This window comes from Poecile atricapillus, chromosome 21 (genome assembly GCF_030490865.1).
Source record: "Poecile atricapillus isolate bPoeAtr1 chromosome 21, bPoeAtr1.hap1, whole genome shotgun sequence".
NCBI classification, from domain to species: domain Eukaryota; kingdom Metazoa; phylum Chordata; class Aves; order Passeriformes; family Paridae; genus Poecile; species Poecile atricapillus.
In genome coordinates this window covers 3,335,217-3,457,112 of record NC_081269.1, presented here as the reverse complement: position 1 = coordinate 3,457,112, position 121,896 = coordinate 3,335,217, and the positions used below count along the sequence as shown (strand labels likewise).

Genomic DNA, 121,896 nt, shown 5'->3' with positions numbered 1-121,896 from the left:
ATCCCAGGAGCCGCGAGTCCGGCCGGGGTCGGGACCCGAACCCGCGACCCCGCCGCCGCTCCGCTGCTCAGCGCAGCCGCTAGATGGCGCCGCCCCAACGAGCAAGGCGGGGGCTCCGCAGCGCCCCGGACGCCCCTGGCGGCCGCGCGCCGCCGCCGCACCCGCCTTCCCCCAGCGGCGCCGGCGGCCATGGCGGTGCGCGCCCACGTGACGGCGCGGCGGCCAATGGGAGCGCGGCAGGGGGGCCCCGACCGCCGTCCCTGTGGCCGCCATTAAAGAAAAAGGGTCTCGGAATTACCCGGGAGCCGGATCCGCTCCCGCTCCGGCCATGGGGGACCCGCGCTGAGGCTCCCGCCGCCACAGGATGCCGCGGCCGGGCAGCCGCCGACAGAGGCACCGCTGAGGGGAGGCGACGCGCCGGCGGGGGCTTCGCGGCACCGACTCCGCCAGCGGCAGCAGCGGCGGCGGCCGCCGCGTCCCTGTGTGTCGGCGGCGCCGGGAATTGCGGGGCTCCGACCCCTTCGGGCTGAGCAGAGCCCGGGGCTCGGCCGCCGCCTCCCCGCCCTGCTCAGGAGCCTCGGGGAGGGGGCCCTCCGCCCACCGCCCCCGCGGGGACCCGCACCTGAGGAGAGCGAGCGGTCTCGGGGCTCCCCCGCCCCCCAGGACAGACCGCTCCGGCCGAAGACGATCGTTTTTTATATTCCCTCCCCCCCCCCCCGCGCCTTTTTTTTTTTTTTTTTTCTCCCCGCTGGATTTTTTTTTTTGTTTGGTTTCTTTTTTTTTCCCCTTTATTTTTAAAGGACCGGCCTCGCAGCTGAGCTGGTCCCTCCCCGCCTCGCCGCCCCCCCGTGCCCAGGGGTCTGGCGGGGGTCGCTTCGCCCTCCCCGCGGTGACTCGGCGGGGTCCGGGCTCCCCTGAAGAGACTTTGCGGGGTCCCTCGGCCCCCGAGGACAGCTGGTGGGGACCAGGCTCCCCGAAGACACTCTGCGATTTACCGCGTCCTCCTCCCCCGAAAAGGCTGGGGATCGGCCTCCCGGAGACTCCTCCATCCTTCCCCGAAGAGACTTCGAGGGTCACCCGCAATTTCCTCCTTCCACCCCTCTCCCCCTCCCTCCTTTCCCCACGGAAGGAATTTTTACCCAACGGAGGATATTTTGGTTTCGCCCTCGCTGCGAAGAGTATTTCGTTTTGGGGAGGGGGGGTTTCCACACGGGAATTTAATCCCCCGCTGGGCTGCTAAGGAGACTTTTGCGGCCTTTCTCTCTCAAGGAATACCTTCCCCCCTCCCCTGCCCCCGCAGATGTTTTTTTGGGGTACACCCCCGGAAATTTTTCTTGCTCTGCATTTACGAATTCTTCAGACTGGCCTTGCTTCTGGCCCCTGAAGTTTGTTTTTATGATTTTAAATTTTAATTTATTTGGAATATTTTTGGAGCAGGGGAGAAGAATCTGACCCCCCCACACCCTGTTGCCCTCGGACTCCGAAGAGACGAGCCTGGATTTTTCTCTCTCCCACGGCCAATCCTTCCCAGTCATTCCACAATTTGCCCCTTTCTCATCTGATGACTAAAGGAACAGGAGGAAGAGGAGGGGGGGTTCTGGATTAATTGCCCCCGCTGGATTATTTATTTTTTCCTGCTTCTCTTGCTTGGCATCTGAGAAGAGAGGAAGGAGGGATGTCAACTGATTTTTACCCCTAGCCCCCTGGATTAATTACCCCATTTTTATTCTCTTGTTGGATCAATTACCCCTTCACCTTACCTCCTCTCCTCCCCTCCTTATGCGAACGAGAAGACAAGAGGAACAGGGAGGATTTTGATCTTAATCTCCCGTCGTTGGATTACTTACCACCTCCCTCTTTCTGTTCTCCCCTTCCACGGCGGCTTTACACCCCCGATTGAGCTCCAGAAGACGAGAAAACGTTCTGAGTTCCTCTTTATTATTTTTTTTTTAATTTTTATTTTTTTATTATATTTTTACCCCCTCTCCCATACCTCTCTGTCTCTCCTCGCGGGTTATTCCCCCTGCCACTATTTCTCGTGCGTGTGTCTGTAAATCCCTTATTTAATTGTATTATTATTTGTGCGTGTGCAGAGCCCCCCTCCCCCTTTCCCTCTCGCTGTCTGTCTCTCCCTCTCTCCCTCTCTCTCTCTCTCTCTCTCTCTGTCTGTCTCTTTCTTTCTTGTCGGAGGCTGTGGGATAATGGCGTGTGGGTTGTGGCTGTGAGGATGAGTTCCTGCTTCGTGCCGAACGGGGCCAGCCTGGAGGATTGCCATTCCAACCTCTTCTGCCTGGTGAGTGTCGGCCCCCGGCGCACACACGCCCGGGGCCACCGAGGGAAGGGCTCGGAGCTCTGGGGGAGGGGGAAGGGGCAGTGGAAGCAAAGCAGCCATTTTTAGCAGAGCTTCTGCTGGATGAGCCCTCGGAGTAGGCCCTGCCTGGAGCAGCCAACTCTCCCATGCCCCTCTGGTTCCCCTCCATCGCTGTCTGTCTCGCCTCGCCCCTCCCTCCGCTTTCTTCCTGGATAGTAGCCTCCCCGCAACTCGCCTTTTCCTTCCCTTTCCGTGCCTTCCAACTTTTCTTCCTTTCTCCCCTATCCTTGCCTCTGAGCGGGGTATTTCTCGCAGGGGAAGAGAGCTGCTGCTGCTCCCAGCCCCACATCTCGGGGAACTTTCTCTTCTTCCTCCCCACTCGTGGCATCCCAGACAAATCCGAGGCGAAACCTCCCTTCTTCTTCGCTTCTAAACGGATCCTTTTCCCTGCTTGTTTTTATTCTGGTGATGCCCTCCCTGTCTTGTGTTTTGATGTGCACCATTTTGTAGTCTTTTTTTTTTTTTTTTTTTTTTTTTTTTTTTTAACCCAAGTATCAAATCGTTCACACTGTTGAATTTTGGTAGCTCCAAAAGTAAATTCGATATAACTGGACTGTGATGCAATTTTTTGGTGTCTGTGCTGAGCTGTTTCATCAGCTTTTAATGCAAATGAGCTAATCTTAGCTGCCTGCCTGATATTTATGATTCTAGAGATTGTTACAGCAATCTTGTGCCAAACCGTGGCACTCATATTTTTGGATGGAGGGGAATCTGGACAGCCTGACTGTGTCTGCAGCCTGCATCAGGCCTGCAGCTCCAGATTAATAGTGCAATTTTAAATCTGAAAGTCTTTCTAAAGTAGCAACTGTTGCAGACAACCTTTCATCTAAATTGTTCTCCAGCTGAAGGTAGGGAGGCTGCCATGTTAGGTTTAAATGTTGCAGTAATCTTTTGTGTGTTGTCATATTGGGAAGACAAAAAATAGTAACTTCTTAGCAAATGCCAGCCTGCCTTGCTTTGCCTTCCCAAAGAGAACCCGGGGCAATGCCTCCTGTACCTGCCTTAAGGTGCCTGTGCTCGACGGAAAAAACTGTGTGCTAAAACTTGGTGTTGTGGTGTAGATAATCCAGGAATTGTCCACTTGCCATTACACAGAGTAGTAACTCTTTCCCTATGTAAAATCAAATTAATTTCAGCCTAGGAAGGGGTTTAGTGGATCATTATCAATGTGGTTACAGGTCTGACATATAATTGAATGATAAAGTGAGGGTTTAAATTCTTGAAATGTGGTGTGAGGAATGAAAAGTGTGATAGCTCTTGGTAAAATTAGTGAATACAAGAGGGAGAGAGAGAATTTTTTACAATGGAGAAACTTTCCCAAGTGGTAGATGGCTGGAAGAATGTGTGATTTACTGTATCACCTATTTCCATGGAGTAATCTTGGATGGAAAAGGCAGTGTATGCATAAGTAAGCAAAAAGAAAGATGTTCTTTACTAAGGCAAGTGTTCAGGAGACTGGACACTTGCAGTCTGTGAATAATAACATTACTCACTCCTCTTTCACTCTTTTCCTTTAAATCAAATCTGATTTTTCTCTGTGTAACGTTATAGCTGCAGTGGAAATGAGCAGCTCTTGCTTTACTGCAGTTATTTAATGAGCTATTAAACCAGGATGCCTGATTGTTCCCACTTTATCTCCTAAGGCACACAAAACTTACCGATGTGGTTCCCATTCAATTCTGAGGGCTCAATCCTCCCTTTCTCCCTGTGCCATCACCTTGTAGTGGGATGTGCTTGCTGGAGGTGCCTGCAACTTGACTGTTCTTTTCTTTCCCCCAGGCTGATCTAACTGGGATTAAATGGAAGCGCTACGTGTGGCAGGGCCCAACATCTGCCCCCATTCTGTTCCCGGTCACGGAGGAGGATCCCATCCTGAGCAGCTTCAGCCGCTGCCTCAAGGCCGACGTGCTCAGTGTCTGGCGCCGGGACCAGAGGCCTGGGCGCAGGGAGCTCTGGATATTCTGGTGGGGGGATGACCCCAACTTTGCTGACCTGATCCATCATGATCTCTCAGGTAGGAGCTTGGTCACACCTTCCTTTGGTCACTGAAAGGATTCTGCTACTTAGGGCTGGCTTCTGACACTTGTACCAGATGGAGTGTTGTCTCTAGAAAAGACAAATTCATTGCTGTAACCCTCAGCAAATTCTTACAGCAATGAGCAACCATCTACTCTGTGTTCAGCTCACCTTGGACTGCTGGATTTTCAAGAAAAAAGGGTTTTGCTCCCCACTTGTTCCCTTGAAAAAACCGAAACACAAGCCTATGAGTTTTGGCAGCTTCTTCATGAGAAAGCTGTGCTGAAAGCTGTGCCTGTGATTCACAAGTGATGCCTTAAACATGTTTTGATAAGATCCCTTTTGTTGGGCAATTAGAATTTTCAAATTCAAATAGTAAAGCTCATTTTATTATGTAATAAGTGTAGAGATCTGGACAGCTCTTGAACTGTTTGGAGTTGTTTTGGTTGGAATTTACACCATCAGTGAGAAGCCCTCAGAAGGAGGCACCTGGAACTGACCAGCTGTTTCCATGCAAAAATCTGTAAACCTTCAGTTTTTATGATTTCTCTCACACCCTTTTCCTGGTGCTCTGAACCTGCTTTCAAACACAGCCTTTTGAAAGACTGACAATATTTGTATTTCTCAATAATGTCGTACTTCAAATTTGGCACCTTCCTTTGGAAATGTTTGCTTATTGAGCTCAATTCCCCACGTAGATGGTTTCCAGCTGCTTATCAGCAAGGTGACGAAGTTAGATATTTAAATTGGGTGAGTCTAAAGGTGAGACTGAACTAATTCAAGGGGAAAAAAAACCCCAACAAACACATCACTCTAATTTCCTTTCAAATAATGTACAGTATTCAGATTACTGAAGTGTAAAATGAGACCAAGGTTTGGTGACCTGGTAACCAGAAGTTGTTAATGCTGCCTGTGTGTGTGTGTGTGGATAAGTTGGAGAACAAACAGGAGTTTAAATTGCCACTGAGGAAGTTGACTTGAAACAATCTAATAATGTGTGGAATTTTTATACAAAAATACTGTGATCAGAAAAACAATTGACGCACTGAAATGATGTTTATTTCTTTGAATTGTTGACTTCAAAGATTGGGTTGTTGCTTCTATTCCTGTGTGTGCTGGAACTACAAACTTTGCATTTTAAATGGCACTTACACTGAACTTTGCTTGATATTTTAGTGCATTTAAGGTTTCCTTATTATGACCTATAAATAACCTCAGTTTTGACCAGCAGGGAACATCCTTTGTGTGGCTGAGATGTAACTTAGACACAATGCTTGGTGGTTTTGGCCTGGGCCTGCCCTGAGCCAAGACCAACACTTGTGGAAGGACCTGTGTGAATTTGGTGTGCTCCTGGTTGTGGGATTATATCAAGACAAATTTTGGATGGGAAATGCAGTGAAATTTAGGACATTTGGAAAGTGTGATTTTTGTGCTACCAAACCACTAAAATTATTTGTTTGAGCAACTTTCTTTGCCTCCTCTTGAATCTGTCTGCTGGTGATTTTTCACAGAGGGATGTTTGAAAACAACAGTGGTTTGTAGCTGGAGTTTTAGATCAGCACCTTGTTTGTGCTTGTCCAGAATTACCCTTTTGCACAGGTAGATAAGCAGGTATCATCCCAGGGACTTACCAACTCTTAACCTCTCCTAGGGTATAAGGGAGAGATAGTGGAGGATTAGAGTCTCCCAGCCATGTCTTCAGGTATTTTCTTTGTTCAGGTCACCTGTGGGTGCCTGTGCTTCCCCAGAGCTGTTCCACACGTGTCCTGTGTAATGCTGGTACTCCTGAGCCTGTCACCTGTGTCTGTGTGGAGGTGTGTCTGACACCTTGGGCTCTGCAAACATGGTTTTGTCCTCTTTGAATGAAAAAGAGAATTTGTGAGTGTGTGTGAGGCTCTTGTGCCCACAAGTTGATACAGATCCTCCTCAGCTGGATTGCAGAGGAGGTGGCTGAGGGGTGCCCACACCTGCACTTCTTCTCTTTGCTGTTACACAAAATCTTAACGTGGATCTCATAGAAGAGAGAATTATGGCTGAACCCAAACAATGTTATCTGACCTTTGTCGTAGCCTAATGGATTTTTTCATCGGTGGACAATTTCTCCTGGTAATTCACACTGCCTTGTTCTCCCAATGACTGCGTGTTACATTTTCAATAGGAATGATAAATGACTTCTTAGCACAGCCTTGTTACCTGCAAAATTGATTGGAAATTGTTTGCTGCTGGAGGTTGAGGTGCTGCCTCATTTAGAAGTTTGCTGCTGGATAGGTGAAGGATTGTCCTGGAGGATGGGGAGAGGGAAGAATCTGGGAGCAGTTTGTCCCGTAGTGACTTTGGACCGATTTCCCATGGGGAAGTGCCCCTTGAGAGAGCCCTGGTGAGAAATCTGCCAGAGCCACGTTAATAACTCTTGATTCTGGCTCCCTTTGGTCTGAAACTCTGCCTGTTAAGGAGATATTGGTATTTTGACAGTTTCTGACTTTTTTGATGATGTGTAGTTTCAGTGAACAATGGGTGCTCAGTGACTGGAACACGTCTTGGTTATCAGCCCTGGGGGATTTGAAATATGTCAGCCTTCCAGAACCCTTTTGTCCCCCTCCCAAGATCCCTTCACCAGGGGATGTACAGTGTTGTGAATGTACATCTATGCATACCAGATTGAAGAAATAAATGCTATCTCTGTGTTCAGCTGGACATTCTGGAGGTTCACTCTCTGCCCTGGAGTCACGTTTGAATCCTGCTCATGGCTGTGTCGGAGTTCTCGTTCCAAGCCTTGGATAAGTGTCTTGTTGATGGTCAGGGATTGTTGTTGCCTGGAGGCATGTCAAAAGGAGACTTGTTCAGAGATGCTGATTGATCAGGAATATTGACTTCACTCAATCATTTATTTTTTTCCCTTCCCTAGGAACCTACTCACTGTACATACAGCCAAAAAAACAGAGGTCTATTTCTAACCCAACGTAGCTAGAGGCAGACAGAAGTTAGTGAAATGTTATTTTAGCCTCTAACAACCTCAAAGGTTATGTTTTTGTTCTGACAGTGAGGCTTGATTATAGTAATTCTTGCAACTCAAACCCTAAAGTAGGACATCTCTTCCAATTTCAGCAGGCAATGGTCTCTCATGGCTCTGATCAGCAGTCATTTTATTAGAAAGGTTCTTTCTTATTTTCATGTGGCTACTTCTACACTTGGATTATATTTTTTTAAATTGGCAGTAGATGATTTTAAACCTGAGAACAGTCGGGTATGAATTATGTACAAGACATAGTCCCAAGGAAATGGTTACAATTTGATTAATGCTGGGATAGGGGAATGCTGCTATATGGCTTTGACCTTCAAATTGCATCTTTTAAATGGTGAGCTGCAAGATGCATCTTTTTCATTTTGGTGTCTATTAAATTTGCTTAATTTACTTTAAAAATTAAAGAGTTGTCTGTCATATATCAAGATAATCAGTTTTTGTTTGCTGAACAATCTTGCTCATGCTTCTGTGAGGGGGAAATGTATAAAAATAATGCTGGTTGGAAGAGAGCTTGGAAGAATCCTGATGATCTTTGTGGTAAAAGCAGTGACGGCAGCAAAGACTAGTATGTGTTGTGTAGTTGTTGATGCATGTGCATTATAGATCAAATCCTTGTCCCCAAAAAATCAGTGAGATTGTGCTGATGTCAGCACTGAGTGTCTCATTACTCCAGGACAATGGAAACCAGAGCATGAGCCAGTTATCATTCCAAGGGGCTGCAAACCCTGCCAGTTGCAAGGAGTTGGCAAAGGCAGCTTGGAAAAGAGTTCAGCCAGTGATGCTTTTTAAAATAACAATTGTTCCCTAAGATCATTTAACTTCTACAAAAAAACACACCCCCCTCAAGAAAAAAAAAGAAAAAAAAAAAGGAAAGGATGCTTTTTAAAACATTTTGCACCTGATGTGAGCCCGGTGAGTTGCAGCCCCTTGTCTGGGAAGGATCTGTGTGTTCTGTGTCAGGCAGGAAGGCAGGAGAGGCATTCCAAGTGTTCTTGCTGCATTGATGCTTCAGCATTTCTTCAGTCCTCCATGTTAGAGATGTAACCACTTAAGCAAAACTGCTGATAAGCATTATGCAAAAATTACTGAAGCAGTTTTATCAAACTTCTGTGACTTGCTGTGAGCTCAAAGGTGACAAAGATTTAACTTTCCCCCTGCCTTTTTTCCTTGACCAACGTGCACGTGAAATATCTGTGGAGTCAGGTGAAAAATGCTTTGTCACAGCCAGTGAGGATTTGGCATTGTGTCATGTTGGTTGTGTGTACAATGTCACATGCATAATGACCTGGATAAATCAGAGCAATGAAATATTTTACTTACACTGTTACATCTACCTGCATATGGAATTACTTGGTGAAGGAGGAGGATATTGGATCATTTAGCTGGGAAGTTTTTCAGCTTTTCTTGCCGCTCTGTAGCCAAACTTATACCCAACAAATGGTGAAGGAGAGCAGTTACCTTGTTATCTTTATAAACTGCCATGGTTAAACTCTTACAGAAAGCTTCTCCTTTTAAATTGTCAGGATTTAGAAAATATTCTGCTGTGTAGAGAGCATAAAACCTCTGTGTGTGATACTGGTAAAGGCCAAGCAGCACAAAAACCTACCTGGAATGGTGCTGAATGTTTTCACTGTGGCATTTTGGACAGTTTGGGTATCCAGAGCCTTGGATTCAGATTCTGTTCAGTGAGTGTAGATAACAGATACCACTCCAATAGGAGCAAACTTCGGTTGTCTGACTCAGATTCTTATATTGGTGTTTTAAAATGGTATTATTTTCCTTTTTCCCTGCAAAATCTGTTGCTTCTCACTTGTTTCATAAGGGATGTAGGCCCTCAAAACGGTATTTCAGTAGCTTTGTTGGGTAATTCTCACTTTGAGAAGTTTAAAGTATTTTAATTCAAAAATCTTTGTTTTTAAATAGAAAACTTCTACTCAAAGTGTTTCTTTCATATTGTTACAATATTGTGTACAGCAGCAGTTTCACATTACTTTGCTTATTTACTTCCCTTGGAATCTGAGTTTTATATAGGAAGTTTAATTGTGTAAATCAGGTTTATGTCAGTGTTTTTATAACTGGCAGAGTCATATAATGGCAAGAAGGGGAACCTGTGAAGTAGGAAATGTTTCCAAAAGACAAGTCTCAATCCTGATATGAAAGAATGGATTTCTCCCCTCTGTAATTGAAGTAATTGGGGGGAATTGTAGTCCAGAGTGGAGGCTTTGTTCCTTTGCATAGTTTATTTTAGAGGTTCACTGAGCATTAGGAAGATATTTTTAATGGTGTAGTAAACACTCATCTTGTGCAAGAACTGGTGTTTACTGGTGTCCTGTGTGTTAAAAGGAGGGAAATCCATATTCTTAAGTCTTCTTAAAAATTACATTTTCAAGGCTGTATATTTATCTGTTGCAATATAGATTTGTATATATATGTATGTATATGTATATATAGTATATATTACTTCTTAGAAATCCTTGATCAATAATTTTGGCTAAAGATTTGTGAATAGCAATAGGCTTAAAAACCTGACATGAATTAAATTATAAGGTTTAAAGATACTCTTTTGTCAAAATTCACTAAAAATTGCAAGAGTTTTATATGCTGAGTTTGCTTCAATTTTTTTTTGCTTCTTTGAAAGCACCACACAGAAGGACATAATCAGTAAAAATGAACTTCAGTGGTTCAGATGAACTATAGGAAGAATGGAAAGGAGAACATAAAAGTTCTGAAGAAAAAGTGGCCTCAAATAAAATTGGTAATATTGAGAAGGTGCTGACTGAAAAAGTTTATTTATGTGTAGTGTGCAAATTGCTTTTTCTTGGCTGTTGTTTCCATGAGTTCTTCATTTCCTGATAATTTTTAGCTTCATTTGAGGAAAACTCTGTCTAATGTGTGATGTAAAGAGAGAGGGAGCAGTGGGATATGGGTATAAATTGTTTAATGGATTGACATAAAAATAAGTGTGCTGGGGAAGAGTTGAGTGCTTTGGACAGCTGAGAGAACTCATCAAAAATAAAGTACTTGTAACCTTCAGGTTGCCAGAGCACTTCTGTGGATAACACTTGTCCAAAGTGAAATTGTGGCTTAGCACCTTTTGAAAATGAGTCAGCAACTTCTTTTGGTTTGTTAGCATTATCAGATTGAATATTTGAATTTATTGTTTAAGAATGATTAGAGGACAAAAGTGCCTCTTCCTCTCCCCCTCTTTTAATGAATGGTTTGCTGTGTACAATTTTCTATTAAGTGGGAGGGGTTTTCTCATGTCGAGAAACAACAATTTGAATTAAGAAGAAAAATAGTTGGCAGATGTGAGCAGATGTCATGTTTGCTTCTCTCCACCACTAAAAATGGGGGGAGGGGAATGACTAAATAGACTTCAGAAAGTCAGAGAATACTTATTGCTGGCTTTTTTGCATGAATTTGAATAATGTTCTGAAATGAGGGTTTCTTGCACTGACAGCTTCTTTTACCTTCCCCTTCTGTGGCAAGGTGCACTTCACTCAGAGCAGGTGGTCTGGTGAGCAAAAATTGGAGTTTTAATTGTGATTTCCATCTCAAGCCTTATACTTTCTCCACATAACACACTCAGCTAAGAGTTCTCTGGTTCTGCAGTAATCTGAGGGAGGAGAGCTTTCCAGAATTACATCCTGTGGCAAGTTCTTGCATGGAAATTTACTCATAACTTGGTGGTCAGCACAGCTGATCCTGAATGAAGCTTCATCCGTCCTAAATGAACACCTGACTACAGAGAATGGAAACCTCTCCTTTGTGTCCACATTGAATTGATCATTGAAACACAAGATTGGTATCCCTTAAGTATCCCTGCAATTTCAGCATCTCCCATGGCATTGCTACACTGATATGCCAAAACAAAATTAGGCATAAAAACTGGAATTAGCTCCTTCCATTCCCTCTTCTAGAAGGTCCTGGATGCAGGGGATGTGCTTGGAATGATTCCTTGAAATGACAAGAGCCGTGTACAAACCAAGTCTGTAACCTTTGAAATGGTGAGGAGTTTATTGTGCAGCTAAAGTCCAATATGAGCGAGCTCTGGAGTTAATGTTTGCTCTGCTGAGCTGCTTTGTGGTCCCGCTCTGGAGCAGAGCTGCTGCCTGTGGGACAGGGCTGTGCCTGGGCATCCACCAGAGCTGCTGCTGGGGAGCAACCTCTGTGCTTGGCACGGGCACTTTACACCCTTTGACTTTGGACTTTTGTTGCTTTTTGTTACAAGAGCGGTGTATGATGTTTCTTTAGTGAGTTACTGTGTTATCTTGTAGCTTTACGGTTTTTAAAAAGTTTTTGCTCAACTCCAGCTCTGGAGTTGTTGGGTGGTGCGGTGGGAAACTCGTGGTGAAGTCTCTGCTTTGGGAAATGCTGCTCCTTGTTTTTCCTTGTCTTTCCCAGAAAATTATTTCATGGAATGATTCATCTATAATGATGCACACCTCTTTTATAAATGATGGGGCAGGTCTGTTTACTCTTATTCTGTCCCTCAGAGTTACTGGGAGTAACTTTCTCTTACTCACAATACTGGTCTTGTGTGGAAATGTACTTTTTCCTGTGTGGAATATAGCAAAATACAAAAGTGGTCACCATGTTCTGGTTCCAATAGCATTGAAATTCTCTTCTTTGTCATCTCTGTATTAAATGTTGTTTATTGAAATAATCTGTAAGGTTTTTTTCCCTAACTAAAACTCTTAGGTGTCTGGTTTTCTAGATGCTATCTAATTTAAGGATATCAGGACTTTAGTTAATAATATTGCAACCTTTTAAGCTTGTAAGTGGCTTCCAGAGAAAGGTGAAGGGGCTCATTTCCAAGGGGGATTTAAAATGTAAGGACTTGGCTGTGTTGCTGAGGTTTTCTGACCATGGTGCAAAGCAGTGGAACCAAAAACGTGAGGGCGAGGGGAGCAGGCAGGGCACTGCTGTCAGGCCTGTGGTGCTGAGACAGAGCTGGACTCCAGCCCCAGTCCCTGGAGGTGTGCAGGGACAGTGGATGTGACAGAGGAGAGACCTCTTCCTACGTGGGGCTCCGTCTGGAGCTTGGAGCAACGGCCTCCACAGGTCCCCTCTGACCTAAATTATTCCATGACTATCCAGAGACTGGAGTAAAAATGTCTCCTTATCTATGTCAGACAAGCTTCCCGTCTCTGCTGCTACCTGGAGTATAAAAGCAATGGCATTTGAAGAGTAACTCTGCTAGGTTACTCTTCAAGGAGACCAGGAGTAAATTCTGAGGGACACAAAACCACAAAATACAAGGAATTAGAGCCATAAAGGTAAGATCTGATTGCCAGTGATTTAAGGACAGTATCTCAAGCTTTATTATATTATTATCCTCTATTAGCGTTGCTGGGGATGAATGATATCAGATATATCCTGAGAGACACCCCCAGAACTTTCAGATGTCCCTTGCTTTACCTGCATGCCTTGGTTTGAAAAGACAGGTGTCTGCTAAGCAAGGCAGGAGCCTTCCTTGAAATGCAGAAATTTAAACCCCCTGTCTGAATAATTATTATTTTGAAGTTAATGTGCTCTCAGGCAAAGATATGGGAATAACAGTTCTTTACTAGTATTTATAAATAAAAAAGCCCCCAAAACAAACAAAAAAAAAACAACAAAAAAAACACAACGAAACAAAAGAAAGCTTCCTACAGCTTAATAGAAAAATTAAAATAAAGTGCAGTAGAACAAAAAGCACTGACAGAGTCAGAATTGAACGTGACCCCGTTGGTCCTGGGGTGCCAGATGTGGTTCTGTTGAAGCAGTGACCCTGTAGAAGGCTGTGGTTTTCCTCTGAAGGTTCAGTGGTGCTGCACATGGCTCCTGTTTTCCTCTGGGGATCCAGTGGGGAAAGGCTGCCCTGTGGTGTTCCAGGTCTCAGATATATCCAGGTAGGAATGCTTGGTTCCTCCCCTGGTGGAGCATCTCCCACTGGGATGATGGGATTTTATCAGTCGTGCAGGGACACTCAATGGCACATTGACAGAAGATTTCTCCCTGGAGTTATTCGGGATGGGTCATGGAAGGGATAAAGAATGCTGCCCCTCCTGGTTTTAACAGCTGATAATGGAATACAGACTTGGTTACATCTTGCACTGCAGCCTAAGACAGTGGGTAAGGGAATTGGAGTGCCAGTGCAGCTCTTTGGACCAGTGCTTGTGCTTTGAGGGCCTCCAGACCCTGTTCAAACACTGAGCAGGAGCCAGAGTAGTGGAAGAAGTTGCAGTTTCTTGTCATAAATCTTGCTTTTCCATTTGGCAAATCAACTTGGAACAAGTTGGATTCCATGCCTGTGTTTGATTTCTGGGGCACAGAAGATGTCAGTGTTTGACTTCAGAATCCCATTGGTAGGAACTGGGCATTGTCTTGCTGATTTTTCTCTTCTGTGTATACATCAGAAAGCAGGGCTAGGCTGCTGAAATATCTTCATTTTTAATGTTGATTTAAGAAGAAAAAGGACAGTTTTGAGTCTTCTGTGGAGAATCAGGTTGCTCTTGCCAATATTCTGAATCTGAGCATTTTTTGTCATATGTAGCAAATTGTTGATCGTTGAGGTTCAGTTGATTGCTGGCTTTTGTTCCTGGCTATCTTCAGTCAATGCTACTCAAAGATATCAGGATGTATTAAATCTGGCTTTGGTAAATTTATTTTTAATCTTAATTGGCACTATTTCTCCAGAGTGAGTAATCCAGACTCCCCAAAACATGAGCCACCTCACAGACGGATCACACAGTGCTCTTGCAGGCTGAAATATGTAACATGCCACTTCTGCTTGTTTCCTTCTGTGTACAAATAACTCTTGAATCTTCTTTCCTTGTGGGGGACGAGATATTTTTATAGCTGATCACTTTTAGCAGTTCTATCATAAAGTAAGTAGAGTTATCTGAGCATTACAGGCTGGTTTTGGTTGCATGTTATACTGTGAATATCTCTTAAAAGCTTGTGGGGGAGAAAAGGGTATTGTGCTATGTCTGAAATAACAGGATGGAATTGAAAGCTGGTTTCTGTTTCCCCTGTGCCTTGCAGAAGAGGAAGATGGGGTTTGGGAGAATGGGCTCTCCTACGAGTGCCGCACTCTGCTGTTCAAAGCTGTTCACAACCTGCTGGAGAGGTGTCTGATGAACAGGAACTTCGTGCGCATCGGGAAATGGTTCGTGAAGCCTTACGAGAAAGATGAGAAACCCATCAACAAAAGGTAGGAGGCTTTATTTTGCTTTATTGAGGAAGCTGGAGGGTTTAATTTTTGTGCTAGAAGAAAGGTTTAATTAAGAAACTCCTGTGTATGATTTATTCTGGAGCCTGAGTCGCTGCTCACTCTAATTTTTCTGCTTTTTTGGAGTTCTTAAAAACTTTCTTATGATGAAAGCAAGTAATGCTAAATATGGTAAACATGTGCAGACCATGGATAATGGGTGTTGGGAAAGAAGGTAGAGTCTTCCAGAAAGGAAGAAAAAGATACCTGAATGAAGAGATACCTGCCCTGGACCTGCAGGTGACTGGAACTAATTCTACTTGCAAACACCAAGAAAGGCTCATTCTAGAGAGCTCTTTGCAGGTCCTACCTGAGCTTTGGAGAAATTGCATCCCATGGGAGATGCTGAGAGTTTGGAATGTCAGCTCCTGGTCAGAAAAAGGATGGTGTCTGGGAATGCTGGTGTTAAAAGGATCCATGTGGCCTCCATGCTGGGGGGGAGGAGGGTGAGAAGAGAATTTTTGATCTGAATTGGAAGGACTTCTTCTCATGGTTCTAACGTGGTTTGACACGGTCTGTGTTGCCTAGCAATAAATAATGAAATGAATAAAAACTAGGTTAGCTGGAACAAGTTTAATCGCTGTTCCCAAATCAGCTTTTAAAATCCAAAGTAATTTAAAGCTTAGATGATGGGGGTTTTTGTGTAGCTTTTTTGTGTGTGTGTGTGTCTATGTATGTGTTAAATCTTGCATGCAGGAAATTTTGAGATCAGTGGCTTTGCTTTTTGGGTGTGGAGTTGGCCATTGTTGGCATCTTCTGCAATAAATTTAAACTTGAAAGAAATTTAGAAGCTGTTTTGGAGCAAAAGAAGCAGAAGCACATGTTTGTATGTGTTTCTATTAGTAGTTGTGAACTGCTGCTTTTAATTTTTGTAATAACTTGTCCTTTAGTTCCAGGCATTTCTTTCTCCACCCTGGTCCGGGCAAATGTTTCCTCTCTAGGGTGTCCTTGTCCATCCATTTTTTTTCTGCTATAAATCAAGAGTAAAGAGTTTACTTTTAACTATTTTGGCCAATATCACGTTGGCACAGTCTGAGCTTTCCTCCTTTGAGGAACTGGTTGACCAAATTGCCATTTTAAACTAGCATTAGTTATGTCCTGGATTCTCTTAGAGTAATTCTATAAAGCACTCTAGAGCAGCTGGAAAAGCTGATGAAAGCTTTTAAAATAAAATAGCAGTGTTTGTTTAATTTGGAGGCTCTGATTCTTTCTTGAAGAAGGTCAGAATGTCAGCATGTTTGATGAAAATAACTGGAGGAATTGTGTGCTTACTCACACAATTTCATCATATGTAGCTCAGAACTACTGGAAGAATATGTAAAAAGCTTTGACAGATCTGTGTAAGATATTTCATTGTTGAGAAATTTCAGTATTTCCTAGCAGATAGCTCGATACCATGTGATTTTCTGAGCACTGGCTTTTATGGAATGAAGTGGGGGAATGGTGAACAGATGTGTTCTCGTGGCAAATTTGGCTCATCCCTCCTAGGAATATCTAGAATTGGGATAATCTCTGCTCTCAGGAAAGTTGAGCTCTTCAGAGGGGTCAGTTCAGGCTTGTGGGAGAAAACCAAACACTGCAATGGGTGCTTTGTGATGGCACCTCTGTAGCTTCAAAGTCTGGAACACTCCTGTAGTAAAAGGAACATTTCTCTCATGGCAGGAGTTGAATGTGACACTGCAGCAAACCCCACATAAAGAGACTTGCAGCCAGCCTAGAAAAAGCACTGAATGTTGCACTTGGGGTGCTGATACATTTCCGACCAGACAGCTGCTCTAAAACTAACAAAAACTAAACCTTAATACAACTTCTGCATATTTTTCATTCCTTAGGATCCATTTAATCAGCCAAACCTATACAAAGTTATAATTTTTTGTAGATGTGGCTGACTTAATTAAAAAAAACAAACTAAACCCCCAACAGCCCCTCTTGTGTTTGTGAGTATTGCTGCAGATATCTTAAGAATCATTTTTGGAGCTGTATTTTTGTCTTTCATCCCATATTACTGTGCTGTCTTTGGGACTGTTCTGTGCATTAAGGTTCAGAAACCCTGGGAAGGAATTCCTGTGCCTGTGTAATTTGAGGTAATTTGGTATCCTGGGGATGTGAAGTTTGCTACCAGTGTGCTTTGGATCATAATTTATCTCACCCTGCACTTTGGGGCTTGGCCAGCCACTCTAGAGACTTGTTCCCTGTGTTTTACAGCTGCAGATTTCAATCAGGTTGGTTGTTCTTGCTGGAAATCTTTAGTTTCAAGGAATTTGGCTGGAAATGGAGCAGTCAGTGCCCTTGGTGTGGAGGCGACTCCTTCCCCTGGGCTTTCTGGGACTGTGGCTGAGCGAGCTGCAGGACCTCAGCCCCACTCTGTCTCTGTCTGTCCCTTTGAAGGATGTGCAAATAGAGCTGTTTCTTTCATTTGAAGCTGATCCCATCTGGATTTTTCCCAGTTCTGTTTGAAAGCATATGCTTCCAGAAGGGGAGATTTTCTGTGCTCTGCTCTCCCAACAATAGCTGGCGGTGGTGGCACAGCAGCCAGGAGGGAGGCTGTGATTTCTAATAGGTGTTGGGCTGTGATAACAGCTCCTCCAGCAGCCCTGCCTTCCTGTCTGTTGCTCTGGTGTTTTTTTTACTCCGTGTATAAGGTTATATTAAAATAAAAAGTCCGTGTCATTGTACATTTTAATTGTACTGAAAGGACAGTCCCGAATATTCATAATTGTTTATAATTGATGCCGGTGTGGCGTGTGAGCAGATGACCAGGGAAGTCAGAATGAGATAGTTTTGAGTGTTCACTCTTTAATGATGTGACTCCTAAACAAATAAACTTATTAAACTAATCTCTATTATATGAGATCTCTTAAAATTGTTGCTGTGGGAGCAGTAACCCCTCAGCTGTTTGTGCTGTGCAGTCATGTGCTGAGAGGTAACAATCATGACCTGCTCTTCCCTTCCTCCCTCCCCTGCTGCTCCCAGTTAAAACCAGTTAAAAGTGAGACACTGGTGGATGGGCTGAAATCTGATCTCTAAGAACAACTCACCATTACTCTGCCTGGGGAAACTCTCCGAGGTTTTCAATCCTGGTTATGGATAGGGCAGGGATGGAGCAGCTCCCTGAAGGGGGTATGTGTGTGCTGGGGTCTTGTTGCCCATTTTTAAGAAGGTGATTTCAGTTTTCTAGATGAATAAAAAACCACAGAGAGGATTTTGCTGAAGGTCTTTGCTGCAAAAAACAAAAAAATTGTCGTTGTATTTGTCACAACCTCTTTCAGTCACTTGGAGACTATAGAAGCTCAATAATGTGGTTTAAATGACTACACATTAAACTAAAATCTGACAAATAGGAATGTAATTCTCTTTTCTCCTTTCTAACAAGTTGTTTTGTTGCTGCTTTCAGGAATATGGTTGTGTATGTTTTATTCCAAAATCCCCTCATAAATGTGAGCTGGAGACTGTCATCTGCTCCATCCCACTGTGCTGCTTGGATTGCTTCAATAACTGCCTTTGGATGAGGCTGTTCCTCTTACTCATTACTGGGGTATACCTGGAGTAAATATGATTAGGAAACCTGTCAGATTAAATACTATTTTAGATACAATTTAAATAGATCAAATATGACACCCCTAATGAAGCACAAGTACCAAGTGTTTACATGAGGGGCATCTCTTGGAGTTTTTGGTAATAATTACAACTTGCTAAACTTTAACACAATTGAAATAGCAGTAAGCAAACAATTGAGTAATCCAGAATTGGTGGGTGGATCTGATAGACAACTGAAAGTCTAGAATGCTAAAAGCTGCTATATTACTTGTATGGTTGCTTTTTTTTTTTTCCCCTTGTAATTGGGAAATAATGCAGCCAATTGCAGTGGGTGGCAAAGCACAACTTGTGTCTGACGAGTTCACTTAAAAATGGTGGAAAACACCAGAGAAAAACACCACACACCCAAAACAAAAAACACAAAAAACCACCCCACAAACCACTTGGAAATTCATAAGTGATAAGGTTATCATAACTTGCTGCACAGGTTTCAGGGTAATTCTGTTTATGACAAGTCTGGGTTCAGGATTTTAGAATGCCAGGCCACCATTCTCTTCCTTTGTTTTTTTTTTTTGTTTCCCATGGAAATAGAAAATAATAAGTATATAACTTCATGGGAGTGACTGCTGAAAAATAATCTAGATACCAATTTTGCTTTATTTTAAACCTTTGTACATGCAGTTATATTGTTTTGAAAGTGTGCTTATCATGGTTCTGTAGAGGGGCTTTTTTTTCTCTACCTCATCTTGCCATGAGGAAGAGGCAGAACTGTGGGTGTGATTCCTGAGTTTGGTGCAAGGCTGGTGGCAGCCCTGGAGTCTGGAATTGGGATGGCCATGGCTGCAGTGTGTGTTTGGGGGGTATTTTTCTAGTTTGGGCCCTAGGAATGGTCCTGCTGTGCCATGAGAAATGTCTTTATTAGCACTGAACAGCATGGATGGGATCAGCTCCTGTCTGTCTGGTCTTCACTGCCCTTAAGACAAAGGGAATGCTGCTTTTGGTCTGTTTTAACCCACATTTCTGCCCTGTTTGCCTCCCTTTTCCCAGTTCCCATGGTTGTCTTTTCACAGGAACACACTTAATCCCCTGGGATGCTGTTGGGAAATATCATTATTAAGGAACAGAACAAGATTTCTGCGTGCTAAAGCTCAAAAATTCCTTCATACTTGAGAGAGTTAAATATGAAAACAAGGTTCATCCACAGGTTTTGGGTTTATTTCTGTCTATTTAGTCTGAAACCAAGTGGCTCTTCCCTGATAGTGCTGGAATATTTTCTATTAAGGCTGCTCAACTCTTTGCAGTGTAAATTTCCTCCCTATGTTAATCTTTAAATCAAACAATGTCAACATTTTTTTACAGCAGCTCTAATGAGGCTGTTCTGGCATCATGTCCCGGCAGGAGAGCAGGTGATGTTTTTCCTTTTGCTGTAGACAGCTGGAATTGAGAGCTGCTGTAAGTAGGACAGTGCAGGATAAACAGCAGGAGCTGAGAGCATTGATCACATGATTGTCTCTTTGGAATATTGGGTTGCTACAGAGACTACAAGCAGACAAATTTAGCACTTTACATCACAAAGCAGTTTTCTCTTATTTAGCTTAAATTACACTGGTAGTTGGTTCATCAGGAAAAAGGAAAAAATGATATGGCTCTTGGTTTTTAGCTTTCAAGTATAAATCTGCTGTTTTTGTTCAATGAACAATAAAATAATACAAAAACCATACAGATACTTCAGATTTTTTTAAATGACAATTTTATAATGCATTTCCATTTTGAACTTTGAAAAAATCTGGCTTAATAAAATGTTTGTAAATGTTTCAGGATGGGAAAGAGCAATACAGGAAAAGCTGTTTCCCCTGGCTTTGGAACACAGGGATGTTTAGAGCCATAATCCTTTTCCCAAATACGTTCTGGATCTTTATGCTTTATAGCACACGTTTATTTCCCTGTGAAAGCTCAGATAATTCAGATTTGCAGCCTCAAATTAAAGGATGCTAAAATACAAGGTGACAGGTTTATTAGTCTCATTTAATTTCTGAAATACAGGAACGTGAGCAAACTCTTTAGTTTTGTAGTATTGTTTATAATTGTATCTGGAAAAATATATACCTTTGTGTGCATATATAAACTTCTTGCTGCCTTCTGAAAAAAAAATCAATTTGCTTCCTTTAAAATACCATGCTGGAGTTTTAGTTTGTATAAAAGTAAAATTGGTGTTATTGGGATGAAGCTAAGCCCGTAAATAATGAAGTTCATTTAAAACGTGGCAGTCTAAAGCAACTGTGGTTTATTCTGGAATACAGATTGCTTGCTACATTTATGTTTGTTTTAGTGCACATAACTCAGTTATGGAATAAATAAATATTTTTAACTCTCAGGTCTAAGTCAAATCAAAACATCCTCAGCCAGGAAGAATGCTTTGGAGAGCCTTTTGACAGGAGTCATTAATGATGTGCTTTGAACTGGAAGGGTTTTTTCTACTTTGCTATTAGCTATGTTTTTCTGCTTTGTGTTATCATCAAAATCAGCTTTCTGCTGTATTTCCCTGCCTGGCCATGGGGAGTTACTCAGGGATGCTTGGAAGAACATCTCTGCTCTGTGGCTTTGTCCAGAGTGAGAGGAGCAGCTGGAATTCCAGCTCTGGATCCTTCATTTATGATACAGAAATTGCATCTCCCCAGAAAATGTAGCTGTGCATTTGCTGAGGTTATTTGCACTGGTTTTAGTGTTTTACTTATTCCCTATTCTGCTGATCACAGCACGAGCACACTGAATTTCCTGTTCCTTTGTAGTCAGAATTAAGTTTGGGGAATTTGGCAGTTCAGGATTGTGGATGGTGAGTGGGAATTGAGGATGCCACGTTTGAAATAGGATGGGCTTTTGGAGCAGCAAAGGTGAGAGGGAAAAAAAACACTATTCCAGCTGCACCTGAAAGTGTGAGTAGTCCCAAAGAACTGTTCTGTTGTATCCCAGCTTAGTTAAAGGGAAAAGAAAATAAAAGAACAGTCAGGAAGGGTTTAGGGCTTCATGGGGGGGCATGTGTCACCTTTAACCTTTTTTCCTTATAAATTTATATTTCCAGAAGAACCTATTTGGTTGTAAGACTGTGTTCTCCATTCTAGGAATTTATTATAGAAGGGAACTGTCACATTTTCAATAGGAGGTTCTCTGATGTTTTGGATTTATTTAAGTGGCACCCAGAACTTTTGTGTGGTGAAGGGCAGCTCTTGGGAGATGCTTCACTTTGGTGGCTGAGGGTTGGGAACTCTCAATTATTGTCAGCCACTCCTGGTATTGATTCTTGGGGAAAATGCCCCACACTGGCCAAGATATACCAATTTTTGGCAATCATTTTATAACAGACTGAAATAATGGTGCAAGTTAATGAATTAATGAGAGCCTTCCTCAGCTGATGTGTTTGTGCTCCTAAAGCGGGTGTGTTGTGCCCTGCTGGGAGGGACATGGTGGGATCAGAAGTGGGACAATCATCAGTCCTGGGACAGAAACTGCTGTGAGCGTGTTCCCTGGGCAGGGAGTGGCACTCAGAGTGTGCAGTTTATAAGGATTCAGTAAATATTTTGGTTGGGTTAGCAGCACTTTGGCAGAGTAAGGTGCTCCCACTTCAACTCAGAAGTAATTCACAAAGACAAGCTAGGAAAACAGGAGATAGTAATTACATAAAACAAACATTTTCTCTTTCAGCTGGAACATTTGGATTTTTTTTTTTTTATTTACTATTAAAATGTGCTTTCAGTTGGAGCCTTCCTTTTGCTGGTGCTGTCATGAGGAGGTGATTTGAGTGTGGATTAGGGATTTGAGTGGGGTCCTAATGCAGCCAATGTTTGGGAAGCACTTTGAAGATCTAAAACTCTACAGAAGTCCTAATGTGAAGACAAAACCAGACCTAATTACCTTTTTATCAAGAAGATATTTTCAGATTTGCTAATGGAAACCTCCTGTAGATGTGGACTATAGTGTGGTTTCCCCTCCTACCCTTCAGTTATTCTTAAAAAGGTACAAGTAGAAATTGTATTGGATTTATCCACAGCAGCTTCTGGTTTTTTTCCCCCCATAAAATCATAATCCTTTGTCTGTGAAACAAAAACATCTTTGTTTTTATGATTAGAGTGAAGAGGGAGCATGGGGGAATCGAATGGTTTTACACAAATGTATTTAATGGAGTGTAGATGAGGACTGAAAGTTGCTTGAAATAGCATTATTCCCAAGGAATCTCTTATTATTTTATTTTTTATTTGTTTTTAAAGTTGCTTTCAGAATTGTAGCTCAGTCTAACTGCTTTCTGGTGTGTTCAGATCAAAAGTCATAAAGAAACCTTGTTCTGATGGCCCTTCATTGATTTACTGATTCAGAGATCAGTTGGAAACTGCATTTTTGATACTTAAATTCTGTGACTGGGATTTTAATGAAATTAATTAGAAATATTAATGGAGCAACTTGATGTTCAGAGTCAGACAAGAAAAAAGTTGTTTTGAATTAGGATTTTGTTTTCAGAATTTTCTGAATAAAATATATGCAACAATGAATGATGGCAGTAGTAGAAGTACTAGAAAAGGAGGTTATCAGTGCTGACTTTAACATCAGCTATTTTTCTTTCTATATCTGACCTTAAGGATATCACTGATTCTCTCTTCATGCAGAATAAAATTTCAAACTGTTGAGGTGTAGGGATTTTTTTTTTATATTTCAGCGGTGAGATGCTCTGCACAAATTACCAGTGATCTTCTGAGCTACCTAAAATAGTCTGCAAATAAAAATAGGATGAACTCTCTGTTAGCAGGCAGGAAACCACCAGCCTGATTCTGTTACTGTGTCCTTGACTGAATTGTAAAGATAATTTGCCTATTTACCCCAAAGTGATACATGGTAGATCTTTTGCTTGATTAGGATTTTTGGTTGTGAGGTGACTTACTGAGAAGATTAGAGGTGGATTTGGAGAAATGGTGAAAAAATATATATATATATATATATGTATATATATATCCACCTTTTTTTTATTAGATTATATTAAAGTTTGGAATATTCCTCCTAAACTGAGGTTGTGCACTGACAGCCAGGCTCTAGAATCTTAAAGAATTGGAGGATATTCAAAAGTATTAATTTAAACAAAACAATAATAAAAAGTATGCATGTTTGTAGAGTTTCTTGCTAAGTCAATAAAATAATTAGTGTGGGACATCCAGTAGAGCTCTGGTTCTTCATGTTCCTTCCTCCTTTTCTTTACTCCCTCCAAAGAGCTTCCCTGTGGTTTTGATTTTTTTTTTTTTTAAATTAGGATTTTTTATTTGTATTTCTTGTGATTATTTCCACAGGCATTGATATTTCTTAAGTTCTGTAGGCTGAAATAATTTGAATGTGAGAAAGCTGTTTCTGAGCACGATTGTCTCAGAAGAAACAAACTGTATTCGAGTCCATGAAGTGTTAATTTTGACTTTCAGGTTAACCTTTGTTTTAAAGCAAACTGGTGCTTCCAGGGGATAATTTGTGTCCCAGGTGGGATCTGTTTCCCTTATCCCGAGTTTCCAGACTCCCTTTTTTACTGTGTATTTCTCCTGTGAAACATATTATCCTACTGGCCTGAAAGTGCCTCTGCTGCACCTCTAAAAGAAAACCCTCCGGTGCTGCACATCGTCCTGCTGTTTAACACATTTATAACCAGGATTAGTGGAAATTGGATGATTTTTGGTTTTTCCAGGATGAATTGTAGCAGCAGATCCTCTGTCCATGCCATGGAGGCAGAGCTGGGAACAATGGCAGTGGCAGTGCTGGGTGTTCACTCGCTGGATTATTTTGTTGGAAACCTCTCCCCTGCTGAGTTGGGGGAGGAAGGAGATCTGATTTGGGGTGGTTTTTTTGTATTTTTGGATTTGGCTTTTGCATGGTGACCTTGAGTTTTCCTTGCTCCTCCTTAGGACTGGTTTTGCAGTGTGATGAATTGAAATGCTTCTGTTATCATGCTGATGCCTCCCTTTGTCTTGGTTTATCTGAATTCCATCAGATTATGCTGTGATTGTTTGTCCTTTATCTGGCTAACAATGGGGTGTTTACAAGAGGTGAAGCTTAATTGCATTTAAAGCCTATATAGGGAATATATGCTTTTATTTTTAAATTATATCTTGCTGATGCTGAGCTTCTGAATTGTGTCTGTCACTGAGAACCAAGGCACTGCCACCTCCTTCGCCCTAAAACATCCAATATGGTTTGGAAAATAAAATTCAGTTTGAAAATCAGTCTTCCACCATTTGCATAAGGATTAAAGTTTAATCAGATTTCCATACTGGAATTTAGTGGTGTGTCCTGGCCACGTGACTTCTGTGTCACTTGAAGTCATCAACAAGATGCTTAGCTCCATCCTCACTGCATTTTGGAAACGTAACTTTCCTGGGATTCCTGAGCACTGTGGGGTTTCAGCTGTTATGAAGCAGTTTATAATTCATTCAGATCTTACCTTTTTTTGCTCCTAAAACACAATTAAAGCTGAAAGCTGGAGAACTGTTTTCTCTCAGAGCAGCTCCTCAGTGGGGTCACACCAACTCTTGCTTTAAGGTGCTGGAATAAACACCTGCTGTTCTTCCTGCTCCTCCATGAGCACCCTGAGGGTTCTCTCATCCTTTTTGGATGGTTCTGGTCCTCAGTTTTAAATCTGCTGTGTTTTTGTTGCTGTTCCACCTTCTCCCTGACTCTGAGGCTTTGGGGGTGAGAGTGAACCAACCCATATCCATTTCCAAGGATTGAATGGACTGTGCCAATTCCAGAAAGTTTTCTTTCCCCTTGCCACCCATCCCACCATCTCCCTCTGGGAAAAAAAACATCTTGGAAATGGCACTAAAAATGTTCCCAGTACCCTCAGCCGTGGAGGTTGTGTTTTAATGGGGTTGTTCCTGTTGGTTCTCCCTGCCCTGGAGCTGTTTGTGTCTTTCCCAGGAATGCCAAACTGGCTTTTAGACCAATGTCCCAGAGCCTTCATGCCATCCTGGCTGGTGGGATCAGGTTGTATTTTTGGGACACAGTGGTGTTGCATTAATTTTTAGACTGCAGCAGTTCATAGAGTGTCTTTTCCATTGGATCATGCAAAGTGACTAAAATCAGTGTTTCCTGTGACTTGATACCTTTATTCCCTGAGACTGAGCAGGATTTTGCTGTTCCCTCCTTACAAAGGAAGATTTATTTTCTCACCAGCACTTTATAAAGTTCTTCTCAGGTTCTCCTTGACCTTGGTCCTTCTCTGGCCATGATGTTGGACCTAATTTAAGGTCCAAATGGGCAGCATCTTCTGCTTTTAAACATCTGCTCTTTTCCTGCTGGAGTGCATCAGTCTGGCAGACACTTGGGATAACTTCTAGCCACTGTAACTGAGGAATGTTGTGCCTGTACAGCTTCTTTAAAAGGGGGAAGAAGTTTTTCAGGTGGGTGTGAGGATGTGCCACTTCTGACGGGGATCTGCTTGGTTTTGCCTTCCTTTCTTCCTGCCCTTTAATTAAAATTGGTGAAATATGTTTCACATAAATCATGGAGTTGATGTGGATGCAACATGAAATGTTTTCCTGGTTGTCCTTGCAGGGGTTAGCTGTATATGTAACAACAACAGGGAGCAGAGCCCCAAAAATTAGAAATTCTCTGCAGAGTGATCATGAGGAGTAAAAGGTTTCATGTAGCTGCTCACTAATAACTGCACAGGACACTGGGATACAGCATTTAAATCAGAGTTGTAGGAAGGAGAAATGTTCATTATTGGGGAGTTATTTGCTGTTCAAGTCTGTTGGTCTTTTTTTCCCCTAAAACTCTGGACCATGAGAGACACTGTCAGTGAAACATCTGCTATTAAACATTGACACTTGCCTTAATGACTTTAATTAAGAATGTCTCGAGCCTCGTTTTTTTTTTAATTGATTGTATCTTCCCTTTTGTGTGTAGGTATGGGATTTCATTTTTAGTTACTTGATTGGCTTCAAGAACACGAAGATAAGATTCAATTTAAATAACAAAACAAAACCACTTCTCAAAGCTGTTGCCATTCTTCTTGCTCTTAAATAAGTGACTTGTTGGCTGATATTAAATTCTGCTTAGTGGAGCTGTGACAGGACAACCTAGATATGACCTCATTAAAAATAAAATATGTTCAGAGGTATTTCTAGAGATTTTAAATAAATGCATAAGTATAAAAATATTAAATTACAGGTTTTTGTCTTGTTAAAAATGATACAAGTTTTAAATTTCCTCAAGACAGCAAAATATAAAGTGTCAGAAGAAGACATTGAAAACTTAGTGCCTGTTGTTTTTCAACTGATTTTCTTTGTAAAGGGAATATATATTTAGCATTTTATTGCTGTTTGCATAGAAGGGTGTTTTGGTTGGTTCCATTAATGAGTATATTGTCAGGGAATGCCTTCAAACTACAGAAAAAGAGACCAACTTACTGAAATTCTGTACTTCAGACTTATTTTCTGTTGTTGCCTTTGCAGTGAGCACTTGTCCTGCTCGTTCACCTTCTTCCTGCATGGGGACAGCAACGTGTGCACCAGCGTGGAGATCAGCCAGCACCAGCCCGTGTACCTGCTCAGTGAGGAGCACCTCACCCTGGCCCAGCAGTCCAACAGCCCCTTCCAAGGTGGGATTGCTGCCTGTGGCACCTGCACTCATCCTCTGGCTGCTCCCTGAGGGCGTGGGGCAGGCTGGCAGTGGGGGCAGAGCGGGTCCTGCTGTCCCCAGCTGTGCCCTGTCCTCACACAGTCAGGTGCTGTGTCCTGGCCCTTCTGCAGGTGGAGCGTTTGCATATTCATCTCTTGGCATGTAATTGAGTCATTTGTCCTCATGACACCGTTTCCAAGTGCTGTCCTATTGGTGATTTAAATATTTTGCTGTTTCAACCTTATAACCCCCACATACCTTCACCAACCCTCTATCAGAAATCCATTTCTGGCTCGGTGTATTTAACCTGTTCACAACCCCTCCCCTTTTCACTTGGCTCTTCCTTGCCTGTAAATCCCTGTGGTTCCCCCAGCAGATGCAGGTTGTGCTCTGGAAGACAGAGGAGTGCTGGGGCCTGAGTCTGGTCAGTGGGGCTGTGTGATCCCTCCCTGCAGAAATCACCTCTCCTGCATGGCCACACACCTTTAGTAATGCTCAGTGCCCAAACTTGCTTTTTTCCCTGAATGCAACTTAACAGTAGCTGTGCTTCCCCACTATGGACAAGACTAAACATGAAACAGATGATTCCCTATGTATTCCCTGTAGTTGTAACACCTGAATGAAAGGATGAGGAAACACCTAAACTCTGCCAGGATTTGGAAGTGTTTCTTTATCCCACCTGTACCTGAGACTCTGTGCAAGCCAAGATGAAAACTTGCCCATTGCTTGTTTGAATGGATTAATTGGTAGTAGTTGTTGTGGTTCCTCAATTCTTACAGCACCTATAAATTTAACCATGTGAACCTATTGCCAAAAACTCAGGTAATATAAATCATTATTGGGCTGCATTTTTACTTACCCATGGTAAGTTGTTTATTTGGTGTGGCTGAAATAAGAGTGCTGCTGTTGCAGAGGGGAAGAGGGAATTTGGGGTTGATATAATCTCCAATGGATTTTTATTTTTGTTCTAGTTATCCTGAGCCCCTTTGGGTTGAATGGCACACTCACAGGGCAGTCCTTCAAGCTTTCTGATTCATCCACAAAAAAGCTGATTGGGGAGTGGAAGCAATTCTACCCTGTCACATCCAACTTGAAGGAGGGATCTGAGGAAAAACAAGAAGAAATGGATTGGGAGGATGATTCTTTAGCTGCTGTTGAAGTCCTTGTTGGTGAGCCTGATTACCTTTAATTACTGAAATAAGCTAGATAATTAAACCTGCAAAATTCTGAATGCAGAAGTGACCCCATTTGATTCCTTTGCACCGGTGGTTGTTGGGTTTTGTTTCCCTGTTTGCTGCTCAGGACTATCTATGATGAGTTGCTGCTCAAAGTGAATTTTGCAGACCCATTAGTAGGAGGTCTTTTTCTTATGTGCAAGATTTAAAAAAAACCAAAAAAAATTAAAAGAGTAAAAAAAAACCCTGGATGCTCACTGTTGATGTGTGAGCTGCATAGAAATCAGGTTGTGCTGTTTCAGAGCCCGTGCAAATTCAAACAGAGCAGACTCATCTTTTAGGGATGTCTTCAAAACTACAGTCCTGGAGAACTGATGTACTCAGGCACTGCCTTTATCTGCTGTTTTTCCAAAATCCCAGCCCCTGGATGCAGTGGTTTGTTCTGCTGTGGGCTGGTGACCTCTGTTTTGCCAGCAAATGTGATCCCTTCTCTGTGAGGAGCCTGTAGTGCAGTGATGGCTGGAGACCCTCGTGCTGCTGGGGATGTTGGCAGTGTTACATGATACTAAAAAGGATTTTTGCAGCCTTTATAAAACAAAATGACAGAGGCAGGTAGCAGCATGTGGGTGTCTCTGCCTGTGTATTCAAAGCCCTTTCAATTCATTCACCCAAATTTTCTGTTTAAAGCAAATCAAGTAAAGGTGGAGGAGACAACAGAGGCTTTTTGTCCAAGAAGATGCTTCAGTAGGTAAAAAAGGGTCTGTCAGCTTAGGAGTGACTGCTGAAATGATGCATTTGATGGTTTTGAGTGTAACTAACTGAGCAATGCCCTCTCTTGGCAGCTGGTGTGAGGATGGTGTACCCGGCGTGCTTCGTGCTGGTCCCTCAGACAGACATCCCTGCTCCCAGCTCCGTGGGGGCTCCCCACTGCTCCACTGCCTGCCTGGGGGTCCACCAAGTGCCTGCTTCCACCAGAGACCCTGCCATGTCCTCTGTCACCCTGACTCCCCCCACGTCCCCGGAGGAAGTTCAGACAGGTGGGAAGGAATTGAATTCTGATGAGACAATTGTTTCCGTGGCTTCTCCTTCAAACACAGCAGTGTTTGTAGGGGATTCAGGTGCTCTGTGTGCAGCTGGCTTGGTAGGAAAAATCACATTTCTTTAGACCTGAGTTTGTTGTAGTAAAATCAGTGTCACCAGTCATGGGCAAAATGAACTCAAACTCTTCTGTTAGCTGCTGTTGTACTTGGTCTTGTTACCTGTACTTTAGATTGCTCTGGAAAAGATTTTGGGGTTTTTTCCCCTCATGCATGCCTGTGTTCTGACACAGGTCCATAACCCCCATTGTGCCCATGGTCATTAGTGAAAGGTGATGTTTTCTCCCAGTCCAGGAAGATTGGCTGTAGTTAAGTTTCCTGTGTGCCCTCTGCCCTGGGTGTGAGCAGTGGTTATAGGGAGCTTAGGTCACAGCAGGTGAGACTCACTGATTAATTCAGGTGACTTACATAAATTTTTTTGTGCAGAAGAGGCTTTGGTTTTTCCTTCCATGATCTCCTGTTACTCAACTTAGCCCTTTTTTTAAATCATAATGTTTGCTTTGCTCAAGTTGTTTTCTATTTCAGGTCACTCTCATCAAAGATAAAGAATATCCAGCTCACTTAGAACATAAACATATATGGTGCTTTTTTAAATCTCCTATAATAATCTGCTACTATTCCTGATTTTTCTGTATCTTTTTGTTTCCTAACACTGAGTCAAGAAGATGCTTTTCTTTTTATGGTGATTGAATTGGCGTGAGAGACCCTGCATTGTCTCACTGCCTGAATGTGTTTCCTCTGGTGCTGCTTTTCAGTTGATGCTCAGTCTGCCCAGAAATGGGTGAAGTTTTCCTCGGTTTCGGACGGATTTATCTCGGACAGTACCAGCCATCACGGTGGCAAGATCCCCAGAAAACTGGCCAACCAAGTGGTGGACAGAGTCTGGCAAGAGTGCAACATGAACAGGGCACAGAACAAGTATGTACTCATTCTCTGAAGCCAAAAATACCAATATTTTGTGTGTTCCTTGTAGCAATTAGTTCTCTTAAAGGTGCTGTGACTGCTGGTGGAATGTGCTTTACTCTTCTAATAAACCATTTCTAAAGAAGTTCATTTTTCTCCTAACTATTTAGGAATGATTTACTTAGTCCTCAGTTTAATATGTCAGGAAAAGGCTATTTATCCTTTCTTTGCTGAATCCCTTGTCACCAAACTGCTCTTGAGCTTTGCCAGAAGATAAGAGAAGAACATATGTTGCTCCCGAATAACTCTCCTGGTATTGAATCCTAGGAGGAAGTATTCTGCTACATCAAATGGCTTGTGTGAGGAGGAGACAGCTGACAAGGTGGCATCCTGGGATTTTGTTGAAGCCACGCAGAGGACAAATTGCAATTGTTCAAGGTACAGCACTTGGCAGAGGCGCAGCCCGGTGATGTTCGCGGGGCTGAAGTGCTCAGGAGAGGCTCCTGATCGCTCCTGCAGGAGTAATTAAGCAGTAGCTGCTTGGAGGAAAGCTGGAACAAAATTTGTATCTCCTCTCCTAAATGTCATTGGAGGTCTTGAAATTCTGCCCAAGAAGTTAATGCAGAGGTTGGAGTTGAGTTGAATTGGCTGAGGGGGCCTGCTGGCAGTGCAGGGACAATTCCTGAGTCCTGGGCTGGAATTCTGTATGGATATGGGCAGTAACAGCTCATGAGCAGCTTTCTCAGGGAATGGGAGGGGAATGCTATTTATTTAAGATTAAAGCACCTCTTCTAGAGGGCTGTGGCTTTAGCCTTGAAGGGAGAAAGCTGTTAATCATGAGCTTGGTGAATAGGAATAAAAGCTCCAAACCTGCTGTCTGGGAAGGGTGGCATTCCAGGGGTGGCTGTGTGGAAAACTGCTCCTCTGGGAGTGGATGCCAGTGTGTGTTTTTCATATTAGCTGGGGAAAAAAGGGATTGAAACAAAGGGCAAAATGTCTGTGATTAAATATCTATATCTATATGTATTTATAAGACAGCCTTTTTGAGGCTGCAATGCCACAGACTGTTAATACAGGTATTAAAAATAAATGGAAACATTAATTTCATTGAATTCTCAATTTCTGTACTTATGGCAGAATATTAATCTTTAGGTGACTGAAGTGTTACAATAGGTTTAAACACTTTCTCTGATTTAAATGTTACACTGATTACCTTGCTGTGAATATTGGTATCTTAGGAAAAAATTACTGTCTGGAGGATGTAGCATTTTGAGAGAATTTTTTTAACTCCCTTATTGAAATGGTTGGTTAAAGTTCTGTGGAAATACTTGTGTCCTGAGAAGAGCTGGGATGTGGAGGAGGATTAAAGGTTCTTTTCAAGGAGAATGTAGCTATGATAGCACTAGTTAAGAGCAAACCAATCAATTAACTATGTGAGGTGTGTATTAGAAATATGTAATGGCCTAAAGAGAAATTGCAAAGACCTAAACCCCCTTATTATTCCATGTGTTTTGAATTCTAAGCGGAGAAAAACATGTGGATGTGTGTGAGAGTTTAAAGTAAAAATAGATTTTGATACCTCTTACCTTTTATCCCTACCTAATCCTGTTTTTTCAATACAAGTGCTTCTTAACTTTGCTAATGGAAGAGTGGCAAAGAACTCCCAGGCACTGAGGATGTACGTGCACTTCAATGGCTTAATCATAAACATTTCATTCTACACTTCAGTATTTCATGTGCCTCATTCTGTCAGATGATCCTGAAAGTTGGCATCTTGAACTTGCAGATGAAATGTTTAAGCTCAAGTGCATTTACACAGAACAGACCCAACTGTATTAATGCAGTTGAGACACTGCATTTTTCTTTTTTCCCACACTTGCTAAATTTGTAAGTAAGCAGCTACAAAAGCCTTGTAATAGCTTGGAAATAGCTATTGTAGGAGTGAGCTTGGCTTCTTGGTTCTTGATGTTAATTTTCCAGTCCTTAACCCAGTGAGGCTTGGGCAGCTCTCTTGGCTGGTGTCAGTGTTTGAATTCCAGAAGCCATTCACTAATTCTTACGTTGTTCTACTGATTCATCAGTGCTGGCACGAGTTAAAAGTGATGAGGTATTCATGTGACAATCTATTTCTGCTAAAGCAGTTATAAAATACTGTCTTAATTCTGAGGATTCTTTGTGTGTTTGGCTCATAGGACAGATGTAACGATTTTAAAAATGGTGTTCTAAAATGGTACAGTGCTGCTCAAGTCACTCAAATTCTGGTCAGAAAGAAGAGGCAGGTTCACTTCGTAATGGTTTCAGTTTCAGACGTCTCTCATGGGCTGTTTAATGGCCTAGAAGCAGGTTCTTATCTAGTGAAAAAGAACACCATAGACATATTTGAAAGATTAATGTGGAGTCTTTTCCCCTGTATTAATTCTGCAGGCACAAAAATCTCAAACCAAGAAATTCAGGTCAACAGGGGCAGGCCCCACCTGTGGGCCCCCAGCAGCCGGCGGCTCCGAAGCACAAGACAAATGAGAAGCAAGACAAAGGGGATAAGCCACAGAAACGCCCTTTGACTCCTTTTCATCATCGTGTATCTATCAGTGATGATGTTGCCATGGAGGCAGATTCAGCGAGTCAGAGGCTTGTGATGACTGCACCAGACAGCCAAGTGAGGTTTGCCAATATCCGAACTGCGGACGGAGCGAAGCCCCCGCAGCTGCACGGGGCCGAGCTGGCAAACTCGCCGCAGCCGCCGCCGCTCAGCCCCCACCCCTGCGACGGCGCCGACGAGGGGGTGCCCAAAGCTCCCTCCACGCCCCAGAGTCAACATTTCTACCAGATGCCAACGCCAGACCCCTTGGTCCCCACAAAAGCAATGGAAGACAGGCTCGATGGCCTGTCCCAGCCTTTCCCAGCCGCGTTCCCCGAGGTTATAGAGCCCACCATGTACGTCGGCACTGCCGTCAATTTGGAGGAGGACGAAGCTGACGCGACTTGGAAGTATTATAAAGTTCCAAAGAAAAAGGATGTGGAGTTCTTACCACCCCAGCTTCCAAATGATAAGTTGAGAGAGGATCCAGTAATACCTGCTGGACAGGAAAATGTAACATCAGTTACAGAGTAAGTGGTACTTGATCCTGGAGTAACAACACGTGAAGTGAGGGAACGGGAAGGCCAAAGGCAGGAGTTTCTCAGTATAAGGAGCGGTAATGCTGAGGGTGTGAACACAACTCTAGGTACAAGAAGTTAGTCCTTGTGAAATGGGAGTACAGAGCACAGTCAGATCTGTAGCAAGACTTTCCAGCTTTTTCTCATTTCAGCTCTGATTTAGCTGACAGCAATGATATTCATTTTTATACTATAAAATTAATCTGCAGACAAATGATGCCTATTTCAGACTTAAGTCCCTTCCTTCCCCGCCCTCCCCCCCAAAAAAAGGAAGAATTTTTTCACTTTGCTTTCTTCATTATTTGAAGAAAATATGGGTGGTCTCAGCTGCAGAGATCCTGTTAAAGTTTCTTCTCCTATTTCTGCTCTTGTCTTCACTTAAAAGAGCTGATATTACAAGCCCCAGCTTGTAAAACATTCTGCTCTGCTGCTTGTTTCCATTGGGATAAAGGAGTTGGTTACTTTGGATACTGTTTTAAGTTTTAATAAATTCTGGAGCTTAGAGCCACCAGAGGAAATAAAACTGGTGGTTTCAGTGGTAAAATTTAGGTTTGAGCTCTGTCTTACTGCAGTATGAGCCAAGATGAATTTGCTTTACCAGTTAGAGGGAAAACAAACTCCCCAGGAAGGATCACCACCACCAAATCCCCAAACCATAAGAACAAAATCCCTGAAGCGGACCCCCCTGGCCCCGTGGGCTGTGTCCCTGTGCTGTTGGAGTGAGCAGGGAATTGTTCCTGTCATCCCTGTTTCACAGCACTTCCCTGTGAGGACACGCTGCCAGAAAAGGATGGCACTGGGAATCAACAGGTGCTGACAGGGCTGTTAATAGCAGGGAGAGCTTAACAGGATTGGGACGTGCATGAAGAGGTGACAAACTTGAGCTCAGGGCTGTGATCGAGGAATTAAGGGCTGCACCCAGAGCTGCCTCTGTCCATGCACTTCTATTGATTATTTTTGCTCCAAATTTTCTTATTCCTGTTCAGGTGAAAGGAGACTCTTACTGTGATCACTATCAAATTATTGAGAGCTTTGGGTTTTATTTTAGGAGCTGGGGTGCTGAATTTGGGGTGGAAGAGCAGCGACTCCCAAGACAGAAGCTTGGAGTTGGTTTTTGTCCTGTTGCTGGCAGTGGGAAGCCACTGGTGGCAGCACTGGAATGGCTGTGTAGGAAAGCTGGGAGAAGGAGTAAATGTGGTGTAGCTGTTGCTCTGCTCACACACAGTTTTAGGTGTTCTTTGTGGTCACTGTTTAAGAGACTTTCAACGTTGCATTTATAGGATGTTTCAGTACTTTTTTTTCCTCTGCCTTGAATTCACTTCAGCCAATTAGATAAGGAGAGATGTTTCCTTTTTTCTCTTCAAGACATGGTCTTTCCAAGTTTGTTTTGACAATTTACAAAAAAACCCTAGGATATCTGGCTGTTAACTTCTCTTCCTCTGTGCTGGTCAAAAATACATCAGAGGTGTTTAATTTAATTCCCCAGTCCTAGATAGTAGTCTCCATCTCTTTTTTTGCCTTTTTATTTTTCCTGATGACAATTTTTGCAGGATTTAGAACACTGGTTTATTGAGCATGGAAGAGCAGCATGGATGGATTTGCCATTGTTGTTGGCTGTGAGATATTTTTTGGGACAGTTTGTGTCTAGGGAGTGTCTTTGACAAAGTCAAACTGTTTCTGTAGTTGAGAGGAATGTGCAGGAACTTCTCACCTTGCTTGGGGGGAGCACCTTCCTCACCTGGTGCCTTTTGTATGCTGGGATACAGAAAATAAAGCTGGTTCAGGGGCACATCTACAGCTCATAATCAGAACAGTTTTTTCCTTGCCAATATTTTTCTTCTCCTGATGCAATATTAGATTTGTGAAACCAGTACTCCTGTGAGAAAACCCTAATTTCCGTGTACTTACCAGCTCCAGTTTTGGCTCAGAATGTTAACAAAAGAAAAATGCTGATAAAGGCAAATGTGGTTTGATTTTTCTCATTAGTAAATTAGGTACTGGTGTGCTGCAAGCTTCATTTGTATTGATCTGAGTGATATAAATGCCTCCTGAACACAGTGGCATTTGTGTGCTTTACTTGTGATTATTGCTTGGGCTTTTTTTTGGGAATGCAGTGAGTAATTCTTTAGCCTGGTGAGTTTCTTTCAGTGGATGTAGAGAGTTGAATCCATTTGTGCCTTATAATAAATGACAGCCATGACCTGGGATAAATTACTAATCTTTATGTGAATTGACAGTGCTTGAGGAGAGAGGGGCAGGATGAATCACAGAGCTGGATCTGATGTGTGGAAGGTGGAGATATTAAATGAGTAATGATTTAATCTTCATCCCTAAAAGTTTTCTGGAGCTGGGGTGTGAAGGAAAAAAGTGGAGAGATGAGGTTGTTCTTGTAAAGGCTGTGTGATAGCAGAAATAATTCCCCATGATAAATGCTAAATAAATGATCTTGTGATTTTTATTTTTCTTCTGTTCAGATTAATGGTGCAATGTAGGAAACCCTTGAAGGTTTCAGATGAACTGGTGCAACAGTATCAGAGTAAAAACCAATATTTAACAGCTGTAGCAACGGAAGCTGACCAGGAACCTGAAATCGATCCTTATGCCTTTGTGGATGGAGATGTGGAATTCCTATTTCCTGACAGTAAAAAGGACAGGCAGAACATTGAGAGGGAAGTGGGGAAGAAACACAAGGTGAGTAAAGGAGTGAGGCTACAAATCAGTGATGAGATTAAAACAAATTGCTTTAGGCACCAGATAGAATTTAAATCCTCTTCATGTATTTAGAAGCAAATTAAAAAACAAATTATATTCTAGCAGAAATGATCAATGAAATTAAGCAGCATGTCTCTAACACCACCTAATTTTTTTTTTTGACACACTGGTGGTGCCACTGCATCAGGGTTTATGAGGAAAAAGCTGCTGGATCAGTCTGGCTCAGTGGCTTCCCTGTGGAAATAGGTGCTGGCAGGTGCCTGGGGAGAGAGGAGGAACAAGGCCAGTGCTTTGTTCACGAGTGGAAAGGTCTGGGGGTAGGTGAGGTGAGCCCTGACTCGTTCCCTGGCCAGTGAATTGCAGTTTTTAATCTTGTTTTTGTGCTTTAGTGCAGCTACGTGAGTCTTGTACTGAAAGCAAAAGGGCACCTACAGAAAAGGAGAAAATATAACTGCACTGGGGGCTTGTCTATGAAATAAATTTGCTTATTAGAATTGGTTATGTGTGAATACATTCCATTTAGGAACAGGTACAGTTAATGTGTAGCATCTGATAGCAAGGGTTTTTCCTTAAGGTGTTGTAGCAGGAATCTACAACTTGCTTTGTAAATTTATCCCCAAGACAAACCCTGTGTTGGCAGCCCAAGCTCTGCTCCCCCTGAGGCAGCAGCAGTCCCCAGGCTGCCCCTGCTGAGCTCACAGGGTAATGAGAACCTGATTCTTCTCCAGGGACAGAATTCCCACAAGTTCACCAAATACCTCCCACCCCACCCATTAATTTAAGTAAATTTTACTCTTCTTTTTTAATAGGCTGAGGATGGGACATCCAGTGTAACAGTTCTGTCCCATGAAGGAGAAGATGCAATGTCTCTGTTTAGTCCTTCTGTCAAACAAGGTAAAGAGGCTTTTTTTTTTTCCTCTCTATCTTAATTGTGTTATATTAATGGTGTCTTGTATAGTCAATAGGTTCTAATAGGCTGCTAAGTTTTGTGTTTTATGGTTTGTATTTCCCTTCAGTCTGCTTGGAATATTTTTTTGTTGCACCTTGCAAACAAATGTTAGCTATAAAATCCAAGTGCTCTAAAATGGAAGGGCCCTTGCCTCTGTGTAAGATGGATGAGTGGAACCAGGACTATCTGACCCCCTTGGTTTCCTTTCCCCCCAGCTGTGGAAAGAGCTCTTTAATGAAGTTTTTAATGAAGATGCAGTGGCAGTGTTGTGATGTTGGTCTCTCTCCACAGATGCCCAACGCTTGGCTGCCCACGCCCGCACTGCCTCGACCAGCCTGTTCCACGAGACAGACCTGGTGGTGTCCTACACTGACCTGGACAATCTCTTCAATTCTGATGAAGATGAACTCACAGTAAGTGATGTGCAAAAAGTCCTGGCAGGTGCCAGCCAAAAACCAGCAAGGAACAAGCCTTGTCTTCCTGTGGTTTGGGGTTTGATTTTTTTTCCCCCCCATGCGTGTGTAGGAGAGGTTCCAAAACATTCACACGAACAAGAGCTGTGGCCCCTCAATGGCAAACGGACTGTTCTGGTTGACTCATGCAGGCAGATTTTTGATGCAAACAACCTCTTGCTCTTACTTCCTTACAATCCCCACAGTGTGTGCTGCCTGAACATACCTTTAGTTTGAGTTGTACACATTCAGCAGGTGTGTTCTTTCCCTGTGGTCCGGGCTCTAGTTAACTGCTTCATCAAGGTAATATTGAAACAAAACAGCAGCTTCTGAAAGAGAAAGGGCACTTAAACCCTGGAAATTCTGCCAAATACACTGCTTCTCTGCAGCAGCTATTATCTTAGAACAGTTTCTCTTGCAGTCTCTGATGGCTCTGAATCCATTATCTTTCTAGTTTCTATTTCAATACTGTTTGTAATCAGTTGTCTTTCCTGAACTGTACTTTGCTCCATGCTTAATCCTAAATCCCCTTACCCAGACAAAATGCCCATCAACTTTAGTGGGAGCTGGAGCTGAGTAAGGGCTGAAGGATCTTAACAGCCCTCAGAGGTCATCAGCGTATGTAATGAAGTGTGTTTGCTCTTAAACATGAACACTTACAGTCTATAGACATCTGAACTGTTGAAAGATGGTAAAATATCTTATTCTTTTACTTTTGACTGTTTTTCTTTCCTGTATTTCTTGTTGCAGGATTTGTGTTTGTCTTTTCTGTTCCTGTGGTAACACCAGTGATGTTAATGTGGCTCTGGGGGTGTTATGGTTTGTTCTGGTAGTCTGTGGGCAGCCCTCATTTAGCTTCTTTTACTGTCTGCTAACAGGCTGAGGGTTGTTTTGTAACTGCTTTTTCTCTTCAATAACATTGTGACCTGTTGGGAGGAGTTCTCTGGGTTCCAAGAATTAAGAACCAAGTATAAGCCCAACCTTAGGCTTCTGAGCTACTTTAAGTTTTCTAAATATTTTACAATGTCTCAGCTTTGTATGTGCAGGTGAGATTTCCTGTTAGCAGGAAACATGATCATGTGTTTATATCTGAAGTGATTTTATGACAATATTTCTTTCTTAGCCTGGATCTAAACGAACAGTGAATGGCACTGATGACAAATCCAACTGCAAAGAGGCAAAAACAGGAAATCTAGACCCACTGTCATGCATAAGTAAGATTTATTTGTGTTTTCTTTTTGCCTAAAAAGAATACTAGCTCTAAATATTTGACTCTAATATGTTATGGCAATTTGGAAATGTATCCTTCATTTGCCTTTGTGAAATTTTGAGACTCAGGAAACACTTCAGAAAGTTTTCATGCTCTAAAGTCTGCTTCTGATCTGAAATTAGGCACTGCAGATCTCCATAAAATGTATCCAACTCCCCCTTCACTGGAACAACATATTATGGGGTTTTCTCCCATGAACATGAACAATAAGGAGTATGGCAGCATGGACACTACACTTGGAGGAACAGTGCTGGAAGGGAATAGCTCTGCTGTGGGAGCTCAGTTCAGAATTGAAGTAGATGAGGGTTTCTGCAGCCCCAAACCTGCTGAAATCAAGGTAGGTAGTGCTGAATCAGTCCTTGTGATGATTATTGATCAGTTTATTACTTAAATCTGAATCAGAATGGGGGAGATTAAGTACAGTTTATAACTTGTCCTGCATTATTTTGGGGGAGGTAATACACTTCGTAGTAAATATGTAGTGTTTTACCATCTAAACTTGAGAGAGTAATACTTGAGTAGCCATTAGAGAGCTGCAGAAATGCTTTTCAGTCATTGCAGTCCACTGAGGTTTGTTTTGGTGTATTGTGAATATTGTATGTACACATCTCAGCTTTCTCTTGCATCTGTGTGAGGATTTTAGGTTAAAGAGCTGCGGCTTGAACTCCATCCTGTTTTTTGGAAAAGCATTTAATTGCTGCAGTGATCTTATTTGCACACTAATGCTTTCCCATGTCTGACTTCCAGGATTATTCTTACGTTTATAAGCCTGAGAACTGTCAAGCTTTAGTGGGATGTTCCATGTTTGCACCACTGAAGACTCTTCCCAGCCAGTGTCTTCCTCCCATCAAACTGCCCGAGGAATGCATTTACCGCCAGAGCTGGACTGTGGGAAAGCTGGATCTGCTTCCTCCAGGCCCTGCCATGCCTTTCATCAAAGATGGGTACGACCCTGGGGGGTTCAGCTTTGTGAGGTGTTCACTTTGCCACCCCTAAATATTTATTTTGTCAATCAGTAGTGGGAACATTTGTTTATACTCTGTTTATACAACTGACAAGAGCCTTTAAAAACATCCTTCTGGCTAAACCTACTGCAGGAGACTCTTCTCAAAGAGCTTCTTAACTGTACATACATTTTATTTGTTGTCTCCTTTAAAGGTTTCTTGGGGAAGCTTAATGGTGCAAGTCCAGGTTTAATAAGTAATGAAGATGGTAACAATCAAGATAAATGTAAACTTGGGACTTTGCTTTTGTGGTGATGTACTTGGTGCTGGAAGGGCTTAGTAGGTGGTGCTGCTGTTTCTTAAATTACTTTCTTAAGTAGCAGTAAACTCAGCTGTGCTGGGAGTAGGAAAACATCTCCTGTGCCATGTGACTGGGCCTGGTCACAGCAGAGCTGCAGGGGACATTTCTGTACCCTGCATTTGATAGGGGTGCTCTTGCTGCCAGCTCTTCTTGAGGAAAAGATTTCTTTCTTTTTCTCTTGCACATTAGCAGCTGGTATAAATGGATTGGGTAACAAGAAAGTGTTATGTATTTCTTGATAAAATTATATGAATGTTAAATCTTGGATTAAATACTGATGTTGCTTCTGTTACTCATTAGCAATATGTTTCCAGGTCTCATTAGCCTTACAAGTCTTTGTAGCCACTCAGGTGCTTAGGGAAGAAAATGTTAAACCTTTCCAGGTGATACTTTCCTCCTGGATTCAGCTGAATCTGCTGTCAATAGACCTCTGGTCTATTTTCTTAGTGTGTGTTAACACAACATGTAAATAAAACATGAATGAAAAAGGTGTCCTTTAGACTCCATACAAGCACAGAATTTATAATTTATTCTGACCACACTTGTTTCCTGGGAGCTTTGTGCAAAGGAAAAGAGAAAAGGAGGCAGGGAGAGATTCTTTAATGGTGCTGTCAGTGGGAATCCTGCAAAGTCATTTAGAACAAATGCTCTTGAAGTTCCTTAGGGAATGAAAATCTTGCTGTGGATTATGAAAGACTAGCTTAAAAAAAGCAAATATTAATTAGGAAGGTCCTTCTTTAGAAAACTGAGTCTTAAACTTCAAACCCAGTATGTTGTGTACTTAAAGCCTTTCCTTCTCTTGTGGCTGCTGTCAGTGATGGGAGCACCATGGATCAGGAGTACGGCCCTGCCTACACCCCCCAGACCCACACTCCGTTTGGGATGCCCCCGAGCAGTGCCCCTCCCAGCAACAGCGGGGCTGGAATCCTCCCTTCTCCTTCCACCCCTCGCTTCCCAACTCCCAGAACACCAAGGACTCCCCGAACGCCCCGTGGAGCTGGCGGGCCCGCGAGCGCCCAGGGCTCAGTGAAATACGAGAACTCGGATTTGTACTCCCCAGCTTCCACACCCTCCACGTGTCGGCCGCTGAACTCGGTGGAGCCCGCGACGGTGCCTTCCATCCCCGAGGCACACAGCCTGTATGTGAATCTCATCCTCTCTGAGTCTGTCATGAATCTCTTCAAAGACTGCAACTTCGACAGCTGCTGCATTTGTGTTTGCAATATGAACATCAAAGGTGCTGACGTTGGAGTTTACATTCCTGATCCAACACAAGAGGCCCAGTATAGGTGTACCTGTGGTTTCAGTGCTGTTATGAATAGAAAATTTGGCAACAGTTCCGGGCTGTTTCTCGAAGACGAGTTGGATATTCTGGGGCGAAACACGGAGTGTGGCAAGGAAGCAGAAAAACGCTTTGAAGCTCTCAGAGCTACTTCCATTGAACACGGCAGTGGAGGGCTGAAAGAACCCGAGAAACTGCCCGATGACTTGATACTGTTGCTGCAGGATCAGTGCACCAACCTGTTCTCACCCTTTGGAGCAGCAGACCAAGACTCCATGGCCAAAGTTGGTGCTGTCAGCAGCCTGGTACGTGTAGAAGAAAGGGATTGTTGCAATGACTGCTACTTAGCCTTGGAACATGGACGGCAGTTCATGGACAATATGTCAGGAGGGAAAGTTGATGAAGCACTTGTGAAAACTACTTGCTTGCACCACTGGTCAAAAAGAAATGGTAAATATTGAAAACAGCTTATTTTCCACTTGTCTGCTTGTTTGGGTTTTTGTTTTTGATGGGTCTTTTTTTGTGGTTTTCCTTTGTGGATTTTGAATGCTTTTTTTGCCACCTGAGTGCTCGTACAGACTTCTGGTTGATGGTGTTCAGAATAACCAGCCCTTCTATGTCTTGTGCTGATCACCAAGCAGAGTAAGGCCTTGGCTGCCCCCAGTTGTAAATTCCCAATATATATATGAAGTGTAACTTGAGACCACTGTCTGTGTCCACAACACTTCACTGGGTTTATCCTTTAAAGAGCTTTTGGTGAGTGGCTCTACAGAGGCTCTGGAATGATTGATGCCTGTAGGAAATGCAGGGGGTTTGAGTGGTAACCAAACTGTCAAGGCTACAAGGCAGAATTAAACAACAGCTCTGATTCAGTTGGCTTCCCCCCTTCTTTAAGGAGGAGAGAGGGGGCAGTAGGTTAATGGCACATGTGGCAAAAAAAGCATTATTGTAGCCTTCACTGTATGTTGGGTCTGCCAATTCAGAAATCCTTGGATTTTTCCTTCGAGGGCCTGAGTAATGATGCAGTGTCTCTTGGAATACCCTTCATTGTGTGTATTTGCTTACTTCTCTCTAATAGAATTTTCAAGTGGCAACTCTTAACAGAGTTAGGGTGAAAGATAAAGTTAGGAATAACAGGTAGCTGCAGTTCATAGTTGTAAGTGAAGATGAGGAGGAATCCTAGGAGAACATAGGCTTGCTGGGGGATTAACTTGGAAAGCCCAGACTGTAAATAAATTGATGTTTTTAGTCACACAGGAGAAGACTCTGTGTTACTGTGACTCTGGTGTTTGGGATAAAAAGATGTAAATATATTTTAAAAGAGAAGACTTGGAAATTGTAGCCATGCCAAATTTTGTGTCAGATTTCATTCTAAAGCCCTGTACCTGAAATGGCCCAGTGGTGGCTCTGGATGAAATGGGCTGAGTCTGCTCGAGGCTTCCCTCACTTCACTGAAATGAGCACTGGGTGGCAGCCTGCAAATCTGCTTTTGTTGGGGGGGACAATCTGGGAGTTTCAGGCTTCTACGACTTGTTTGGAGCTTTTTGGATTGTTTTTGTTTGTTTTGTTTTTATTTTGGGGTGCTTCCTCTTAGTTTAACTCATAAGAAATTTTCCCCTTTCAGTGAGAAAAATTCTAGAGGAAAGACCAAAATGAAGGAAAAAAAATCCATCTGTATATTTTGTCAGGGGAAGAGGGAGAGCTCTAAATCCGTGTATGCTCAACTTTATCTATCCCAGCCTCTGGGTGGCCTGCAGGTGTTTTTTAGAAGAGAGTGTTTACAATGGAGGTGCTTTGGGATCGTGGCTGTCGTGCCCTGACCACATTTGTGTCCCTGCAGTGGTGGATGTGAGCATGCAGTGTTCCCAGGACATCCTCCGCATGCTGCTCTCGCTCCAGCCCGTGCTGCAGGACGCCATCCAGAAGAAGCGAACGGTCCGGTCCTGGGGTGTGCAGGGACCCCTCACGTGGCAGCAGTTCCACAAAATGGCTGGGAGAGGCTCCTACGGTAACAGTTCCATGCAATCCTGCTTCATGGAATCTCCTTCCTCTGCTCCATCCACCCCAGCTTGGTGGCTGGTGATGCTCAGCCTATTGGGATGCTGAACAGCACTTGACCTTTCTTTAAACTAACGAGAGCTTATTAGACAGAGGAGAATTCTTCTCTTTAGAAAAACAGAAAATATTTATATTCCTTAGAACAGGCAATGAATTAAAGATGTGCATTTAAAATTTACAGCTTCAGTTGCACTGTTTGTATACACCTGACACTTCACCCAGTGAGGGACTGAAATTGTAAAGATGGGTTTAGTGTTAAAAACAGAGCAACTGCTCAGGATTTTATACTCAAAATTTTTCTATTCACCCCATTTGAATTACTCTAAAGGTAGGGAGTTAAAAATACCTGCTTTTGAAATTCTTGAGACAGTGTGTTTTATTGCTCAGTACTGTCAGAATTGTGTTCAAGATCTAGGGTTACTCAGTGTCTCTGATAAATGTTTGGAGTGGCCAACATGTGATGCATTCACAGATAGAAGGTGAATTTTGTGCACTCACGATTTAATGACTTCATTAGCATATGAGATTGATTTACCACTGTGTTACAAGAGTGACCTTTCACCACCAGATCTTTTGTAGCTGTATTTAGAACGTGGCAATTATACATTTACAGTACATGTAAATGCATGCTCTTAAGTTTGTTTCCTTCTCTGGCCCTTTACCCATCTGCTTGGAATATTTACATTTTTTTCCCTGTCTTTGGCTCTGTGGGAAAAGGCTTCCTGGACAGGGCAGATCTGTTCTCGATTGCCCGTGTACTGATGGAAATATAAAACACTGTGGAACTTTTTCCTGAGGCCCTGAGATATTTCAAATAAAAACAATCAGCTGATGGGTGTTTTTCAGAGGGTTGGCTCCTACACTTTGGATCTGTAAAATGAGAACTATTCCATTGATAGCCAGTGCCCCTTCCTGTGAGATGCTGGGAACACCAGAGGCTGTTCTATTCATGTTTCCTTGAAGTTAATTTTAAGCTTTCTGCTTAAAAAACATGCCTTGCTTTTCCAGGAACTGATGAGTCCCCAGAACCACTGCCAATCCCAACATTTTTGTTGGGATACGATTACGATTTCCTGGTGCTGTCTCCATTTGCATTGCCCTACTGGGAGAGGCTGATGCTGGAACCTTACGGATCTCAGCGAGACGTCGCTTACGTTGTGGTGTGCCCGGAGAACGAGGCTCTGCTCAACGGAGCCAAAAGCTTCTTTAGGGATCTGACTGCAATATACGAGGTACAGGATTTGTGGCAGTTTGCAGTGAAATGGATTTGGGAAAGGCTGTTTCTAATACGTGCTCATAAGGACTTATCAGGCTTGTCGGAGCTGATAGCGACGCCTGCTCAGAATGCTATCTGGGAAAGCTGCTCGGAGGGATTTTAGGAATGGGCACTTGGAAGATAAGGGCTGTTGGTGCTGCTTCCCCGTTCCTTTCAGTATTCATCGTTCTCATCCGATAAACGCCACCCGGTGGCAGCGCTCTGCATTGCCACCTTAATTGTGTTCCCTCCATTTAATTCATTAATTACACGCTTGTGTTGCTTCGATTGAATGAAGATTAGAGTAGATTCTTATCAACCTGGTTTTCTTGCATTTAGGAAAACGCTGACAATAACCCATAAAATCACTATTCAGCATTTCCTACTGGTGGAATTCTAGAGTTAAAATGTTACTTTGGAATATTGTAAATAAACTGAGAGTTCTCTACCTTACTAGGGTATATCCTTTGTGTGATATTTAACAGCTTTTAAGGCTTTTTTTTTACCTTCTTTGCAGTCCTGCAGGCTTGGTCAGCACAGACCTATCTGTAAGTTACTGCCTGATGGGATCATGAGGGTTGGACCTACAGCCTCCAAGAAGCTCTCGGAGAAGTTGGTCACGGAATGGTTCTCACAGACAGCCAATGCCAACAACGATGCGTTCTCCAAGCTCAAACTCTACGCTCAAGTTTGCAGATACGAGCTGGGTATGACCTTTTTTTAATGTTCCTTATTTCATACAGTTGTCACTTACTGCTTTGCAATAGGGAAGAAGAAATCGTGGCTTATTGTTTTATTGATTGGGGCAGTTTTCTGGTTTTAAACTGGATTTGAATGTGTGCTAAAAAGGCCTCTTACCACCCAGCAGTGCCTTTAGGGGATAGCAGCATGTCTGCCTGACAGGGACTTCGGTTGTCTTCTTGTGTTGGTGACTTGGATTGTGAAGCAGTGATTTCAAGCAATTCAACACATCTGGAAAAAAGTTATATTAAAAACAGATTTCTTGATACTTTTGAAAGGCTTTTATGAAAATACTAGAATTTGAAAATTTAATACAGGTATTTTAATTTGAGAGCTAAAATGTGTGCTCAAGGTTTACTCTGTTTTGTTACAACTGTTGACTTCCATAAGTGACACAAGCATCAAAACAGCTGCAATATAAAATTTATGCTTCTTTTTTCCTCTTGTTTTAGGTCCTTATCTTGCTTCTCAGCCTTTGGACAATTCTCTGCTTTCCCAAACAAACCTGGTCCCTCCCTCCAGCCAGGCAGCCTCTGCTCTGCCCCCAGTGACAGCCCCTGCTGCCAATCCCAACACTCCGTCATCGGCTCCTGCAGCTCCCACCAGCAGCACCATCACAGTGACCTCCAGCAGTGCCATGTCCTCTGTAGCCACTACAGCCAACTCCACCCTGACCACCACTGCCCCATCCTCCTCCTCTGCCAGCCTGGGCAGTGGCATTCCAACGAGCAAGCCTTCCTCATTCCCACCTTTCAGCAATATGAACAATACCACTCCTGCCTCCCTGCCCGCCCAGGCTGCGCCAGTCCCGAATGGGCAAACTGGGGGGCAGCAGCAACAGCCAACACTGCAAACAGCAGGGATGTCTGGAGACACGGCTGCAGCACCTGCACAGCCCCATCCAGAGGTTTCTGAAAGGTAGGGAACTGCAGTCACACCTTCAGATGAAAAATCAGCTCAACTAACATGAACTTATGAATGTGCTTTCACCCCTTCAGTGAAAATCCTGTATTTATTTTCACCAAGCTGCTTTTAAGGGAGAATGAGAGTTAAATTGTGGTGGAGCTGAACCTTTTGGTTCCAGTTGTAGCTGCAGTTCTAATTACATCTCAGTTTCTGCTCCGGTACAAAAATAAACTTCCTTTTTTTTTTTTTTCCCTTCTCTCTAAAGAGAGAAAATTCACCAAACTACTCACTTCAGTATTTTAAAGGGCTGGGGAAGGAGGGGGAGATAGCTAATTGGCACCATCTTAGAGTTCTATTTTCTGTAATCAAAGTTAGAGTGGTGAAGACAGCTCTTACTGTAGATATTCTTGTTCCCCAGTTAAGCAATAGTTGAGCTGCTGTAATAAAAAAGGCTAAAGGAAGGAAAAGAGATTTAGAGTTACTGATAAATTCTTATACAAAAATGACACAAAAAGACTGTTTCTTACACAGTTGACTCAAAGATCTGTCAGATTAATAACTGACCTAGTTTTGATCTAGTTTTGATGTTAAACCAAATCTTTATAAAAGTCAGCTGTTCGTAACTGGTTCCAAAATTTCATTTCCAGCACTATGGATCGTGATAAAGTTGGAGTCCCCACAGATGGAGATTCACATGCTATCACCTATCCACCTGCAATTGTAGTTTACATAATTGATCCTTTCACATACGAAAAAAAGGATGAGAACAGTAGCTCATCCAGTTTGTGGACACTTGGACTTCTGCGCTGCTTCCTAGAGATGGTTCAGGTTCTTCCTCCCAACATCAAGAACATCATTTCTGTGCAGGTGAGCCAACAGAAACAAACAGTGTTCTTGGCTTTGGCTGTGTTTTGGGGGCAGTAATATCCTCAAGGTGGGAGTTTCATTTCCTTCATAAACATTACTTACAGTTCTCCAGCTGTTAAATCATTAGGTTAAAGCTTCTAGAGCAGTTTGGGTACTATTAACCAAACCTGAATCCTGTTGTACATTCCAAACTCATCAGTTTTATCTCAGAGGAAATGTAGTGCCCACTACAGTGACGAGTGAAGTATGGGAAAGCTGCTGGTCCTGTACTGGAATCTGCCTGACCCTGCTGGCCTGTAGGCAGAGCTCAGTCCAGCAGCAGCTGCAGGACCAGTTAACAGAGGGCAGATTTTGGAGGAATCATTAAGATTCTCTTCTAAACAATTATTTTTTCCTCTGAAGAAAATTTCAGTGAGAATAATTTCTTGAAATTCCACAGGCTTTAGAAGTGGAAGAAATTTGACTGCAATGTAAAATTCAAAAAGCAATGTACCGAATACTGTGTCAGAAGCCATTTAATCTATCGATAAAACAATGATTTATTTTTTTTTCTCCTCTTTTCTGTTCTAGATTGTCCCATGTCAGTACCTGCTCCAGCCTGTGAAACACGAGGACAGGCAGATTTACACTCAGCATTTAAAATCTTTGGCATTTTCAGCTTTCACTCAGTGTCGGAGACCTCTCCCAACTTCCACCAACGTGAAAACCTTAACTGGCTTTGGCCCAGGTTTAGCCATGGAAACTGCTCTTAGGAGTCCTGATGTGAGTATTGTTAATGAGATTGTGGAATTATCCAGATCAGAGGAAGGTCCCTGCTTATCAGCTAACCATCTTTTGTGTTAGGAATAATTTCTTTCATTGTCTGTTCTGTCATCTTTCTAGAGACCTGAGTGTATTCGACTCTACACCCCTCCTTTTATACTGGCTCCTGTAAAGGACAAGCAAACAGAGCTGGGAGAAACCTTTGGAGAAGCTGGCCAGAAGTATAATGTGCTTTTTGTGGGCTACTGTTTATCTCATGACCAGAGGTGGCTGCTTGCATCCTGTACAGACCTCTATGGAGAGCAGTTAGAAACTTGTATAATTAATATTGATGTACCAAACAGGTAAGAACCAAACTTCAACTCATTTTTACCAAGTATATTTTCTTTCATTCCCCTGAAGAATTACAGTGGGTTTGGTGCTGTAAGAATAACTGACTTTTGTAGACTTGCTGTGGTGCAAAAGTGGCTCAAGCAGATGAATAGTTTCCCTATTATGTGCATACTGTTTTGAGTTAAATTTCTAGAAGAGCATAGTTTAGTTTCATGGGACTCTTGAACGTTAATGTGTGTGTTCATACTTCCCCATCTCACTTATGGGCTGTTAATGTCAGTTTTAAGAATGTGATTAACTAAAAAAACCCAAACCCCTGAAGCTGCAGCTGATGGACCGCAATACCAATGCTCTTGGATCCTGAGAATGTTCAGGTTAATACAAAAAAGTTCTAAATGTGGCATTGAAAACTTGTTACAGATGGGTTTTAGCTTTGTTTTCCCTTCTTTCTTACTTCTAGAGCTCGCAGGAAAAAGGGTTCTGCCCGCAGACTTGGTCTCCAGAAACTGTGGGAATGGTGCTTGGGACTTGTGCAGATGAGCTCTTTGCCGTGGAGAGTTGTCATAGGCCGCTTAGGAAGAATAGGACATGGGGAATTAAAAGGTAACAGCAGCATTTTTTTAAGAATCTAAAGCTTGATTTGAAGCTTTAATTTTTCAGTAATATCAAATGTGTCCATCCCTGTTTCTGGAAGAAAACCTCACCAATGAGATTTCCTTCCTCAGACTGGAGCTGTTTGCTGAGCCGCCGGAACCTGCAGTCGCTGAGCAAGAGGCTGAAGGACATGTGCAGGATGTGTGGGATCTCTGCTGCAGATTCCCCCAGCATTCTCAGTGCTTGCTTGGTGGCCATGGAACCCCAGGGATCCTTCATTATTATGCCAGGTATTTGGGAAACTCTCTCTCTCTCTTTTTGGCATGAGAACTAACAGTTCAGGCTTTGCAAAACTAAGGAACCGCTTGATTTCTCTCCCAAAGATTCTGTGTCCACCGGCTCCGTGTTCGGGCGCAGCACCACTCTGAACATGCAAACGTCTCAGCTGAACACGCCCCAGGACACGTCCTGCACTCACATCCTGGTGTTCCCCACCTCTGCATCCGTGCAAGTGGCATCATCCACTTACACCACTGAGAACCTGGACCTGGCCTTTAACACAAACAATGGTTTGTACTTGGGATTTGTTCTTGCCTTCTAAAAACTGCTCGTCACTCCCCCTTATCATAAGAATAAACTGCTCATTCTAAGCAACCATTTCCATTGAAAATCACTTCATTTCTGAATGTATTGTCATATCCTGCACATGGTGAAATTGTAGGAATTCACTGGTCTTGTTCTTTTTCAAGATGGAGCAGATGGAATGGGAATCTTTGACTTGTTAGACACTGGAGATGATCTTGATCCTGATATTATAAATATTCTTCCTGCATCTCCTGGTGGATCCCCTGTGCATTCTCCAGGGTCCCACTACCCCCATGGAGGTGATATGGGCAAGGTAACTATTGGAGTAAATACAGTTTTGTGTGTGTGTGTGTCTTTTGTCTGGTTTTTCTCCATCTGTTCATTTCCTTTTTGTGGAATGAAAGGTTTTAGATCCACCTGGATATTGAATTGTCATGTCATGCTTGGAAATTTCAAAATGCTTTGTGTTTCAGAAGCTACAGATAATTTCTATTAAATTTGTGCTCTCCTAATCCAAAACCATTGCCTGTTGTGTTCCAGGGTCAAGGCACAGATCGATTGCTTTCCACAGAATCTCATGATGAAGTAACAAATATACTGCAGCAGCCACTGGCCCTCGGTTATTTTGTGTCAACTGCCAAAGCAGGTCCATTGCCTGACTGGTTTTGGTCAGCGTGTCCTCAAGCACAAAATCAGTGTCCCTTGTTTCTTAAGGTACTGTCCTGGCAGAGACTTGTGCAGCCTGAGGGATCTGGGGGTGAAAACTCTTCTGGTTAAACCAAAGTCAGTACATGTCTCTGGGGATAGCTCTGCTTTTGATTCAGGAGAGGTCAGGTGTTCAGTTTTTGAGCTTTGGTTGTTTTGAAGGTTCTGACTTGCTCATGTTCCTTCCTGATGGTCTGGACTCTTTCTTTTCTTGGTTACATGCTCCAGGATTTTGTAAGAACAGGTTGAGTTCCTGGACAGAGCTCAGGCTAAGGCTGGACTCCTGTGGGGACTGGTGGTAGAGAGGGAGGTACATAAGTAAAGTAAAACAACTCAGCTGCCCTGGGTAAAATAAGAAAAAATGAGTCTCTTTCTGTATTGCACAAAGCATAAAAGCTGTTTTTTCCATGTTGGCTTTGCCAAGTTACAGCCATTGTATCATCAGTCTGGGTGCTGTCTGAGCCCCTTATCTCCTCATGACACAATCAAGACACACTTGGCATATTTCAGGCCATACATTGGTACACAGAGAAACTTTCTGTATTAACAAATCAGCATCTCTAATACTGTGATTTGTTTTCTAATTATTCAGATATATCTTCTGCAGCCTAGTTTGTGTCTGGATTAGCAGTTCCTCTTGACCTAAGCTCAGCTGTGGCTTTGTATAGGATATTATTTTGAAGAGAGGATTTATTATTTACACTAAGAAGCTCTATATATGAAATATAAATAGACCAGGCCTATAGAAAGCAACTGAACTTCCAAGTTTTATTAGACATCTTGGGCCACTTGAGTTATTTTTTTAATAATCACTTAATGTAGAAAAGGGATTAAAAAACCCCCCTAATATGTATTTCACTACCAGCACTGTGCTTTTAGCAGAGATCTGTGTGAGAGAATATAAATATTCTGATAAGCCGTGAACTTGTTGATGACCTAAGGATAAGATTTGTTTTGGCTTGTGTGTTAGAGAAGGTGACTGCAAGCTATAACAATGTGGGGGAAGGAAATATGGTGTAGTTGATCAGGCAGTAACTTCTGGCTTCCTTCTTCCTTCCTCAGGCCTCTTTGCACCTCCACGTGCCTTCAGTGCAATCAGACGAGCTACTCCACAGTAAACACTCCCATCCACTTGATTCTAATCAAACTTCTGATGTGCTCAGGTATTTGTCATTGATCAGTTGCAAAAATACTGTGCATTTAGTTTTTAATGCTGCTGCAGTGAAGCTGCATGTTTGTTTTTCGTGCTGTTGGTTTTTGTTCTTTGCACAGCTGATATCCTTAGTGGAGATAAATTGCTGTGCTTTAAGTGATTGTCATGGAACAGTGAAATTAAAACCAAACATCTCTAAGCCCTTGTTTAACTCTGAAAATGTTTGAAAAACAATGAATTCCTCAAACTAGAAGAAAGTTTGAGGTCTAGCAGAAAAGACAGAAATAGTTAAGACAGAATATTGCACAGCAGTCTTGTGGAAAATCTGAAGTGCTGGAGGACAGGAGCCCAGACCTATGTAAACATGGGACACTAATTGAGAAAACATCAGATTATTTTTCCTTTTCTGTTTTTTTTTTTTTTAATGTGAACCTCTTGGTATGAATTAAGAATAGGCAATTACAATGACAGGTTTCCAGCAAAAGCAAGTTTAGCTCTGAACTGCTGTAATAATCTTTAAGACATGTTATTTCTCGATGTTGGCAAACCTATTTTATGTTTCTGGTGCCAAAGAAGGTGGATTGTAGTAAATTAGGGCTGTAAAATCCTGGTGAGGAAGTGTGTTGGTCTGACAGAAGGCTGTTTGTTTTTCAGGTTTGTTCTGGAACAGTACAATGCACTCTCCTGGCTAACCTGTGATCCTGCAACCCAGGACAGACGGTCATGTCTCCCAATTCATTTTGTGGTGCTGAATCAGTTGTATAACTTTATCATGAATATGCTGTGATCTTCATCTGAATTTTGCAAGACAAAAATGAGGAAAAGGGATATTTCACTGCAGGACTAAGTTATAATTCTTCTCAGTGCAAGTTGTTTGTGATGGGGTATGAATCTTGTTACTTCCAGCAAATATTGTTTCGACTTGTGAGAGGGGCACCCATCGCCCGGCTGTCTTTGAGTCACTGACTATGGGGGACGCTTCAGAATGATGATCAGAAAGTGTATTATAACATTTTTAGTAGCAAAATTAACCATTTTTCCCCAGCCACAGTATTTGTGAAGAGTAATGAGCCATAGTACCCAGTCATGGTTAATGAATTTTAAAAGCATGGAGATGAGAAGAAACATGAGGAACAATTAAGTTTCAACCTATGGCTTCAGAACATCAAGATGTTCTTGTATTGGATTATAGTACTTAGTATTCAAAAATGCCTGCATCTCTTATTTATTGTAAGTTTTTAAATGTATAAATTGTCTTATATTTCTTAACCTCTTTTATAAAAATTTTCCTAGAAGGTTTATACTGCCTTCTTGCTTTAAAGCAATTGGTCTAAAATATATGTAATCGTCTTAATTAAAAGTTGCAGTAGGTTGCTTTTAGAGTATTATTTTTTTGTAAGGGGTGGGTGGGGACAGTAAATTTGTATTGTCTTGATGTACAGTTTAATGGGGATAGAGGGGTTAATGTCCATACCATTGTGTGTGGGGGATTTACAGCTAAGCTGTAGTTGCAGAGTACATGTACAGTAATGAAGTTCACTGTGTTTATATAAATTGAAAAGGTACCGGGTCTTACAGCATTTTATATCACACCTTTACAGAGTAACAATGGCAATATATAAGTGATATCGTAGGTGGTTTAACTTGTAGTGAGAATAACATGAATAAACTCTTCAATTGAAGTTTGTCTTATGGTTCAGGGCTGTGGCTGGATTCTCAGATCCACTTCCAGGACACAAGTTTTAATATCACAAGAATATCTCTTGTGTATTGTTGCTCCTTGGATATTCTTGGCACTGTGCTCACTGCATTGTTTGCTTCCACTTTTGTGATAAAATGCGAATCTGAGGCAGAACACACAGAAAACTTATCCAAAGTCTCCTGCCAGACTGAAATTTAGCCCAGCTCTAGCCATTTTACAAATGCAAAAATAGTCAATCTTGACTTTAAGATTGGTGTGTGTTTAACTAAAATGTGGTGTATATAGATTCTCAGTGAATTCTGGTATTCAGATTTTATTCCACTAGTAAAAAAACAGCACGAAACCCTGAACATTTTCCTTCTCCATGTATTTTTGGCACTGTGGTGAAGGTCCCAAGTATCAGTGTATGGCCTTCCCCATATCCCATTTTCAGGCTCTGGCTGGGGCATGTGCCAAGGAGGCTTTGCCCTCCCCAGGAAAGGGACTGATAAACCACAAAGCTTTCTTAAACGTCTCCCTCTATCTGCAGCCACCATTTTTTCTCTATAGTTTCCTTCCTTTTTCCTAGCACATGCCAAATGTCTGGTGCTGCTCTAAAATAGCCCCTACGGGTGCTGAAGAGCAGCTGCAGATGCTTTTTCTGGGTTCCTTATCTGACTGCCAGATGAAAAACTGAACTCCTGCAGCGCTCCCAGGAGCCTGTCACGATAACCCAAGTCCTGGGTCTTAATATTGTCTCGCTGGTTTAAACCTGTAAAGGAGCAAGTTTTAAGATCCATTTGTGCACCTGCTGTTAACCCTCTACAAGGAAGAATTTGCTTGCATTTACCAAACTTACTGTGTTCATGAAAATCTCGTTTCGTAAATGCAAAAGACCTGCCTGAGGTGATTTTTTTCGTATGAACAGTCTCATTGAATCGTGTACATACAATATTAGCGACTTTTTTTTGGTTTTGTATAAAGAAGTTGTACAATTGGTGATGAGAATTTTCAGTCATTTCTTCAGAACAACATGAGTGCAATCAGAAGTTAGCATATTTTGATAAATAGAGTTAAAAACTGGGTCTGTCCATGACTTTATCTTGGTAATGCACCACAGATTAAATGGCACATTATTGTCTTACAGAAGGTTTTTCTCATTTGGTCGGCATTTTTGAAGTGGAAAAGTGCTCCTAAAACTGGAATTTTCAAAGTGTATGTCCTTTTTTTTTCCTTTGAGCTTTGTCGCTAAGTGGTCATTTCTAACCCTGGCTCAGTTAAGCAAGTTCCAAGGGCTGGGTTTTGGTGTGGCTTTGTTTTGTGTTCATTCTGACTTGTATTCCTAAAGGTAAGTGAATCAGCTGCCTGAACGTTGGTGTAACTGTATTCTGTTACCTGGACCAGCCTTCCCTGTGAAATTCCTACTGTGAAAGCTGCCAGTTTCCCACTCCTCACCCCCATCAAATGCAATTAAAGTAAATTATAATATTGTAACCACTATAAAATATTAGAAGGGCCATTTCTGGAGTGATAGTCACAGCTGGCAATGTACATATCAAACCTGCCAGCACCACGGAGCCAGCTACTATATTGGGCATACTTTTTTTGTTTGCTACTTTCATTTAACTATTTTAAGTGCACATAATAGCTGGTTTATAAATGAAATTGTCACAATCCAATAAGTCGAGGTTGTTTAGCAAGTACAAGCTTAAATAGTTGAAAAATTCAGCTACAGCTTTTCAAAATGGCCTTGCAAGAAAATGTTCCTGTCAGTGGTAGTTGTGGAGGTTTATCTCTTCCAATGAAAGAAGAAGCTGAGATCCTTCCATTCCAATTAAAAATACATATTTTAACCCAGATATTACTGCATTTAAGCCCTTTTGTCACCTTTGACACTACTGTTTGAATTAGGTTTCTGAGAACCCTGTTGGTAAGACCAGCAAGGCAACCAGCTGTACTTGTAACAACCCTCACATTTTAAAAGTAGCTGTAACATTTAGATCTTTCTAACATTCTCTGAAATAATTAAAGATAAATGGATTTATATTTAAATCCTCAGCTATGTTCTTACTTAGCTGTCAGTTATGGCGCAGATTATTGTATTTCTATATTTACCTCTGATGGTAATTTTAACTTTATGTGTTGCTATGAAGACTTGCCGATGTCTTTAATCAAGCACTATTTGTTAATACTGTAATATCAAAATATTATGTCGCATTATTTTAAAGCTTTCAAGAATAAGAGTAAAACATTTAAAAAAAATGCTATTGCACCATATAATTTGCTGCACAACAGTATGGCACCACATATCAGTCTGTTGGGATAGTAATGCTGCATCAGCCTTGTTTTGATCTGGGTTTCTTTGGAGAATTCATTAATGGGGTGACATTGTACAATGTTATTGTCTCACAACCTCCAGCTGGGAAGGTGGTTTTGTTTTTTCTCTTGTTTTTTTCTCTCTTTTTTTTTTTTTTTTTTAAGGGCCCAGGACTATGCTTCATACATAAAGGGGTTTTTTTATTATTATTTGTGGGTGTACTTTTTTATTTTCAGTGGAGTAAAGCTTAATTTACAGTAAAACTGGATTTGGGACCTACCAGAATCCTCAGGGTCACTTTTTTAGGATGCTACTCATCGAGCTTTAGGTTTTTCCGAGTCAACTGGACATGAGGACCTTGCTGAGCGCTGGCTTGGGATGCGGCAGCCTGCGGTCTCGTCACTGGCCATGGCACCCCTCTGGCACGGCTGGACACACCGGGGAACCTCTCCAACACCCCTCTGGCACGGCTGGACACACCGAGGAGCCGCTCCAACACCCCTCTGGCACGGCTGGACACACCGGGGAGCTGCTCCAACACCCCTCTGGCACGGCTGGAGACATTGGGGAACCTCTCCAACACCCCTCTGGCACGGCTGGAGACACCAGGGAGCCGCTCCAACACCCCTCTGGCACGGCTGGAGACACCAGGGAGCCGCTCCAACACCCCTCTGGCACGGCTGGACACACCGGGGAACATCTCCAACACCCCTCTGGCACGGCTGGACACACCGGGGAGCTGCTCCAATGTCCCTCTGGCACGGCTGGACACATCAGGGAGCTGCTCCAATGTCCCTCTGGCACGGCTTGGCACACTGGGGAGCTGCTCCAATGTCCCTCTGGCACGGCTTGGCACACTGGGGAGCTGCTCTACCGCCCCTCCTGCAGGGCTGCACGCACTGGGAAGCCATTCCAACAGCCCAGCTGGACACACCAAGGAGCTGCTCCAGTGCCTCTCTGGCACTGCTGGACAGGTCCAGGAGCTGCTTCAACGCCACTCTGGCATGGCTGGACACGTCAGGGAGCTCCCACACCCTTTGGCACGGCTGGATGTGTTGGGGAGCCTCGCACAACTGCCGCCATCTGCCCTCAGCCGAGCCACCATTGTATTTATCGTGACAAAACACAGAAACAAAAAGCGATTTAAGGAACAAACACTATTTCTGCTGAATGCCATAAACACTGAGTTGTACAAATTGTGATCGAGGAAATGAAGAAAAAAAAAAGTTTATACTTTTTAAAAAAAAAAAAATTCAAATGGAATAAATTATTCATGAAGCCTTGATTGTGCTGTGGGTTTATTGAGGGGGCGGGGCGGGCGGTGCCCCTCAGCCTTTCCCGCCCCCTCAGCTTTTCCCGCCTCTTTCCGTCCCTCAGCCTTTCCCGCCCCTCGGCCCTCCCGCCGTGACGTCACTTCCTGCTTCCCCCGGTAGTGGCGGCGGCGGCGGCGGCGGGTGGGCTCGGGGGCCGTGAGGGAGGCGCTGCCGCCGCCATGTCCGAGTGCTCGGCGCTGCAGTTCGTCAGCCCCTACGCCTTCGAGGCGATGCAGAAGGTGGACGTGGTGCGCCTGGCCGCGCTGAGCGACCCCGAGCTGCGGCTGCTGCTGCCCTGCCTCGTGCGCATGGCGCTGTGCGCGCCCGCCGACCAGAGCCAGAGCTGGGCGCAGGACAAGAAGCTGATCCTGCGGCTGCTCTCGGGGGTCGAGGCGGTCAACTCCATCGTGGCGCTGCTGTCCGTGGACTTCCACGCGCTAGAGCAGGACGCCAGCAAGGAGCAGCAGCTCCGGTAATGCGGAGAACGGAGATGTGTGGCGGAAGCGCTGTGTGGCTTTTCCAGCTGTTCCTTTTGTAGCAGCTGTTTAAGCGCCGGACGGACCCGGCTATTCTTGTTCCTTGATAATCTCCTAGGAAAGCCCTGAGGTTTAGCTGTGTGTCCTGGGGATCTGTTCCCCCGCCGTGCTCATCGGAGGGTGTGGGATGTTCTGAGGGAGCTGCTCCGCAGGGAGGGGCTGGGATGGCTCTGTGGGATGAAGGGACGGCTCAGGTGGATGCGCTTTCCTGACTGTGCTTGTGGGGGATAGAAACATTTGAAATTTTGTTTGAAATAATGTTTTTTTGTACTGCAATTAAACAGTCTTTACAGATCTTTGACGGGATAGAAGAGATCTCTATCTGTCTTCCTTTAACCGGAAGCATTTCGGTGTTTGCAGAAACGTTTAATACTTGCTGTTTTGAATTGTGTGCCAGGCACAAGCTGGGAGGTGGCAGTGGAGAAAGCATCCTGGTGTCACAGCTGCAGCACGGGCTGACGCTGGAGTTTGAGCACAGTGACTCTCCTCGGCGGCTCCGGCTGGTGCTGAGCGAGTTACTGGCCATTATGAACAAGGTGAACTTCCCCATAGGTGGATATTTGTGAGTTTTAGGTTGCCCTCTGGACTGGCTGATGCACTGGTTCTGTTTCTGGTGGTGCTGGTGGTGTGAGCTCTCTTCTCCAGTCCTTACCTGCTTTATCAACTTTCAAAGTCTCAGTCTGATTGAACAGAGGCTTATGCTTAAACTCTTTGTGACTTTGTAAAGGAAGTCTTTGCTGATGTTATAGAGACTCTATAATATGCTGTAGTCAAACATGATGTGATTTGGTGGTCTATCAGTGCAGAAGTAATTTGGAAATGAAGTGATGACTTTTCTCCATCCCATTCTTTTCTCCTATTTCGGTGTGAGTTTAGCCATCATATTTCTCTTCCCCCACTTCCTTGCTCACCAAACATTTTATTTTCCTTGTGTAAACTTAGAATGTCAGTGGGCTATTTTTCTTTTTTCTGAAAAAGAAGCAATGACACCATCTGTATTGAAGTATTTCCAGTAGTAAATGTTTCTTGTTCTGCAAACTCTTCCTGCTTGTTCTGTGTTGATAGCTTTATGACTTTGGCAGTTTTTAATCTATTAAACGTGCTGAATTTAAAGCAGATTTAGACAAATTGCTTCATAAAACCTGTTCACTGATAATTCTTGCAGGTGTCAGAATCAAATGGTGAGTTTTTCCTCAAATCTTCTGAGCTCTTCGAGAGTCCTGTTTACCTGGAGGAGGCAGCAGATGTTCTCTGCATTTTACAAGCAGGTGTGGTGTTTCTGTATTTATGGTGTTTTCTGACCTCTCACAAATATAACAAAACAACTTTGCCAGCTGTTGTGACAGATGTGAATTAACCTAAGGTGTGCATCTCTTGGAAACAGGGTATTTGTTTCCCAGTGAAACATTGTGACATTTTACACCCTCTTTCCATCCAGAGCTGCCATCACTGTTGCCAATAGTGGATGTGGCTGAAGCTCTGCTGCATGTTAAGAATGGAGCCTGGTTCCTTTGCCTTCTGGTAGCCAATGTCCCTGACAGTTTCAATGAGGGTGAGTTACAGCTTCTTCTCCAGCTTTTGAAATGATTTCTAGCAGTGTGGTTAATTCTGGGCTAAACCACGAGTTACACAGGTTTGAACTGCTGGATGCTGCCACCTGAGCATGTGAATTCCCATTTTTTGCAGTCTGATTGCAGGCCAGGCTCACTGCATGTGTCACAGCTTTTCATCTGTAGGTCACTGTTCCAAAGGCTGATTGGGCAGGGAATGGCTGGGGCTAAGAACCCCCTCTATCCCTTCTAACAGTTCTTGTCCTTTCCACTGAGACATCTGATGAGGTGATAATTTAAATTGGGAAGGGTACATTTCCTCAGAGCTGCTGTTGGATCTTTAGTCTGCAGAGGTTTGATTAAGAACGGCGAGCGGCAGGATGAGGAGAGCGTTGGAGGCCGGCGCAGAACAGAAGCTCTTCGACACCTGTGCAAGATGAACCCTTCCCAAGCCCTGAGAGTCCGGGGCATGGTGGTGAGTCTGTCATGAGAATCATCATTAAGAACCTTCCGGAAGCTTCAAACCCAGCAAAGATGACTGATCCTGAGTGTTTTATCCAGGTGGAAGAATGTCACCTGCCAGGTCTTGGTGTGGCTTTGACCTTGGATCACACCAAGAATGAATCCTCAGATGATGGAGTGAGTGACCTGGTGTGTTTTGTGAGTGGTTTGCTGCTTGGAACAAATGCAAAGGTTAGGACATGGTTTGGAACTTTCATCCGAAATGGCCAACAGGTAGGAAAAGCTTTGAGTATTCTGCTTTTAAAGAAACATTCTTGTAGTTTGCTCTAAGTCTTCTGGACATGTGCTGCAGATTTGTCTGAATGCACATAAATCCTGTTGGATGTCTTTACAAGGCAAACTCTTCTTACAGGGCTCTCAGATCTATAAATAATGCCCCTGAAGGCAGCAGCTATTTGATTGTTCCCCTGAGAGGTTTTTAGGTATGGAAACCAGGGAACTGTATGTTTGTAAATTTTGCCTGGTAAATATGTTCATCCTCAGTGTCCACAGTGGGAAGATGCATCTTGACTTGCTTTGGTGACTTAGCTAAAGCTTGGAGCTGAAAACTGTCTTGAATAAAAAGACAGTGGAAACTGTTGGCTGTGTAAACTCTTTTATAATCCATTGTTCGATGGGCTGAATTTGACATTGTTCTCATCTTTTATGCTCTTACACAGAGAAAAAGAGATAACATCAGCTCTGTGCTGTGGCAGATGAGGAGGCAGCTGCTGCTGGAGCTCATGGGGATCCTGCCCACGGTGCGCAGCACACACATCGTGGAGGAGGCTGACGCTGACACCGAGCCCAACGTGTCCGTGTACTCAGGGCTGAAGGAGGAGCACGTGGTGAAGGCCAGCGCCTTGCTGAGGCTCTACTGCGCTCTCATGGGCATTGCTGGCCTCAAGTAAGGAACCTTCTTTGGGGTTTTGTTCATGGCTGCCTATTTCAGCAGAGGGTTTTGGGCACTTCTGTCTTAATGCCGCTGTGTCCTCAAAACCTGGGGCAGAACTCAGCAATTTCAGTTCTTTGTTGCTGCAAAATCACTTCTGGAGACTCATTAAGAGAACTCTAAACCCACATGGTAGGAGCAGTGTGTAGAGTTAACAGCTATTTTCTGTTCTAGCAACATACATTGTATGGATTTTGAGTTTCTATTCCTTTGCTTTCACTTTTTAGAGTGCTAATGTAGCATCTTTATGCATTGTTAGTTTTAATTGAAGCAGTTTGTACTAATAGGCAAGACTATATCCTGGGGAAGCTTTCTCACTGTTGTCTCTTACAGAGATTTTTATGACTTTAAGTTCAGAGAAAATTACCACCCTGACAGATTGAATCACAGGGAAAACTCAATCTTTAACCATTGTGAGAGACTGGAAATCTCTTCCCTGTTAAATCGCCAGTTTTGTTTTGTTCTCTGTCCTGCTCAGGCCCACGGATGAGGAAGCTGAGCAGCTCCTGCAGCTGATGACGAGCCGCCCTCCCGCAACCCCGGCCGGTGTCCGCTTTGTGTCCCTGTCCTTCTGCATGCTCCTGGCCTTCTCCACTCTGGTCAGGTACTCTCAGTACAGGAGGAGTTTTGGAAGATCTGACTGTTTTAGCACCATTAAGGCAATGCCCCTCCCACAGCTGCACAGTTTTTTTCCCCCCTCATTCTTTATAATATCTTCATATGTTGATGGAAGGAGTTTGTCTCACTCTGTGGAAAGTGAATGGATGTTTCACTCTTGTTTTATAGTAAGTCTTTTGAGAGATGAGCATTAGCATGAACTTAGTGTGAGTGGTTTTTTGAAGACTGTAGTAGGCCTGACTAGTTCACTTTCCCATGGAGCAAGTTCATGGCTAAATTCCTTAAAAGCAGTGCAGATAATTCAGGGGTGTAGCTTTCTGTTGGGTGTGTTCCAAAAAGGAAGCTGCCTGGCATTTGGACTCACCTTTGTGCCAAATATCACTGCTTATCAGCAGTTGGATGCTGATATGAAAGTGACAAAAAGTCTCCTGGTGCAAGATTCCTCAAACACTGGTTTCTCTGCAAGTGCTAGTAAAACTAGCACTTGTTTTCTAGGAAAAGGATCTATTATGGATTTTCTTTGTGCAGCACTCCAGAGCAGGAGCAACTCATGGTGATGTGGCTCAGTTGGATGATAAAGGAAGAAGCCTACTTTGAAAGGTGAGAGCAGGCTGGATTTCTTTTAGTGATTCCAGTAATCTCACATTTATTTATGTCCTATTTACTTACGTCTTGTATTTCTTCCTCTTTATTATCATCAGCATTTCTGGTGTGTCTGCTTCCTTTGGAGAGATGCTCCTCTTGGTAGCCATGTATTTCCACAGCAACCAGCTCAGTGCCATCATTGATTTGGTCTGCTCCACCTTGGGAATGAAGGTAAAACCTTAACTATTTCCTGCACATTTGTCTGTTAAAATCAGCTTTTTTCCTGGGTTTTGGTACTTTGGTATTTATTTTACTTTTGATATAAAGAGCTTTGGTTTTGCTAATATACCTAAAATAAACATAACCTGAAAAATTAGTAATAATTCCTCTGGAAGAACATGAAAACGTGAATAGCTCTTGATACAGAGGAATGTGATGATAAAAGTATCTTCAAAAAGTGCTGCCCTGTTGAAATCATTATTTCCAAGAAATGAACTTTTTCGAAGGCTAAGTGAAGTAGTTTCCAAGTTGAGCTGCAAAATTTTCATTTGAAATAGTTAAAAGAAATATCTATTTGTGTAAAAATTAATTTCTGTAAATTGCTAAAGGAGATTTGCCAATGGTTCACTATTGTGAAGCAGTGTCTCACCATGTGTAAAAGCTGGGGATGGAGTTTTTAGGATGAGGAGACACAGGGTGATGAACTTGTGACATTGGAAAATACTTCTGTTTGACATTTGATACAGATGTGAATTGACTGGGATACCAGGAAAACAGACAACTTTTAAAAGGCTAAAAGTTAACAGTTTATAAAATAAATTTGCAGTCTTTAGTTATAGGAAAGATAGAACTTGCAATTCTAAGTACTTTCTTTTGGATTTCAGATTGTTATTAAGCCCAGCTCGCTCAGCAGAATGAAAACAATCTTCACACAGGAGATTTTCACTGAACAGGTATTTTCAACCTAGGGATTTTTTTTTCCCTCTTCACCCTTTCCTTTCCCTATGGGGTATTCCCCAAAAATAAGGAGATGTCAGTCAGGGCTGTGGCTCTGTGACTTTGACACCTTGTGCTAAGTGGTGTTTTTCTATTCATTGTCTCTTCAGGTGGTTACAGCCCACGCTGTTCGTGTGCCTGTGACAGGCAACCTCAGTGCCAACATCACTGGCTTTTTACCTATTCACTGCATTTACCAGCTCTTAAAGAGTCGTTCCTTCACCAAGCACAAAGTATCCATTAAGGTACCGCCTTTGTTTTATTTCTGTTCATAATTCTGAAGCTCATGAGGTTTTGCAGGCTGGTTGACTATAGGAACAGAATTCTTGATAAATCTTGTACCTCCCTACCCTGTAATTTAAGAATGAACTGTGTTTTAAGTTAGGGTGCCCATTTTTAACTCTGCAATCCAGAGAGCACAGCTTAATGAAGTAAAAAATTGTAAGTCTTTCTCCTCCATCTGTGCTTCATTGTAGTCAGAATGATTTTCCAGCCCAGACAAGTTCTGTTTGTGAATCAGGGTCCAGGGTACCGAGTTTATGACCAGTTCAGAACTGATGTTACACTTTCCAAAGTCAAAGGCTCATTTATTGGAAGGGGTTGTGCTTGCAGACAAAGCAGACTGGCAGCTGTTCGTGTCCTGGGATGTTCTCTTGTAGGACTGGATCTATCGGCAGCTCTGTGAAACCACCACCCCGCTGCACCCTCAGCTGCTTCCCCTTATCGACGTCTACATTAACTCCATCCTCACTCCTGCTTCTAAATCCAACCCAGAGGCCACCAACCAGCCTGTCACTGAACAGGAGATCCTGAATGTTTTCCAAGGACTCTCTGGGGTAATCATCTTGTCTGGATCTTTCTTGTTCTTCATGGGGACGTGGTTCAGGATTCTGTATTTGTGTAACGTTGCTTCACTTTTTGTTTTCACTGCCTCTAAACCTTCCTGCTACAGTGGCAGTCATGTGTTTTGAAGTGAATCTTGTTACTCATTCATCATATTTGTGGGTAAATCCAAATTTTTCTTCTCAAGTATCATGAGTGCAACCTGACCTTCGTGTGTGGTTTTATGTGCAGGGAGAAAATACTCGTCCCACCCAGCGCTTCAGCATCACCACACAGCTGCTCGTCCTCTACTACGTCCTGTCCTATGAAGAGGCACTGCTGGCCAACACAAAGATTCTAGGTAAATGTGAGACCACCAGGAGGAAACAGATGAACTAAAAAATTAGGTGCAAAGAGGGAGAAAAATTCATGCTTCTGTCAGATTCAAGCACAGCATAAAACTTTTAGAAGTTTGGATGAAATAAAATATTGCTGTAGAGATTCAGGACATAAAGTTCCTGCTAAAACTCTCTAGTGGAGTAATTTGTTTTACAGAGTAAAAGAGGTCCAAGCTGAGTTACAAGAAATTTTATAAGTGTCTAAGGAATGCAGTAACAATTAACAAAGACTTCATAATTATTTAAGATCTTAATTTATTCACATCTCATCAAACATGCACACACTTTTCTTTCAGTTGGCAATTTTATAGTTGCTAATACTTACTGATCTCATTTTTACCTTTGAAATGAAGACTTTAAATCAGTTCTAAAAGACTGCTGTGTATTTTATTGATGAAATTAAACATCAGTGAAAATTCAGTGTTTATATACGGTGTGTGTTTTTATTGGCCCTTTTTAAGGTCCAAAACTTCCAGTATTCTGTAGTCTTTTTTTACCTACTCTGAAATACTATAAAATCAATTACAGTTATTTGATATTTTGTCAATTTTACCTGGATAATATAGAGACAAGTGCTTTACAGTTTCTTTATTGATCCAGTTGGGGAAATACTTTTTTTTAGCTGTAGTCCTATGTGTGGTTTCTTGTCCTGTTTTCTGTAGCTGCAATGCAGAGAAAACCCAAGTCCTACTCCTCAGCATTGATGGATCAGATTCCAATCAAGTACCTCATCCGGCAGGCACAGGGGCTGCAGCAGGAACTGGGAGGTAAAAACGTGTCTGAAGGTCTAAGGCATGAAGTGAAGGGCTGAGTGTTCTCAGCTCAGTGGTTGTTGCTTTTTTCATAGCTTGCTTTCCTTTTTCTTGCTTTTAAAATCTGTCAGGAGTAGCTACTGAGATTGCAGAGATGTTTGGAGAGTCACAGTGGAAGTGTGAGGAAAGCAGTTCCTTTTAGAGTGGGTCTTACCTCCCTAGGGCAGGTTTTAGTGTAGGAATTACCTGAAAATGTTGAGTATTCCAGGCTGAGTTTAGGAGTTACTTTCCAAAGGGTAACTTTTCCTCTGTTGGAGTGTCAGGCTGTGAATGTGCACCTCACTGAGCTGCTGGGCAGCAATTCAGTTCAGGGGTTGAAATAAAAGGCACAGATGTGTTCAGGTGACAGATGCAGCTGCTCAGATCTGAGCTGTCAATGTCCCTGATGTCCCCAAGGGTTGCACTCTGCCCTGCTGAGGCTCCTGGCCACCAACTACCCCCACCTGTGCATCGTGGATGACTGGATCTGCGAGGAGCAGATCACCGGCACTGATGCCCTGCTCAGGAGGATGCTTCTCACCAACATGGCCAAGAACCACTCTCCCAAACAGCTCCAAGAAGGTAAAGAACTTCATTCCAAGTAAATTGTTTCCAAATGGATTGGAATATAGTAGATTTTGAAGTGTGTGATTATACTGCATTTGCATAACCAAAATGCTTCAAATGTAAGAAGTCCAGTTTTGTCAAGATCCCGTTGTTTCTGTTTTACAGCCTTTTCCATGCTGCCTGGAAATCACACCCAGCTGATGCAGATCCTGGAACATTTGACCCTTCTCTCAGCTGGAGAATTGATCCCCTATGCAGAAGTGTTGACGTCGAACATGAATCTCTTGCTGGAAGCTGGAGTCCCACGGGGGATTCTGCAGGCTGTCAATAAACTCTGGATGGTTCTGAACACTGTCATGCCCAGAAGGTATCAAAATACTGTTTGGTTTCTTGGTTCACATAGGTGCAAGGCCACTTTTTCTTTTAAAAATAACACAATGCCTTCATGTGGGAGATCAGAGACTGTGACTGGATAGAATGTGTTGGAGCTCCATTTTTTTTAGTTAGTTGACATTTTGAACCTTTGCATTTAAAAAGAAGGTGGTTCTTGTTCTCAGGGGAAAGGAAGTCTTCAGTTTAAAATACAGGAGTATGGTTTTATAGTGTCCATTGTTTGTGATGAATTACTGATGGAACAGGAACTCACCTTGGTAAGAAAATGCCTTTTTTAATGAAGTGGATACTGTATTGCAGTGAAAACTGCTGTAAGTCCAAGGAGTGTAAGTTAACTACACCTTGGTTAACTTCAAGGGCTGCAAATGGGGTTTTTGCTACTTGGTAGGCCTAGAAAAATATGGCTGAGTGACCAAATGCTTAGGGGAACCCCTTTTCTTGTACAAAATTTCTATTAAAAACATCATAAATTATTCTCATTTTAGGTTGTGGGTGATGACTGTTAATGCCCTGCAGCCTTCAGCAAAAATAGTGCGACAGCAGAAATACACCCAGAATGATCTGATGATTGATCCTCTGATTGTACTGAGGTGTGATCAGAGAGTTCACAGGTGAGTGCCTGTGCTGCTGCACAGTGAGTGCTTAACATAAAGCTGTCCAACAGAAAACTTTTAAAAGCTTTCAGCACTTCAAAACTTCTTTTCAGACTAATCACAGGAGCTTGGCAGTTGCATCTGTGTAAGCTTGGCCTGAGGACTGTGGAGCTGGTCCTGCTGTTCCAGTATTTCATCCTGTCCAGCTGTGTTTTCAAAACTTTGGGATTTGCACATGGCTCATCCATTTTGGATGTGGGTGTGTGAATTTGTGGTAAACAGACTTGGCAGCGTGTTGGAAACGGCTGCTGCCACGTGGTGGTGGGTGAGGTTTAGCTGTAACATCCTTGCAGCTCTTGTGCCTGTAGGTTAATCCATCCTTTTGGGCAATAGTTTCTGCCAGTGGGTGCTGATGGATGTGACAGAGGCAGATTTGCTTAATTTCCCAAGGGAGTCTTTGCAGTACTTGGAAATTGGTTCCTCCAGATGTCACTGATGCCAGAGGAGGAGCTGTGGTGCTACAGCCTTTGGGAGTACCTTTAGTTTGTTCATGTTACTGAAATGTCTTTGTTTTACTGTGTTCCCATCTCAGGAGTCCTCCTCTGATGGATATCATTTTACACATGTTGAATGGATATCTTCTTGCTTCCAAAGCTTACCTTAATGCTCACCTGAAGGAAACAGCAGAGCAGGACATTAGGCCATCCCAAAACAATGCAATGGGTCCAGAGGCCCCAGAAGTTACAAGGGAAGAGTTAAAAAATGCTTTGCTTGCTGCTCAGGTAAGAGGGAAGAAATGGATATTGCACGATGTGAGGAAAAACAATGATGAAAGAGAAATGCAGAAATAGAAGATTAAAAAATTAGGCCTTTTAAATTCTTTTTTTTTTAACAACTTCTGTTACCAGGGAAAATAAAACTGCCTCTGTATGCAGATGGTTAAATATTTTCTGTTTTCTAGTCTGAAGCATTGTGCTGATTCACTGCTTTGATAGTGGTTGTTCTGTCAGAACAGAAGTGTTCTGATCACCAGCCCTTTTTGCCTTGATGTTTATGTGATCCAGAGGCTGTTTCTGTGGTCGGATTTGGAGCAGCAAAACATCAATAAATGTGACAGACCCATGCCTGCTCATCTGAAAGATGTTTCAGAGAAGCAGCCAGCACTGGAAAGTGGGAGGCTGAAGGATGGTTAACTTCCTTAGCTTGACATTATGGAAATTCTTGAGTAATCCTGTTCCACAGGCATCTCTTCATCCCTCTGTCTGGAAAGATGTCACATAGGAAGTTCCCATTTTAATATGATTTTTGAGTTAATAGGAAGTTTTATATTTAAGTGAGCAGGGTGATAAATACTGTGAATTACATGGCCCTGTGCATACTTTGTCTGCTCTGGATGCTTTAAAGGACCACTTGATATTTATTTTGAAGCAATATGAGATTGCACTGAATTTACTCTTCATCTGTGATTATGATATTTTGTTAGATTTAGCCTTTTTTTTTTCTTTGCATTTTGATTGAGATAAAGTGTTGACATTTTTAAAATGTTCTACAGGATTTGTGATTCTTGAGCTGAGTAATTTTCATTCTGTACTTAAAAAAATCTATAGGTAGAAATCCTAATCATATTACATTCTTCCATTTCTTAAATTGTTCTTACTTTGTATTTGATTGGTTTTGGGGGTTTTTAAGCATCTTCTGTGGCTTTTCTCCCCAGGATAGTGCTGCTGTGCAGATCCTTCTGGAGATCTGCTTGCCTACAGAAGAAGAGAAGGGCCAGAGCAGCACTGCTGAGGATTTACTGGGGGATGTGCAGAGCCCCCCGAGCCCACAGGCTGCTGAGGCAGAGGAGGAGGAGCAGAGTTTGCTGTGCAACCTGCGGGAGGTGCAGTGCCTCATCTGCTGCCTGCTGCACCAGATGTACATTGCTGACCCCAACATCGTCAAACTCGTGCATTTCCAGGTCTGCTTTGCACTGCTTGAGCTCTGCCTTGGTTTGTCAGGGTGGGAAGGAGCCAAGGGGGGTGGTCAGAGGCTGCTGAATGTTCCTCAGAAATGATAACAACCCACTTTTCTCCTTCGTGTCTCCCCCAGTTTGTAAAGCTCACGCTTCCTCTCAATTTCAGTGCTTGGTCTCCTGGTTGTAGTGAGAAGGCAGCACCCAAGCTCTGCCTGTTCCTCATCATGAAACCCCTCCTTTGTGCTCCTGCCCTTTCCAGTTTGTCCATCTGGGCCAAGGAAAACTGCCCTAATCATCTTATAATTACTTGTTCCACATCTTTTGTGGGTTACATTTTTCTGGCCATCTTTTTAAATTAATATTCCCATTATTCAAAACTAATTTGGTTTCAAATGTAAACATCTCCTTATCTTTCCTTTTTGTTAGGGCACAGTTTATCTCTTTAGAGTGGGAGGAGAAAGGTTGGCTCTGAAAAAGCAGCTGAGCACCTTCAAAAAAAAAAAAAAGATGAAGGGAAAGATCAGCAATTTTTAAAATATAAATGTGTTTTTAATGCATATTAAATTGTGCCTTGCCAGATGGCAGACTCTTTACAAAGAGTTAATTTGCCTTGACCTGGAACTGATTGAGTGATAAAAAAGTCATTACAGGGCAGTTGTGAAATGAGCAAGTTGGGGCTGATGGTGAAATTTGGAACACAGGAAAGACACAGAAGGAAAAGGTCACTGCAGTCTGCTTTCCTTTGGAGAATAGAGGGAGAGCTTCCATGCAAATAAATCATTGAATAGTGAGGATAAAGAACTGATTCAAACCCTGGGTTTGTACCCAGCCTGCCTCTTGTTGCCTTGGCATTACAGGCCTGCTGCAAACTCTGAACAAAAGGGAGTTAGAAATATATTCATTTTGAAACAAAGCATTAGCACAGGTGTAATTTAGAATCTTAGTTGAAACAGAATTTTTAAAACACACCTGTGACAGATTGACACATCTGTTTTCTTAATCCCACAGGGTTATCCATGTGAACTTCTGGCACTGACAGTGGCTGGGATCCCATCCATGCACATCTGTCTGGATTTCATTCCTGAGCTCATTGCCCAGCCTGAACTGGAAAAGCAGGTACTCTGCAGTCACCTGGCTGGGGAATCACTGTGGTATTAACCCTGATGAAATTGGCTGAGGGGGGGAGAATAAAAACACTAAAAACTAAAAACATCCTGTTCTAACTTGCCTAGGATATTCAGGTCATATTTGTAGCACTTTTACCTTTCAGTAAAGACCTGGTACTGAAGGCAACTGGAATTTGTTGAGCTAAAGATTCCCTGTTTCTGTATCAAACCAGCTTTGTGGTTGCTCTTAATTAATCCTTTCTGGCATTAAGTTACTGCTGATCAACTAAGGTTAAAACTAGAATATATCAGTCCTGAGTATCTTCTGCAAGGGTTGTGTTGAACATTGTGTGTTGCTTTATTGCTCATCATTAATGTTGGAGCAGTAGAGTCTGGGGGAGATTTTGAAACACTTTGATTAATGTTAAATATGTGTGAGTTATTTTTCTTAATACCAGCAGAAAAATAATCATAATAACTGTTGTTAAGGCTTCTCTGGCTTCAATTTCCTTCATGATAAGACAGAGAATATTTACTTACTATTAAGTGGGGTGAAGAGCTTTGGATAGAAGATGTAAAACATCCTGTAACTTCATTGCTTTTTCATTTTGACAGATCTTTGCCATCCAGTTGCTCTCCTACCTGTGTATCCAGTATGCTCTGCCCAAATCCCTCAGCGTGGCTCGTTTGGCCATCAATGTGATGGGGACCCTGCTCACAGGTAAATCCCAAAATCCACTGCTGGGGGAGCCAGGATGATTTCTCTAGGCTGAATGCAGTTTTCTGTCTAATTGCTATTGTAAAAGTAACAACAGTTTTTGATTGGATTTTTATTTTCACTTCTCCATTTCCTCCTCCTTGGCAGTTCTGACCCAGTCCAAGCGTTACACGTTTTTCATGCCCACCCTGCCTTGCCTGGTGTCCTTCTGCCAAGCCTTTCCTCCCCTCTATGAGGACATCATGTCCCTGCTGATCCAAATTGGACAAGTTTGTGCCTCTGATGTTGCTACACAGACACGAGACTTCGACCCCATCATCACCCGTAAGTCAAGGGCCTTGGAAAGCACCCCAAAGGTGTCAGACACGGGGAAATGAGACAGAAATGTTGTGGTGTCTCAAGAAATAACCTGTGGTGAAGCATGGAATGGTGCTGGCTCAGTTTTGCAATCTCGTAATGTCCATATTTGTGTTATGGCTGGAAAATAACAATTCTCAATACTTACTGAGGTGTACTTTGCTTCTCCTGCTTCATTTTCTAGGTCTCCAGCAGCTGAAAGAGAAGCCACACGATTTCTCAGGACTCTGTAAAGATTCCTCCAGCAAAAGCTGTTCCAGGGACACTGCAAGCCTGGACCCTGATGTTCGGCTGTGCCAGTGTGTGGAAAACACCATCATTGAAATAATCAACATGAGTGTCAGTGGAATTTAGGAAAAACTCCAGGGAAGTTGTCATGTAGCTTTTCCCTCTCTTAATGGTGCCTAAATTTGGAAAAAGCTGTGAAAGTGGACTGAGGAGCTGGAGGAAAAGTCCACATTTTTCATTCATTGATTCAGTCACGGCAGAGAAGAAAATCCTTTCAACAGGATTTTGTTGCTTCCAGTGAGAACTTCTGAGGCTGAAGAGATCAGTAAATAATTTCCAGGGAAACAGTGATTTTCAGGCTTGCTCAGCTCCTGAAGTGACAGAGCAACACACCTGGAAGGGTTTTATAACACTGAAAAGTGAATATTTATATTGTTGGGCAAACAGCAAAATGATGGGTGAGAAAAATTTTGAGATTGAAGTGCTTTGCTTGAGGTAAATGAGCTGCTGTTCCAGAGCCTTGCAGAGCAAGTTGGAATAAAGTACTCCAAGGAATACTTGAAAAAGTGGTGTCAAAAACTTGCACCATCATACTGAGTTCTAAGAAAATTAAAACATTTATTGGTGTGTTAAACCATTGGTTCAAATTCAGTTCATGAGGTCGGGAACTTAAAGATCAACCAGCCTTCACTGAAAGTTTGAAACTGGTCTAAAAGTTTCTTAAAAAAAAAAAAAAAGTACTGTTAGTAAAAATGAGCCGTAGAAATGGGATTTTTAAAGAATACAGCTCAGATGGTTTTGTGTTTTTTAACTTAAAAAAAAGAGATGAAAATGACTTGAAGGAGTCACAGACTCTTAGGAGAGGTATCTTGAGCTGTCATCAGGATAAGATTAAAAAAAGAGATGGATGCTGAGGGGCAGAGGAATAAGGAGAGGAGGGACAGGTTTCAGCCATGCCAAAGCAATTCCAAGGCCAAATCCTTTCTGCTCCATCATGTGGAGTTGGTTGTTCTTTCCTGTATAAGGATGGAATTCCCTCATGGAAATGTGGGAAACCCCTGTGGGTTTGTGTTCCAGGATTCCTGCCGTAACACCCCCTATCACCATCTGCCTACCGAGTGTATTTTTGTCATCTTTATGTAAATTATGTAAATAATCTAAATGTATGTATTTTTTTCCTCCTCAGTTCTAAGTGTAATTTTATATGCTGTAGTGGTATTTAAATAAAAAAACCCAACAACATTATGACTGAAGTTCAAAGGGGGTTGCCTGTTTTGCTTTTAAGTTTTCCAGGTTCATCCCAAATTTCACCTGTGGGAAACACCTGGGGGCACAGGAACTGTGTGTGGTACTGAAAAGACACTGACTTTCCAAAAACTATTAATTTTCCATGGTGTTTTCTCAGTACTCTGATTAAAACAAGGGTAATATTAATAACAATAACAAAATAATAATAATAATAATAATAATAATAATAATAATAATAATAATAATAATAACAACCACCTGAAAATTTGTAATTATACCAAATAATAATATGCCATACTTATAAAATATTATAAAAAGTAATAAACACAATCTATAAAATATTATAAAACATAAATATAAAGGCAATATACTATAATAATAAAGGTAATGTTCATAATAGTAATGATAAAAGCCAATAACAATAATAAATAGTTCACAAAAAGCGCGGTTGCCTAGCAACGCGTACAACCCGGAAACCAACGAGGCGCCTTGTGATTGGCTCGGCGCTCAGAGCTATCAGGCGGGAGCATCCCAGTGTGCGCTTTGCTGATTGGTGGCGCGCGGCCCTTTCCTGTCAGCTGATTGGCTGAGGCGGAGGCGGGAAGGACGGAGGGCGCTGAGGGGCCGCGGTGGGGCCGTGAGGGGCGTGGGGGAAGCAGCTGCCGGCGCCTCCGCTCCGCCGAACACACAAAGGAAGCGAACTCCCAGGTGCTGCTGTGTGGGCTGGGTTGGGGCTGCATCACTGCTTCCTGAGCGCCGCCTGCCCTCGGGAGGCAAAGCAGCTCTGCCCGGGTCGAGATGTGGCTTTGGGCAGCGCCCGGTGCGCTCTGGTGGATCTGGTCACACCGTGAAGGTTCTGTGCGGTGTCCCGGGCCCTCCCTCCTCCTCAGGGGCAAACTTAGTTCGGAGTTGTGCTCTTTTAAACGAGTCATTCTCCCAGAATGGGTTGGGGAAAAGCCTTGGAGCGAGGTGACCTTTCCTTTTGGAAGGAGAGGTTGGCTGTAAACTCATATCAGGGCTCTTCTTTTGCTAGAATTGCTTTTTCCTATTGGGAAGCTCGATGGTGAAGCTGAATCATGCCATGCATTGGTGCTTTTTTGATATATATGTTTAATTATTAAAAGTCAGATGAGGACACAAGTCAGTGAGTCAGTTTATCCCGGGGAATCTGCTAGTTTAAAGCAGCTGTCTTTGTCACTGCTGAAAAACTATGATGAAAAAAAACCCACCCTGTGTTGTTCAAAAATATTGAAGCCAGTTATGCCTGCAATATTTTTAGTTCAATAATTTCACCTTTTTAACACGAAGAAATTGTCTTTTGTTATTCAGAGATATTCAAGGTGATAATCACAGAATAGTAAAGCGAGTGATACTCCTTTTCCCCTGACTAATTACCACATTATTTGTGGAAGATGTTTGTAAATATCTCATTTTTAAAGTCACTGTCCAGTTTTATTTTTTGTTGTTATAAAATGTACAAGCTGCTGTATGTTTGTAATTTATGACATCTTGCAGTTCAAGATGGACCTCTAGAGTTAAAAAACTGGCTGGTTTTAGTTACTTAATATTCTAAAATATTTTTTCCTGCGTGGATTTGTGTTCTATCTGCAGTCTGACTAATGGAATCTGAACTGGTGTGTGCAGCTTATGGTGTTTTTATTTAAATTGCTGATGTTACTCTTTAGCTGGTGGCAACTTGCTCTTGCTTGTAATGATGACCAAGTCTAAAATGATGATGTGTGGGATGAGTTCCTATATTCCAGTTCTGCTAACATCCTGAGCTGTTACTAGCTTAACAGCTTGTTTTTATTTGGGGCTGCATTTGTTTCAGGCTTTGTTTGTTAGCATTGAGTTACTAATTCTGTATTTCAATTGCAGTTTTAAACCTGAAGTAAACGGGAGAAAAACTGGCAATGCCTTCTGATGGGGCAGAATATACCATTGGGGGGGTGAAGATCCTCTTCCCCTGCAAGGCTTACCCCTCCCAGCTCGCTATGATGAATGCTGTAAGTAGAATTTGTACTGGCATCTGCCAGACTAAGAGCTTGTGTTTTCCAATATTTGGAATTCCAGAATCTCTGTCAGCATTTAGAAAGCTGACACATTAAATTCAGAGCTTGCAGTAGCTTGAGAATTTCAGTGGTAACCACTCAGTGTTCCCTGTGCTGTGCAACATCTGGACCATGATTAGGGAATGGTGAAGTACATTTTGGATTTGGGAGCATTTATGTCAAGAAACAAGTTCCATGTGGTGTAAGTATGTGGTTATTTATCTAGGTATGCTGTAATAACAGTTGTATATAAATGTTCAAGTTTTTAGGGACAGGAATGATTTAGTAAGACATGTTGTTTAAACAGAATAATTGCGTATAGTAATATTTCAATAAGTTTTCAGTTTTTTGGAGAATTTTTCAAAATGAATTATTGCATTTATATTTAAATATTTTTAAAAAGTTTTAACCAGTGACAGCACAAGAGGGCACAGCCTTAAGATGTGCCAGGGAAAGTTCAAGCTGGACATTAGGACGTTATTGCTGAGATTAGCTAAAGACATCTGCTTTGTTTTCTGTTAATTCTTTTTCTTTTATTCTCCTTAAAGATTGTTAAAGGCTTGAATAACAGGCAGCACTGTTTGCTGGAGAGCCCCACAGGAAGTGGCAAAAGCTTGGCATTACTTTGTTCTGCATTATCATGGCAGCAGGCTTTGTATGGTACGTGTCTCACTGCACAATTTTTATTACAAAAGATAAAATAATTCATTGTTTTTCATCAGCCTTTAAACATTTGGTTTCAGGTCTGGGTCCACCACTGGACACCTTGCCTTAATACCCCCATAAAGCAATAGTGCTAAGCTGGGTTTAGATCCCATAAGGGAGTGGCTGTTGGAACTTTGGAAGAAAATCCCTGTGGGTTGTGGTTGTATGGATGGAAGAGGGAGGGTTTTCCTTTCTGTGCACTGCAGTTCTTCAGAGGGTGACCACAGCTTATGACTGGTACCTGAACTTTCATCTTCACTGTTGTGCACCTCTGGCTCTCGTGTCTGGAGTGGTTTTTAATGACAGACAAACGACTTTGTCCCCCAGAAAAACCAGTGCCAACCTCATCGAGTGACAAGGAGGACAGGAAGGCAGAGCCGTCCCCACCGTGTCGCTGCAAGTGTCACTCCCAGCCCAAGAGCAACGAGGCTGCAACGAGTGTGACTCACAGTGCTCCTTGTTCTGCCAATTATCCTGACACAGGAACTTCCAGAAAGCCTGGAAGTTCACTGACAAACACAGGTAACTTCATCTGTAGACAGCTAAAATTCTGCTGCTTTCAAGCCAAGGACTTTTTTTTACCGTAACAGCAGACATGGTTCTGTCCTGCATGAAATCTGTACAGTGGTTAGTGTGTCTAGAAATATCTAACACTGTTTTCTACACCATATATTTTATAGTAATTCTAGCAGTTACTATTCTGTAGTAATTACATTTTAAAATGTTGCCCTTATTTAATGCATCCCTAGTAATGGACATCCGTTTTATTTTGTTAATTACAGAATGCAAGGAAAATGAAACACTGGCTTCAAAACTGTCTGCCAAAAAAAAGTTATCCCTTCATGACAGTGAGAACGATGATTTTCAAGTAGACAGGAAAAGGATTCGTCCTTTAGAAACAGAGCAGCAGGTGAGCAGAGTTTATGGGCAGTGAAATAATCTGGGTGTAGCTGAAGCAAACTCTCAAATCCCAGTTAATGTTACTGAGGAGGGTGTAGGAAATAGCTGAGTCATATCACAGTCACAGTTTAGAGTGACAGGGTTTCGTTCATTTTTGTTGTTACTTGTTACAAAGGAATCCCTTGTTGCACTAAATTGTTCATTATACCCTGTCCTAAAATCTTTCTCAATTAAACAAGTAATATCCCCAAAATATATTTATTCCCAGTTGGTAGTATTGTAATTTCTGTAAGTTTTGTAACAGTGGGAAAGCAAAGCAAGAAAAGCTCTGCATTATCTACAGTTTCTGTTATAATTAAAACTTTATAGCTTTCCCTAATGACTTTTGTGTGGCTTGGATTTGGTTAAACTGTTGATGCCCAGTTACTAAAACAAACTCAGGTGAAACAAAACCAGGGCTGCCAGTGTGAGCACATCCCTCTGCCCAGTGCATTTTTACACTGTTTCTTTCCCCAGCAGGTTAGAAAACGTCACTGCTTTGCAAAAGGAGTCCAGTTTGTTGATGCTTTAGAAGTTTATCATCAGAGAAAAAATGGAGAGCTGACTGTTCACTCTGAAAAAAGCATGAAAGCCACTACTTTTTCTCCCCAAACAGTGAGTAATTCAGGAATATTTTTTACATCAGGAGTGTTAGTTAAACCATTTTAAACAATATTTTATGTGAAGGGGTTATGCATGAAATGCAGCTTAATGAAGTTTGAGCAAACATTGCAGTTAATGTTCTCCAGTGTTTTTGGGGTTTATTTCCATTTTCTGTAACAGAAGTGTCACATCAGAAGTTAAGATACAGCTTTTTACCTGTTTCTGCAGCTTTTTACCTGTTTCTGCAGCTTTGTTAGGCATTTTCTGCATTTCTTACTGTTTAAAAATAGATTTTACATGAATGTTTTTGGAGCAAAAGCAGTAGAAGAAGAAATGGGAGGCAGTAGAGAGCTGAGTGTGAGAGGCCAAGTTATGTTAGTGATGTAGTAACCACAAAAGAAACCAAAAGCTATAGGATTACTATAAGATACTGGGAGCTAAATATTTTCTTAACAGAAGTGAATCTGTGTTTTAGGCCATTTGATGTGAGATAGTTTATATTAATTTTGGAAAGCTCTGTAAATTTTTGACTAAGATTTGAAATGCTTTGTGCCACTGAGCTTCAATTGGTAGTTTGAAATCCAAACACCACCAGAGTGTGCTGTTGATTTTCAAATAAAAACACCTTTCGTCCTTCCTGATTGTAAAATTTCCTTTGGTACTTTGGTGTGGGTGCATGAAAAATCTGATTTAAAACTTCTAGAAATTTATTTTCTAGAAGAAAATCGAAAACTAAACAGTATACTATTTGCTACATCTTTAGAAGGAGTTATTCCTGTTTAAGTTTCTTTTTAAGGATGAAAGAATAAGGTATTATTTTGCTGTGATGAACTTTTCCTTTAGCAGACTGAGAACTTACCTGGCATCAAGAAAATTGCAGAAAGTAAAGCCTCATTTCTCATTAGTAGTTCTGAGCCTTAACTGCATTTAGTTCAGAATAGGAAGGGCATCACAGGAAAGCTGTTAGGTGTAAAAATGCTTTTCTAGTATGGTTTAGGAAAAGAAGTCAACAGAGCTGCTGTTCAACACTTCCCTAATGGACTGTGTATTTAGGGTGGTACAATAATGTGGTAACAGCATCGTCCTGCTCACTGAGGCAACGCTGCCTTTGAATAACCTGTGTTTTACAGTGGTCAATCCTCTGCTTAAAGCAGATTTAGTTTCTTATCAAGTCCTGTTTATACTCCACGAGGGAGAATGGGTTGGTTGTTTTAAGAGCACAAGAGGTGCTGCCCAGCACTGCTGCATCACGACACCTGCAGATGTGTGGCTGAGGATCCAAACCTGTTCTCAGCTGCTCTCACTCCAGAGCCTGGGAATCCATCTCTGGCCCTCTGCTATTAACTCCTGCAAGGGAGGGCAGTTCCAGTGTGAATTTAAAGGGGAAATTATACCCTCAGGGTACTCTCTTGATTACTTCTGTCAAAGCATATGGCCTGAGAAACTGGGGCAGCTGTGTTAAGGAATCCCCCATTTCTAGCAGGGAAAGAAAGTAAACAGTAAATGGAGAGCAGTGTAACAAACACTTGGGGTATCAAAAAACAACTGTGAAAAGAATCTGTCTTAATGTGCTAGCCCATTGCAGTTTAACATATTGCTTACAACCTGCACAATGGGGTTTGAGTGACTTCTGTTACACATTCCAGGGGACTGGCAGCCTGTTACAATCAGGGTCTGGACTCCAGAATGGGCTAATTTACCACGATGGGATGAAGAAAGTTGTGGATTTGTATTACATGCTCTCACCTGACACCGTATCTGATCCTTTTCCTGCTGATTGACGTTTTGAATGAGCTCTTTGAAGCAAGTTCCAGCTTAATTAAAACGTTTGCTTGGTTAGCAGTGATCTGTGAAAGCCTGTGATAAATATTGAACCGGGTTCACCTGCTGGTGACTGGAGGAGGATAAACAGCTGCTTTGTGTGCTTTAATCAAGAGGCTGCAGCAGCAGCAGAATACGGGGCTTTCTGAGAGCTTCCAAAGGAGCAGTTGAAAAGCTCTGCTAATGTCACTGCTGATATCTCCTTAGATTGTGCTTGTGTGATATTTCACACAAGAGACGTTCACTGCTGCAGCATTCAGGTGGCTTTGTAACTGGGAAATGTAGATGGAGATATGAAGAACTCCTCTTACCTCTTTGTGTTTCAAAGATCACAGCCCCAGTGTTTGTTTAGCTCTATTTTACACACAGGACAGGGTGGTGGACTTGATTATTCCTTTTTTAATCGGACTTCCACGTTTTTGCCATATAAATATTGATGTGATAGGCTGTTTTATCTAGCCCTGACAGAAGTACAAACAAGCTGCATTAGCCTAAGGTCCATATAGGCTGATATCTGATCTCTAATGGCATCTGCTCCTGGGTGTTTCTGATTAAATACTGCAGAAAGTACAGGAGGATCTTTTTTTGCTCTCTTCCAAACGAAAATCCCTCTTTCGGATTCCAACAGCTGAAAACAGGTTTAGCTTTGAAGTCAGAGGGTATTAAGAAACACAATTCTGTTGTTTTAATATGAATTATTTCTAATCAGCCTCCTCCCCTAATTCTTTCACAGATAAACTGAAACATTTTCTAACTTTGTTACATCTTAACGGGTATCTCTGTGGTATGAGTGTAAAAATTCATGCTTTGAGGCAACACTGCCGAGGAAACCCCTTGTTCATGGAGGGTTTTCTTTCTTTCCGCTGTAGAAGTGGGAGAGAAACAGCACCTTAGGTGTTGCTATATGATATCCACACTCGGTTCTTAGAGAAGTACAGAATTAAAATAGTTTGCCTTTAATAAAATTTAAAGATGTATTTTAAGAATTCAAATTCAAATCGACTCACTTGAGTAATGTGGAAAGAATATGAAGAACTCAACTTTTAAACTATGTTTTAACCAATTTTCTGAAGATTTTCTTCATTATGAAGGACCTTCTAAAAAGGTTTTATTTATTGATATATTTGGGGCTGATGATGTCTGTGGCTTTCAGAAATGCTGTGACTACTTCAGGCAGTTTTATTTCTTGACTACTTACTATAAAATCAGCCTGACTTTACAGCTTTCTCAATATTGTGGGTTTGAGTGTTTTTCGAACATAAAACTTTTTTCAAAGTTAAAGGTAACATTTTAGTACTGAAATAATGGCTAAAGTGCTTCTTAATGCCAGTATTATACCAACTCCAAACCTCTTAAACCAAACTTTTAAGCCCACCTGTAAAACACTGTAATAATCCTCACACATGAGAATACTTCATTTCTTTTTTATGAAAAGAATAATATCTGGTATTTTAAGCCCATCGTAGGAGAACCTTCTGTTCATGTTTTTATATATTAATTTGAGCTGCATTTTCATGTTGTTCTAAGAACTCTTGCAAAACAGCTGCCTGATGGGTCCTAATATTTTCTGTTTTTTGGCTTAGCATAGTGAAATATTAGTGGTAAAATCTCATCTTGGTGTCCTGTATATTGTTTTTCCCTCTGAAAACACAGTCTGACTTGGGTTAAAATTAACAGATAGACGTGTTCTTAAAGGTCCTACGCAGTCACTGCTTCAGTTGAATTAATTTTTAGCTTGTAATATGGTTTTCATTATTTCCAGGAGCAAAGCAGAATCTAACTGATAGAAATATCAAGGTAGCATTTGCATTGGAGCTTTCTGTGAGAGCACAGAGCTGGGCATTGCACGTATGTAACATATACCATATGTCAGCTGTTTCCTGCTTGCCTGGTGACAAGAGCCCCATTCATAACTCTTCTTTTTATCCTTTCAGTGAATAAGTAATTATTCAATATAGAAGGCAGGATATTTGGAACTGGCTATTTAATGTGGCAGCGCAGGGTAATGAAATCTGCTGTTCCTGGCAACCTGAGAGGGGAATGTAACAATTCCAGCATGGGTGTAACTTTATCTGCTTTGAGGCCTGTTTATTTGGCACATCAGTGAACCTTTTATCCCAGTGAGTGGCAGCTCCAGAGGGTTACATTTACATGCTTTCTATCATGTATTGTAATATTTAATGGCAGACAAGGCTGAGTGGGGCTGAGGGAAACACGAACTTGCTTTTCCTTGGAGTGGAAGCTGAAGACAGCTTGATCCCCAGAATTGTGGTGTAACACGCAGCATGACTTAGCATTTGTTTAGAATGGATAATCTTACTGATACAATTCAAGGGAGGGAGGAGTTCTGCTGTGGGCAGCTACATGTTGTTACCTGCACTACCACCTGGAGCCCAAATACAAACTCTCTGACACTGGGAAAACTCTTTAGTTTTCATGAGAGGTGTGTTTGGACATGGTTACACTTGAGTTCCTTGTTTCCTATGTGTCTCTTCAAATTCGTTATGACAATTTCATGCCAGTTGTTTCAGTATGTGATGTTCTGAATGATGGTGCTTCTCAGGAAATAAAAAAGGCTTTGAACAAATGTTTTACAGGATTAGGTTCTGTTTAGAATTATTCCCTGTGTTTCTTTTGTTCTCCTGGTTACTCGATGGCCTTTGGCAGAATGGCACAGCAAACATGTTTCTAATGGAGAATGTGTGGTGTAGTCTGTTTTATCTGCACACAGAGTTCCTGAACTGTCTACAGATCTTCTGCTTGCTTTAAGGAAAAAAATTATTTTGAGTATCTGCTCCAAGCTTTCTTCATTGAAGGTTTTGGACTCTTGTTCTATAACAGGAGTGTCCTGAGCTGAAGCTTCAATGTGAGAAGCTTTATTTGCATTATTCACATGTGTAAATATTCCACTGGATTCTTTCTGGCTGGGTTGTGGTAAAATTGTGATTACTGGAAGGTTTTCTTTTAGGGATTTCCAGGCACAAGGATGTGGTGCTTTAACATTTTAGAACTTTTTGCAGCCTGATAGGCAGCCCTGGTGACTGAACCAGCTATCCCAGAGGACACTTTCCAGACCATAAGCAGATTTAGCACATTCATCTTACAGTGGGATCTTGTGAATCATTTTTTTGTCTTGGTTTGCAGCCTCCTGGCCCTTGCACTGAGTGTTCCTGTTCTTCTGGAAAAGAACCTGATAAAGATCCCAGTCACACGAAGAAGAAAGAAAATGGAGATCAGTTGTGTGTTCCCAAGATTTTTTTCGGGACACGAACACACAAGCAAATTACCCAGATCAGCAGGGAGCTGAAGAGGACAGCATATTCCTGTGCCCCCATGACAATCCTTTCCAGCAGGGATTATACCTGTATTCATCCAGTGGTGTCCAACAGTAGTAACAGGAATGAAATGTGTGTAGAAATGCTGGAAGGAAAACATGTGAGTAATTTTGTTTGAGAATATAAGCATTCATTAAACAAAGTCAGATTTAACAGCTGGAATGAGTAACATTTTATGCTTCTTTATATTATGTTGGTTAAGTGCCACCTGGTGACATTAAAATTCAATATTAATTGTTAGAGATTGATACACAGTAGCAATACTGCAAAACCATACCATGGCAGGAATAAGACTTATGACTGTTAGGTTAACGTTGTAATAAGACTTAAATTATTTCTGGGTTTATAAATGAAGAAGAAAGAAGTGTCCTTTGTTGATGTACGTTTTAGAAACATGGATTTACCTGACATGAGGTGTTACTGTCTGGCATAAAAAGCAGCTGTTGGAAATGTTTCCAAGCAATAGCCAAATGCATGGAACATTGGAAGATTTTAACCTGCTTGGTTTTATTATTTCTTGTACCCACTAAGTCTCTACACTTTGCTTTCAGGGCAGGTCCTGCTCTTATTACCACAGTGTTCACAAGCTCAGTGAACACCATGCCCTGCAGCCTGCCAGTGTGTACCAGGCTTGGGACATTGAAGACCTGGTGAGCCTGGGCAGGAAGCTTCGTGCCTGTCCCTATTTTGCAGCCAGAGAGCTCATGGTGGGGGCAGACATCGTGTTCTGTCCTTACAATTATCTCCTGGACCCACAGATCCGGGACAGTGTAAGTATATTGCTGAGAAGTGGCAAGAGCTGAAGTTAAAAAGAAATTAACCACTGAATATTATATTTCTGTGGTTAGCTGAGATCCCATTCATTTCCAAAATGCTACAAAGTAACTCCTGGAGGTTTTCCCCCTTGGATATTTTCTAGGTTATGGAAATTGATTCAAAACCTGAAAAGCTTCATTTGCACTGTGATGCAGAATATGCATTTTTTAACAGGATCCTGTTAGTTGCTGTTTCTCAGGTCTTTCACTCTGTTTTACTAGACAATAATTTTATTTTTTAGATGGACATTAAGCTAAAAGACCAAGTAGTCATTTTGGATGAAGCCCACAACATTGAGGACTGTGCTCGGGAGTCCGTGAGCTACGGGGTTACCGAGAGCCAGCTCCGGGCTGCCCGAGAGGAGCTCGATTTCATGGTCAACAACAACATCAGGCAGAAGCATCATGAGCCCCTCCGAGCTGTGTGCTGCTCCTTGATAAAGTAAGGCAACTTTTTTATGGCTTTATATCAATTAATATTTGTTAAAATAACCTTTAGATTCCTTTTGATGGTATAAGTTACTCTGTAACTTAACCAGATAAAGTGCAACAAAGGTACACTTAAAACTTATGCAGTTGTTTGATTTGTGTTCATTTGAGGAATCCACAAGGTTTGATCTATTAAAAAAACTACTGGTCTCGCATAGAAATGTTGAAGTTTTCTTTTGCAAAGTCTTGTGCTCTTGAATGATGTGCTGCTCTTTATGGGGCTTTCTTGGACTCCTGGTTTATAAAGCTCAGTATGAAAATTTTCATAAGATGAATTTTTGTATTTCACACATTTGTTTGCTTATTTGACAAATAATAATAGCATTATTTTGTCAAATAATTAATTAGTTCATGTTTATAGGATGCTTTCAGAGCTTTGGACAGGAATCTGTTCTTGGAATCAGATTGGAATCCACTGAATTCTTTGTAGCTGAAAGTGAATTTGTCAGTCATGCCCTTTGTTTTCCCTGGGAAACAGCTTCCTGAAAGGGGACAAGCTGAACATAGGTTAAAAATCATGAGAGGAGATGTAACAAAAGCAAATGGACAGAAGCCTTGGAAGAAACAAGAGGTCCGGGGCAAAATATTTTGGGTGAAGTAGAAGTATCAGTCAGTAGAAAAAAGTGAATAATGCTCCAAGTGGCTTTGCAGTTAACTGAGTTCTGCTTCAGTGTGTGCAGTATCTTCATTTTGCTGCAGTGGACTGTGCAGCACAGCACAGGAGGTGTTCACTCTCCCATCCTCACTCTTCTCTCAGAGTTAATGTTCGTGTCACACAGAGACAAGGGACTTTTTCTGCTTGGCAGAAGCCAATTCCCCTACCTTGGATATTTCAAATGTTAAACTTTAGTAAAAGATAAGAACAGCATGGCTGAAGATTTGATTGCCTTAAGCTTTTTAACCTTATCAGGAAAACTAAGGTTGATCGTCTTGGCAAATCTGCCAGCAGCATGAAAAGCAGTTGGTGGAAAGCAGAAGACTGGGTGTAAATAGCCAGTTATAGGTAAAATGTCCCTGCACAGTGACATGACTGCCAAATGCATGGGGAGCTAGGAAAAAAAAAAATAAATCTTATTTCAGTTCTAAAGATCCTGGGCCCTCATTCCAGAAAGCACTTAAGGATGGGCTTGGTGCCACAGAGGTGCTGCAGTGACCTTTGTGAGGAATGTGCAGATAGACCAGTGGAGGTGTGCTGGCAGGCTCTGCTGCTGAGATGCACATTTAGCAGTGCTGATCACTTTGTTCAATGGAATATGCTGTGTCAACAGTGGAATTTTCTGGTAGTGAGGGAAGCAGCAAATACTCTTCCTGGAATTGAAGGCATGTGTGCAACATGCATTCATTCTTTTCCTGGAAATACTGCATACAGCAATTTGCACTTCAAAACCAAAGGTTCCTTTCTGGGAATCAATCTAATTTTATTTATGCTTCCTGCCTAGCTCTCAAAATAATTTAACAGGCTTTGCAAGTAAATGCTTTAATGTTAGATGGAATTTATTTGAGAATTTAGGGTGTTTTTTTGTGATATTTGGCCATTGTTTCAAGTTTGTATTTGCATTTATTATTTCAAAAGTATGTGATGGTGTTCGAAGTTCATAATAGGGAAAAATTTTATATTTCCTGAAGTGTTTTACCCATTGTAAATCAGTTTAATTCCTGTCATGGGGACCTTTTCCTAATTTCACTCCTTTCACCATTTCCAGGTCTTTTTGATGTTACATTTGAGGAATTGGGGCCAAGTTTTGTCTGTGTTAGAGATCACCATTCCTTAATGAGATAAAGCAAATTATAGCCAAGGCAGTGATGGTTGTGGCAGTATTGGTGGTGTTTTGTTTGCATTTAACCTGGCAGAAAGGAAGTTATATTTTAATTATTCCATGGATCAGATTATTTGTGGTGACAGGGCAGGAAATCTAGAACTGAAACAGTCCCAGAGCCTTTTTCTTGAGTTGATAATGATGAACTGGCTTTGCAGGTAAATATTTTGAGCTGTTGCAGCACTGACAGCTGTCTTTTAGATGCCTCCTGCCTTTTGATGGAGCAGACAGCTGCAGCCTTTCCTGGGAGGGAAGGAGCTGCCTGCTTTTCTAGCCAGGGACAAGGTCTTGTGGTACTGCAGGGATGAAGGAGGACATGCTCACTCAGAGAAAATTCCAGCTCTGCCACAAATGAGATGATTTCCATGTTTAGCTCATGCTTTTAGCAGTCAATCACATTTTGCATTGTATTACAATTATAATTCTGCTTCAGCTGCAGCAGTTGCCAATACCTGTGGGTAGGTTTAAATGTTTTCTGTTGCCCCACTTTCCCTTCCATGTGCAAATATGAAAAGTGTTCATTTCATGCCTCAGGATTTGTTTTTAATTGGAAAGTCTGCAGTTGACAGGGATGATAAACCAACCTGCAGCAACTGGAGTAGTGATGAGTGGCTTTAGATATGCAGCAGAAGTCTTGCTTGAATGAGCCTGACATCTCATAAGAGGAAATTATATTTTAATTCCTTTTCTTTGTTATCTAATATATAAATATGTGGGGAGAAATTTTCTTCTCATTTCAATGAACTGCATCTAAAGCAGTTCCATAAGAGTTCAACAGAGAAAAACAGGCATAAAGAAAAAGCAGAATCTCTCTCCTTACATGTAATAAAACATTTATCATCATCTTAGAAGTCTGTTGCAATTTTTGAGGTTTGCTTTGTACGTGCAAAGTGTCTCTAAATCTCTAAAATCAATGCTGAAATGATTTCTGCTTTCTCTCTTTCAGCTGGTTGCAGGAAAGCTCTGGGCAGCTGGTGGAGAGAGCCTATGAAACTGCCTGTAAAGTGTGGAGTGGCAAAGAAATGCTCAACTTTTTGCACCAAATGGGAATAACTGGGATTACTTTTCCCATTTTACAGGTAATGTTGTGTGCTGTATAAATGAGCACCACCATGTATAATATTGGTGGTGTTAAAATCTTAAAATGCACATAAATTAAATGCAAACAGATCTTTTCATTTACTGCAGTACTGAAAATTGTCTGAAAATGATTCCTGATGAAAAGCAGGAGTAATCCACTCGAGCTACCGGAATTTGTGGAGAATCAGTGTTTTGAGGGATAAAATTGCTCACGTACAATTAATTTAATTGAACCATTGAGCCAGTGATATTTTTGCCTATTCTACCCAGATGCATTTTTATTGAGTGCTGAAATATTTTCAAGTTTATCCCTCCTTTCTGTGTAAGCCAGATATGTTAAAAGCATTGTTAAAAATTGAAGGTATTGTTCCCTGTCCCATGGCCCTTCTTTGCCCCTTTCCCTCTGACTTTGAGTATTTTAAATTAACTTTTAAAGCAGTGAGCTTACAGTCTTGTATCTCTATTAACTTTGGTTTGGAGAAGATACTTAGAATGTTATTAATATGGAATTTGCCTCTTGCAGAAACATCTTGTTGCTGTCCTGGAAAAAGAAGAAAAAGTGTCAGTGCATGGGAGAGAGGAACTTATTGGGGTGCCAGTTGTGAGCCCTGCAACACAGATCGTGCTCAAAGGCCTGTTCATGGTCTTTTCCTGTCTATTTAAAGAGAACAGCAGGTCAGGCCTAACATTTATGAGCTGAATGCTCACAATTTGATTGCTTAATTGTAGTTTTTACTGATATTTCTCTCTATATTAGGTTTGCAGATGATTACAAGGTTGCTCTACAGCAAACTTACACCTGGTTGACTGAAAACCAACGTGATGATGCAGATTCAAGTTCCTTCTTCACGAGGCCCAAGCACAAAAAGAATTCAAGGCAGAAAACCCTTGTCCACATGCTAAATTTTTGGTGCTTGAACCCTGCTGTGGTGAGCTGACTGAAGAAAGGCTAAAATAATCTGAGTGATAACAAATACACATCAGATTTGAAAGGGATTGTGTTGATTTTCTAAATTCCTGCTGTTCTTTCTCCCACCTAGGCTTTTTCTGAGTTAAATGAAGTTAGAACAATTGTTCTGACATCAGGCACACTCTCTCCCATGGATTCCTTTTCCTCAGAGCTTGGTGTGAAGTTTTCCATTCAGCTGGAGGCAAATCACGTTATCCGGAATTCCCAGGTAAAGTGGGCATGGCTGTTCCCTCTCCTGAGCAATAATGTTGCCCATGGTACAAAAACCAACTAAAAGTGATAGCAAGCCCATTCTGTCAGTTAAAAGAAAGGTCCAGACTCTTGCTTGGCTTAATGCAATGGAAAATTCAAATTTATTCAATTTTCAAATGAATAAAGAGGCAATTTTTAGACAATTTCCCTGGAGAAGTTGCTTGTGCTATATTGGTAACAGCCACCTCATATCGATTACTGCACTTCAGGTACTGAAATACCTCAATATTTCTTTCACTCTTAAAATTCCATTATTGGACCTGATGTGATTTATCCAGCTTGGTTTAGAATTAACTTTCTCCATGTGGAACACGCCAGGTTTGGGTCGGCACGGTCGGAGCGGGCCCCAACGGGCGGAAGTTGTGCGCGACGTTCCAGCACACGGAGACCTTCGAGTTCCAGGATGAGGTGGGAGCACTGCTGCTTTCAGTCTGTCAGACAATTGGCCAAGGAATTTTGTGCTTTTTGCCATCCTATAAGGTAAAAAAATCTGAATTCCCATCCTTTCCCTTTCACACACCTTTGAAAATGCACGGTGTGATCTGCTTTATCCATCAACATACAGAAATGTTTATCAAATGAATGTATTGCAATAACACAGCAGGATTATATTATTTCTTGTCATTCAGGTTTGTTTTCATGAGCAAACATATTTGTTTTTTCTCAACAGATGTACTTATTAGCACAGATAATAATTTCAATTAGCATTGCCATAAAACTAGCCAGATCCATAATTTTTCCTGATGTTGTTTTCCTGAAGGTTTAGAAATTGTTTATTAAGAAAAAAATTAAAAATCACATAATGAAATTATACTTTCTGTGTAACTCAGAAGCAAGAATGCCTTTGCATGCTCTTTCTGTGCTATCAGAATGCAAAATTCATCCAGTTAATTTCTCCTTCCCTTGTTTCTTGTTCCATTTCACTGCATTGGAGATTGGAGTGTATTTTTCTTTAGTCGGGGGAATTGCTCCCTGACATTGGCTGTAAAGAATCAAATTTCTCCATTTCAAACTATGTAATATCTGATTTCACTGACAACAGTTATCTAATTATGGTTAATCTGGATCTCCCAGTAGTTCTGCTTTCTTCTCTATTTGTTTTTACTGTTGTTTATGGTCAGGAACAGGAATATAAACCTGCAAGATAATTCTGTAACTCATATTCATTTTTCTTGTACTACTTGCAAGAGTGTGACTTTTTAAATTTTGAACAATTATTTATGATTTTTAAAAATCATCTGAACAGACAAAACACAGAAACCTCTCAAAAAAATCTCTAAATCTCTAAAAAAATCCTACCAAATGATTTAAAACCCCAACATGATAGAAATAGAATTTCAGACCTTTCCCCTCATCCTTAAGGTTCCTAAATGGAGAATATTTTACAAAATTAAGTAAAAAGGGTTTTTTACAAACCCTTCATCATTTATTATTTATCTGGCAGGCTGCAAAGGGAGGGTTGTTTCTTGCCTGGATGTCTTTAGGAATTGGAGCCACAGTGCAATTCCTGACAGTAACCATTAGGTGACCACATCAGACCAGATAATATAAGCCCCTGAAAAAAGCAGATTACTGACCATAAATTTATTTAATCTCACAAAACTTTGCACTTCCATGGAAAGGAAATGATCTGGCAAGAAATCTCCAATTTAAGAATTTAACTGGAGCATCTTTCAGTTTCCAGCATTATCTTTCCAAGTGTATCATGTTGGAGAATTGATCTTCCATATCCAGACCTGACAAATATTTATGAAAGTTTTTATGAGAATAGTAATGTGAATTGCAACTACAGAGAGACTTTGTAATGACATTTAATAAAGGAGGAAAACAATTGCTGGCCAGCTCTGGAACCTTCCCCCTCCCTGCCCTTCTGCCTCGCTGAAAGGTCACCCTGCACACGCTGAGTGTTCTGTTCTTTGTAGGAACACTCCCTGGGCCCAGAAAAGTATTGATAAATAGAAATTGCAGACAATTGAAGGGTGATATTTTAAAATCACATTGCCAATATTTTTCTATGGATGCCCTTTTTCTTCCTATGCCTTTTATTTGGGATTGGGTTGCCTTTATGTCCGAGATTAATATGTTGAAAATACAGAATAATGTAAGCAATATTAGTACAGGGAAAACAAGGTATTGTTCTTTCATCATCATACAGAATATTTGCATTTCAAAAGTGATTTTCACAGGAAATTGCTGCCTCTCTTTAAAAAGCTGCAGCCTTCAAAGGAATTTTTCAAGGCTGTCAAGATCTGATTAATACACATGTTCGTGGACCTCACTATTATGAGTTAAGCAGATTTTTTTGATGGCTCAATCTGTTTTATGAATTGAAGTTTCAACTTTGGAATAAGTGACAAATAAAGGTTTTTTTCTGGAAAAAAACTTCTTTCTTTTATCTGGAAGGCTGAGGACAGTGCTCTGATTTTTAAGTACTTTCTATCCAGGTAATAGATAATGGAGCTGCAATTTACTTTGGTATGTACATTGGATTTCAGTTTGGAATTGCTACGTGAAATGTGAATGGGGAAAAAAGCAATAGTAAAGAAATTTCCCTTTATCTTGATCAGGTATTTGAATAAATACATTTTTAATTAGAGTGACTGTTTAAGACATATGTATGGCAAATAAATGGAGTTAATGCAGTGGAGGAAAATATATGTATGGGCAAACAACCCATCAGCTGTACATCCCCACATTTGATAGGTGTCTGTTATGAACAGCTGTGACAGTTCATGTGGGATAATTCATAAAAAACATGGAAATTTTTAGTGTCATTGTTGGGGTTGTGGCACACTGACTTTTTTTAAAAATCGATTTGATCTTAACATTCACTAAATTCCAAACCTCCATCATTTTTAAGGCTCCTAAAACCAGTGATACTATGCAACAAAAATGCATTTATGTGAAAATCAGTAGCAACACCAGCAAAAAACACTCTATAAAAGAGAATATCAGAAGGTGAAAAGATTGCTCAGAAATCTAAGATGCTTTTAAACAAGATTAAGATAAGGCCCATTAGGGCTCATGTTGCCAACCTGTCTGCATTAAGATATATCTTGCCTGGTGCCTGCATCTTGGATGATTCATTCAATATGTGTCATATCAAAGTCAGACTCTCCAGCAAGGAGAAAAATGCTAATGCTTATAAATTTTGGTGATAATCCATCATGATGAATTAACTGACCTTTCTTAGTAGCTTTTTTTTTTTTTTTTAACAAAACAAGCTCTGGACAATAATGTTAATGTTGATTTGGTTTGTTCTCTGAGGCATAGTTGATTAATTTGGATCTGCTAATTGAGGAGTCATCACTTGGAAGCAAAATTTTTACAGTTGTAGTTGAAAAGGGTTTGAATGAGTGTTTTCAATAGGAAAACTGAGGAACTGAGAAGAATTCTGTGCTTGAAAACTTGAGCTTGTTGCAGGGAGGTTGGACTGGATCCCATTTAAATGTTCCTTGCAACCCAAACTGTTTCATGATCATGGAATAATGGCACAATTAGCGTAAATTAGCATATTAATGATTAATGCTGCATTGCACTGGCTGTTTTCCTTGAGAATTTTGAGGTAAGGTTATAGTGATGACACCCAGCCACTTGCAAAAATAAATGCTAAATTTCACAGCTGGGTTTTTATCTGTCTCATAACTTTAGGAGCTGCTAGTTCAGAGTTCAAGCTCTGTCAGTCTCATCCCATTTTCCTGCTCTCTGTGGCTGATGATATTTTCTGGAGTGGGAACAGCCAGGATTGGGTGACAGCAAATCCCTTTGGGCTGGAACTCCTCTCTTTGTTGCTTGGCTCCCTCTCCCTGTGTCAGGTATCCACCAAACCTGCAGAGGAGTCTCAGGCAGGTGTTTGCCCTTGTGTTGACAAACCGCTCTTGGCACCCTCCCACAGCTCCAGACAGGCAGGAATTAACAATATTAATTAACTCTGAGCAGCGTGGAGCTGGTTTCAACAGACTGAGAATCTTCAGGTTCAGGGGAATTATTTGGAACCAACAGGAGGGGCCTCAGTTTAACCTCTGGCCGTGTCCACGTGGATTGAAACCCTGGCCTGATGTAAATGTGGCACCCTCAGATATGACAGGCTGAGGGAGGGATATCATTTCATGATTAATTCTCAATGTCTGGCTCTTCTTTGTTTCAGACAGAGCCTTTTCTTACTGAGATACATGAGACTAGTAAAAATTCTTGCTTTTAACAAGTGTTTCAGTAACAGACAATGAATAGAACTCTGAAAAGACAATATTTTCATTTCTAAAACTTTCCTGAAACATGGGTTTGTAAATAAATGATAAGAAACCCATTTTTTCTGCCATCAATAAAACAAACAATGCTGCTTTCAGACAACTTTTACTTATTTAATAAATTACTTCAATAAATTTCCAAAGGATGGTAGTCTGTTTAGCCCAGCCTATTAAAAGCATTAAGATTTGAGCACTGGCTGTTAAAATGGGTAAATGGCAATATCACAAAGTTAAACAAATGCCAAAAAACATTTTCCAGAGTACTGGGATTGTAACAATACCATTAATGAGGGCAAAGAGGTTTTAATGCAATTTGCACATTCTAAAGTTTCAAAAAGAGGTTTTGAGTTAGTGCATTATTAATGTTCTGAACATCTGGAACTATGTAAGAGCCACAGACATTGAGCAAGTGCAGGGTTTCCCCACTAGGTCTGATGCTGACTGATTTCCTCCCCAGCCAAAAGCTTGTTTTTAGAAGTTTGAGACAGTAAAATGACAATATCCAGATAAGAGAGAAACATTCCACAGCGTCTTTTTGCTCGTATTGTGTACAAAGGAAAAATTGGAAACCATTAGGTTCATGCAGTTAAAAGGTGAATTTGAAATTAAATAGGAAAATTGTTCTTTGCACAGCAGATGGTGCTCTGAGGAATTATCTGCTAAGTTCCATAAAAAAGCTGAACTTTTTCTGTTGGGTGTATTTCTGTATTATATGCAGGGATAAATGCTTCATCAAGAGTAATATTCTCCTTGATGTTCCTGTTGACAGCTGTAGGAGGGCTTTGAAGAGGAGATTTACACCTGTGTGTAAATATTTGCAGGGTGTAGGGAACTGTTCGTGTAATTTATGGCAGAAATTTCTTCTTTAAAGTTACATCAACATTAACTTTCTGCATAATTTTAGTGTTAGAGAATGTAATTGACACAGTTACAGCCTCAAAATGCTACGGGAAACGAGAATGTTTCAATGTGTCATCCAATTTTAGATGTTTTGACTGCAGCTAATGCCCAATATCCCTGGGATGGAAAGGAAGAGGCCTTTAAACAGGTTTGGCATTTCATGGGTAGGTTATGAAATAATTGTAAATTAATAATGATGCTCACTTTCTGCCCAGCTTTGCTTTCTGCTCCCGAGGGAGAGGTTTTCTCTTTCTCCAGAAGCCTCATTTGTGTGAGCCAAACAGCTGCAGTGGTGCTGTGGCAGCAGCTGAGAGACCCCAGCTCTGGAGAGGGCTTTAGGGACAGAATCCTGGCACCCTTCAGCCTCAAAGTTCTGCCTAAAAAAAGAGCAGGATGAGGGAGCAGTAATTTAACAACCCTGAGGAGCATCTGGGGCTTGGAGCACTGGACTGAGCCATGCCCTGGAAGGGCCAGGAGCTGTTTTGGTGCTGCCCCTGAAAGGGCTCTGACACCACAATGACCTTTGGGGTTTTATTTCTCTTTGGAGGGAAAGGCTCCTTGCCAGGTTTAAAGCTGGTCCTTTATCCTTCCTCTGTTGAAAATCTGAGGGAAGTAATTTCTGTCTGATGGGCTATGATTTGGGGAAAATGTGCTCTAAAAAAGTGAATTCTAATGGCTCCCAAATTATTCATTTCAACATTTGCACCTAATAAATGTAGATAGAATTTAATTTTATTTGTCTATTATTATTTCTTCCTTGCTTGCTTTTTGTTCTTACCCTGCCCTGGTAGTTCTCTTTTTGAGCTTTATCTCAGCTTCTTTATATTTTATGGGGTTTTATTCCCCATTAATCATATACAGTATCTACTTTCAGTTTAATTCTCTATTTTCCATCATTTCAATATCAGTCATATAAACTGTCTTGCTGTTGAGACTCTCCCAGTCATCCAAAAATACAATTATCTGAGGTGTCTTCTGAGAGCTCCAAGAGCTCCTGTAAATCTTAATGTGATTCCTGAAGTCTACAGTTTGCTTTTCCCATTGTCTTGGGCATAGAAATGTCTGCAAAAATCCCTGTGTGGAAGAGAAGATTTTAACCATTCCCTCACAACACTTTGCTCTGCTTTGGGCTGTTGTGAAATTACTTTAAATAGAAAAAACAGTAGCAGAAGGAATGATAAACTCCATACAAAAATAATTGGAATGAGAGTTTTTGTATAAGCAGGTACATAATATTTATCCTTAATGTCATCAGTTCAATCCTACTGTGCCAAACTAAATTTGCAGATGGAGCTGGCAGGATCATTTCTTGTGGAATTACAGAGACTACAGCAAACTCACAGCCAGAATAGTGCTGGATTCTGCAAAGGAATAACTGAAGTGTTGGATAGCTGAAGTTCTCCTAAACTTTAATGATTTATTAGAAGGTTTTCATTTAGAATTTTTTGACCTTGAGTTGTCTGAGTTTTGTTATTTTTTGTGGTTGTTTTTTTCCCCCCACTGCTTGGTTACCAACTGCAGGCCAAGATAAAATTTTATCTTTGGGGATGATAACTGACAATCTGGATAATTGCAAAATGTGTTTTCCTTCTTAAATAGTATGACAGGATCACAGATGTACAGACCAATTATGGAGTGGCTTTCCTGATTTCTGGGAAGTTGGAGACAATCCAAATGTTAGGGATGCTTTGAGACCATAGAGGAGATTATCCAGGAGCCTGTGGCTGAATGAGCAGGTTCTTCCCCCTTTCCCTGTGACTTTTCTTGTGCTACTCTGTGGATCTTCTGAGCAAAGGAAACGTTTTTATCCTTTTTATTCATTTTTTTCCTAGTTAGTTTCCAGGTGGCTTTGTGAACTGTGGTGGCTCATCAGGAGGTCAGAGAAGTGTCAGAGACAGCTCAGGGGAAGAGATGATATTGCGCATTCCAAGATCATCCTTTTTCATTTTCAGTCTCAGGGATGAAACATTTTCTTGTTTCTATTTTTTTTTAATATGTTTTCCAGTGATTGACTGTAATTGGAGAATCTATAAAGATCCTCCTTTGGAAATCCTGGTTTTTTTCACTGGCTGATGTTCTGATGCTGTTGGTGTGAGTTTGCAGCATCCTTAACTGGCTCTGTCTGACTGTGAATTAACCAAATAACTGGAGAGGCACTCAGGTGGATATTCTGGGTGACTGGAAATGTGGGTGAGGTGATATGAAAGGAATGCCCTGTTGTGACTCCTGGTGCTGTGCAGAGCCTCAGCAGCAGTGGGGTTGGAGCTGTTTGCTGTCCCTGCCCTGAGACCCTTTCCCACTTTGCTCCTCCTTGTGCTGGAATGTTCCCCTCAGCCCAGGGGAAATTCCCACGTGTGCTTTGGGTCCCACATTTTCATTTTGAATTCCAGCCTGCAAAGAATGAACAGACACACTGCTGATGACTTGCTGAGCTGCTGTGATGACCAGCAAGGGCTGTGCAATAATTCAGGTGCCCTGTGGCACTTGCTTTTTACACAGAGCAGCTCCTTGCTGCTGGTGCTGCTCGTCAGATAAAGCCCAATCCAGAGCGACAGTCGTGGCAGATTATTGGATATTATGTCTAAAAAAATTATCTGCCATGCTGGCAGATGAGTGTTTGGCCTGTGAATTTCACACCCTGAGAGTTGGGCCGTTTAATATTTTATTGCACTGTTAATTTAAATACCCTGAGCAGACAGCATCAGGAAAATAAACGAAAAATGTATTATTGTTTCTCACTTCTGAGCTCTGACTTGTCAAAGTGCTGCAAGCTGAATTGTTGTAGCTCGTTAACACATGCTCCAATTTCCCTTGTAATTAACACTTGCTGCTTGCATATTTTTCCTCCTATTTAAGTAGGAACTGCATTGAAAATAAGTTTTCACAGTCAAGAAGTTTGCACTCTGTGAATGATGGAGTCCTAGTAGTAAATAACAGAGTGAACATGTCTTTTTCCTCAGGAGCCTTTAATAAAAGGGAAAGAAAGCAGTTGTGAACAGGGAATAATACCCATAAGCAACATTATTCTAAGAAGGTGTGTCCTGCCCAGGTTATTTTAACATTAATGCTGTTCTGAACCTTTACAACCTGCAGAATTCTTGATCCCTTTGCCATGTCTGTGAAAGATTCTGTGCCTGATGTGGGAGAGATGTGACTTCTTCATGTGTGAAAAGCACCAGATATGAGAGAAAATAACTGGAAAGGATTTATTTAGGGAGCATGTTCTGCATCAGCAGTGTAACAGCTCATACAAGAATCTGAATATTAAATGAATGGAAAGGAATACTTGGGCTATTTTAAATTCAGAGAAATTTAACATCACTGGGGGTGTCTGGGACCCATGAACTTGTGTCTTAGAAAATTAGAATAATCATGCCTCAGTTTTACCTCCTGATAGGGTAAGCAAATGTTCTCCTGTGTGAGAACATTTAATTAGTGAGTGATGTATTCTAAAGAGTATTCATTGCCTTTTGATTCATTTTACGGCTCAGTAATGGATTAATTTTTAGCAAAAAGATTTCAAAACAAATAACTTGCAATGTGCTACGGTAAAAACTTTGTTTTCAGCTTTCACTTCCTATTTTTGATCGTGAAGTGAGAAATTATTTTCCTAAGAATCAGAAAAGTCTGTTATTTCTTTCTAATTTTTTTTTAGAGGTCAGAAGAGAAGGGCTGGAGTTGGGTACTTGGAAGAAATACTTAGCTCATTTATTTATTTATTTCCAGATGTCTAACATGTGTGCTGGAGGGCCACAAACCATTTCCAGTTGGGACACTGGGGCAGCTCAGAGCTGGCTCCCTGGCAGGCTGGGGCAGGTTCCCAGTGCCAGGAGCTGCCTTGTCCCAGCTCCTGGGGCAGCCTGGTGGCCCTGCTTGGCCCCGTGCCCGGGATGAGGCTGCTCCTCCCTTTGCCTCAGCTCTCCCAGGAGCTCTTCACTGCTGACGTGCCGCTAAGACAACCTTGGGTTATTTTTTCCCTTTATTCTGTAAAAACAAGGAGGTCAGAGATGACTGAGCTTGGCTTCTGGCTGGGAAAGAGCAGCAGTGGAGATGTTGACTTCATCCCTGACCAGTTCATCATTTTCCTTTTTATTCCAGACTGGGATTTAAACCGTCCTTTTAAAAATCACTTTTTTTTCCTGGAGAGCTCTCTTTGCATGAAGGATTTTCCCTCCCTGGGATGGGAAGGTGTAATGATAGCCTAGGGTGGATGTACAAGCAGTTCCTGGAACACAGAACTTGTTGTCTTGGTTAATTTTAAAACCACAAAAGAAACCCTGTTTTGAACCAGGTTGTTCCTAAACAGCTGCCACGGAGCTCAAAGACTGAACAAAGACTCTCCAGCTTGTTTTGTTGGGTTTTTTGGGAGAAGATTTCTATAAAAGAAGCTTCTTTAGCTGCAGAAGCAACATATTAACTGTGTTATTCTAAAGTCTTTGGCGTGCAAAACATTTCATTTTTCATTACTGTTGTCGCCGTTCACGTTTTCCATTATTTAAGGAGGTTATTGAAAAATTGATGGTATGTTGGGACCAGAGAGACATCCTGTGGCTGCAGTGTTGATTTATGGCACATGGAACACACTTCAGTGCTTCAGTTTCCTGCTGGTGAGCGGCACTTTGTCATTGTCCCCAAAGAAAAATCCTGCCAGTGAAATCCCCCGTGCTGCCCCCAAGTTGAGTGATGCATACTTTGCCTTTGAAAATGATGATGAATTATTCACCTTTTATTGTGCTGGAGTGTGCACATGGTGATCAGAATCTTGTTCATAATAGAGTTTTTCAGTGTGGTCAGGGTTTAGTTGAATTATGGAGCTGAGTTGCACAGTAGCTTTATCTATTTAATTTTTCCCTTTTTTTTATTTCCCCTGCAGTGTCTGTGTGGATGACCACAGATTTTACCCCACATTTCCCACCATATGTGGGGATCTCAACACCATTCTTGGCCCTAAACTTTTGTGTTTATTCCATTCTTGTTTAAAATTCTTGAGAAAATAAGTATGGTACTTCTCAATTTAAAATGACACCTTTTGCATGGAAATTCTTCAAAATCACACTTCCATGGTTTTAAAGTTTTATCCTTCAAACTCATTTTCTGCTGTGAAGGAATAGAGAGGTTAAGTGAAAAATCTCCTGAAATAGCACAGTGCTGTAGATTTGCAATCCAGGGCAGTTTTTTCCAGGAACAAGTGCTGAGGACAGACTCCATGGACACATAAGGACAATTCAGAGTCTCTGGGAAAAATGTAGAATATCAGAATAAATGTGTGACATGGCTCCAGATCCCTGTGCATCCCTTGGATTAACAAATTTTTTTTTTTTTTTTAGTATTTTCTATTTTGCTCTTCTGAAACATTTAATTCCAGAGGCCCTGTGAGTCTTTGGGAAAGAAAATCAGACAGGAATTCACTGAAATTATCACTGTGGGAACCAGGCAGGTTCAGAACCTTTCTCTGCATTGCTGGATGATGCCCCCTGATATAACAAACAGTTGGGAAATGTGAAGGAGAAAACAGGTGGAGCCTCCCTCAATTGGAATAACATCCTTGTGTGGCCTGTTTTCATTAAAATGCTGCATTAAATCAATTTATTTTTGATCCATAAAGACAAGATTATCATGTGTATTTACATGGACATTTAGTATTTCTCTCCAATTTCCTATTAACAGTGAGAATTTAAAGTTTTATTTTGAAAGCAAATTTTACTTCATAAATGAAATATTTTGGCACAGATATTTTCATGTTCTCTTGAAATTAAATCTGTTAGAATTGGAAGCTGAGGAAATTAAATTTGAAGTTTAAAATACCTTTTTGTTGGTGAAAAAATACATTTGTATTTTCCATTGGCTCAGTCATTCAAATGAATGAATTTTAAATACCTTGTCCTGTGTTAGAACCCTCCCATAAACATGAGGAGGGGCTGTGAATCAGCCTCTTGCTTAACCTTTCATGAAAATCTAATTGAGTGCAAACAACTGCTTTAAATAATTCAATGGCCTCAGTTATTCTTGGCTGGTGGAGTTCCAGCCCAGAGCAGTGCAAATGTCTGGGTATCGAGCAAAACTGGGGCTTTCCTCTTTTTTTTTGGTGAAAAATGTGATGAAAATGACCTTTTGACAAAGTGTATGGGGTGATTAAGAAGAAGAAAAGGTGAAATGTTAATTATTTCTGCCAATTGGGTAAATGACTAGTGGCCCAGAGGTGAATATTCTTTTAGCCCTTCTCAAAGTGGGGAATATTTTTTGGTGGTTTTGACAAAAGTGGTTGGGTTTCTTTGCTTGTTTTTGAACCCTTTTGCTCATGTTGAGGGACATTGTGCTTTTTATGGTGCTGTTTTTCACAGTTCTACGGTGCTGTTCCAAACTGATTTCAAAGGTTGGGATAATGGACATTTAGAGTTTATTGGTTAGCTGTCCCAAACATTTTCCCTCCTATTTTTGGAAGGAAACTCAATTTTCCTTTCACACTAGTCTTTCCAGGCAGTTTATTCTTGCCCCTTCAATTTTTAATTCCCATTTCATTCCTCTGTTTCTTTTCTTCCTTCTCTTGTTTCCTTCCGGTTCACTTTTAACCTCAAAGGCCCTTTTTGTTGTTGTTGCTGTTGTTGGCTTTTGTTTTGGGGTTGGTTTGTTTGTTTTTTAACCAAAAGTGGAAATTGAATAAATTAATGATCCTGTGACCCCCACACTGGTAAATTCTGTAAAGTCTTCTTTTTTTCCCCAAAGTGAAGAGTTCCAATATTTCTGGAGCTCAGTTGCCTGTAGGCTTCTGGGTCATTTGGTACCAAATTTTGGCAAAGGTTTTAGTTGAAGAACTATCAAATAACTTCTGCTAGTGCTCTACTTTTCCAAACCATCTTAATCCTTGAAGAAATTAATTTAATAAGAACCTGTAATACCTAAAAAAACAGAGTGAAGTCTGGCCAGATCCAGTCTCCAGGGTTCCTTTGAAATAACAGGAATTTAAGGTCACTGCGTTGAGGCAATGCCTTGATTCAGTGACTGGATATGTTTTAGGATTATCACTAATATAGGGACAGTTCCATCCTTTCATAATGAAAGTAGAACATTCATCCAGGTGATTGTCCTGGGACCAGAGGGATTGGAACAAAAGCTTCCAGCTGTAGGTAAGCAGCTGACTCAGCAAATCTCCTCCTGGACGCTTTTGAAAAAGGGAATGCAATGCCTCTGGAATTAGAGCCATGATAAAAACATCTGTGCCTTGAGACCAGCAGAGGATTGCTTGAGTGGAAAATATGATGTCCTCCAGCCTAACAGCTTAAAGTTGCAGAAGGACCTGTCAGTGTATGGTTGGTTTTTTTTTAAATTTTATATTTATTTTCACTGAAAGGAAGAGAGGAGGCAGCTGATGCAGGTGGAGGCTGAGTTGTTCTGTGATGCAAAGCCACCTGTACTTGGTTTTTTTGCAGGCAGCCCAAATGGGGAGGAAACATTTTGTAGCAAAACAAGGGAAGTGCATGTACTTCTCAAGTGAATTTAAAGGGTTTTAGAGTTAAAAAACAAACAAACAACACCTCTTTGTTTGGTTGTGCCACCTGTTATTTTTCTGGCAAGATACAAACACTGGAGAGCACTGGTTGGAGCAGCATTGGGAGTCTCTGTGGCACTCTCCATGTTGGTGGTGGGGATGAGTCCTGCTTTGTTCCAGCGGTTCCCTTTGGGTGCCAGAGGCTCCCTTTGGGTGCCAGAGGTTCCCTTTGGGTGCCAGAGGTTCCCTTTGGGTATCAGAGGCTCCTTTTGGGTGCCAGAGGTTCCCTTTGATGCCCAGAGGTTCCCTTTGATGCCCAGAGGTTCCCTTTGATGCCCAGAGGTTCCCTTTGGGTGCCAGAGGTTCCCTTTGGGTGCCAGAGGTTCCCTTTGATGCCCAGAGGTTCCCTTTGGGTGCCAGAGGTTCCCTTTGGGTGCCAGAGGCTCCCTTTGGGTGCCAGAGGTTCCCTTTGGGGCCCAGAGGTTCCCTTTGGGTATCAGAGGTTCCCTTTGGGGCCCAGAGGTTCCCTTTGATGCCCAGAGGCTCCCCTTGGGTGCCAGAGGCTCCCCTTGGGTGCCAGAGGCTCTCTCATTCCCAGCTGGAGCAGATCCTGTTGCTGAACCATTGCTGAGTTCTCCTGGAGAGAGCCCAGTGTGGAGCAGCTCAGTTCCTGCTGCCACAGCTCCTGTTGCCATCTCTGGAGTTTTGTGCTGCCTGCCTGCCTGTAGAACTTCTGTTTGACCCTTCAAACACGTTTCCAGCCCACTGGAGACACACTTTGATTTGAAGCAGTGCTTATTCACAAAGAAAATCCTGGGAGCAAACACAGGGAAAAGGCTTTTAGATCAGTGCTGGTCCCTTGGGGAGCTCAGACTTTTTGCACTGACAGTGGTACCAATACTGTGATTTTTATTAAGAAAAACCTAATGGCTCTTTCCTTCCTTCCCTCCAACTACCTGAATATTTGAATAACAATGAAAAGTGCAACTTGGTATCATCACATAGAACCAAGATTAAAAAAAGCAAAGTTTGAAGAAGGGGTTATTTTAGAGTATAATGGCAGATTTTTAAAAAGGGTTTCAAGATGTTTCTGTAAGTTCTGTTCACCTTGAAATACCTTTTGTTCAGTTACTGCATAAATGTGGGGGAAACAGGACACCTCGTCGTTTTACAGGTGCACAAGCCACAATGCAATTGCAATGATAATTATTTTTAAATAGTTAAGAGTTGTTAAATATAGCTGTTAGGTGCTTCTTAGGTCATTATCCTTTTTGTCCTGTACTGCTCTGGAGCATCCTTGGATAATTTTAGGTGTTTTGTTGCTTCCCCAAGTGCTTTTGATTATTTCTGTGATACTTTTTTTTCTGCTGACAAGGTGGATCCATTCATGACTTGAATGAATGCTAAAATATTTAAGGACTATTTTATGTAAAAAAATTAGCAGGACAAGAGCTAAAATAAGCCAGTAATTTTCTGTTAGACCTACTCTCTTCTCAGCTAATTTCTACTCCTCAACTCCCTGCCAGGAGGTGATGGATCCTGCAGGAAAAGCACATCCCCAGCAACCTGAAGTTAGCACCCCAAGTTTGATCCAATGGTGCAAATTACAATCAACTTGCCTTAGGGTGAAATACATTCAACAAATCTCTGGGTTTGCTTCATGACCTGGGAGCCCCCTAATGTGATTTTTGGCACAGTATAAAGCAAAGCAGCAAATGGAAAAGGGCAGAGCTTCTCCTTTGTGGGCACACACAGGAGGGTTTGGCTTTGGAGTGCAGCATAATGGAAGGAGAAAACAGCTCCCCCCATCCCCAAACTTCCAGAATACTTCAAAAACTGCTTCAAAAGGGAATGCTGGCATAGATGGATGGTAGAGCTAAACACTGAGCTCCAAGTTTTTATGGATCATAGCTTACAGGTGTCTTTAAATTGCAGAAAGGAAGAAAAGGGAAAAGCTATCCCAGTACACATCCCTCCTGCATGGGAAGATGACAGATTCTTCCTAACAAGATTTTCTGCTCTCTTGGAGGAAGACCATTTTTTAATAAACCATTTGAGAATCCATTTTTAAGGGATTTAATAAAATATACACAGGCTGCCTTCCAGTGCAGGAACTATTATTCCCTTGGGTAGGAGGAGTGACTGACTGGGGGCATTAATGGTTCCTTCCTGTGATTCCTGGCATTAGATCTTGCTCCCATTTGCACTTTTCCAGCCCAAAGTGAAATAATTTTTTATGAGAAACCCGCACTTGGTTCCTGGCTCTTTTGAGGCATGTGTGTGTTCTATATTTTATTTATTTGTATTCAGTCAGCTTCATAATTCTTGTTGTTTTAGTGTCTGTCCATGCCATGGGTCCTGTGTTTTTGTGGATACAAGGGAAGTTTCCATATCTAGCAAACTCCATTAATGGAAGAGGTAATAGCTGTTGTGTGAATTAAATGAATTTCTCTATTCTTGCCAAAGATTTCATAAATAATTTCCATATTTCCATCAAAATCACAGATTTTCTGTTGTGATAGTTGCTGTCAATGAAACAAGAAACCTGAAGCTTGGTCCAAGAGAGTCTTGCCTGGAGGGGCTGGGGAGCCCACAAAAAGAAAAGATGTTTTCTTAAGAATTTGGATAAAGGTTTTCTCCTACCATCTTTGCAGTTCTGAATATGAATTTTACTTCTTTCAAATATGAGAGAAATACAGTAGAATTGAGGGATTAAGGAATTTTTGTGAGGAATATTGTCCTTCTGGCAAGAACATTTCCTAGGGGTGTGTTAGTGAGAAATACCACTGGGTGGAATGAGAGGAGAGGAGAAAATCAGGGGTGAGTGACCCTTACAAGTCAAGGCCTGGCTGGTTTTATCAATGTGAGTGTGAAATTCAGCTCTACCCAAGTTTCTGCTGTGTTCTCTCCCTGGGCTCCCCTTGGCAGTGCCAGGGGCCAGCTGAGCAGGGATTGCTGAGTGGGGCCCAGGCAGCCCCCAGTTCCACAGGAGGAGGAATGAAATCTGGGAAGTTAATGATGTTACAGTCCCTGGCAGATCCCAAATGGATGTACTTAGAGCTGTAATGTGTTTGATTCTTTGCTTTCCCAGAATTATCTCCACATCACATCCAAGAACTGAGGCCACAGTGGCAGGCTGGGAAGGCAAGATGGACACTCATTGCTCAGTCACAGGATTACAACCTTTATAGAAAAAGAGATTACAGACGGGATGCTGCCAGGAAATGACAGAGCTGGGAAGGAAGGGGACAGACAGGAGGACAGACACATTTAGCAGAGATGATTTATTCTGCAGCTACAGCTGGGGGGAAACTGTTCTTAGTCCTCATCACTTAGTCTCTCTGTGCTTGCTTGCTAATGGTGTCACATCAGGAGTAAAGCAAGAGTAATTCCCTGAGCAGAGGCTGGGAGAAAACAGGGAAAATGCAAAATAACAGCATTTGTCCCCTCTTGTAAGGAACCCATCCAAATTCTTCATGTCAGAGAATGAGTTCAGATCTTTAATGCTGAGGACATGAAAAATGCACAGGGCCCTGTAACCAGTTTCTTATAAATTTTCAAATGTGACAACAATTAGTTGTCATTAGTTCTGCTTCACAGTAGCACTTAAACTGTGGATTTGGACACGGGACAGATTATTTTTGTAACAATCACCCATTCAGGATCCTGGGATCTTGGCTGGAGTGCGCTGGAAACAAGTGGGCTGCAGTGAGGGGATGCTGTGGCTTTGGGAGGAATGAAGCAGGGCAAGTGCAGGTTCCAGATGGAGCAGTTTATGTAGCCTGGAGCAAAATATGGAAAAGTCTTCAGGAGGGGAGTGGAGGGAAGTGCAGACACATTAAGAACACAGCCCTTAGTGCAGAATCTGTGAGTTTAAATCTCATATATGAACCTCAGTAACTGCACAGAGTCAGTAACACACTGAAGATCACTGAGCAGCAAAAGGGTGAAATAAAGGATTTCATTCTGGCCATTGAACCAGAGCTCCTTGGTTCACTCTGGAATGTGTTGCTTTCCTTGCCCTTGTCTCGAGGACTTTTTGGCTCCCTGACTTGATAAAATCCAATGTAGAAGTTGATGCATTTGCTGAATGACCCCCACAGCTAACTTCAGGTTCTGTGCTAATTTTAAACTTTGATTTCTGTAATGCAATATTTTCACTATTTGCATTAAAAGTGGGACAAGTTTATTTTCTTGAGAGATTTGAAGATGTTCTGATTTGGAGTGAAATGTGCACAGTTCAGAATTTGGTAGGTGTAACAAAGCTGATGGGCTCTTCAAGAAGCAGAGGAGATTGATAAATCCTACACCAATATTTCCTCCCCCAACTTCTCTATATAAGTTTTTAAGTATTGTAATGTTCTGGAAATTTAACATATAAAGGCTTATTTCAAATTAATTTGGAATTTGTTTCTGATCTTACTTAGTAATCAAAAAAAAGAGGTAACTTTCATTTTTCTTTGGATGACATTCCTCTGCTCTGAAGAATACCACAAGATGCTCTTTAGTGATCACTGTCATAGATCTAGAGAGTTTTGCTTTGACCACTCAAAAAATCTGCATTATTTCTAATTAACAAAATAAGTGCCCCCTGTTTCCCAAGTGCTGCACAGCTGAGGTTCTGTGCATGGCAGGAAAACTTGCACTTACAAATACAAAAACCGAATTATATAACTTGACTAAAAGAAATGTCCTTGTGTGCTTTATTTGAGCAGTTCAAGTGGCTGACATGGATTTTTCTCTTGGTTTTCAGATGCTGGACAAGTTAAAGGATCGTTGGATGCACACTGGCTTGTGGAGAAAGTTGGAGGATGTTAAAACAGTCATTGCAGAGCCCCAGGGAGGGGCCAAGAGTGACTTTGATGAGTTGCTGAAAATCTACTATGATGCAATCAAATGTAAAGGAGAGAAAGGTACATTTTTCAGCCATTTAAAATAGTTGATGCAGACTCTTCAAGTAAAATTCAAGGTTTAACATATAACATTTTGTTGTAGATACACATTGTTCTTGCATGATTAATTACCCCTGTATTATATAGTGTAAAATAATTTTGCTATTTGATGGTCAAAATCAGAATATTATTGGTCAAAGTGGAGTAAATCTCATGGATCTAAAAGTCTCTATTTTTATAGCCACTCACCTTTTCCAGCCAGTGTATTATATTATATTACAATAACAGCTCTTTAAAAGATTTTGGTGAAAGTTTCTCGTGGTGCTCAGCTTCTCCCTGGAATAATGTGTGTATTTCTGGCCTGCTGCAGATGGAGCTCTCCTGGTAGCTGTGTGCAGAGGGAAGGTCAGTGAGGGGCTGGATTTCTGTGATGAGAACGCCAGGGCAGTCGTGACCATCGGAATCCCCTTTCCAAACGTGAAGGACCTTCAGGTAGGACATCACTTCAGAGTTGTGCTTGGTTTTTACATCATCTTTAAAACACTAAATATGCACTAAATAACTTTTCTCTATGTTTACCTTTGAACTTCTCTCCACCCCATTTGAATTCTTTGAGTTACCTTGCACAGTTAAGAGGTAGAGGAGCAGCTTTAAATACTGTTTTAAATAAGGCAGGTTATTGCAGGAACCAGGTGGAAAAATGAAGATTATTTAATTATGTTCTTATTTTGCAATATAACTGTGTATGTCCCACTGCTTGCACCATCTCACTTTTCTAATCCTATTGCCTTCTTTACTACAATTATGTGTCCCACTTCAACACAGAATGGAACTGGAAACCTTTACCAAGCTTGTGCTGCTTTATTAGCTTGCAATTTTGAAGCATGAATTTATGACACAACATAAACTCTTCCTGGATACCGAGGACAGCACTATTTGGAATATTCAAGCTTCGTGTAACTTTAGGCAAACACATGTAAGCGCCTTGTAAAAATAGCATTTTGAAATAGCTCCAGTTAAATAAATCTGAAAGTATTTGTGTTTTTCAGGAGGTGGTGAAAGCAGCATCCTGTTGCACTGCTGTGTAATTGCCCACCTCAACACTTCCTTCCTTTTGACTTGAGCAGGGCTTGTCTGACAGATGATGTTCCATTAGAGCAGGCACTTCAGAGCTGAAAGGAGAAGAAAGCCAGTAAATACAGAATTGTATTTTTCTAGGCTTTCTGCTGACTGAAAAAAAAAGGTTTATTATTGGTTAGTTTGTAATACCTCTTCTTTCTAGTGGTCTGTGCCACTGCTCCCAGTCACTGTCACTGCCCTGTCCTCTGAGAGCTTTTGGGGCTACTCTGAGAAGCCAAGAAACAAAGTGAAGGATCTCAGAATAAATAAATACCAGGAGCAGCTGGATTCTGGTTCTCACTAATGCCAAATCAAACAAGAAAATCATAGGTTTGCACTTGAAAGGCCAAACAGACTCAGCTTTGGTTTGAGAGATGTGTTCTGAGCTTAAGTGAACAAGCAAAGGCTTCTTTGTTGTCTGCAGCATGTGCCTAATTCCAGCCTTGCTGGGAAAAACCCACATCCTACAAGGACCAGGGAGGCTGTGTTAGTGCAGTTCTTCCAATGTTTGCAGAATTCCTTGGAGCACTTATTCAGCCACAACATTTTTTGTCCTCCTAAAATATAATGCACTCTACTGTAGTGTAAAAATTCACATTTAAAGAGTACTCAGCCTCTTCTCTAGAGTTAGAAATGCTGGTTTTTAGAGGCATGTGCTGACAAGGTATTTTGGAAATCCTTTGTCTGTTGTATGGCAACAATTAATGCCAAATAATTTCTTGAAAATCAATGGGATTGAGTTCTAAATGATACAAAATTAGATTGAAAAAGATGTGTTCTGAGTGCATTATCTTCACAGTGGATTATGGTTTGATTTTACCTTGAGTTCAACCAAATATTTCAAATAAAAGAATCACAAGTGCTGCAGCCCATTTCTGATAACTGTATTTTAAAAATTAGTGTTCTGTTACACTATTTTTTTTAATTAGACTGAAGAAAACCCCTAAATTTTTCAGTAGGGCTAGAAACAGTAGCTGCCAAATTGCAAGCAGCTCAAGGTCTGAGTGTGTGTGTTTAGAGATGGGAATGCACAAAGCTCTGCAGTGATCAATTCTGGATGAGAGAAGGGCAGGCACCAGTCTCTCAGCATGAGCTTGGCAGAGCTGCTGCCTGGCAGAGCTCCTTGCAGGATGCTGGAGGAAATGGCTTTTATTTTAAATGTCTTTGTGTTGGCCAGGGTTTTCTTTTGCTCAAGGCTTTAGGTTTATCAGATCCCCAAAAATTCTGGATTAATGCTCATTTTTTGAGCAAGAAGGATAAAGTGAAGGAGGGTCACTCTGAAGATGGTTTTTAGGGCCTTTGTAGAAATATAAAAGAAATTTGGAAGATTAAGTAACTTTTTCAGCTCAGGAAAGGGATTGGAATTCCCAAATGAAACAGTTAAAGTTTAGAGAATAGTTCCAACATTGGCTGTGGTGATGTAATTGGTTGGAGTTTCTTTGGATTTTGTAGGTGAAGAAGAAAACTGGGTGAAACCTGGAGCTTCTGGGGAGGACCTTGAGTTTTCAGCAGACATAAAATTCAAACCACAGTGACACAGGGCACGTTGGACTGAGAAAATGGTGCTTCTGTGGCTCTCACACAGCAATAGGTGCTCAGTAGAGGTACCAGAGGAGGAAACTGATAAGATGATTAATAATGACATTCCTTTAAAAATAGGAAATGCAAGTGATTAATAATTCCCTTGGAATAGCCATGAATTATATACTTCTGGGATTGGTTTAAATCACTAAAAAGTGCTTGGCTTCTACATGAAAAAACACTTGAATGTCTGTGTTTTGGGTTAATAAACGTCCTCTTAAGCCTCAATTCCATAACCCCTTACTCCTGCACAGAGCTTTTACTTGTGTGAGTAATCCCTTTAATACTCCCAGGACTGAGCACAACCAGCAGGAATTGTGGAATTGGACCTTGGGAGAGCAATATTTTATGTTGGCAGTTTGATGTTGGCTCATCTCCACTAATATGACTTGTCTGTGATCAACCTGCTTTCTAAATATGTTTTATGATTTGTAACTTGATTGAGCTGTAATATTAGAGAACATAAATAACGTGGCAGCAAGAGATGGATAATCCCACATATGTGTTATCTGATGCTAACATACTGTTAATTAACTTCTCTTAGATATTTTGAAGTGTAGCATTTTGAATCCAGACATCAATCTTAGGCAAGAAACTCATTGTCAAGCATGATGAATAATATCCAATTTTAGTTTTTCCATATGTTTGTGCTAAATATATGCCACAAATCCTGGTATTAAATGGCAAACATTTGAATTCCTTAAGTAACTGTGTGCTTTTATAAGTTACAGGATTTTCTGTGGAGGCTTCAAAGAGAATAATTTAGTTTCACTTTAACATTTTTAGGCATATTGTATCTTAGGTTCACTACTTTTTACAAAGAGAAGAGTCTAAAACACTTTGTCAGGATTAAAGAGAAAGAAATGATTCAGGCTCAGAAGTAGGACCTGATTATAAACAAAACTGATTGAAGAAAGAGGCCAACCCCCTAATTCTGTGTTATTGCAAAGGGTTTCATATTGCTGAAGAATCAGGTTGCTAAAACAAAATAATATAAAAGAAATGTTCAAGGATTGCTCAAAGCTCTGGTGCTCTCAATGGTAGAGTTTGGCTCGAGTAAAGCAGGAAAATTTATTTCAGAGCCAAAAACGACTTCTTTGGCTGTGACCAGGATTTCCTCTGCCTGCCTCTGGGACCTGAAAGTAGAGGTAGGAAAATCTGATTTTGGAGCCAAGTGTGACTTGTTTAGTTCAAGTAATAATTTACTGTTCTTACCTTGGGGAGCTGAAAATAAAGAGCTCACTCCGAAATGTTGATAATGGGCAGCTCTGAAGTGCAGGCACTGAGCTCCCCTGCCCAGAGAGCATTTCTGCACTTCCACCTCTCCAGATGCTTTTGATCCTGCTACAGAAGAGTGAATTAATCATGGAACAGCCAGCAGAACTTGACCAAAATACAGCAGAAAATACAAAAAGTCAAAACTCTTTCACATCAGCAGATGTGCAAGGCAAATAAACTCGATAAGGCTGCGAGCTCTGAGCAGGGGCATTGCTCAAGTTTGCCTTTAATGGGAATTATTTCCCGTAGCTGCCATAGGGGGAATATTTCCTTTATTGTTTCCAGTATCATTACTTGTAGCACAAAGGAAATCATCACTTCAATTACAATTTTCTGGGCTTTATGTAACTTAATGATACGAAAATTTTGCAGTTCTTTGGCCGAAGTTTCTTCTTTTCCTAGCTCAGCAAACTGAGCTAATTCTATTATCTCAGAATAATGATGTGTTTCAATATTGAATTTCTGGTCCTTGTGGCAGCTTTTAAGCCTTGTTGTTTTGTGTCCCTTGAAAGGAGAAAGAATCTTGTGCTATGTGATTGCTGAAAAAATTCATTTCTTATTTACCATATTCTAAGAAAAGCAAAATTTCTAAGTAAAGTATTGTTATGTTAACATTTAATTTAATTGAAATTATTATCATGCTTAACCAGAGTTGGAAAACATCCTTTGCATTTTATTAATTTCATCTTGCCTTTGCATCACTTGAAAATATTTTTTCACTTATTAATAAAGAAATATGGGCAAAACCAGTAGAGAAAATGACATTTTATGGGGAGGTCATTGTTGTGTTGTATTTAGTAGAAAATTCCCTGTGAAGTTAAAAATCTTTTAGGAATAGAAGACTTGTAATTTCTTCTTTATTCTAGTCCTGTGAGGGAAAAATTCTAGATAGAAAGTGGGGAGCAGAAAAGCATTTCTGGAACTTTCACAGGTGCTGTGGTAGCACTGAGATACCCCAAAAGCCTTTTTCTTCCAGCTTGTCCACAAATAACAATGATCAGAAACAATCCAAGCCATCCACACCCTTCTTGCGTCCAACAGAAATGGTGTTAATTAAGAAAACAAAATCTGAACAGCTGAATTTGTGGGAGCAGCTGTAAGGTCATGTGGAACACAGAGTTCCAGTGGCTGGGAATGGGAACTGGTGAGTTCAGTGAGACAGGTGAGACAGGAGGATGGAATTTTGGCATTTCTGTCCTGCAGGTGCCAGGCCAGTGTCACTGTGTTAGCCCAGATCACAAAACCAGCCCTGAATATATCCCAAAGTGAAATAATCCAGCAAATCAAAACTTTTAACAGTTCACTTTTCCCATCCATAAAATTTCCAAGTGATTTTCTTGTGTTTATCTTGTCCTTAGCAAGCAGTGGTGACCTTTAGGTTTGTGCTGTGCTGTCAGAGTGTGGAAGCTCTGAGAGTGAAGCTCTCACCGTGGGGATGAGTGACACTCGTGATCCCCTCTTGGACCTCAAGGGAACCTCCTGGATTTCTTTCACTTCTGCTTCACTGGAAATGGGTTGAATTTTCTCTTCAGAGCAGAGTTTTGGTTGCGTTAGGTTTTAATCAAGTCACTTGTTGGCAGTGGCTGGAAGCCTGCGAGGCTGAGATGAGTCGATGGGCTCGGGGTGAATGTGCCACGAACTCTGGGCATACCACAGGGTGGGCTGACAATACTGAAAGTGTTGAGTGCTTGCAACATTCCATAAGCTCCCCATCTCTCTCAGACTGGGAATACTGGGAGGGATTTGGCCATGAGATACCTGGTGAGTTCAGGATGAGAGGAATTGAGCTCTGCACAAAGCAGGAGGTGCTGCTTGGCTGCCCTGGAGGTGGCACTTTGGTTTATTTGCCTTTACCTTGAAGCCATATCTCATATTTAAGCTTTTGGGTCATAGGGAAACAAGCCAGCAGTGTTTTTCCTTGTGTGGTTTATTTGCCACTTTTGTGCCATTTTTTCTATCTCAGTAACTCTCTAGTTTTGATTATATCTCCATTCACATTGTGCTGTTTAATCCCTATATCTTTCTATGTCCCCTGTGAGACAGAGCAAGTCTGGGATCTGGATTGCTTCCTTTTTTAATTCAGTGTTATCCAAGGAAGGCAATTCTTATAAGTGCACATAGAAATTTTCAGGCAGAAAAGGTCACCTGAGCAATTTCTGTGTAACAGCATCCTGATGATAATTGAGCAGTACAAATATTGATCATGTCTCATTCACAGCTGAGGGGGTTGTTCCTTTTTATAAGGAAATGCAGTATTTATGTGTGAAAATAAAAGTGTTATATTGGTGTCTAGTCACCTTATTTAGTCATATGAATTCATTAGAATTACCTTAATAAATTATTGTAATCAACAGAATCTAGTTTGGTAAAATTCAGCTAATAAGCATTTTCTTATTCCATATTATTTATGTATTAACACTGCACTTGGAATGCTTGGAACATTTAAAGATAAAATCCTGCCATAATATCTTTTTCCTGTGGGCTAATAAATGGAAATATTGTGTTTAGACACGGCTTTGAGTGGGTCTGTGAGGGGTGAGGATGTTTGAAGCTTGTTCTGTGGCTCACCCAGTGCATTATTTTACACTTTACATGTGCATTATTTGTCTTAAACCTCCCAGCCCTTGTTACTGCTTTTGAAGTGAGTGAAATGCTGCACTGTTCAATGCTGCTTCTATTTAAGAATTTTCAGATGTAAAAGAAAAGAAATGGGTTTTCATGTCTTAACTTTCCTGCGCTCACAAACTTTTATGGTTCCTTGGCATTCATCAGGAGGAAAGTAGATGGCAAGCGCGTTCCTGAAAAATTCTAATTATTGCTATTTCAGGTGGAAGAGAGACTCTAAGTGGACACATGAGATTTTTAGGACGGGAGATTTGCTTTAAAAACATTTTTATGTCTTTTTGGGGATGGAAGTGGGGAGTGACCACCTGGTACTTTTTCTGCTTGTTTGTTTTTAAGACGTGGGGAATTAGTAGATATTAAACATGAATGTGTCTGTAAAAAATTTTTTTGGATGATGTGAGCAATGGTCTTTGTTTTCATTACTATTTTTCCCCTCATAAAACCAGAGAAACAAGTTAGTGGAATGGCAGAAAACATTTCAATCCATTTTCTGGTTTTTCTTTCCACAGAGGAGAGTGTTGGGGAGGGAAGGGCAGGAGCTGATCCAGGTGTGGATGTGCCACCTCCACCTGTCCCTGCAGTGACACAGGCCCAGCTTTGTTGGCCTTTTCCAGCTGTTTTCTCTTCCCTTAACCTACCAGAACAAATAGGAGGCAGTTGGAGATGTTTGTGAGGTGATATCTATCAAAGAACAGGCCCGACTTGTTAAAAGATTCTAAACTGTTACTTGTATTTGTTCTTAAAAAGCAAAGTTTGCATTTGGTTCAGTGAAGTAATGCATTAAAAATACTCCTCAACACTTTGCCAGATGAAGTAAAACCAAACACAGTTCATGTGTCAATGTGCTGGTTTAAATTGCCCAAAATAAACAAATGGGCTTAGCCCATTCTACCTTCGGTACTGGCAGTGATAAATCAGTTTAAATGTATTCTGATTGATTTTTCTTTAGAAATAATTAGTCCATAATAGATTGATATTTTTATACCTTGCTATAAAATACTGTTTGTTCATTCTGAATAGACCTGGTTCAGCCTGGTGAAAGGCTGCAGGTTCTGTGTGTGAATTTGCAGATTATTTTGGGGGTCAAAACCAAGCTGTAGTTTTTTAGTTCCTCTTCTCAGCTCTGTGCCATGAACTAACTCCTATAATCCATGGTCAGCACAGTATAAATCAATTTATATCTTGAATAAGTCTTGAGTTTCTTCACGTGAAGGAATATCACCACAGGTAACTAACTTTAAAATCTCATGTAACAAATGTCATTTAATGTTGTTGTCATTGGAGAAAAACCTCTATTGCTAATTCTGTTTGAAAAATACACTTGAGTTGTAGCACAAACTGCCTCCAAGTATCTTTCCAAGCCTTTAAAAAAAAAAGAAATTGTTCATGGCATTTATCTTTTTTCGCTGCTGTTTCCCAGTTAATATTGCAGAGTGAAAGATGTCGAACTAATTAAGCATTAAAAGCAGGAGAGGTTTGCAGGTGGAATGTGGGGAGATTTGAGTGAACGTGGCTGTGCCCGTGACCTCCCAGACAGATCAAAGCCTAATCTGGGTGACAGCTACAGGATGGCAGAGCTTGCCAGGGGCCTTGTGCAGCTCTTTGTCTGCAAATCCTGCCCCAGAGCTGGGAGGATGTTTTTAAGGATGAACAGGTAAAAGTAAAAGGCTGTCTTTTGACATTTTAACTAATCCCTTCTAGCCTGTGCTTTCCTGCACATTGTGGATATTTGCTAGCAGGAGGCACTGGCTTTTTCACATATGTAACATGTCAGCTTGAATCTGGCGTGGAATTGATGGGGGGGAACGCAGCAGTTCCACAATGAAATAGATTCTGATTGCATTAAAATGACAGGCCCTGGCCTTTTACCTGCAGCAGCCTCCCCCTGCAAACTGAACTCGCAGCAATGCGGCTTGGCATCATCTCTGCTGAGGCAGGAGCACTGCAGGGAGAAAACAGAATGGTTATTTTCTGGTAACCCTTGCAAAATTAATATCAGGAAGTTTTAGAGATATGTTACACATTTAGAGAAAGGGGTTTGGGTTAAAAACCCCACCAGACTCATGGGGTTTTATATTAAAAAATGGGGTTTATATGATTTGAGCAATGAAATGTCATTGGTGCTTTGCATACAAGCAATAAACTTGATAACACTGACATGTGTTAGAAGAATGTGGAAGTAATGTATTTTATTTAGATAATCTGACTGGTTTGCATTTTACTGCTACTTCAGTGAGTTTATGCACATATTTAAAAATAATGTAATTTTCAGCATAAGACACAGGAGTAGTTGTTGTAACACTGCTTGCACAGTCTGCTGGCAAAGTAAGGGACTGGTAAACCTCCATTTGTTCCAAATAATCACTGATAACAAAAATTCTCACTGATAACAAAATTCTTCAAACAGTAAATTGTTATAAAACTGACCAGGACTAGAAGACAAGTGCATAACTAACACACACAGGAGTATATTGTCAATGGTTATGTTTTAAAGACTTCAGTGAACTTTTCCAACATCATTCCTCATTTCCAAATGTGAGCAGTACCCTTTTCTTTCTCCAGGTAGTATTTCAGTTTGTAGAAATGCACAGATAAAGCCAAGTTCCTTTTTAAGGAACAGTTTAATGTTCATAAACCATTCAGAAGAAATCAACTTCTGTTTGGAAAATAACAAAGGAAACCTCACATGCCAGTCAGTAAATTCTGAGTGACTGGAACAAATATTAAATCTGTGAAATCAAACTGAATTTACTTTCTGGCTGTAAAGATTGAATTTGTAAATTTGACAGGCAATTTAAAGGGCATAAGTACATAAAATAAAATTTCTTATCCAAATGCAACTTGAAAGTTACCTGTCAGAAGAGGTTAGAAGTCTGCTGTTTTCTCTCCTGAAGCGTGTCCTTTCACTTGTCAGTTTAGAAAGGTTAATACTGTACAAAAGAGCAACAAAAAGACTCTTTTTGGTGTAGTTTTATGCTTGTTTAAAAAAAAGAAATTCAGTTCTCCTAACTGAATAGTAATAATAAATCCTTTTGTTATAAATAATGTTGTAATGCAAATTGTTCCAATTCAGGCATTGTGTGTGGTTGTCCATGTGGTTGGGAAGGGGAGGCAGGGCATTTCTTGGGCAGTTCATTCCAGATTTTGAAGCATCAGGGATGTTTTTTTCAGAAAGGGGAACGTGTTTTTCCCTGCCTGATGTCCCCATGCTCTCCAGTGAAACATTTCCAAACATCAGGAGGTGATGCCAAGCTGGGAATTTTGCTTGGTGTTGCTGACTCCTGGTCCTTGGGAGAGGCCCCTCTGTCTCTAAAGATCTTTTGCAGCTTCTGTAGAGGAAGAAAAGTTGGATTTGCTTAACTCTCACTTGGGAAAAGCAGGGTCTGGTCCCAGCTCTGAAGTGGGTTTTGTGACAAAGGGAAGGATGGAGAGCTCCAGTGGGGCATTTCCTTCTGGAAGAGCCAGTCAATCCAGGGTTTGGAGTCCTACCTGTACCTGGTTTGGGGTTTTTACACCTGTCTGAACAGTTTATCCTTCTCTTACTGGGAGAGATTTGGATGAGTGTGTGGTGCTCATGTCAATACATTTAAATTATTGGAACAGATCACAGCTAAGGGCAGTTTTAGAAGCCAGGATTGGTTAGTGTACAAAATACAGAGTTGAAACACTGAAGCACAATTCATATATTCTTTCATTTAATCAATGTTTCCTTGTTTTCCCCTTTTAGAATATCTCCTTTTCAACAACATTAATAAACCAAATATTTTCTGGTTTCTTTCTTAGGTTGAATTAAAGAGGAAATACAATGACCAGCACAAAAGTACAAGAGGCCTTTTATCAGGGAGTCAGTGGTATGAAATTCAAGCTTACAGAGCTCTCAACCAAGCCCTGGGAAGGTGAGATAAACACAACTAAAACTATATAAATTTGCAGAACTTTTTTTAGGGAGATCTTTAAGGATTTATTCCCCACTTTTAGGACAAAGGGGTAAGTAAGGCCAAACCTCTCATATTGCAAATTTTGTCTCTTGAGGTGCTCTGTGCTGGCAACTCTCTGCTTTTCAGCCTGTTGTGCACTTGAGCATTGTTATATTTCAGGGGTTCTGTTTTACATTCAGAACCCACTTCAATTTAGTTGAAGTTTTATTGCTCATAGTCCAGATATACAGGAGGGGGAAAAAAAAGCACAAGCAGAAACAAATAGTTCTTGAGCTTTCAAGCAAATGAAGATCCTTAGGACTTTTCCAATGCACTAATTGTTCACACTCTCAGTGGGCTCAGAACAATTGTTTGATGTTTAGCCTACAAGTATTTTTGAAAGGGAGAAATAGCAGTGGGGTTTTTCAGACCTTTGCAAAAGGTCAATTCAATTATTGTGCTCACTGATCTCTTCCTAGATTTAGAAGAAGTGGTATAGCTTCCCTTTCCTAGATGGAAAAAATCCCTCAAATGTTACTAACAGGGTAGAATTAATTCATCCTCCTTCAACAAAATTTATCATATAAATAAAGATTAGAGCTGCCATCCACATCTCTCATAGGTGTTGTGCATCTGTCATGGATACAGAGCCACAGAAACATTGGCTGGAAAACTCTTCTTATTTGAATGCAAATGTGATGACATAAATGAAGGCCTGGAGAGAAAATTGAGAGAAATTGTAATATTGAGAAATCTCATTGTGGATTTTTGTTGTTACATGCCTGATTTCTTAAATACCTCTTTGGAATAGAAGAGCATTAATTGAAATAGGTTAAGAAAACTCAGTTGTGTAATACCAATAGAGAAATAATAAATGTGAAATCAGCTTGAACTTAAGTTTTAGTGACAATTACTTATTGTTTAATTTATCATTTGGATGGTCTAAACTTAAATGGAGAAAATAAGCTACCATTCTAACATAAATTCCTTATAAAACCATGAGCCAAAGCCTTTGCTAACCTGAGATGTGGGGAAGGATTTTGATAAAACCAGAATATTCCACCAAGCTGGCAGGAAGCTCTATAACGTTTACACTGCCCAGTTAAGAGTGGAAAACCAATGATGTGGTTTGATTGGCTGTTGAATATTTGTGTATTTTATTTTTCATTGAGCTGTTTTCATGTAAATTCAACAGCTGAAGGAAAATGAAGCTTCTGTAACATCCATAACAAATTTTGGTGCATACAGTAGAAGAGGACTTATATAATTTCCCATATTCCAACCAACCCAGAACAATCCCTGTTTTCTAATTCTCACAGATTTTTGCTGGATGCCCTCTAATTACATAAACACTCTTCTTTTTCCCCCTCACTTTTAGGTGTATAAGGCACAGGAATGACTGGGGGGCTCTAATTTTAGTTGACGACCGCTTCAGGAATAACCCAAATAAATACATAACTGGTAAGATGTAAAAATCTTTTGGGGAAACTTCCTAATGTTGAAAAATACTGAAAACTCTGAATTACAGGAATGTGGTTGTACAAATAAAGGTGAGTAGGAAGGGTCAGAATGTTCCACAACCATGGAATAGAAATTGAGCTGCTGAATATTCAGTATACAAGGGCTTTCTGTTTTTAGTTTTATACTGGGTAGAAATGAATGCAGATGAAATAAAACAGATTCTGTGCACAACCTTTAAAAACATAAAAGTTAGAAAATAAACTGATAAGGTATGTGTTTTTACCTTTGTTCCTGCCCTTTTTGCTGGGCAGAGCTGAGCTCACAAGCCCCTGCTGGGCTTGGTCAGCAGGTGGAGCTCAGCTGCTGCAGTTGAGTCCAGCTCCTTCTCTGAGGTGCTTGTACTAAAAATACATCGAAATTATTGAAGCAAACACAGGAAATTCATACAGGAGCACAAATAATCCATATGTTCGAGACTTGGTAAAATTTCTTTCTCTAAAAAGTAAAACTTCACAGGAGAGTGAAGTTCTCTGCTGTTGTGGGTTTGGGGTTTTGGTTTTTTGGTTTTTTGAAAAATTAATATTCAAAGAATATTGAAATAGCTTCAAAAACACTTTCTAAAATCGATGCAGTCAGTTTTTACTTGACCTCTGTGTGTTCCAATATCATCTAAAAAGCTGTTATGCTCAAGACATCTGATATTTAAGAATTTGAAATACTATTTTGATAGGTTATAATAAAACCTGCAGTTGTAGAACAGTTGTGATTCTTTCTGAGTTACTGTTACTTAATCTGACACAAAGTTGTAAAAAGTTTCATTATATTCAAATTTTTATCAATCTTGTTAATATGATAAATAGCTGCACTCTCTGCAAACTGCTTTTAAATAATTCATGGTAACAAGCAGAGTGAACAACCAGGCATCAAAAAAATATAATGATGTTTATGCAAGGCAGCAGTTTGAACCTAAAAAAAAGAGCAGTGAAAAAGAAAAAGGCTTTTCATAGAAAAAGAAGGATATTTTTTGTTTGCCTATCAGAATACTTCCATTGAATAAATCAAGTTCCCAACCCTGGAAAGGAGGAATTGTTGTTGCTTCATGAGCAAATTCTTGAAATCTTTGAGACTATGCATACACAGAAATACTTGCACTGTTAAGTGCTGTTTACTGCTGTGAAACACCTGCTAGAGATGCTGTTTTTATGCAGTAAGATATTTCTTTCCCCCCAGGATTATCCAAGTGGATCCGGCAGCGGATCCAGCACCACGGGAGTTTCGGCAGCGCTCTGGAATCCCTGCACGCCTTCGCCCTCAGGAACCAGAGGGGTGGGGATCCCTCCTCAGAGCACAGCACTGAATTCCCTGCACATTCCAGGGACCTCTCACAAGGCTCTCAACAAGAGGCCACCATTCCTCTGTCCCCAGATGTTCCTGCTAAAAGTCAGGAGGAAAATCTGGGCTCAGTTCATTTTACTGCAACCATCAGCTCAGTTCATCCCACAGCATGGGATCAGCCAAGTGACAGCATGGCAGCAGTGAAACAAAGTATGTTCATTCCCACTGGCGATTTCAAATGTGGACTTGCATCTTTTTTGGAAGGAACAAATGTTTTTTAAAATTACAGAAGTGCTATAGTGGAAAATGATAATTATTCACAAATGTGGAGGAGCTGTGCTCAACAGACTGAAATTAATTCTCGTTCCATCTGGTTGTGTTAAAAGAATAATCTTTGATAAGTTTATAGTACAATCAAAATGTTTTCATTTTAATTTCTTTTTCCATTGGACACTATGAAGATAATTTAAAATATATTTGAAACACATCAAGATTAGCATTACTGCAAGTTGAGCCCTGGTTTAAGCTACATCTGTTGTTTAGACATTGCTGTGAGACACCTTCCATGTGATCTCCTCTAGTTCCAGCTTCACAAGTAAAATCCATCCCTAAATTTTAGGAAAGGTTCTGATTTCATTTCAGTCAAGAAAGAGGTGAATAAGATAAGAGCACAATAATAAAAGATTTCAAATCCAGTCATACTCTACCTTTATGTGCTTGTTAATATATTCATTTAATTAAGATAATTCATGTGTGAAGATAGTTATAACATCTGGGCTTTTGTTTGTAATATTGTTTTTAATGAATTTTGTAAAATCACTGTAAACCTTCTAAAACAGTGGTAATTCTGATATGCTAAACATGCTGTAAATCAGATAAAATTCATTTATGTTTTGTGGTTTTTCACAGGTGACCAGGAAGTTGATGTAGAGAGCCATTCTCACCATGAAAAACAGAGAAGGAAACATATATATACCACCCCCAAAATTCCAGCAATTAAAATAGAGACAGAAAAAATGAATGGTTGGACCAGTGCTGATACTGTGGGAGAGAATTGCTGCTCTGAACCACTGACTTCAACTCCTGTAGCCAAGAAATGCAGGGCCACAGCAAGCAGCAGACAGGAGCATGTGAACGGGCCTAGTGACATTATTGATCATTTAAATCAATGTCAATCATCATCAATTGCAGATCATCAACCAAGTGGACCAGAATCATGTTTGGACACATCTCATTTTTCAGTTAAAAATGCTGAGGCTCCAGGTGCTGAAGGACATCCTGGTAAGCTCCAGCTTCCAGCTGAGCCCTGCAGGGAGTTCCCTTCAGCAGCAGGGACAGCTGAGCCTTCAGCATTAAATGTGGATGAGGATGAGGATGAAAGCATTTACTTCACCCCAGAGCTCTATGATGATGCAGATCCAGAGAAACAGGGAACTGAAGTCCCATTCCCAGCCTGTTGTACCACTGGGAATTGGGTGGAATGTGGCAGCTCCACAGTCCCTGCTGATCTTTTTGCCACCAACACCTCAGAAACACAGAATGTGACTGACAAAGCTGAGGCTGGCAGAAGTCCCCATGGAATTATGGAAAATGTGAGGAGCAGGGACAGTGCAGTTGATGCTGTAGAGGTGGCAGCTGCAGCAGGAGCAGAGCAGGGAGCATCTCAGGAGATGGACACCCCTAAAAGGAAAATCAGCCTTTCCAGATCCCGAAATAAAGGTGTGTCATCCTTTCCACTGGGCAATAGTGGCACCTGCTGACAGTTTCTGTGGGAATTTTGGTGAGCAGCCCTCAAAACACCACAGGGCAGCTACACTTCCCTTGTCCTCATGGAACAAAAGCTTCCCTCAGGCTCATTTTATTCCCTCAGTTTATTATTATTCCCTCAATATTATTATTATTCCCTCAGTTTCTCATTATATTTTTGGGGTTTTCACTGGGAGAATTTTGCAATGTGCAGTTTTCTAGAGATAGAATGAAGATTCTTCATCCTGACTTCATGGCTAAAGGACATCATGCATGGAAATTCTAAATAGAAACACAAGTAGGATCTGACTTAGAATTACTGGTTTCTCCATTACAGATTTAATTAATGCACCATTAAATACAGTCAAATAATTGGGTTTTTCCTCAAAAAGCACAATACCCATAGAACCAAATAATGATTTTCTGCATTAGTTAGATTGTGGGTCTTTTTTGGAAAACATATAGAAACAGTATCTTTGCAGATCAAGTCATAGATTGAGCCTAAATACCAAAACAGGTGCATTCTCAGTACTTTGATTCCTTCCAATTTCTTACATCAAAATGTCCAGCAGGAGCCTTGCACATTATGATATTTGATGAAGATGAAAAGTTTCTTCAGAAAAAAATTTGAGGTTTCTTTAAATCTTCCTTTTGTGGGAGGATCTAATTTCTTTTGGATTCTGTGTTTATTCATGTCAAAACCTGTTCTCATTTGTATCTCCTATGAGCACTTTTTACATGTAACATATGAAATGTAAATTGTCCACAAAGGTCTTTGAATCTTGCCCAGTCTATTTTTTTTAAAGTATTTTAATGTTTCTTTCATTTACTACATTGAAAACAGCCAGGATTTTTCTGTAATAAAACATATTGACTTTTCAAGAAAAGATTGTTCATTGCCATCCTACATTCATATGAAGATGAAGGATCTTTGCAATCTGAAGATTGCTTCATAGGTATTGATATTTTTTTTTTCAAGAGTAGAAATGAAATTATTAACTGGTCATTTTCCATAAAAGTTCATTTAAATAACATTTTGAATCCACCTCTCCAGACCTTGAACATGCTCATATCAATAGGATTTAAATTGTGCCCTTTCTTTACACAACAAATTCATCTTTATGAAACTGGACACTGTTTGCAAGAATGGGAAGAACACTTGAATTTCTTTAACTGGCAGCATTTGGCATAAAGCTTTTGGTTTAATTTTTGCAATACTGATGATCAAATTTCCTTGGTTTAAATTTCCTGGTTTTCACTTTGGATTATCAGCATTTAATTTAGTTGATACGGCAGAAATCCCAGTATTGAAAACCTCTGACAAATCTAAAGAGAAATATTCTTAATTTCTATTTGAATAATGCTGGTTACTGTTGGTACCTGGCCTCTAGAGCTGTCCCTGGCAGAAGTTTTGCAGCCACATTCCCCAGAATCCATCAGCTTGATCCTCAGGAGTCTCAATCCTCAGTTTTCCTAAAGCAAATCTTCTGCAGCAAACCACTTTGTGCATTTTTGTGTGTCTAAACAGATAACAGAAATCACTTAAGCTTTGTGACTTGTCTGCTCATCCAGTGGCCCACAGCCTCTTATTTGTCTTTCAGGAGATTTGTCTGTCTTTAAATCCATAACATTCAAAAAAAAAAAGAAGAAAATCCATCTCCTTTTCCTTATCTGGAGCAGATTGTTCCTTTCTTGAGCTTGTGGTGCCTCTTCCTTTGATCAGAAATCCTTGAAGGCAAGGCCTGCTCTGTGTCAAATCACACTCATTTAAACTTTTTATCAAACTAACCATTATTTCTAAAATATCTATTGAAACATCAACACTAGATACTATGATTTCTTGAAAAAATTTCTGTCCTCTAAAAACTCAGATCAACAGGTGGATAAAACCCCTTTGTGTTCTGCTGGGTTTGGAAGGTAAGGGGTAGACTGTTTCTTGTGGTGTAAATTCATTCTTAATTTCTCTTTATATTTAATAACTGTGTTATTTGATATTTTAGAGGTAAGAATATTCTCTAGAGGTGATATATTTATGGTAGTTCTCTGAATTAAATGCTACCCAACCTGCAGATAGAAGGGAAATGAAGTCAATATACCGAATTTCCCAGAATTATTGGTTTGGATTTATCACACCTGTCAAGGCTAAAATATTGAAAATGCTTTTCCTACTTTGATATAATAGCTCAGTATAATCTCTATTGCCTAAAATAATAACAGAATCTTGAATTTATTCAAGGGTTGAAAGTTCGGAGGAGATGCAGCAGAAGGAAAGCTGCCTTTAGGCAAAGTGGCTGCTCCCGAGAGAGAAAGGTACCACATCCATGGATTAAATACCTGTTCTGAGTGGCTGCTGAGTGTTAAGGTGCAAGGGAATTAAAAATCATTTATTATAGCATTTTTCAAGTGAAATAATACAATGAAATAGTTTCTTCCTGATGTGCAGAGCTCTGATTTACACACTCAGTAGATACCTTTGTTTCTCATGGGAAGCACAAAGGCACCAACCAACCATCCCAGGGTCCTTTGCAAAATTCCCAACAAATTGATAGCCTGCAGTGTTATAGGCTGTAAAATCCCTCATGTTTTATATGACAGGGTTTCTATTTAAGAAAGGTTCAACATTTTTAGCATGGTGTATGTTGAATTATTAACTAATAGAAATTATAAACATCGACTCAGACTCCTTTGAGTATTTCAAGTACTGTATTTCTCTGAAGCAGTTTTGATAGATTTAACTTTATTTATATTTGAATGCTTCAATCTGTATAGTTACTATGTGCAAACCAGAATTTACATACATTTGTGCATTGCCTTGTTAGAAGGAAACACACAACCAGCCTTGCAGGAAAGGACTTTATTGTGTTGTCTGTGGAGCTGAAATCCTGCCCAAAGCACAGGGTAAGATCAGTTGTTTCATTGGGAAGGATGGGATTTCTGATCCACCCTTTTATTTTCTCAGTTTTGGGTGCTGGAGGGATGTTTTAGAATAATTGGTTCATTTCTGCACTGGATTTGGTATCTGAATAATGAGTTATGAGACCTGCACAAAGCCTTTGAGGGAAGGGACTTATGGCAAGAACAATTATTTAAAATGTTACTTT

General features: G+C 41.2%; 3 protein-coding genes across 4 annotated transcripts; all 3 read left to right on the top strand.

Annotated features, from left to right (window-relative positions):
- The first annotated feature begins 1,936 nt into the window (after positions 1-1,936).
- Positions 1,937-56,385, top strand: MED13 (mediator complex subunit 13). Its single transcript, XM_058854241.1, has 30 exons — positions 1,937-2,293; positions 4,151-4,385; positions 14,439-14,607; positions 26,679-26,824; positions 27,816-28,013; positions 28,862-29,056; positions 29,872-30,034; positions 30,347-30,457; positions 32,444-33,127; positions 35,650-35,866; positions 36,697-36,781; positions 37,128-37,249; positions 38,412-38,502; positions 38,681-38,895; positions 39,306-39,502; positions 40,679-41,595; positions 42,986-43,153; positions 44,212-44,435; positions 44,976-45,165; positions 45,652-46,117; positions 46,753-46,972; positions 47,543-47,734; positions 47,855-48,078; positions 48,528-48,670; positions 48,793-48,951; positions 49,045-49,230; positions 49,411-49,559; positions 49,787-49,960; positions 51,014-51,114; positions 51,759-56,385. The coding sequence occupies exons 1-30, from the start codon at positions 2,228-2,230 to the stop codon at positions 51,889-51,891; spliced, it is 6,540 nt and encodes a 2,179-aa protein (XP_058710224.1). The 5' UTR covers positions 1,937-2,227; the 3' UTR covers positions 51,892-56,385.
- Positions 56,386-56,542: 157 nt separating this feature from the next.
- INTS2 (integrator complex subunit 2) lies at positions 56,543-71,336 on the top strand. Of its 2 annotated transcripts, none has more exons than XM_058854447.1 (24): positions 56,543-56,887; positions 57,349-57,487; positions 58,117-58,219; positions 58,390-58,503; positions 58,846-58,976; positions 59,063-59,236; positions 59,719-59,909; positions 60,433-60,558; positions 61,101-61,172; positions 61,274-61,388; positions 62,042-62,110; positions 62,264-62,398; positions 62,813-62,989; positions 63,228-63,336; positions 64,036-64,140; positions 64,582-64,746; positions 64,897-65,098; positions 65,610-65,735; positions 66,310-66,499; positions 67,432-67,677; positions 68,683-68,790; positions 69,396-69,501; positions 69,646-69,822; positions 70,040-71,336. In XM_058854447.1, exons 1-24 carry the CDS (start codon positions 56,595-56,597, stop codon positions 70,207-70,209), a joined length of 3,543 nt encoding a protein of 1,180 aa, XP_058710430.1. In that variant the 5' UTR covers positions 56,543-56,594; the 3' UTR covers positions 70,210-71,336. The 2 variants fall into 2 exon arrangements, with proteins under 2 accessions (XP_058710430.1, XP_058710429.1); XM_058854446.1 differs by having other exon boundaries at positions 59,683-59,909.
- A 667-nt stretch (positions 71,337-72,003) lies between these two features.
- BRIP1 (BRCA1 interacting helicase 1) lies at positions 72,004-119,565 on the top strand. The gene is made up of 20 exons (XM_058854388.1): positions 72,004-72,184; positions 73,210-73,337; positions 73,931-74,042; positions 74,415-74,609; positions 74,870-74,997; positions 75,507-75,641; positions 80,595-80,885; positions 81,337-81,555; positions 81,843-82,042; positions 84,853-84,985; positions 85,510-85,661; positions 85,744-85,915; positions 86,027-86,164; positions 86,527-86,688; positions 103,595-103,754; positions 104,104-104,225; positions 114,120-114,232; positions 115,632-115,714; positions 116,945-117,259; positions 117,959-119,565. Exons 2-20 carry the CDS (start codon positions 73,245-73,247, stop codon positions 118,807-118,809), a joined length of 3,774 nt encoding a protein of 1,257 aa, XP_058710371.1. The 5' UTR covers positions 72,004-72,184; positions 73,210-73,244; the 3' UTR covers positions 118,810-119,565.
- The last annotated feature ends 2,331 nt before the right edge of the window (positions 119,566-121,896 follow it).

Bases quoted from the DNA above. Each gene is read 5' to 3' on its own strand.
- MED13 (XM_058854241.1), top strand. From the start codon at position 2,228: ATGAGTTCCTGCTTCGTGCCGAACGGGGCCAGCCTGGAGGATTGCCAT. The intron at 30,035-30,346 runs GTATGTACTCAT...ATTGAATCCTAG, and splicing joins ATGAACAGGGCACAGAACAA to GAGGAAGTATTCTGCTACAT. The intron at 39,503-40,678 runs GTACGACCCTGG...GGCTGCTGTCAG, and splicing joins ATGCCTTTCATCAAAGATGG to TGATGGGAGCACCATGGATC.
- INTS2 (XM_058854446.1), top strand. From the start codon at position 56,595: ATGTCCGAGTGCTCGGCGCTGCAGTTCGTCAGCCCCTACGCCTTCGAG. The intron at 58,220-58,389 runs GTGTGGTGTTTC...CTTTCCATCCAG, and splicing joins TCTCTGCATTTTACAAGCAG to AGCTGCCATCACTGTTGCCA. The intron at 62,399-62,812 runs GTACCGCCTTTG...GTTCTCTTGTAG, and splicing joins AGCACAAAGTATCCATTAAG to GACTGGATCTATCGGCAGCT.
- BRIP1 (XM_058854388.1), top strand. From the start codon at position 73,245: ATGCCTTCTGATGGGGCAGAATATACCATTGGGGGGGTGAAGATCCTC. The intron at 75,642-80,594 runs GTGAGTAATTCA...CTTGGTTTGCAG, and splicing joins CTACTTTTTCTCCCCAAACA to CCTCCTGGCCCTTGCACTGA. The intron at 86,165-86,526 runs GTAAAGTGGGCA...GGAACACGCCAG, and splicing joins ACGTTATCCGGAATTCCCAG to GTTTGGGTCGGCACGGTCGG.